General features: G+C 53.5%; 4 protein-coding genes across 8 annotated transcripts; 2 read left to right on the top strand and 2 right to left on the bottom strand.

Annotated features, from left to right (window-relative positions):
• Positions 1-1,682: 1,682 nt before the first annotated feature.
• LOC115522975 (keratin-associated protein 10-6-like) lies at positions 1,683-10,614 on the bottom strand. The gene is given in 8 exon segments (XM_030328512.1): positions 1,683-1,851; positions 1,936-2,204; positions 7,403-7,409; positions 8,043-8,211; positions 8,339-8,501; positions 8,503-8,756; positions 8,759-8,880; positions 10,571-10,614. Coding segments are annotated over 8 exon segments (1,197 nt in total).
• On the top strand, positions 4,352-4,642 carry LOC115523921 (keratin-associated protein 12-1-like). The gene has a single exon (XM_030330214.1). The coding sequence runs from the start codon at positions 4,352-4,354 to the stop codon at positions 4,640-4,642; it is 291 nt and encodes a 96-aa protein (XP_030186074.1).
• A 61,254-nt stretch (positions 10,615-71,868) lies between the features above and the next one.
• On the top strand, positions 71,869-106,324 carry TMPRSS2 (transmembrane serine protease 2). Of its 3 annotated transcripts, none has more exons than XM_030330003.1 (14): positions 71,869-71,972; positions 80,705-80,777; positions 82,705-82,927; positions 87,690-87,776; positions 88,435-88,554; positions 93,822-93,948; positions 95,201-95,311; positions 97,710-97,753; positions 99,942-100,113; positions 101,554-101,729; positions 102,839-102,934; positions 104,972-105,114; positions 105,571-105,723; positions 106,174-106,324. In XM_030330003.1, the coding sequence occupies exons 2-14, from the start codon at positions 80,763-80,765 to the stop codon at positions 106,183-106,185; spliced, it is 1,479 nt and encodes a 492-aa protein (XP_030185863.1). In that variant the 5' UTR covers positions 71,869-71,972; positions 80,705-80,762; the 3' UTR covers positions 106,186-106,324. The 3 variants fall into 3 exon arrangements, with proteins under 3 accessions (XP_030185863.1, XP_030185865.1, XP_030185864.1); XM_030330005.1 differs by lacking the exon at positions 71,869-71,972 and adding an exon at positions 72,117-72,145 and having other exon boundaries at positions 80,707-80,777; XM_030330004.1 differs by lacking the exon at positions 71,869-71,972 and adding an exon at positions 73,397-73,454 and having other exon boundaries at positions 80,707-80,777.
• Positions 106,325-112,595: 6,271 nt separating this feature from the next.
• LOC115523449 (interferon-induced GTP-binding protein Mx1) lies at positions 112,596-140,107 on the bottom strand. Of its 3 annotated transcripts, none has more exons than XM_030329506.1 (15): positions 140,065-140,107; positions 136,747-136,826; positions 135,497-135,611; positions 131,061-131,253; positions 129,859-129,996; positions 127,852-128,006; positions 127,093-127,231; positions 126,318-126,516; positions 124,833-124,911; positions 123,189-123,311; positions 122,675-122,816; positions 118,830-118,988; positions 117,850-117,926; positions 116,189-116,437; positions 112,596-112,925 (listed from the first exon to the last, which is right to left on the bottom strand). In XM_030329506.1, exons 3-15 carry the CDS (start codon positions 135,593-135,595, stop codon positions 112,695-112,697), a joined length of 1,983 nt encoding a protein of 660 aa, XP_030185366.1. In that variant the 5' UTR covers positions 135,596-135,611; positions 136,747-136,826; positions 140,065-140,107; the 3' UTR covers positions 112,596-112,694. The 3 variants fall into 3 exon arrangements, with proteins under 3 accessions (XP_030185366.1, XP_030185367.1, XP_030185368.1); XM_030329507.1 differs by having other exon boundaries at positions 136,747-136,823; positions 140,065-140,086; XM_030329508.1 differs by lacking the exons at positions 136,747-136,826; positions 140,065-140,107 and adding an exon at positions 136,311-136,413.
• Between the last annotated feature and the right edge of the window lie 257 nt (positions 140,108-140,364).

Raw genomic sequence — 140,364 nt, 5'->3', positions numbered from 1 at the left:
GTCCTTAAAACTTATAAATGGAAGTTTGTAACTTTTGACCCCCTTCACTCATTTACCTGCCCCCCGCCCCTCCCTCTGGAATCCCTTTTCTCCCCCACACATATACGTGAGATCATATAGTACAGTTGACTCGAAGAACATGGGTTTGATCTGCATGGATTAAAAAAAATACAGTACAATACTGTAAATGTATTTTCTCTTCCTTATAATTTTTAAATAACATTTCCTTTTCTCTACTTTACTTTATCCTATGAATATATAGCATGTAATATGTTAACATGAAACATATATGTTAATAGACTATGTTATCAGTAAAGATTCTGGTCCATAGTAAGCTATTAGGAGTTAAGTTTTCAGGGCATCAAAAGTTATATGTGAATTTTTGACTTGCGAGGGGTCAGTGCCCCAGACCCCCACATTGTTCAAGGGTCAGCTGTATTTACCTTTCTCTGTCTGACTTACTTTGCTCATTGTAGCTATTTTAATGTTCCTGTCTGATGGTTTTAGCATCTGAGTAACTCCTGAGTCTAGTTCTATTGACTGCTTCGTCTCTGGACAATGGATTGATCTTTTTTGCTTACTTTTTTCCATGTCTTCAAATGTTTGATTGAATGTCAGGTATCCTGTATTAATTGAAAGGGACATACCCAGTGTTTCTTCCTGGAAACGGGTGAGTCTCTTCTGTCAGGTCACCAGGGTGGTGGGCGGTAAGTTTCGATCAGCCTCCTCAGATGTTGACCTTGGCTTGGGCGTTGCTGTTCTTGCGATGACCTTCAAGGTACTAAGACTTCGGATTCCTTCGTGCTGGGCTTCCAGTGCCGTGTGCCCAGGGCGAGGGCTGGAGGCGCCGAGTTCTTGCTCTGCCCTAAGTTTCCAGCAGCCCCTGTGTGCCCCGCCCGCGGAGGGGACCCTCCACATGCCTGCCTCCCCCCAGTGACCGCTGCTACTCCTGCGGCCGTGCCGGCCAGGCCGAGTCAGGGGCAGGAGGGCTCTGTTGTTCTGGCCCCGGGTCAGTCCTGAGCAGGCCCGTGGGCCTGGGTCTTGGAGGGCGAGGCTTCCTCACTTCCGGCTGCTCCTCCCCGGGATGGTCAGACTCCCCTTTGTAGTGGGGGTGGGTTTGTGCGAGCTTCCCCGCCCTCCCTGTTGTAGCGATCCTCGAAGCACCACGTCAGGCCCGGCGCCCGGCCCGATTCCCGGCCCCTGTTCAGCGGGGCGGGTTACCCCTGCACTTCCCCTCCTGCAGTGTGAGTCTCGGTGGTGGGTGTGTGGATGGCACCGCCCCCGGCGGCCTCCGAGGGGCCCCAACTCCAGCTGAGCTGTTGGAAAGGGGGCTCTTGGAGGAGGGGCGGCCGCGCTTATGGTTTGTATATGCCGTCGAGGAAAGAACTTCAAAGTCTGTGAAAATAAGACAGGGGCAAGCTGCCTCAGGAAGGCACGATTTATTGGGCTCACACGGGCTGGGTTCCCTGCCGGAGACAGAGAAGGACCCCGGCGGAGACACGCAGGGTCACAGGGGGATCCGGCTCGTCCTGCTCCGTCCTCGCCCCAGGGTTCAGACGGTTCATCGGGAATGTTTGACCTGCCACGCGCAGAACCGGAGGCCGGGCGAAGACTTGGTCCTCACCGGAGGGGCACGGGTGGGGCCCCGTCTGCCGCCGGAGCAGGTGTGAGGAGACCCCTGGTCAGGAGCAGCACGGGGAGCTACAGCACACGGGTCTGCAGACCAGGGCGGGGCAGGAGGGCCGGCAGGAGGGCACACACTCGGGCTTGCAGCTCACGGGCACGCACACGGCGGGTCTGCAGCTCACGGGCACGCACACGGAGGACTGGCAGGAGGGCACACACTCGGGCCTGCAGCTCACGGGCACGCACACGGCGGGCCTGCAGCTCACGGGCACGCACACGGAGGACTGGCAGGAGGGCACACACGCGGGCCTGCAGCTCACGGGCACGCACACGGAGGACTGGCAGGAGGGCACACACTCGGGCCTGCAGCTCACGGGCACGCACACGGAGGACTGGCAGGAGGGCACACACTTGGGCCTGCAGCTCACGGGCACGCACACGGCGAGTCTGCAGCTCACGGGCACGCACACGGGCTTGCAGCTCACGGGCACAGAGCAGGACGCCTGGCCGGGGCCGGAGGAGCCGCAGGAAGCCTGGCAGCCCGCGGAGCAGCTGGTGTGGCACATGTTGGCGTGGGGCTCGGCCGGTGTCCGGGAGGGAGGAGGGCGGGGACGTCTGGAGGCTCCTTGCCTGGGCCGCCTTTATACTGGGCCGTGGGCGTCCTGGCCACCCAGAGGCACAGCTGTGGACTTCCTCATGGCTGTTTCCGCCACGTTTCCCCAACACCCTCTTGTCCTGAGACGCCCTCCCCCGTGTGACGCTCCGCTGTAAATTAAGTTTAGCTTAGAGGCAGTTTCTTCTTCTGTAAACAGGACGTCCTGGTTCGACTTTACTTGGGGTCCGTGTCACTTCTCCAGGCCGATACTGTGCCCGGAGCGCCACCGGTTCGACTCAGCGCCGAGCCTTTATTCCTTTTTGCCGTCAGTGGAGGCTTTGGGGCAATAATGTGTTTTGAGCTTTTATTTTGCACGGGAAAACATTAAAGTAGGGATCTGCAAACTGGGAGCAGAGAAGTCTGTGGGACAAAGGCGGCCTGCCGCCTGTTTGGCAAATAAAGTTTTATTGGAAACGGCCATGCTCGTTTGCTTACGTGCCGTCTAGGGCTCGCGCTGTAATGTGAAGTGGTTATGAGACCGACCACGTCACTGCAGAGGCTGAAACATTTACTGTCTTCCATTTATAGAAAGGTGACCGACTTCTGCCTTATAGCCATCTATGTAATCATCGATTTGTTCGTGCAACAGACATATACTTTGTGCTGGCTATAGAGATGTCCTAGCCTCACGGGCCTTCCGGGGCAATGGATACATGAGTGCGTACAAATCAACGCCTGAAATAATTACAGAGAGGGCCGAGTCCCAGAAAGGAAAGCAGGCTCAGCAGGTAGAGAGTAATGGGGTGTTGGTGGGTGGTTGGGGGCCTCTGTGTGGAGGCGACGCTGAGCTGGCTCCTGGGAGATGCGGAGGGGTCGGGAGGCGGTGTTCCAAGCAGAGGCAGCCGTGGGAGTGTTAACGACACTGCTGCAGGACGGGCGTGCTCCAGGAGCAGCGGGAAGCATGGACGAGAGCAGTGTGGATGCTCGTCTTTAGGTGTGGGCAGACGGGTTCAGACTGTGCAGCTGGGGGTCCGGGCATCCCAGTCCTGGGCCGACAGAAGAAGAAAGACAATGTCAACTTGAAGACACGTCGGGAGGAATCATCCAGTCTGAAGAAGAGAGAACAGAATTATGAAAAACGAAGAGGATCCCTGGGACAATATCGGGAAGTCGAACGACAAGCAAGTTCAACACAAGAAGGAGAAGAGAATGATACTGAAGCACAAGAATGTTTTGAATAATGGACAAAATACCCAAATTTGATCTATTAAAAAAATAGATACCTTCTACCTAATAGGTATGCTTCTACCTAACAGCTCCAAGAAACTCAGAAACCCCCCAAAGCCCCAGCATAATTTGGCCCAATGGTGAGGACCACGGACTCCAGAGTGAAACCCAGCGGCTTCCAATTCCTGCTGCTTGGCTGCCCCAGTGAGAACGTGCACACAGCACGGAATCCTTCCGAACCTAATTGCACATCCGTGTAAGTGGGGCACACCTGCCCCTCGAATGGTGGCAGGGACCGATAACTAATCAGTTATGAGACGATCCATGTGAGATGCTTAGCACAACACCCGGCACAAAGCTGGGACTCCCTCATTGTTATTCTTGCAATAACGTGGCCACAGCTCTCCCCGATGAGGAGCCCAGCCGCTTGGCCCTGGCCAGGGGGGAAGGCGTTGTAGATCACTGAGTTTCCAAATCAAAACGGGGGGACCGCCCCCACCCCCCCACCCCGGGCCTGGTGACTGGGATGGTATTTGTGTGGACAGGGGGCAGGGTATATAAACTTGCGGAGGACCTTGAACATCCTGATGTGGAGTCCCCTGTCCCTGCTGACGGTCCTTGGCCATCCAACCTGGGGTCTGAATCCAGAAATCGCAGGGCCACTGGGTCACCGTGAGCCTGGGGGCTGAGACAGAGTTTCCTGAACTGAGTCACTTCCCGCAGAACCTCCAGGAAGAGACGCACACAGGAGGAAGAGGAAGGAAACAAGCAGGCAACCAGGAGGAGGGCACCTGTGTGGCTTGTTGCCAGGACGCCACAGCCTGGGTATAAAAGCCGCCTGGGGAAGGAGGCTCCAGACCAGCCCCGTTTTCCACCCTGACTCCACTCCAGCCCTACGTCGCCATGTGCCACACCAGCGGCTCCACTGGCTGTCAGCCGGCCTGCTGTGTGCCCAGCTCCTGCCAGGCGTCCTGCCACGTGCCCAGCTCCTGCCAGGCGTCCTGCTACGTGCCCAGCTCCTGCCAGGCGTCCTGCCGCGTGCCCGTGAGCTGCAAGCCTGTTGTGTACCTGCCCGTGAGCTGCAAGCCCATTGTGTGTGTGACCCCCTCCTGCCAGTCCTCCGGGTGCTGCCGGCCCTCCTGCCCCACCCTGGTCCTCAGGCCTGTTCCCTGCGGCACCCCTAACTGCGGCTAGCCCGTGGCCTCCTGGGACCCCTCCTCCGTGGGGCCAGAAGCAGCTGCTGTCTGAACTCCCGGCAGGCAGACCTCGTCCACCTGAGACCTTCTGGACCCGACTAGACCATCTTACAGCAAAGCCGCCTGATCCCCACTAACCAAGCGGACAGAGTCACCCCCGGCGTCCCCCGACCCCAGCCCGGGTCGTCCACACGGCACCCACCCTGGCTGGTGCAAGCGCCCAGGCTCTGCAGCCGCCAGCACCGAGCTCTAATAAATCCCAGAGCGCATGTGAAGCCCACCCGCGTGTATGCTGTCTCTCTTTAGTGCTTTCCCCAAACTGCTTCCTCCAGGGCTCGCTCCCAGGCTTCTGGAAAGCTCCTTCTGCAGAGAAGCCACAGGGGACCAGATGGCTGTGCCCGGGGGACTGACCACTCAAAGGCAGCCCCTTGGGCGCGTGGGCAGTCCTAGCTCAGCCCGACGGGCCCCCAGGGCTTCCTGTGTCCCTTGAACGTGAGGTCAGTTCTCACTCAGCTCTGGGCGGGACCCAGGGTGACCCTCTGACTTTGTGAGGTTAAAAGTCCCCTGCTCGGCAATTACTACGCGAGCCCACCCCGGTCTAACCATTAAAACTGTCCGCTCCATACAGAGTACAGCTCCTCCTGCAAACGTCCGGGGGCACAGGGCTTTGTGGGTAACTTCCGTGGGCCCCGGAGATGTCCGCGTCCCCATGCCCGGAATCAGCGACCGCAGCCCTACAGGCGAGGCGGCTTCCCAGACGGGGTGCACGGAGGGTCTCGCAACGGGAGACGCCCTGGAGTAGCCGGGTGGGCCCGTGTCATCCCAGGGACAAGCGGGAGACGCGCAGAGAGGGCGTGGTGGTCGGCACAAGGAAGCCGAGGCACACCGGGGTGCCGGGGGGAAGCTGTTTGGGAACCGAGAAATAGTGTAAGAGGAACACCATCAAGGGGGTCCTTCCTGCAACGGACACATATCTGGAAACTTCCCTTATCGTGAGGTCACGGGATCATAGAGGATGTGAAATTCAGGAGTGGCTCTCAGAGCACCGGCCGTTCGCAGCCCTTCCTCGTCCTTGGTCCCGTTCGGACCCCACCGCCAGCCACTGTCTCACCGTCACAGGTGCTCAGTCGTTGCGTCTGGCCCTCGTCTTGCACACACCCTCCCTCCAGGACCCCGGGGCCACGGGCCCACCCACCAGGCAGTGGGGAGGCCCTCCCAGTGTCCTCAGTGACGCCTCAGAGGGGGCGACCGTCCTGGTCTCGGGCCCGACGGGTGACGGGGTGTCTGGGGTCGGGAGTTGCCCACAGACGGGCTCCCCCGAGATATGGAGGGTCCCAGAATATGCTGCACCGTGAACGGCGTTCAAGAAGCTTCCAACAGTAACGACAGCCATCACCTCCGACTCATTCTCTCCTGGGCAGCGGTCCCCGCTGACGGTGTAGACGCTCTAGCTGGGAGTCGTCCCGCTGACGGTGTAGACGTTCTGTCTGAGAGCTGTCTGGCTGACCGTGTAGATGCCCCGTCTGGGAGCAGTCTAGTCCGGCCGACCATGTAGACACCCCGAATGTGAGCAGTCTAGTCTGATTGACCATGTAGATGTCTATCTGGGAGCAGTCTGGCTATGTAGATGCCCCGTCTGGGAGCAGTCTAGTCTGGCCGACCGTGTAGACGCCCTGTCTGGGAGCAGTCCACTGACCATGTAGATGTTCTAGCTGGGACTAGTCCTACTGACTGTGTAGACGCCCCTCTGTGAACAGTCTGGCTGACCGTGTAGATGCCCCATCTGGGAGCAGTCCAGCTGACCATGTAGACGCCCTAGCCAGGAGCACCTTGGCCTCAGGGTGGCTGGCCCGCCTTCTGCAGCTGTGACCGACTTTCCCGGGGAGCCATCAGAAAGTCCTGGATGTTCTTGTGCCACGGGGCAGGGGTGGGGGCGGGGGCACGTCCTGCAGGGGCCCAGCCCCTCCCTCCCATGCCCTATCCTGGCACCGTTGTGGGTTGTGCGTTGCTGGTTTCCACGTGAGTCAACATCCGTGCGCTGCACTCTTTTTGGTTCCCGATGAGGCGGAACTTCCTCACGTCTCTCACTCTGTGCTGTGAGGAATCCTATCTGCCCGTCTATCTGTGCAAATGGTGGAATTTTTCTTAAAATTCGAATGGACGAGGTTTTGAATAAATGTGGGGAAACTGAGGGATTTAGGAGTCAAGGCAGGTAACGATCCAGCCCCTTTCTCTTCACAGGCCCCTGGGGATTTTGCTCTGTCTCTGCTTCCCTGGGAGGGGGTGGGGAGAGCCAGCCTCTGCGAGGAGGTACCTCCCACTCCCGGCTGCCGGCCTCTGCTGTTCTGCTCCCGAGGGCCTCTTCCGTCTGTCCCTGGCACGAGGGACAAATAGGGAGCCCGATGCTGACCTGGTGGGTCTGGCCGGTGCTCGCTGACCCTCTCTAGTGCTAGTGGTCCACTGAGACTGCAGGCTCGTCCTCTTCCACTGTCCTGAGGATTTGTTCACAAGGCAGCGTTTAGCTCCCTGTCTCCTCAATCAGGCCTTGACACCTCGAGCAGAATGCGTGATGCCTGAACCGACCCCTGCACCCCTCCTGGGGCCCGCGGGAATCTGCTGGTGCTTCAGAGCGTCAGCCCTCGTGCCCAGACCAGCACGCAGGCGTTCCTGTGTGCGGACGCCTCTCTCCAAGGGCGTCAGCGCGGTGTTACTGGGCCCTCGGGTTCCCACCAGGTAGGGTCGTGCTGCCCCAGCTCACCTTTAACCTGCACGGGCAGGGGGCCAGGCGTGGGCAGGGCCCAAGGCCCACTCAGGGTGCGAGGCTTCTGCAGCCGCACTCACGTGCCGGGTCCAGCCCGGGGAAGGCCTGGCTCTTCCCGGGGAGGAGGGTGGGGACGCGGGGTGGGAAGGGAAGTGCAGTATGCGGACGGCGTCCGCGTGCAGATCTCCTCTTTCGGGGGCTTTGAACTTGGACTTGGAGGCTACGTCTTTGTCGCTTGCTTCCACCAGGCAGAGCAAACGCTGCCCGCGTTGGCGTGGTCTCTGGGCTCAGAGGAGAGGGAACAACACAGCCATCTCTGTTTCATGATCCAGACATTTTATTGATGATAGCAGTGGCCTTTGTCACCCGGAATGAGAGCAACCAGCCCTGCAGGGGAGGGCTCCAGGGTGCAGCAGCCCCCCCACCCCCCACCCCGTTGAGGGACCTGTCTTTGCAGAAAGGGAAGCCGGGCATGTCCGGATCCCCGGGAGTCAGCAGCTGTGCGTCCACCGAGGGGCAGGGGCGTCCTGGCGCCCCCAGAGGGGTTCCGGGGCTCCTGAGAGAGGACGTCTGTGCTCTGGAGCAAAGATAGCAGCTCTAGAGGCAGAAGCTGGAGCCGGTCAGCAGCAGGGCTGGCCTGAGACAGGGCCGCAGCAGGTAGGGCGGGGGCACGCGGGGCGGCAGAGCAGGGACACGCAGGAGGCCGGGCGGCAGCAGGAGGAGGCAGGGGCGCAGCAGGCGGGGCGGGGGCACACGGGGCGGCAGAGCAGGGATACACTGGAGGAGGGTCTGCAGCAGGGGCTGGGCTGGCAGCAGGAGGGGGCTGAGCAGGGGGAGTCCTTGCAGCACACAGGGTGCAGCAGACGGGCTTGCAACACACAGGGGTGCAGGAAAAGAGCTTGCAGCAGACAGGGGTGCAGCAGGCGGGCTTACAGCACACAGGGGTGCAGCAGGCGGGCCTGCACACAGGGTGGCAGAGCAGGGACACGCAGGAGGAGGGTCTGCAGCAGGGGCTGGGCTGGCAGCAGGAGGAGGCTGAGCAGGGGGAGTCCTCGCAGCAGACAGGGGTGCAGCAGACGGGCTTGCAGCAGACAGGGGTTGCAGCAGACGGGCCTGCACACGGGGCGGCAGAGCAGGGACACGCAGGAGGAGGGTCTGCAGCAGGGGCTGGGCTGGCAGCAGGAGGGGGCTGAGCAGGGGGAGTCCTCGCAGCACACAGGGGTGCAGCAGACGGGCTTGCAGCACGCAGGGGTGCAGCAGTCTCCCTGGCAGGGGGAGGAGGGGCCGCACAGGAGGGTCAGGCAGGGGGGCCGGGGCGCAGCACGGGGCTCGCAGCAGCTCTCTGGGCAGCGTCCACCTGCCAGGAGGAGTCGGGGCAGGAGTCCGAGGCCCCGGGCAGGCAGACGCGGCTGCCATAGCTCAGGTCGCCGGAGCAGACGGACAGGGTGGACGCGGCCCATGGCGGGGCGGTGGGGCTGCAGGAGGCAGTGTGTGTGTGTGTGTGTGTGTGTGGTGTGAAGTGTGTGAGGAGCTCGGCTGTCTGTTGGCTTTTATACCTCCAGGCTGCGTGTTGTCCCAGCCGACGGCTCACACGCCTCCTTCCTTGTGGTCTGAGACCTGCTTGCAGGGTAAGCCTCATTAAGCGCTGCTTTATTTTCTACGATTGGATTTTACTCAGTCGTCTTGTGAGTCGGTTGCAGGACGCTGTTTTTCTGTGTCCTTTGTTTGGCTCCAGAAATATTCGAGGCAGGTTTTGCTGGGTGACTGTCATGGTTTCTAACATCACACTCATGCCGCCGCTCAGTGTGCGATCGACGTCCCCCCCCCCCCCCCCCCGCCAGCCGCTCCGAGGGACAGACACCCAGGGCCCTTGTGGGCCAAGCCGTGAAGCGCCTACAAGGAATGTTAAGAGGGTAAGACGTGCACGAGAGAGTCAAACTTGACCACAGAATGCAGGCAATGTGCATGCGCCGGGGACCCGAGACGGTCGCGGGTGGGAAACGCAGGGACTTGGCCCCGATCCGCCATCACTGGTGTCCTTTCCGCCAAAACCCAAAGGGAATCTTCTCGGCATGCAAACCGAAGATACCCACTGCCAGAAAATATTGGCTGTGTGCATGACGGATGAAAGATCAATACGGAATTTAAAAGTCCCCACAACCAAGGCAGGAGAAGGTACAAAAGAATCAAATACAACATTCAAAACACTTGAATTTCCAGTAAGCGTATGGAAAGCTATCTGAGCTCATTAATGAAGTTTCTTGAGTTAAAGCATAAATGTCCCACCTGTCAGATCAGCCAAAATAATAGTGTTGATAATCTCCAGTGCTGCTGAGTGTGGGGTCTCACTCCTAGAAATCCCTTAGCAGTTGTGGGGTGTGTGTGTGTGTGTGTGTGTGAACACATAATATAAAATTTACCATTTAAATATATATATATACATTTTTTTTTTTTTTTTTTTTTTTTAGGGAGAGAGAGAGCATGCATGAGTGTTAGAGGGAGAGAGAGAGAATCTCAAGATGGCACCACATTCTGTGTGGAGCCCGACATGGGGCTTGATCCCACGACGCCAAGATCATGACCTGAGCCGAAACTAAGAGCCAGATGCTCAACCAACTGAGCCACCCAAGCACCCAAACATTTAACTGTTTTAAAGTGCACAAGTCAGTGGCATTTAGCGGAGTCACAATGTTGTGCAACCCTGACCACCCTCTACTTCCAGAACATTCTCATCAATCCAGAAGGAAATCCTGCACTATCTCGGAGCCCCTCTCCCAGCCCCCGTCAGTCACTAATCTGCTCTTGTCTCTATGTGTTTGCCCGTTCCACACATTTCACAAACAAGGAATCCCGCAGCATGTGGCCTCTTGCGTCTGGCTACTTTCACTGAAAATCATGTTCTCCAGGTTCATCCGCGTTGTAGCAGGTGTCCGTGCTCCGCTCCTGTTCATGGCTGAGTAATATTCCACCAAACGGGGAGACCACATTGTACTTACCCGTTCGCCAGTCAGTGGACATTTGGTTGTTTCCACCTCTTGGCTGTCGTGAACAGTGATGCTGTGGACATTTTTGTGCAAGTTTTTGTTGGAATAGCTCTTTTCGGTTCTCTTGGGCGTATATACCTAGCAGTGGGATTGCTGGGGCAGATGGTCACTCTGTGTCTACCTTTCGACGAACCGCCAGACCACTTTCCACCGCAGCCGCGCCATTTTACATTCCCAGCAGTGAGGTGTGAGGCCCCAGTTCCTCCGTGGGCTCCCCAACACCGGTTCCCTTGTGTTCGGCATGAAAAACATTGGAGCCATCCTAGTGGGCGTGAAGTGGCATCTTCTTGTGGTTTGGACGCACGTTTCCCCGATGACCAATGACACGGGGCGTCCTTTTGGGTGCTTGTTGGCCACCTGTGTATCTCCTTTGGAGAAATGTCCACCAAACTGTCCAGCCCATCTTCAATCGGGTTGTATGTACGTCTTTTTGTTGTTGAGCGACAGAGAGTTACACATTCCGGACACTAGGCCCTCCTCAGGGTTAGGATTTGCAAATATCTTCCCGTGCTGTGGATTGTCTTTTCACTCTCTTGATAGCATCCTTGATACTAAATCTTTTTTTTTTTTTTTTAAATTTTTTTTTTTTCAGCGTTTATTTATTTTTGGGACAGAGAGAGACAGAGCATGAATGGGGGAGGGGCAGAGAGAGAGGGAGGACACAGAATCGGAAACAGGCTCCAGGCTCTGAGCCATCAGCCCAGAGCCCGACGCGGGCTCGAACTCACGGACCGCGAGATCGTGACCTGGCTGAAGTCGGACGCTCAACCGACTGCGCCACCCAGGCGCCCCCTGTGTTTATTTTTTTAATGTGGCTGCTAGAAAATTAGAAGGGACAGCTTTCCCCCACATTTCCACTGGATTTCCCTTTAAGTCTTTTTTTTTTTTTTTTTTTAATTTTTTTTTTTTCAGCGTTTATTTATTTTTGGGACAGAGAGAGACAGAGCATGAACGGGGGAGGGGCAGAGAGAGAGGGAGACACAGAATCAGAAACAGGCTCCAGGCTCTGAGCCAGCAGCCCATAGCCTGACGCGGGGCCCGAACTCACGGACCGCGAGATCGTGACCTGGCTGAAGTCGGACGCCCAACCGACTGCGCCACCCAGGCGCCCCGATACATAGATCTTTTTTAATTTTGATGAAGTCCAGGGTGTCCACACATTTTTGTTGTTGTTGCCTGCGCTTTTGGTTTCATGTCGAAGAAACTGTCGCCAAATCTAAGGTCATGCAGATCTGCCCCTGTGTTTTATTTTTAGAATGTTATGATGTTAGCTCTTACATTTAGGCCTTTGATCCACTTTGAGCTGATTTTTTGTATACGGTGTGAGATAGGGCTCGACTGTTGGTCTCTATCTATCTATCATCTACCCATCTTAATGTAGAACAAAGGGAACACAAGATAATTGAAAAATTCTACAGTTCACCGATGGTTCTGTATTCCCTATTGAAATTCCAATTTCCCTCCCATGCAAGCAAACCCTTTACCCAGTAAGTTGGGTGTAGTGAAAGGGTGGGTGCCAATTAATAAAGACAGACCTCACTAAAATGGAGTAGGGGGCCGGGAAGGGGAGCTCTCAGCCCCACCACTCATCTTCCATTGCAAAGCCAACAGGAAGAGACACGCCCTGCCCTTAGCTACTACGTTACAGGAGGAGGAAGGACGTCTCTCCCTCCCAGGGCAACAGCCCAGCCATAAGAAGCCACGACACCTCCAGCTCCCAGTTTACGCCAACGAGCTTTGTGCTTACAACACCCTCAGCTTCACTTTCATCTGCAAAAGAGCCTCCGCTCCTCCATTATCCAGACTTGCCCATGGCTTTGCCCTAGCTAACTTGTCTGAGACTGTAATTCTCTGCTATTCCCAAGTACGCCAGTCTTCTTTTGCTGGTAAAACAACTAGCAGTTTTATTTTTCAGGTTCACAAGTGAATAATAAGAAGTCATTGTTCATTGAATGGATAATGCATGAAGTGCTTTAACCGGAGTGAGGAGAACGTGTTTCTAGGTCCTCACAATGTCCCCATGGGGACTGCGATCACTTTTTTGGGTATTTCTGACGCGTCATCTGTACAGGAGGGTAATGACGCCTGCTGTGGCCAATGTCGCTGGTGCTGCTCCCAGATGCCCTCCGACCCCGTCACCCACCACACCCGCATGCTTCCCCTGGCTTCTGTGAGACAGCTTCTAGCAGCACCCCCCCCCCCCCCATCTCTGTCCTGGCTCTCCTGAGAGCATAGCTGTCACCACACATCTGACTGAGTCCGCAACGCCTGGGGCTTTATGCCCACCCACGCTGCGCCAGCCCCGGGCTGACAGGGACCAGCCCGGCTCCTTCCTATTGGCCTAGTTTACCTTCTTCCGCTTCCCCTCTCTGCCTTTCCCCCTCCTGGAGGCTCTTCCTGAGTGCACCACTCTGTGCGTGCGTCCTTATCTCAGGCTCGGCTCCCAGGAAGCATGCTTCTCTCCCAGGGCCGTTATGGGCATGAATGTGACAGCTCACGGAGAGCTCCATGTCTGCTGGGTGTCCTGTACGGGTTACAGGCGTCCCCACCCTCGCGGCCTGTGCCGCAGTCGTCTGACTGGCCTCCTGAACACCCACTGCCCCTGCTGTGCCCACCCCACGCCCAAGTGCCAAGTCCTGCCCACAACTCGACTTCCTGGACTCCCGTTTCACCCAGAGCTTCCCCTTCGGGGGCTCGAATAACTTCACCCTTCTTTCCAAAGCCTCCCGCGTCTCTCAGCACCGGCTGGCACCCCTCCTTTCTGAACCCCGACACCACCTGTCGCCTCTGCCAAACCGTGTAGCTCATGACGGTGGATTGTCTTCGTTTTTAAATTTATTTCAGGCGTGTGAATCTGGTCTCTCCCACGTGGTGTCACCCATCGAGTCAAGATAACGAACTCTTTCGCTGAGTCAAGGCCACATTCTAAGACCCCTGAAAGGGGGAGATGATCTTTCAGAACATGACATGTCAGCGTGTACCTAGCCGGCCCCTGTTAGTTTTGCTGAGAGGTACATAAAATAACGGGCGTCTTTACTATGGGTGAGACCTCAGTCTTGATTACCTGTGACCAAGGATGTGTGCGTGCGTGTGTGTGTGGTGTGTGTGTTATTCTCTAGTACTTTCTCCCAAATGGGCCCACGGTGAGCATCAAACACGCTGTGATGTGAATTACGTGAAATCCTCAAGCTGCACCAAGATGCCCAGATGCCCGGAGCATCACCAGATTTCTGTTTGGGTTTCACGTGCAAATAAGAGTCCTTTCCTTAAGGCAAAAGCAGTCCCTTTTTTTCCAAACAGAAAAGGGAGACCGCAGTGAACAAAGCATTGAGCACCGATCGTATACAAAGCCAGGTCTGAAGCCAGCAGATTAAAAATCCCCCGCCTGGCCCCGACTTCCTCAGCACCAACAGCCTGGTGGGGCTGCCCTGGATGGGGGGAGGGGAATAAGGGGGGTTCTCTGCTGTTAGAGCGGAATTAGCCCCAGCCTGTCTCCTCCACCTTCCACCCCCGGACTGTTGCTAGGAGCAGTCAAGGTTGTGCCAGGAGTACTGGAAGTAAGAATCACGATGATAAGTAGGAGGGCAGATAAGAACATGCCCTCCCAATGACCCGCCCATCAGGAGCCCCACGCCGTCCCCATCTCGGGGCAGGGCACTTTTTCCCGTATACCTGTTGGCACCTGACTGGACCCAGTAGGCGTGAGACAAAGACTCAGGTACCTGGAATGTAAATATTTGGGTTCAGGTGACTGAGTTCATACCAACCCCTGTTATACCTCGTGTGCGTTCTTGTAAAACAGGAAGAAAAACAAAACACTTCGGTAAAAATAGTTCTGTCTTATGTGGAAACACCTCCCACCACCATCCCCAACAGTACGTGGCCTTGTATCAGAGGCGGAAGAGGTTTCCAACGAATTCTCTGGCTCCCCTCCCCCCACACCCTTGGCCATGTTTCCAAGGGCACTTTTTCCGTGGCAGGCTTTGGGCAGGCTTCCCGGGAGCCCCCCCACCCCCGGCCATGTTGCCGCCTCAGCCGGCGTGAGAACTAATGAGGAAGGAAACCTGAATTTAGAGTCAAGAACAAAGAAACGCAATCCAACAAACAGAAACTGAGGCCAGAGAAGCAGAGATTTTGTCTCTTTGTCAGGCATCTCGCTGGTGGAGCCCACAGAACCACGGCCATGCCACACATCCGGCCACGTGTGGGGGTCTTGGGAGAGGTGGGACCTCACAGCATTTCAGCCTTCAGTTCTCCTCCAGGGGGCTCCTGTGAGTGTCCTTTCCACGCAACTCCCGTGTCCTCGTCAGCAGCAATACAGGGACGGCCAGCACGTCCCCCCGACTTCAACCCTGGTGTCTTCTGATCACGTTATAAAGCCCCCCATACGAACCCTCGTTCCCCTGCAAATAACACGCGCCCTGACTAACCCCGGCCCCGCTTGGGGACAGTGGCCCCACGGTGCCATCAGACCCTCTTGCTCTCCCCATCTCCCTCCTCTATCACCCTTACCGCTGGATTTCATTCCCCACATCATTGCTTCGTGATTACAAGGTGGCTGCTATAGCTCCGGGCATTGCTCCCGTGGTTCAAGGAGAAAGAAAGAATGGGAGAAGGGGGATGGTGTCTGTTCCAGGGAAGTAAAGTTTCCCCAGAAGCCGTAGCAGGTTTGCCAGAAGGTTCCTACGGCCACCTCTAGCTTCAGAGAGTCTGGAAAGCTGACTCCTTTTACCTGGGCGCCTTATCTGCCCTGCTAGTTAGGACGTGGGAGGTTGGATATTGGGCTGGCAGCCAGCGGCGTCCGCCCTGGTGGGTAAGTGAGGAAGGCAGAATCTCTGTCCAGTGCGGGGGGAGGGCATATGCTTTAAAAAGCAGGAAATCCAGGGCAGGCACAGGTCAGCACACACCATCAGGCCGTGTTTTCTCCGTGTCTTAACGAAAATAGTCACACGGTCCTCCCGCTAAATTTCCCCCACTCTTCAGGGCATGTTAATAGAATTTTCACCTAAAATAACGGAGGACGTTGGATGCCAGTGCATTTGTTGGAGTGATCTGGAGAATTCCGTGTGCCCGAGAGCTCTCTCTGGACTGTGTGGGAGGGTTCTTGATAGGGCAGAAGGTCTGAGAGCGCCCGTGGCCCCCCACGTGCCCCTCAGGCCCGTCCCACCTGCTCTAGCCTGCTTAGCGGGATTTTCAGTTCAGACACCGGCTTCTTTATTTTTTTTTTTAAATTTTTAATGTTTGTTTTTGAGAGAGAGAGACTGAGAGGCAGTGCGAGTGGGAGAGGAGCAGAGAGAGAGGGAGACAGAATCCGAAGCAGGCTCCAGGCTCCCAGCTGTCAGCAGGGAGCCCGAGGCGGGGCTCGAACTCAGGGACTGTGAGATCCTGACCTGAGCCGAAGTCGGACGCTCCACCGACTGAGCCCCCCAGGCGCCCCTGGATACTGGCTTTCTGACCACAGTCAGGGCGGAAACCCAGTGCCCCTCAGAGCAACCTCATTCTGGATCCAAGTTCCCTGACCCATTTTTCCCCCGAGAGGTAAACCTAAATCCAAGGGTGTTTACTGTTAGAAAACAAACATGCGAGAAAAAAAGTGGCAAATATTGACCCAGCCCTGGCAATGCGCTGGGCACGGCCCCAGGGCTCACTGTGGCCACGAGGAAGCCGTTACAATCCCATGCACACAGGCAAAACAAAGTTGTCTCCGATCTCCGGTGGAGACTGGGGGTCCGCAGCCTCCCGGGTGGCCCAGTTCATTACACCCGTGCACGTGCAACAGAGTCCCACCAGGGACCGCCGTCGGCATCCAGCCGAAGCACAGTCTCTGGGGTCTGAGGGCCCTGGCCCGTAACCGGGTGGACCTCCTGCCAGACGCCCCTGCCAGTGCCTGCGCCTCGGCCCGAACTCGCAGCTTGCGGGCCCCAGAGAAACCGCACGGCGTGGTCGCCTCCCCTGGGGCTCCCGCTCCAATCTGCTTCGGCCTGTGTCTGGGGAGACGGGTGCTCCCCTGGACCCGTAAGGAAATCAACAGAGAAGCCAGGGACAACGGGCCTTTCGTCGCAGTGTCATGACGGGAGGGAGGGAGGCCCCAGATCAGGCCCTGGGGACAGCGGAAGAACGAGAGGACCAAGCAAACAGACACGGAGCTCGGGGTGAGTGTGGGGGAGGGCAGGGCGCCGCCGGCAGGGGGAGGTCGCCGTTCCCCCATCCAGGCCAGCTCCTGGTCCCCTGTGGGCCGGGAGGCGTGGACGGCCTGTTGCTGCTGCAGAATGTTCCCCGGGGTGGGCCAGGCTCCTTCCATCCAGGGAGTCCCCTCACGGACGCCATCCCCAGCCCTCACCACCCTGCCTCCGGCTCGTGTCCCCCATCCTCTGTGAGGGTCTGGGCCCGAGCCCCCCCAGATGTGGCCTGCTCCCTGGAGGTCAAGCACACCCAAGATTCAAGGCCCCGGGGAGGGCCGGGCAAACGCCTCTGACGACCAGGCAGCGGGGGCCTTGTGGACAGGCTGCATTCGGCTGAGGACTTGGTTGGCAGGGAGCGGACGCTAGGGCCCAGCCGCAGCCCCGACTCCCTCCCTCCGCGGCTGTCTTCGCCCCCTGGCCTGGGTCCACCTTTTATCTTTCCCCGCCGTGGATATCTGCCAGCCTGCCAGCCCTCAGAACCAGGTAATGAGGAACAAACAGAGGCACAGCCCTGTGGCTGGCCCCGGGGAGCCAGGCACATCCCCAGAGTGCCAGGCAGAGCAGGCCACGGGCGGGTGCCACGCAGCCCTCTCCCCTGCCCAGAAAGTACACACCGGCCGCTGGGCCTCGGGCGACCTGCCCCGGCACCCATCACAGCCTCTGGGACGTGGTTCCTCACTGATTGCAGACATCACCCCGTGGGGTTCCGCCCGACGTCAGGAATGATGCAGAGCCTTGCCCCTTGCGACTCTGGTTTGGGGACGTATAGGTGCCTTCTGACTCCCGTGATTCCGTATCGGTGGCTGTGTCCCCGGGCCACAGGTGGGGGGAGCACCAGCTGACGGTGTGGAGAGAGCTGTCCCATAAGGCCCAGCTGCGTCCCACTTTCCTGGTCCCAGACGACTTTCAGCCAAGCCTGCCCCTGACTCACACGGGACGCAGAGCACTTTGCACCCACCGACTCCATGGCTATGTCCCTCCCGGGTGGACGGTGTGCTCTGTCTGGTGTGCGCCTGGGGAGTCACTGGGCCGGGGGACTCAGGAGGGGGGGAGCTGGGTCACGTCAGCTCAGCAGGGAGGCAGGGGAAGAGCTGTCAGGAGCCCGAGTCCTCTGTGGCCGAGTGCAGTCTCCCACTCCAAGGAGAGAGAAACTGAGGCCGGCTCTGGCCACGCCCTCCTCCCCTGCTTTTCCTCCAACCTGTCTGGTGGGCCCCTCTTTCTGGCCCTCTCCAGGCTGCAGACTTCTTGCCAGTCCCCAAAGAGGATGCCCCAGCTCCCCTTCCGCCTCCGCAGCCCGGCCAGGCAGCCCCACCCCTGGGTCTCCATATCCCCTGTCCAAGGCAGCTGGTCCTCTGGCTTCCTGAAGCCCCAAATACCTCCCGCTCGGCTCTCGGGGAAAGCCAGAGACCCCGAGCACCCATGGGGGCAGACCTGCCGAGGACCTACGTTGCTGTTGGATGGCTTTCAGGAGCTGGCGGAAACAAGGGCAGTGCCCCTCGGACGTGAGGAAGGAAAGCCTGAAAGCCATTGACTTGGCCCCCAGCCGGATTCACCGTGGCATGTGCTGGGTTGGCCGAACCCAACCATCTTCATTAGCATATTATCCTAAATCACTTCCTAAGGAAACAGAGCCGCCCAGACCTGGGTCCCTGCAAACCCCAACACCCTAACAGCCCCCATGTCCACTGTGGCTGCCCCTGGAGGAACTTCCTGGAACAGACAGTTGGTAATGTCGGCCTTTGTTCATTGATTCTGCAAATAATGGAAATTATCTTTTGCAGCCCTGACAGAACGACAGTGAATTCCAATGCACAGAGTCCCTGAGGCCGGGGAGCCCCCATTTTAGGGGAGCAGGTGCCCTAGCTGTGGTGCGACAGAGAAGATGTGTCTCAGCACTCTTCTGTTTTGCTTGTTTGTTTTCAAAGAATAAGTAACTGCTGGAGAAGCTTGCTGTGGCCGTGAGATCATCTCTCATGATCAGATACATACATGTCACCACCTTTGGTGAAGGCTAACTGTGCCCCCTCTGTGATCCCACAACAACCCACACCCCAACAGAAGAGGTGTAAGCGGGTATGTTTGTGTTACAGACCCTCTCTTAAAACTTTGGGCCACATTTCACTTAACAGATGCACCTGTTTATTCAGATCCAGTCCATCTTTCTGCGTGTTTTTCTTGTCTGAAATAATAACCCCACTTCCTGTTGTTTGAAGATGTGAAGGTTATGAAGAATAATCTTGAATGGATCACAAAGAACACAAATGAACCCACTGTTGCAGCGTGACTCATAATTAACACTTTGGTCTTTGAGTTTATTAAAATGAATGGCTGTGGATTGTATAAACTGAGATATAAATATTGAAGTGTGGAGCACGGTATGTCCGAGACTCAGAGGAATATACAGTAACGAAAAGAGAGCAATGTGATAAGTCCACGTTTATTCATCATGGCTTTGAGCGAGATCGACTTCCGGTTATTTCGACTGAAGAGAGAGTTTGGACCAAGAGCCCCAAATGAAAACAAGTGGGTAAAATATCTTTGAACACTGTTTCCAGGAATTGGAGCCCTAACAAGGTGATAAAATGGTATGGGTAAAGATCCAGGAGAAGGTGGAAACCCGCAGAGAAATGGTCAGCCTTAGGTGCTGCCTCTGTCCTGGGGGTTTCTGCTGATTCAGAAAGAGGAGGCCAGAATCTGAGAAGCACTTTGGCCACCTTGGGAGGCAGGAGGTCAAGAGCAGGAACCAGGCCTGCCAAGTTTGGGTCTCCATGACTCCCTGAAGCATTGAGTTGGGAGCCCAGTGGGTCACAGCCTAGAGGTCAGAAGAAAGAAAAAGTAACTCAGCCCCCACATGGACCACCACTCAACTTCAAGTTACCCAAGTGGTCCCAAGTATGTCAACCACTGAAATTGTATTAAGGTGATCCCAGGTTGATGGTACCGCCAGGTACCTGGCTGAAATAAAAGAAAGTCATCTCTGGAGAAAGGTGACATCCTACCAGCCCTCAAACTACTTCTAACCAACTCCTGAAACACAATGTTTGGCACCCTATCCGAGATAACCAGAAACATGAGGGGACAACCACCATAAATTAGAATGAGCAAAAAACACCAGGCAATCAAAAGAGGCACACAAGGGCTCTAGAGAAAGAATTTTCAAACACAATCTCTGAAGTAATTATGCTTATGGTATTCAAGGTTTTAAAAGGCAAGGTTTTAAAATTCTTAACAGAAAAACTGAAAACTTTAAAAAAGCGAGAACAGTTTGGGACAAAGTAAAAATTCTAGAACTGGAACACATTAATCACACAATGAGTGTGCTTTGCAGCAGGTTAGACCCAGCTGAAGAGAGAATATATAAACTGGAAGATAAGCCAAAGAAAATATGCAGATGGCAGCAGGCAGAGAAAATGATGGAAAAGACAAAGGAGGTACAAGACGAGGGGGATACAATGAAAGGACAGCATTTCAGAAGGAAAGGAGAGAACGGACAGAGCAACATTTGAAGAAATAGAGGCTGAGGATGTGATTTAGTTTTCTCTTCATTTTATAGGGAACTGAGCTCATAGTTTGTATGAGCTTTCTTATTAGGAAGCTGAAGTGCTCTTAAAAAATACTCTATTATCACTCTCAGATAACTAGGGCAAAAGACTATTTTAAAGTTATGGAAACAGAGGAACTTAAAGCAGGCCTAGACAAATTATTTTCAAAGATCACTCTTCAATTTGACTGACAGATGAATAATAAACTTAGGATTATTTTAGCTAACACACTGTTTGCAACTGTTTTGGTGCTTTGGGAATATAGTTGAGCAGCTTTTCAAATACTTGAAACTAAGAACTAAGAATGCCCTCTGAGAGTAAAACTGAAACAGGGAAAGAGTTCATGAGGGCAAAGATATGCAAAACTTTCTTAATCGTACAGAATAGCTCCCAGAAAGCTTGACTTGACAATGACCTGAATGATGTAATGTCTTAAGTAATCTCTACACCCAACTTGGGGCTTGAACTCACAACCCCTAGATTGAGTCACATGCTCTACCGACTGAGCCTGCCCTGAGTCCCAACAATGACCTGAATGCTGTAATGTCTTAATCTCATTGGGTGTGTGAATGTGGGGCAGGCTTATCAGCTAAAGGAAGCAGAGAAAAAAGATGGCCACAGAGACAGACATTGACTGGGCTCATAAAGCACAGTCCAGGGCAAGGACTGTGACTATTCCCGTACCCCAGATAAGACTCTTCCGTCAAAACATCCTTTACACCCCATTCATTCAACCAACTCCTTTGTTTGGGGTCCAGATCCACCACTGCAATTTTCTGGTTAGTGTTTAGTTTCCTAGGCCGAGTGTCCATAGTGAAAAAAATTGTCCCTCAGGCAATTGTATACTTTATTATAAATCGTAAGTTATTGTTCTGGTTTATACAGTGGTGTCTATTAGTTGATTAATGTGAGTCTACTGCTGCAAAGCACCCACTCAAAAGCCAGGGGTCTGAATCCATAAGGCTGGGGGCCACAATCTCGACCATTTTATGTTTGCCCAAATATGCCAGACTGTGAGTCCTCTTAGATTTGTCATTCATTGTCTGGTTGCAGCTCTGGTGCCATTATTGGCTAACAATGGTCTTATTTTTCCAAATGTAGTATCTTACAGATCAAAGCAATATTATTACACACAAAGTAGGGTCATCATAACACAGCTTTTCCCTCCCTTACCCCTACCCATTCCATTCCCCAAAGCTCACCTCATGTCTTCTGGAATTTTCCATCATAACTTTTAAATACTGAGAATACACTCTTTATACTTTTATTGATTTGAGATATGGGGAAGAAAAAACTAGAAATGTGGTGAGCTTCTGAGAGTTTTCCTTGCCTTTATTTACAATCTAATTTCTGAAATTTTATATTGACTATTAGATTGATATTTTACATACATGCTTTCTTTTTCTCTGATAGCTTCTCTTTCAGGTCATGCAGCGTTTGCTTTATAATTTTAATCTGGCCAAAGTACTCACGATCATTAAAAAAATGTTTTTTTCTATCCACAGAATAATTTCTGTGTCCTTCACATTTTTCAATTCTGTTTATTTGTTATAGCTCTACTGGTATATTACAGCTTTTCCAGAAAGTCCAGTAAAAGTTGGATCTATACTTGCTTCGGTGGTAGTCAGGCTCTTGAAGTGGCCCCTGTGACCACCCCCCAGTCCTGGGGCGACTCCCTCCCCTTGAGTGTGGGGAGATGTACACCTTGCTTCTACCAGTGGAACACCACCGTGGTGTCAGGGTGTACGTGGTCACGATCGCATAAGGCTTCAGCATCCTTGTTGGACTTCCTCCCTCTCTGTCTTCCCTTCACCCTTTCTCTCCTTCCTCCCCCACCCCCCGCCCCAACCTCACCCTCACTCTCTTGCTGGCTTTGAGGAAACAAGGGATCTTTTTGGGTAGCCCTGGGTGGCAGGAATCTGGGGTGTCTCTAAGGGCTGAAGGTGGCCTCTGGCCAAAACTGATGAGAAACTAAGGTCTCAGCCCAACGACTACAAGGAAGTGTGCAGAGTGGGCTTAGAAGACATCCTTCTCCAGTCAAGCCTCGAATGAGAACACAGCCAAGCTGATACCTTGAGTGCAGCCTGCGTAAGACTAAACAGAGAATTCAGCTACCCATGCTTGGACTCTATTTATTACTGAAACGTGACAAGTGTATAGGAAACTGTGTTTCTGAAACTAGAAGACTATAACCATCATGAGTGTTATCAAGTTGTAGCAGCTTTTTGTATATTCTGGATACAAGTCCTTTGGTAGATGTGTGGATTAGGGATATTTTCTCCCGGTCTGCGCGTTGCCTGTTAATTTGCCTCATGATTTTTATTAGAAGGATCCCAAATGAAATCTAATGATCAATTTTGATCTCTCGTGTCCAGTGCTTCTGTGCTCTGCTTAAAAAACCGTTGCCTGCTCGGAGATAAAGGTTTGGTCTTTTAGTTATTACATTTGAGTCAATAATCCACTGCGAGTTAATTTTTGCGTCTGGTGTAAGGGAGGGGTTTTGTTTTGTTTTGTTTTGTTTTGTTTTGTTTTGTTTTTTATATGGATATCCTTTGTTTCAGCTTTCCGGCTGTCCTCTCTCCACTGAAGTGCGCTGGCTCCTTCGTCAAAAATCAATCAAACAGATAAGTGTGGGTCTACCTCTGGATGCTGTTCTATTACACTGGTCCATTTGTCTATCCCAGGCCAATACCGCTCTGCCTTGGTTATCATAACTTTTTTTTTTAATGTTTATTTTTGAGAGAGAGAGAAAGAGCACGAGCAGGGCAGGGGCAGAGAGAGAGACACACACACAGAATCCGAAGCAGGCTCCAGGCTCCGAGAGGTCAGCCCACAGCCCGATGTGGGGCTCGAACCCACGCACTGCGAGATCATGACCTGAGCCGAAGTCGGACGCTCATCCGACTGAACCACCCAGGCGCCCCTGTTCCTTTCCAATTTTAAGTATGATTCTGTGTTCATGATTTTTCTTTTCTGTTGGTGCTCTGCAGTTTTTCTATGATGTGTTTAGCTATGGATTTCCTTTTTATTTACTTGCTTTGGACTCATTCGGCCTCCTAGGTCTATGAGTTGATGTCTGTGAACGGTGTGGAAAGCTCCTAGCCATTATCTTGTTGAGTATTGCGGCTTTCCCACTGTCCCTATTATATCCTTATAGAATTCCGCTTAGATAATCATTAGATTTTCTTACCCCATTTTCTGGGACTCCGTTTCTCCCAAGTGTTTTCCATCTTTTTGTCCTCTAGTCTTCCAGTCTTAAGCGACCGACTTCGGCTCAGTCATGATCTCATGGTTCGTGGGTTTCAGCCCCGCGTCGGGCTCGGAGCCTGGAGCCTGCTTTGGATTCTGTGTCTCCCCCTCTCTCTGTCCTCTCAGAGATAAATAAACATCAACTTTTTTTTAAAAAAATAAGAAAAGGGGCGCCTGGGTGGCGCAGTCGGTTAAGCGTCCGACTTCAGCCAGGTCACGATCTTGCGGTCCGTGAGTTCGAGCCCTGCGTCAGGCTCTGGGCTGCTGGCTCAGAGCCTGAGCCTGTTTCCGATTCTGTGTCTCCCTCTCTCTGCCCCCTCCCCCATTCATGCTCTGTCTCTCTCTGTCCCAAAAATAAATAAACGTTGAAAAAAAATTTTAAAAAAAATAAAAAAATAAGAAAATAAAATATATCCTTCCTGGGCACCTGGGTGGCTCAGTCGGTCAAGCGTCCGACTTTGGCTCAGGTTGTGATCTCACAGTTCGTGAGTTTGAGCCCCGCGCTGGGTCTGTGCTGACAGCTCGGAGCCTGGAGCCTGCTTTGGATTTTGTGTGTGTCTCTCTCTGCCCCTCTCCTGCTTGTGCACGATCTCTGTCTATCTCAAAAGTAAATAGACATTTTAAAACAAATAAATAAATGTATCCTTCAGCTTGCTTTATTAACTGTTTTCACCGCTTAACTTTTCACTTTGAAATAATTCTAGAGGCCCAAGAATGTTGCAAACAAGGGACACAGAATTCCCGAATACTGTCCACTCACTCAGATTCCGCAGATGATGAGGCCGTCCACACCACAGTGCATCACCAAACTCTGGGGTGAAATCAATCTGATGCCACGGTCTCACCTGCATACACAGTCAGACCCCCCAAGTGCACCCTGGATGTCCTTTTTCTGGTCCAGAGTCACAAGCTGTGTGTCACTGTTATGCCTTTTCAATCTCCTTTATTCCGGTTTCTCTTGTCCTTTTTCCTCTTTGCCTTTTGGGATCTTGGCTCTTTCGAGAAGTGCTGTCCAGTTATTGAGTACAATGTCCTTCCATGTGCGTTTTCCAGTGTTTCCTCGCGGTTGAGTTCAGGTGATGCATTTGGGGCAGAAACGTGCACCTCATCAGGAGGCCCTGGTGTCCCTTTGTGCTGTTTCTGGGGATGTTACCTGTGCTACCTCTCCCCTCCCCCACGTAATAGTGAACTTGGGCCCCAGTAGTGACGACTTGTCATATGAGACTTTTCCCCTCCACCCACGGCAAGCTCGCTCCGGGAGCACTTGCCGGCTGGCTCCCTGGGCGCAGTGGGTTTACGTGTCATTCATTTGTCATTTTGTCATTGTAGGAGACACCGGCTGTCTGCGTGGGCCCCCCTCGGAGGACCTGATGCTTTCTTTACCACCTGCTCTGTGAAGCTCCATCTGTACCAGGGGGCCCTGTCCCCACTCACAGGACTCACCCAGGCCCCCAGGCCCCCTCCGGAGGGAGACACGCCGTCTCCCGCTGGTCTGGATGTCTCCAGGGAGTGTGTCTGCGAGAAGACGGGCTCTAGGACGGGACACCTCCCTTGTCCGGGTGATCGCCAGGCCTGCTTTAGGAGAGGGGATTGGAGGACATCCTGGGGGCTCCGTAAGGAGACGAGTGGGGTGTTACGGAAGCTCACCCGGGCTCAGGGCAGGCACCTGAGAGCCAGAGGGTCAGGGAGCAGCCCGCAGGTGTCCTGGCTGGGGTCTGGGAACCTCCCGATGCCGTCTGGATGAGGCCGCAAGCCAACATTTTCACCCGCTGCCTCACCACCTCTGCCCGCCTCGCCTTTTACCCGGGTTTCCCCACTTCCCTGGGCCTCTGTGCTCATCCTTGCTCTCTGGAGGGGGCGCCCTGCACACAGGAAGGGTACGAAACAGGCCCAAAAGCGTCAACCTGGAGGAACCCATCTTGTGGACTTTGCCAGCACCCTGGGATCCGGCAGTTCCGGAATTCACTCTCTGTGCTTAGTCGTGAGGGGCTGTGTGACCAGGGAACACTTGTGTGTTTGCACAGCGCCTTCCATAAAATGGAAATAGTGGCCCCGTGTACTTTACAGGAGCCATAGGAACCAAGTCTAGTGTTTTTATAGCATTGTAAAGTCACCGGAAATTCCGAGTCACGATTCAAGTGCTCGCCGCTACGTGCCATAGACTCGCACGAACCCACCGTGAAACACCCAGAAAGTGCTAGTGAGGTCACAGAGCCTCCTCCCCGATGGCTCCTGCCCCTCCCCTCCGCACGGCGATCCCCAGGCTGGGGGCTGCTCTGCTCCCTCCCTGGAGCGCCTGCACTGTGCTCTCTGACCCCTCTCACGGCAGGAGCCCCCCCCCCCCAAGTCTGCCCCCCTCCCCGGGGTCCAAAGGCCCACCTGCCAATCTCTTCCCTCTCGGTTTCCCTTCTGGGCCTGTCCTCCAGGCCTCTCTGGCCCTCATCAGCATTTGCAGCCGGCTGATGGCCCCAGAGAGGCCACAACCACAGTTCGTATCCCAAACTGGGACCCACTAGCTAACAGAGTGTTTGCTCTGGAAGCTCAGCTCCCGGCAATTTACGGTAAAGTTAGGAAGACGCGGCTGGCGGCAGGGTCTGTGCAAAGCCTCACGGCCCGTCGGGTGACGGCCCGTAGGGTGAGGCAGAGGCTCCAGGGTGCAGAACCTGCAGCGGGGAAGGCAGCAAGGAGGGGAACTCAGTCCTGCGGGGACTAGAGTCGCCTGCTGGAGCCACGGCGGGGAGTCCAGACCCCGCGGCCGCACCACACGGGCGACTGGGGCAGGGGCCCCGTAACCCCCGGTGCACGATCCTTGCTCGGCGCTGTGTGGCTTCCAGAGGCACACCCCCCAGGAGTGGGCTCCAGTCCCCAGCAGCAACCCCCCACCCCCACCCCGGGGCAGGTCACTGCTGGTTGGTCCACCGCGACATCCTGATCCCAAACGGGACCTGGCACGTAATTGCCGAATGAGACCCCGGCCAGCCCGTCAGGACGAAATGGGGCTTGGGGGCAAGGCAGGGGGGCCCGGCGTGGCCTTGGGCAACAGGAGTGCCGGAGGGCTCCAGAGCGGGGCCAGCCTCGGGCATATACGCAGCCGCTTGGGGTCCCGGGGGGCCTGTCACACCCGTGTCATGTTTCCTGGGCTAGGATCACACCTTGCTCACCATCGCCTGCCACAGAGGAAGGAGTGGGCAGGAGTGAGCAGATCCTCAAGCCAGACTGCTCCTTCTGGGGACCCCCTTCTTTACAGCTCTTGGGTACCAGGTCACTCCTGGAGACGGGCCCATCCAACAAAGACTGTAAATTGGACAAAGACTGTAGTCAGGCCCTTTCATTCCCTCCTAGTGTTTTAGACCCCTAAGCCTGTTATAACCCAGGTGCTTCCCTGCCCTTCTCTTTTCTATACGGCTAGTGTCAGAGGGCAAGTGAATACTAATTCTCACTAAAGTGTAAAGATCGATAAGGTTTGTGTTAAGTTATACCTCGTGAGAAAATCCCATTTCATATAGAAACCATTCTTTAAAAGTGGCACCCAGACCATTATTGGCAAGGCCGATGGAATTCATTCACTCATTTTATTTCACTGGAGAAGCAGGTGAAAACCCCTCCGCATGTCGCAGGACAGGCCTACCGCTGTGTGGGACACTGGTTCCCATCACCCCTGTCCTCCACAAGGGTTCCCAGAGGTAGAGGCCTGGGGGCTGTTACCCCAGCCCCTCCCTCCAGGAGAGCCCCACCTAGGAAACGAGAATTCAGCTCCTGGTTTGTCCTTTCCTCCTAGGATTAGCCCGGAAAGACCGCATTACCCCTTTGCCCTTTGGATTACAAACCAGGGTTCAGGGAGCCCCGAGGGAAGTCGACAGTAGCATGCTCATCCGGGTAACTCAGCCAAAGCCAGGTCTGTTTTAAGAAACAGTTGGGGAAACTTTAGCTCAATGGCTTTGGAAAATAGACTCTTTCATTCACCAGCTGTTGGCCTTTGGGCAACAGACTTACTATCTCTAAGCTTCGACTTCCTCATCCATAAAATGGTGCCACAGATTTATTCACTGGGATAGACTTGAAAGTGTTTATGTAGGTGAGTCCTTCATTCAGCACACTCGGCCTCTGTATGGACCGTGCCTGCTTACGGGACAGCAGCAGGTGTAGACAGAGAACAACACAGACAGACATCATCTAGTCCCACAGGCCAACTGCTAGAGGCATGCGCACCGTTAACGCATAAATTCTGGGCATCTGAGCCCATCAAAGGTCAGGGGGAGCTTCACTGAGGAAGGAAGGCTTTGAGGCCAGAGCTGAGGGTGATTCCGGCAAAAAGGAGTGAAGCGCGTCCAGGTAGAAGGAACAGCATGTGTGGGGTCCCCGAGGTGGGAGTGAGTGAGCAGTGAGCGTGGCTGGAAGGGAGAGCAAGAGAGAGGGTGTGCTTCACCCTGGAGGGTGGATGAGAACTGGTGTGAGCTTGAGTTAGGGTTTCCATCCTTATTCTAAGCCCTTGACCAGGGTTTTACCGAGGAAAAGGATATGCTCAAACATCAGGATTCATTCATTTTTCCCCCTTCTCACCATTTGTCTCCATGCATCGAATCTAAACGTCAATCAAAAGCCATATTTTCTCGATTATGGATTTTCATCGGATTAGGGCGATGACTTCTATTACACTGCCACATCCATAAGTAACATGTTTCCTAAAGGGTGGGTCCCAGAACGCACACAATGTAAACAACACCGAATTTTGTGTCACTTGAGGGAGATCCCAATGGCAAGCAGCGAACCCTGCCAGCCGGTTTGAAACACGGCCCCTGGGAGGCAGATTTAAAAAGCGCACTGACGGTTGCTTGAAAAGACTGCAAGAGATCCCACAAATAAAACCGGTTTGACTCCTTTTTTCAGACTAATCCACTCCATACTTCGAGACGAACATCTGAGTAATAGGGGTGCATCTACTCAGAGTTTTGGGGAGAGGAAGGGGTTAAGGAGGAAGTAAGCAGCAGGTGATGATTCTACAGGAGAATCGTGTGTGATTAGGGGCACCAGGAAATCAGGTCACATGTCTGTGAGCCATTGGGGGTGGTAAATCCTGTAGAAAGAGGAAGATGGGGGGGGGGTAGAAAAGAGGGGACTCCCCAAGGAAGTTCCTGCTGTGCTGTGTATCCCTCAGAAACCCTTTGAAGAGAAAGCTCTAAAAACAAAGATCAGATTTAGCAACAAGGAAGCAACCAGGCACTGGAAAAAAGTGCTAGTTCGCAGGAACAGGTGACACGTAAGTCACAACCGCTCACCCCTGGAAACGAAGCATTTTGCCGAAAGGCGGAGAAAGGCCGGAGGGTGTCACCGACGGGCCAAGTGTAATGTAGGAATTTCCTGGGTATTTGCAACAATTAGTCTGGTCTCGCTCAGGAAGAAACTGACCTCGGGGAGGTGAGGGTGGCAGGGTCACCTGCTTGGAAAGGCCAGACCCAGAGTCAGGGTGTGGCTGCAACCCCGTGGCCCCTGCTGCCCCGGCCGCGCCCTGACGGCTGACCACAGCCCCGCTGGGTGGTCTGCACGCGAATTCAGAAGTGTTCTCCTTGGCGGAAAATCACGATCCCCAGGCTGAAAGTACGTGCCTAAGGGCTAACGTCAAGGAGAACCGTAGTGAGTATCTACCTCTTTCTGGAGGTTGCATAAAAATGAAGCCTGGAGGGGTGACGGAGTGCACGTGCTGTGAGCACACGGGGTATCCGCTGTAAGCCCTGGATCCCTACATTGTTACACCCGGAATTGTATTACACGGCACGGTAACGGTCCTGGGATTTGAATAGAATAATTGTTTAAAAATGAGGCACGAGGGGCGCCCGGGGGGCTCAGTTGGTTGAGCGACCGACTTCGGCTCAGGTCACGATCTGTGGTTTCTGAGTTCGAGCCCCGTGTCAGGCTCTGGGCTGACAGCTCGGAGCCTGGAGCCTGCTTCAGATTCTGTGTGTCTCCCTCTCTCTCTGCCCCTCGTTCCGCTGGCACTCTGTCTCTGTCTCTTAGAAAATAAAATGAAACACTAAAAATTTATGAAAAAAATGAAGCATGACAATGACAAGGGAGGGAGGAGTTGCCTGAGTCTTATAGATACGGCCGTGAGGACACCCCCTGTTCCTCTCCCGTCACCACTGGCCTCTATTACTTATGGCCCCTTCCTCTCCCCTCCAGTTTCTATGGAAGGACGGACGGATAGACGACGGACAGCAGCCCCTTCCTACTTCCTGTCAAACTTCCCGAAAGAGCAGCGTGCCCACACCTTCACACCCCTACCTGCTCGGTCCCGCCAGCCAGTGGCCACCTAGATACACTAAACCTCCATGGAAACTTCTGGAAAGGACACCTTCTTTCCAGACCCACTTCTGCTCCACCCGCCAAAGTCCCCACCCCTTGCGCAGGTCCCTTGAAACCTGGGGCTAAGGATCCACCAGCTGGGGCTCCCGGGTCCCCTGGGCCACAGGCCACCCCCGTTTGGGGGAGTGGAGACACGGAGGCGAAGGCGGGACAGAGACACGAGCACAGAGGCAGGACGGGGCAGGGGCCCGCTCCTCCCGCGTTCCTCGGGGCTGGAGCTGCGCGAGGGGCAAAGAACCATCTTTTCCGCCACTGTCCTTGGGGTCTCTGCTCGGCCATGTCATCTCAGAGTTGCAGGTGCATCTGAAGGGCCCCTCCGAGGACGGGCAGGCCAGCTTCCTGGCCCAAGGCTGCCCTAGAGACAGAGCTGAGGACAGAGAGGTGGAGGGTCGGCTGGCCAGCAGAGGAGGCATGGCCCGAGGGTCAGGGGAAGAAATGGGGCACAGAGCCAGGGACCCGCAGGTGTATACCTTCGGAGGCGTTGGAGGGGAGCGGCGCGAGCGTCCCAGTGCGAGAGAGGCCGGCGTTCCGAGGAGACACGTGTGCTGGCAAGGTCAGGGTCTGGGGAGGATGAGGACCACACAGCGGCTGGAGGACTGAGATGGGGTGGGGGGGTCCCAGGGCCACCTCAGGGCACCCTCCCGAGTCCTAGAGGGAGCCCACACCGCAAGACATCGCAGAGCAGGAGGTGGGAAGAGGCTGCAGTAGCAGGTGCCGTTCCTCGAGGTCCGACCGGGCAAGGGACAGTGTGAGACAGGGTCGTCTCAGCTCAGGACACCACAGCAGAACACCACACGTGGGGCGGCTTCTGCAGGGCCGGCGTCTGTCCCTCCCGGTCCTGGAGGCTGCAAGTCCAGGATCAGGGGCGCTTGCAGAACTGGGGTCTTTCGAGGCCCGCTTCCTGGCTCACAGACGGCCGTGGCTTCTCGCTGTGGCCTCACGTGGTAGAAGGCGGCAGGGAACTCTCTGGGTCTTTTTTTTTTTTTAAGTTTATTTTTTATTTTGAAAGAGACAGAGCGAAGCGAGCAGGGAGGGGCAGAGAGAGAGGGAGAAAATCCCAAGCAGGAGCCACACCGCCAGCGCGGAGACTGACATGAGGCTCGAACCCATAAATCGCGAGATCGTGACCTGAGCCGAAACCGAGAGTCAGATGCTCAACCGACCGAGCCACCCAGGTGCCCCTGGGGTCTTATTTTTTTTTTATGAGGACGCTAACGCCATTCGCAAGGGCTCTACCCTCCTTACCTGAGCACCCCCAGAGGCCCCACCTCGTACGACCGTCACGTCGGGGGTTAGGATTTACTGCATGGATCTGGAAGGGCGCAAACATGCAGACCGCAGCCGTTAGCGTGGACACGGTGGACACAGAGGCCACCTGCAGAAGCCACGTCCCACTGCAGGTGACCTGGCAAGGCAGCACGTGTCTGGACAGACAAGCCCAGCCCTTGAGGGGTTTTGGGGGGGTGGAGGGGTGCAGTGAGGGGCAGCTGTTCACAGTTGTGTCGTTCTCCTGAGTGGCTGCTGGTTCGTGGAGGTTTCTTTTCCTCCTTCGAGACAGAGCCCCGACGACATTCCACCTGGGTTAAAATGCAAAACGCTGTGAGCCACGTGTCATTGTGTCACGAGCGGCTCACGGCACCGGCTCGGACTGTTGGCCCTGCTGGGGGTTTGCTTGCCCGTGCCCCCTCGGCCGTGGGCTCCAGGAACCCAGGGGACAAAGACTCATTCCGGCCACCACGGTGAGGGCCCTCGATCCAAGTCCCCGGTCCTCCCCTGTCTGCACTGTTTGGTGGGCAGCGAGGGTACAGTGGGAAGAGGCTGGTGCTGTCCTCGGTGACACTCCTTCCTTTCCTCCAGAACTGTGATTTTGGCCAGAGTAGACCAAGGGAAGCCCCTGATCTGGAAGGGTGTGTGTGTGTGTGTGTGAGAGAGAGACAGACAGACAGACAGACAGAGACACAGAGAGGGAGAGAGTGCTGTGAGCCCATTACCCTCCTGAGACATCAGACATGGCTTTGCAGACAGGCAGATTCCGTTCAAGACGACCCCCTGCACAGGGAGGGCCATTCTGCCCCAGGTAGAGCAGCTCTACTAGCAGGGGTGGGAGAAGAGGGCCTTTAGGACCTCTCCCCACCTCGGCAGGGCCGCAGACCTCGGCTCCCGACAAATCGTGTGGGTTTGTTGGCTCAGAGACTCAGCATACCATAGATGCTGTGTGCCGATGGGGAAGGACTCAAAACCGTGAGAAGCCGGCTTTTCCGGTGCACCCACACGGAAGAATCTGGTGAGGCCGGGAGGAGAGGGGGCGGGTCTGGAGGGGGCAGAGGGACCAGAGGAGCTGCCTTTCTCAGCCTCAGTTGCCCCACGTGTAAAATGAGGGAATCAAACCGGTCCAGCGTTCTCTGAGACACACTAAAAGATAACCCAGCTCTCCCAGGGGCACGCCGCTCGCGGGGTCCCTGAACGGCGCCCATAGCCCTGGCCCTGGATGGCTGTGCGTGGTGATAGCTGTCACCATGAGCACTGCGTCTGCAACACGCAGCATCGACGCTCGCAAAGTGTCCTGGGAAAGAAACGGTAAACGACGGTTTCCGTATTCTCACCGTGCTTCGTCAGCTGAGCGGTGGACTCCGGGGGGTTGCAGAAGTGGCCCCCGCTCCGGGGACGTCAGCGTCCCCCGGGGGACGTCACCTGGCTGTTACAGCATGGAGCCTGCAGGAAGACAGGCCCAAGCCCGCAGAGAGCGGAGCAGCGTTTCTCCAAGTGTGACCACTGGCTTAAAATGCAGATTCCTGAGCCCTGTCCCGGGTGCACAGACCCGGGGGCTCTTGCGTTTTGCACCGTGCACGCTCGTGGTTTTCGTGCACAGTAAAGTGTGGGAAACACTGGCGAGGCAGGCAGCAGAATATGATTTTTTTTAATAATTAAAAACATTTTTTTTTAACGTTTATTTATTTTTGAGACAAACAGAGACAGAATGCGAGTGGGTTAGGGGCAGAGAGAGAGGGAGACACAGAATCCAAAGCAGGCTCCAGGCTCCGAGCTGTCAGCACCGAGCCCAACGCGGGGCTCGAACCCACAGACGGAGAGATCATGACCTGAGCCGAAGTTGGTCGCCCAACCGACTGAGCCACCCAGGCGCCCCTTAAATATTTTTTTAAATTTAATGTTTATTTTGAGAGAGAGAGAGAGAGAGAGAGAGGCAGAGAGAGAGGGAGACACAGAGTCCAAAGCAGGCTCCAGGCTCCGAGCTGTCAGCACACGGCCCGACGCGGGGCTCGAACTCACAAACCGTGAGATCATGACCTGAGCTGAAGTCGGACGGTCAACCGACTGAGCCACCCAGGCGCCCTGCTTTTGTTTTATTTTAATGAAAGATCTCACCTAAATCAGCCCAGAAACACCCTGGCGTAGACAGCTGTGTCGATGCTCAACTTGAACGCGCACACAGACAACACCCTCTATTAGCTCGCCTTCTGGACCCGCTCAGTACCGTCATCTGGTTCCTTCGGCACTTTTGGTTTGGAACTCCCGTTCCAGGAATGGTTATTCGGGACGGATTTCAAGATTCAGGGCTGGCCGGGGTGGTGTCCTGTCAGGGAAGAGGCTGATGCAGGTGTTCTGGGTAAATGCTTATTGAAACGAAGTAGAAAGAAATATTTGGACAAAGGTCACTAGGCTTGCACAGAAGCCCCAGGTAATCATCTTATCTTCCATCACTGCCCAGGGCCCGCCCGAGAGCACAATAGCAGGTTATTCCATAACCGCACATACACTTGGGATTGGTCAGGCTTCCCCACTTTACCATTAAGGAAGTAAAACCACCAAACAGTGACTTGATTTGTCCAAAGTCCCCCAAGTAAGAACGCAGTTGAGACAAGAGTTTTGAATGTGATTTGTCCAAAGTCCCCCAAGTAAGAACGCAGTTGAGACAAGAGTTTTGAATGTGATTTGTCCAAAGTCCCCCAAGAACACAGTTGAGACAAGAGTTTTGAATGCATCACTCGACAGCAAGCTGACCGAGGTTCCAGATGTGAAATGCGGAAGTGGGCCCAGGAGTAATGGAGGTCAACAAGCCTAGAAATCAGCCGCAGCCCTGGAGATATTTCCCGTGTGCCTAAAAGACATTAATTTGGTTAATGCATGCATTTTTTGTTTAAAATAATTGTGAAGAATGTAACTTACATACCTTCTAAGGGACTGGGCAATGCATTACATCTAGTTTCCAGTACAGATCAGCTCCTGAGTCTGCCTGCCTTCTCTGCTGCTTCTCCTACCTGTGGCCCAGGGAATCCCTAACTCAGTGGGTCTCAACCTTGATTGCCCTTGAGGAGATCCGAGAGCCCCTGTCTTTGAGGTCTCCCCCTTATGAGGTCTGAAGCATTCCCCAGGTGTTTCCAGTACACAGCAGGTGGGACTGCCTTCGCTGCCTTCTTTCTCGGAATTATGCCACCGAACTGACCTTTCTCCTCCAAACAAATGTAAGTCACCTAACAAGTGAGTGACAACAGTTCATTTGAGATAGCGCGAAGCCAGTGAAATCAGATTGTCCAATAACTACCTCACCCAGACCAATGAAGTTATTATGGAGGATTCTCCCCCCCCAAGCAACAACAATCCATTATATTAACCGCCATCGTTTTCACTGATTTGCGTGCTGTTGGGAATGTCTCCTGGGTTCATTTTTCTTCTTCCTCCATTTTTTTTAGGTAGCACAGTGATTTCAACCCTGGCTGAATATTGGAACGAGCTAGGGGGATGTGAAAGAGCTGACATGTGACTCTGGGTGTGGCCCGAGCCCTAGAATTTTTAAATTTCCCCCAAGGTGGTTTAACGGGCATCCAAGGTTGAGAGGTTCAGAGTCACTAATTTTGTCATTCCTTCGTCAAAAGTCTGTGCTAAATTCTTCTGTCTTTTGAAGTCTGAAGTCTGTCTTGTGCATTTGGTCTTAATAACAAGGATTAACACAGAATTCTGGGGTGAAAGTCATTTTCCTCTGTGTTTAGAAAGCGTTCACTCACCACCTTCCATCGTTAGTGTGAAATGTCAGCTGATAGTCTAATTATTGTTCCTTTGTGTAGGTTGTCTGTCTGGGATCCTTGAGATTGTCGTTCTGTCCCTGATGCATTTTTACTGCAACGCATCTGACTGGGGTTTCTAGTGTATCCCGCTCGCTCCTCCGTGTTATCTTTCTATTTGGAAAATTGCGTCTTTCTTCAATTTTGATAAATTGGCAGCTGTTGGGAGGAAATCACTTGGGGATTTCCTCCACCCTTCCTGTGGTCTCTAATACCAGAACTTTCATTAGATGCGTGTTTCAGTGTCTCCTATTATCCTCCATTTTTTTTTTCATTTCCTTTCCAATTTTTCCTTTTTTTTTTTTTTTTTTTTGCCTCTCTGTCCCATTAGCGTTAATTCCTTGGGGCAATCTTCTATTTCACTAACTTTCTCTTTAACGGTGTCGACTTTAGGGTTAACTGTGTTTCATTACAATGTTTATCTCAATATTTCCAGTTTTTTGTTTTAATTTCCAGGCTCTCCAATCAGTCATTTTTCTCACCTGCTTCTTGATCCCTAGCTTTGCAATCTGTTTTGTGATCTGTTTTGTGGAGTCCTGTTGTCTGTTTCTACTGTTACCCTTGCCTCTGTGTCTTTGAGGAACGCATACAGGGAGTTAAATCCCTTTGATGATTGCTCTTTTCTTCAGATTTCCTCAGAGGCATTCTCTCATTTGTTGTACTTACTGGAAATGCCTCCAAGGCATTTATTTCCCTCCTGTGTTCTGGACGCTCTTTTGCAAGCTCCTATTTCGTCCGCTCAGGGCCTGTACTCTCTTCTATTATGGCTGATGGCTTACGGTTAACTCCACCCGTGTCTCCACCCCGGCCCAATGCCAGGAAAACAGTCTTTATCAAAGCAATCAGTTTCTTTTTCACCAGAGGAAAGCCACAGCCCTGCTCTTTGTTTCCTAGTGAGCCCACAGCAGGCTCCTGCCACACACAGGGCGCCATTGGTGTCCTTTCCCACTTGGAAGTGACATTCCAGTGGTACTGCCTGTGTCTAGGCCTGGACACTAATAGGCAGGTTGATTTTTTGCCTCTTCCATGAGTTTGCTCACTCAATTTATAGCCAATATATGTGTGTGGAATAGTTGTGTACATTAAGTACTTTGTGCATGTATATTAGGATGCTTTGGGGTGCCAGAAGGAGAAAAGCTAATTCAACATGACTTTAAAATATGGGGCTCCTGGGTAACTCAGGCGGTTAAGCATCTGACTCTTGATTTCTGCTTAGGTCATGATCTCACCATTTGTAGGATTGAGCCCCAAGTCGGGCTCTGTGCTGACAGCATGGAGCCCACTTGGGATTCTCTCTCTCCCCGTCTGTCTCTGCACCTCCCCTGGGGAGAGGGCAACCAACTTCCATCGGTGTTTCATTGGCCAGAACCACTCACGTGTCTGTTCCTGAGCCAATTCCTGTCCACTAGAGAAAGGCCATGTGTTGGTTGGCGTAGATGGAATGTTCTGACCCATTGCTCTCCAGGAAGCTGCTGTGATTGGCTTAGCTTTTCTAGCTCTGAGATCTGTCCTCCAATCACAGGGCTGTTGTTACATGGTGGGGCAGGGACGGAATGGGTGACAAGGAGACATTCACCATTTCTGCTAAGTTTGGAGAGAACAGAGGATCACCTGGTGAATCTAAGGGTATATTTCCATGACAACTCCCTTTGCTTGGCAGTCTATAGAATTTTGCAGTTCTTCTGAAGACACTTGTTATTTGAAAGTCGTGGCTCGTGGGGCGCCTGGGCAGTTCAGTCGGTTGGGTGTCCGACCTCGGCTTAGGTCACGATCTTGCGGTCTTTGGGTTTGAGCCCCACGTTGGGTTCTGTGATGACAGCTCAGAGCCTGGAGCCTGCTTTGGATTCTGTGTCTCCCTCTGTCTCTGCCCCTAACCCACTCGTGCTCTGTCTGTCTCACTCTCTCTCAAAAATAAATAAACATTAAAAAAAATTTAAAAAAAGAAAGTAGTGGCTTGCAAAGCCTTCATAAGTCCCCAGATCCAAGACTACTACCAAGATGCAAATGCTCTCAGTTTCCTTACTAGAAAGAGAATGATTATCACAGAGCATTGCTTTGAAGATTGAATGAGATCTTGTGTCCCATAAGGACAACCATGCCAGGTGGGGAGGCAGCCAGCCGGGTTCAGGTAGAGCTCTGGGACTGGCTCTTACCCTGCCCTGTCCATGATGCAGCCTGACCGAGGCAGCATTCCAGGGGACCACTGTCAAAGGCTTGGGGGGTTGCTCATGATGGTCCGAGGCCAACTGAGTACCAAGTGTCAGAGATCATGCCCTCTCTCCTTTTTTGTGAAACTTGATCTTCAGACAGTTTTTATTTCAAGATCCATCGTTTAAGTAATTTTCTTCTTAGGAAGAGAATGAGAATTTCCATAAACTACATCTGATCATTACATATAACTATAAAACACGATCATATATGCAATGTCTGAAACTTGTAATGATTCTTCACCCCCTTTCCTTCTTCCTTCTTTCCCCTCCCCTGGCAGCAGTAAAATTTAAAGCCAACCCACTCTCTCTGTGTGAATCTTGCCCCAGGGTACAAAATTGTTACAAAGAAAACATAGGATTACAGGACGGTGTGTGAATGTGTGCACATGTGTGTTATCATGTTTGAGCACACACGTGTGCGGCCATGTGCGTGTATGTGCATGTGTGAGATCATGATGGTGCACGTGCATGTATGTGTGAAAGCATATGTGCATGTGTGTGCACACACACAATTGTGCTGTCCACCGTGCATATATCTCCTGGGCTCCTAGAAATAAAAAAAATAAATAAGATTTAAAGACCAGCTAACTCACACACTTTTTCGATCTCAATGAACTTAATTTCAGCAAAAGACCCAGAGGTCTGCCAACATCCACCCGTTTTCACTCTGTGGCAGAAAAGGACTCGGTCACGACAACAAAGGTGAATGAAGATCCCCTAGAAATGTACATGCCTCATTTAGTTATGTCTCCCTTAGAAAAGAATACCAGCCTGTATATACTATTTGATGTTATAAACGACGCTCTATAAAACTTCAAACGATCCAATAATTTTAGTATGCTTTCCTTCAGAGAATTTTGCACGCACTTCAGTCTGTGCGGATTCAGAGGCAGCCCGGTGTCACTGCCTCGGCAAAGCCCCCCAAGCACGAGCCTCCATCCACCCCTGCCTGGGAGGGGTGGTGACACACGTGAACGCCGATGATGCAGGGCTTAGTTGTGAGAGAGTTCCAGACCAAAAACCCTATTAAGTTCCAGACCAAAAACCCTATTAAGTTCCAGACCAAAAACCCTATTAAGGCATTGCTGTACCCAAACAACCTAAAACCAGGTAAGTTAATAATAAAACCAACCTAACAGTAATTGACGAGCAAAAAGCATGAATAGTGACAAAGAAAAGCCACTGATGGTGTCAATGACCTCAAAGTCTTCAGCGATCACAACCGCTGTGTATACCCCTCACTAACGTGGTTTCCCCCCAAAGAAATCCTCCCCCGGAAAAGATTAGGTTTTCTTCTATGGAAGTTCGTATCGGGTTTCTCATGTTATAAGGCACTCACAATTGCTTTTCAAGCAATGTTTGTATCGTGAAGCACAATTTTGCAGAAAGCACACCTCTTTTTTCCTGGCAGCACAAGAGCCTCAAGTGACCTCGGTCCGTGCTCAGTAGGGATGCTTCGAGTGGCCACCTGGTTGAACCACTAACAGAAGATAAAGAAGAAAAGATATTTAATGAGGATCGAATTACTCCAGAAAGTATGACCTCACACTCAGAGGACTAGGGTGTTAAAAAGAAGCCTTTACTTTTTGTTTTATTTATTTTTTTAAGTAAACTTTTTGTTTTTTTTAAAGACTACATTAAAACAATAGGGTGCCCGTGTTGTGCAAATTCACCCCACAAAAGGATTAACACGCAAAGGGGTTATGTAAGTAGCACTTACAGTTTGGGATACAGTCTCTAGGGACGGCACCCTCCTCAGTCACCTGGCTGTTGCTCAAGGGAATTAGACCCAAGTGAAGACGTCTAACGTCCTCTGGAAAGCTGCCAGATGGCACACACAGCTGTGGGTCCGCAGCGTGCACGCGCACGAACCGCGCTTCCAAGGCAAGTCTTCGTTGAACTGCGTGTGGAAAGTCAGTCCTCGGGTGATTAGGAATTTACTTGTACGACATCTGATCTTTCCATGCGTGTGATGGGATTAATAAATGTTATATTGTCAGTAGAGGTTTGGCGATTCAATCTGTCCGTAAATCCTTTATGGGTTTTCTCATATGAAAGGGCCTTTGGTGGCCCGTGTCCCCTGTCTTCAGGGACACGAGGCAGCTCCGTGACTGTAAGCAAATTGGGAGGCACTCTGGGCGTCAGCCTGGATACTGCTTTTGCACGTGCAGTAAACGGGCCACAGGTTGATCGTATCTGGTGCCTCCGAAACATCAGCAATCTTTACTAACTAATTTCATAGGACCACCCACCACCCACAGGGGCAGCCGCCCTCAAATGCTCCCTCGTATAACTTCGCATTTCTGCAAGACCATGAGGCCCTTGCACTTTCTAAGCTGCTACGTAAACACTAGCATACATTTAATCAGTGAAGTGTGGAATCCAGCCCATCGTGGATATTGACACTTAAAGAACACTTTTATCATCTTTAAAGTGCATCCAGTTGAATCTCCATAACGCAGCAATTTGACATCAGCCACTGGCCATTTATTTTTTTATTTTTTTTTAATGGTTATTTATTTTTGAGAGAGACAGAGACAGAATGCGAGTGGGGGAAGGGCAGAGAGAGAGAGACAGAATCGGAAGCAGCTCCAGGCTCTGAACAGAGGTGTGAGCAGGGGAGGGGCAGAGAGAGAGGGAGACACAGAATCCGAAGCAGCTCCAGGCTCCGAGCCGTCAGCACAGAGCCCAACGCGGGGCTCGAACTCGCAAACCGTGAGATCGTGACCTGAGCCGAAGCCGGACGCTCAGCCGACTGAGCCACCCAGGCGCCCCCAGCCGCTGGCCATTTACAAAGCCAAGAACCAGCTCTTCTCTTGAACAGCCAGGAATTTTACGTGGATTCTTTTCTCCCTGACTTGCATCTCCACCCCCCACCCCTACAGCATCCCCAGAATACAGTCTATTAAATACGGACAGCGTTGAACTTTACCTGAGGGTTATGAAATCCCCTTACCCTTTTGCGTCCGCAGTAAATGGTTTGCTCCAAGGAACGCCCTCCCTCACGGGACTTGGTAGGACTCACGGATGCCACCTGGTTTACTGGTGACACGTCCCGGCATGGACCCCAAATCTCCGTTCTCTGCCTCGTCAATGATTAGCTCAACTGCTCATCCCCACTGCCCCATTGAAACAAAATGCTGGTTAACTAGAGTTCCGGTCCCTTCCGGGCCACCAGACTTTGGCCTGAGCTGGCAGCAACCTCTCCTGACACTGATCAGGCTTCTCAGGCTTCCCGTGTCTCCTCTACGTCACTTCCCCACACCGTTCCCTCGAGCTTTGTCCGCTCCTCTCTAGGAACAAAACCCCCTTTCGCCTGGCTCTTGAGATGCTGCCTGAGCTTCGGAGCGATCTTGCTGTGGCCACGGTCTCCTCCCCTTGCCTGGGGTCCCTTTCCCTCCCGTGAGACTTTGCTCAAAGTGTCTCCTTACAAAGTCCGGGTTGGTTTTTCATTTGGGGGCGAACCTACTTTGTTCTCCAGAAGAAAATGTAATATCTAAGTGATCTGGAACACAGGGCACGGAGTATGGGAAAGTGGCTCTTGACTTGTCCTTATCACCTGGCTAAGGCACAGCAGGTGACAGCGATGTGAGGTACAAACTCGGATGCGGTTGTGACTTCCAGCTTTGGTAACTTTATCGGAAATGCATCTGTTAATGAGATGAACTGATTTGAGAGCAGAAACCACACACACACACACGCACATGCACACACACCCTGTCTAAGGAAAGGACACCATCTCACGTGCTCACTAGCGTGACTTTCTACTCTCGGCGTCTGCTCCCAGGCAGATGGCCTGAGCTCTCAGCGTAGGACGTTCCTGAATGATCCATCAACCTTCCAACGGACAGTATCCACAGACAGCCCAAAGATTCTGTCAATCCCCTCCCTCAAAATCCCCTCCTCTTTCCTCCAATCCTGTGACCCTAACCAACCCCAGTCAAGCCCCACCCAGCCAGACTTCAAAGTTGCAGTGAATCCCAGCCCTGCCTTCGCTTCGGTGACTGGACTCCCCCGGTGTCTCTGCCCAGCGCCTGCCCAGTCCTAGTGCAGCTGGGAGACAGGGACCCGAGAGAGTGACCTCATCCCATCAGCGGCTGCCTTCCTGCTGGGTCCACGGAGACAGTGCCCCCCCTGTTGAAGGCACCCCCAAGTTGTGAGGAAGTCACCCACCTCCTAGGTAAGTCTCTTGAGTGACGTACAGGTGAAGGAAAGGAATTACCCAGGACTGTAAGGCGATGGTTCGCAAACTGGGTGTCAAGGCACCCTGGGGAACCTCAGCGAATTTTCAGGGGGCCCTGTGTCGTATTGAGAGACATCTGTTGGACACCACACAACCTGCTATTACTGAGTTGTGTGGCCGTAATCAATAGGACCCTCAGTATTTCTTTTGGTCAGGGGTGAAGGAGTTAGAAACAGCACCTCCCCCAAGAAGATGTCACTTTGTCATGCGGATTATTTTGAGCTGAAGGCAACTGAGACCCTGTGGGCTCAAGAGAAACTTTTGCCCCTCCCTTAACTACATAGACGAGTCTCGACTGGGGGGTCTTTACAAAATAAGGGTTATTAGCAGAGATCAATTTTATCTGTCTAGCAGGGCAAACATCTAATTACCTTCTTAATGTTTATTTCGAGAGACAAAGAAAGAGAGAAAAGAGAGAGAGAGAGCAGGGGAGGGGCAGAGAGAGAGGGAGAGAGAGAATCCCAGGCAGGCTCCATGCCCAGTGCAGAGGCAGAGCCCGATTCGGGGCTCAGTCTCACGAACCGTGAGATCATGATCCGAGTTGAAACGAAGAGTCGGACGCTTAATCGACTGAGCTGTGCAGGTGACCCAAACATCTACTCTTTTTGTGGCCCAGGAGGTGCATTGCTTCCCTCTGAGGTCCCAGACCCCTGGCCCTTTCTCCTTAGTTCAGGATCCCACGCATGCCTCCTGTTGCCCGACGGTCTTTGGAATGCCCGTGTCTGTGTGGATTCCCCGTACGTACACGATCACATTTGATTTTCTCTGTTAATCTGTCTCATGTCAACCTGATTCTGAGGTCGGCTAGTAGGACCTCTTAGGGGACAGGAATTCCAGCTCCCCGGGCACCCTCTGCCTTCATCTCCACCGTGACACCTGCAGCCCACATCAGTCCCCAGCAAAGGGGAGTCTGCTCCCTCATTTTCTGTTCTATCCCCTGGTCTCTCTGATGTGTTCCCTGATGGTTCCACACCCCCGGAATTTGTATTCTTTTAGGGACCATCTGTCTTTAACACCATACTATATATTTTCTTAAAAATATTATTTATTTTGAGAGAGAGAGACAGCACGAGCAGGGGAGGGATAGAGGAGAGAGAGAGAGAGAGAGAGAGAGAGAGAGAGAATTCCAAGGAGGCTCCACGCTGTCAGCACAGAGCCCAATGTGGGGCTCGAACCCACGAACTGTGAGATCATGACCTGAAGCAAAACCGAGTCAGACGTTTAACCGACTGAGCCCCCCAGGCACCCCATCTGTGGTCTCCATTACCTCTTAAACCACCTGCTGGACACTGGTTTCAGTTTACTTTTTAAGCTCATATGTTAATATTCTTTGAAAGGGAGATGGTACAAGGAAAGTTCTCTGAATCTTCTCTTGTCTGGAAATACCTTTATTTTCACTCTCGCTCTGGATCTCGCTCTGGATCTCACTCAGCTGTTGCTGAGAACAAGATGCTGGCATGATGGCCATCGTCGCCAGCACTGTGAGAATGTTCCCTCCTCTATCGGTGACGAAAGGTCTGTTGTCTGCTAATTTCTGTCCTTTTATCAGTCATCTGTTCTCTCTCTCTGGTGGCCTGGAGAATTTCCCACCACCCCTAACGTCCTGAGGTGTTATTGCAACACCCACCTCAGACCTTGCTGTCAGTCGAGTGCTCGGTGCTTGGTGGCCACTCGGATGTCACAGCCAGAGTGAAAGTCTCCACCAATGGGCTCTGGCCAGTCAGGGACCTCAGTGCCTGATGGATCACCTGAACTTGGCTAGAATATCAAATGTTTTTGTTGGCAGGTAACTGATTTTGTGCAGCAGCTTTATTGAAATGTGATTCACATACCATTGTGTCACCCATTGTAAAGGTGCCGTTCAGTGGTGCTCCGTGTAGTGACAGACTTGTGTGTCCATCACCACAGTCAATTTTGGAACTTGTCATCACCCTTTGGCCGTCGAGCCTACACCCACTTCTAGGCAACCACGAATGTGCTGGCTGGTGCTGTGATCTGCCTGTTCTGGGCTTTTCCCACTGACAGGATCACACAATACGTGGCTTCTTTCGCTCAGCATCATGTTGTCGAGGGTCCCCCACGCCATAGATGTCAACGTTTCATTCCTTTTGGTGGTGGAAGAACAGTCCAGGTAGGTCAATTTGAACCCCTGGGAAGGCTTTGAAGAGAAACCGAGATAAGAGTTGAATTTCCTGTGAAACGAATACGGCTTAATCTGCAAGTCCTTCGAATGCGTGAGCCCCTTCCAAGGCTTTGGAGGTCCTTCCTTAGTCATAAATGTGTCCCCTTTCTCTTTCTCTTTTTTTTTTAAAACTTTTTCTTTAACGTTTATTTATTTTTGAGACAGAGAGAGACAGATCATGAACGGGGGGTCAGAGAGAGAGGAAGACACAGATTCTGAAACAGGCTCCAGGCTCTGAGCCATTAGCACAGAGCCTGACGCAGGGCTTGAACTCACGAACCGCGAGATCATGACCTGAGCTGAAGTCGGACGCTTAACCGACTAAGCCACCCAGGCGCTCCTGTGTCCCCTTTTTCTTGAAGAGCCTGCAAATTGAATCAACTAGGCCCGATGGTTGGTTGGTTAGTTCGTTTTGAGACAGAGAGAGCACGAGCGGGGGAGAGGGGCCGAGGGAGAAGGAGAGAGAATCCCAAGTGACTCCACACTCATCACAGAACCTGATGTGGGGCTCCAACCCACGACAGGAATCGTGACCTGAGCCAAAATCAGGCATCGGACACTCAACCAGCTGAGCCCCCCAGGCGCCCCTGTAGTGTGTTTTTGACTCATTGATTTGGATCTTTGACATTAACTTGAAAGACAGAATTTTACTAAGTTTTTAAAACAGTACTAAAACATTTGAGCCAGTTTGCAAGTCGCTGCCTTCATAAGTTTAAGTCGTTATAGTGGAATAAGTGTCTGAAAAGGTCTTCTTTGTTAGACAACTGAGGCACTTGAAGCAAAGATAAAACTATTTTATTTATGTATTTAAAAAAAATTTTTTTTTAACGTTTATTTATTTTTGAGATAGAGAGAGACAGAGCATGAGCAGGGGAGGGGCAGAGAGAGAGGGAGACACAGAATCTGAAGCAGGCTCCAGGCTCTGAGCTGTCAGCACAGAGCCTGATGTGGGGCTCGAACCCACAAACCGTGAGATCATGACCTGAGCCGAAGTCGGCCACTTAACCGACTGAGCCACCCAGGCGCCCCCCCCAAAAATAAAAATATTTTAAAATAAGAAGTGCAGGGGCGTCAGGGCGGCTCAACTGGTCAAGCAACCAACTTAGGCTCAGGTCACAATCTCACAGTTTGTGAGTTCAAGCCCCGAGTCGGGCTCTGTGCTGACAGCTCAGAGCCTGGAGCCTACTTCCGATTCCCCCTCTCTCTGCCCCTCCCCTGCTCACGCTCTGTGTCTCTCTGTCTCTCAATCATAAAGAAATGTTTAAAAAAATTTTTTTAAATAAATAAAATAAGAAATGCAATTCGTAACGTTTAAGGACACTTAATAAACAGTTTTGGAAGCCTCCTCTCCTCCCATAAGTGATTATCAAAAGTCTCCAGATTTATATTAAAGTAAGTGAATTGAATATTAAGCCCAAGGGAGAAAAAAAAACAGAGGTTTAAAACGTACAGCTTTGGGGGCACCTGCGTGGCTCAGTCGGTGAAGCATTTGACTCTTGACTTTGGCTCAGGTCATGATCTCGAGGTTTGAGATTGAGCCCGGTGTTGGGCTTCGAGCTGAGAGCCGGCTTGGGATTCTCTCTCTCTGCCTCTCTCTCTCTCTTTTACACACACATACTAAATAATTAAAAAAATAAAATATACAGTTACGGATAAATCAAACAGTAGGTTTTTAAAGGTGGTTGCAAATAGTCTTGTCTGCACACAAAAAATGTCCTCCGGGACACCACAAATCCAAATGGAAAAATAGAAACTCCTCCTCCAGTGGTGGCTGTGACAGACTTTCAGACCATTATGAAGCCTGTGTCAGGCCTTCTGTAAACTGAATTTGCTCAGGGAGAAGTCATATCCTGAAGATCAGTTTTCCTGCGTGCCTCCCAGCATCCGAGTTTATAATGGGGCTTTGGTGTCCAGCCCCTTCTAGGAGAGCTCGCCGGCCCCGTGCCGTGGGTCTCTGTGGCTCCCTCCTCCTCTCCCTCTGCTCCCTGTCCGGAGCCAGCTCTCACATCGGCATTCAAGGCTCCTGTCCTGCCCTCGCTGGGGAACCCAGGCCCAGCAGCCGAGTTTCTCCCATACCTGCTGTGGCTCCCTTGTTCACCCGCCTCCCGGGACCAGGCTTGTAAGAACACCGTGGGAGGGAGATCTGTACAGATTTGTTCTCGCCTGTGCTTCAAGCCCCAGGGTCTGATTCCAATTCCTCGTGTCTCCAAATGCCCCTGGGTGTCCGTGCCCCCCCCCCCCGGGAGCCCACCCCCCAGGCCCCTGCTGGCCTCAGGCCAGGAGCCCATCTCCCTGAGGCTCTGGCTGCCACATGTATCCCCCTCGAAAGGCGCGGTTCAGGTTTTCAGCCCACGTTCTGTGTTCTCTTTACATACTTCATGTCATCGCCAGGTGTTCAGACGACAAAAACTTTTCGAGGCACGAGCCATTGTAGACAACGAACAAGTTTCAGGACGGCTTTTATTTTCTTCTTTATGTACATATACATTTTTTCAGCGACAGTTGAACTATTTCAAATATTTATCTGCCCATGTATTATCGGACAAAAATTCAAAACGTGAACTGGGAAGCCAGCCCTCATCTGACTCGACCCCAGCGGCCCCGGACGCAGCGCCCGGGACTGATCACAACCCCCGCGAGGCACACTCGCTCCCGGGTTTCCACGACCCGACCCCGTAGGAGTCTGCTGAGGCTGTGGCCCGGACCCCCGCGACCCCGGGCGACTCGAAGAACAGGAATCTCTTCTCTTACAGGCTGGAGGCTGGAGGTCCGAGGTCAAGGCGTGGGCAGGGCTGGTGTCTCCCGGGGCCTCTCTCCATGGCGTGTAGATGGTCCCCTTCTCCCTGTGCCCTCCCATGGTGGTCCCTCTGTACACGCACGCCCGGGGTCGCTCTGTGTCTGCGTTTCCTCTTTCTCCGACGCCAGATTGGACTAGGGCCACCGTCACGCCCTCCCTTACACTGATTCCGTCCAGCGGGGTTTACCCGGAGCCCTGGGAGGGTGCTCGTGCGGTCACAGCATTTTGCAAAACACACTGCAAAAGTAAGACGTTTTCACCGCAGTGCTGAGGACCCCGGCCTCTTTCTGCCCACGCTTTTCCTTCATTCCAGTCCTCTTGGTGAGGCAGCAGCCTCTCGGGCACATTTGGACGGGCACTAAGGGGAAGCTGAGCGGGGGGTACGTTTCGGTGGGGGTGAGTGATCCTTATGTTGTCTGCCGTCGCCATGTGAAGGTGATGCGTTAACTGTGACGTGTGGGGATGGCCTCCAGCGACGCCCCTGCCACCCACGGTGCTGGTGGGGGTGCTCTTTGGATTACCAGTGTCCTTTGTTTGTGGGCTCCAGATGGACGGACTCAGAAGCCACCATGCCGAGGGGCACAAGAAGGGTTCGTCCGGCCCCTCGATAGGCACGCTGTTTTTAAATCGCGGTCGTAAGAAGTAAGCCAAGTGCATACACCCCAGAAATGCAGTTAAAGTGTTATTATGGAGTTAATGAAACGCTTATGTTGTTTTTCTAGATCTGTGATATTGGGGTACGGTTAGCACTTGTGATTTGTTGTGGTTTCTTCTTTCATTTTAAAAAGATATCTGCTTCCGATCTGCTCTTGTAGTTGTAATTCTTTGTCTTACTTTTTTTTGTGAGACAGAGAGAGAGAGAGAGAGAGAGAGAGCTCATGCAAGCAGGAGAGGGCCAGAGAGACCGAATCTTAAATCAGTGCAGAGCCCAATGTAGGGCTCGATCCCATGACCCCGGGATCGTGACCTGAGCCAAAATCAGGAGTTGGACGCTCAACCAACAGAGCCACCCGAGTGCCCCTGTATTTTACTTCTTTTTTTTTTTTCTTTTTTTAATTTTTTTTTTTTAAAGTTTATTTATTTTTGGGACAGCGAGAGACAGAGCATGAACAGGGGAGGGGCAGAGAGAGAGGGAGACACAGACTCGGAAACAGGCTCCAGGCTCCGAGCCATCAGCCCAGAGCCCGACGCGGGGCTCGAACTCACGGACCGTGAGATCGTGACCTGGCTGAAGTCGGACGCTTAACCGACTGCGCCACCCAGGCGCCCCTCTATTTTACTTCTTAAAGAGGGTCCTCCCACATCAGATAAGCCTCAGCATCCACAGACTAGGGACCCAGCCCTAATCGGGCCTCTTGCAAATATGCGTCACCCCTCCTCCAGCGGCAGGAGATGCCCAGACCTTTTGCATAAACAGCCTGTTTGTTTCACCATGACTGACAGTGAGCAAAAGCTTGGATGTGCTGATGCCCGAGAAAACCCAGTCCCATCTGCCCCCAGTTACCGGCGCCTGCGGTCAAGGTTGTGATTTTATGTTTGATTCTGTACATTGGTTTAGCGCTCTCTTCTCTTTTTAACCCCGCTTGGGATCCATCGTGTCCTGGGACGGCTGGGGCAGGGGAGTAGGACCGGCAGGTCACAAGTCCTTGTGTGACGGAGGTGGACACCGGTCAAAGTGGTGTCATTGACATTGAGGGCTCAGTCCTGGGGGCCTGGAACCCGGACCTGGATTCCCTAGAAACTCCAGTCCTTGCCTGAATGCATATGCAGTGAATACGGACGTATCCAGCGAGGGCCGTTGTCCGAAATTTCCAGGGACAGGAAATTTGCCAGGACGTGTGCAAGGAAACACCCTCTCCTCCAGGCCCAGAGGAGCCTGCTCACGAGCCCCAGGGGTTAACACACTTCAGCAGGCATTTCTGGACCAACTGGAAAAACCGGGCCAGGCCCTGGGTGACCGCAGGCTGCCCAGTGGGAAGAAGAGAAGTGTTTCCCCAATCGGGTAGGGAGAAAAGAAGGCAAGAAAAGAATCTGAATCACTCAGCAAGTAAACACATACCACCCAGATTCCCGCTGGTGGAACCGGTCCTGGGGGAGGCAGGAGGTTGGGGGGGGGGTCTGGGCCCCTCACCCCAGGCATCCTGGCTGCTTGCCCTGGCCAAGGAAGGGTCAGGACCCATTCAGTCTCTTCTCCCTGAGCCCCATTTCTACCTTCTTCTCTTCATCCCGCGTCCCAGCCGCTGGCCCAGCTCCCGGATAGGACAGGTGATCCTGTGCCCTTTCTAATAACCCGGCCACGTCTCCCCCTGCGGCCCAGAAGTAAACTTAGAAATGTGGAAAACACGACCTCCCACCGTGCGGAGCCACCTGGGAGCAGGGACGGCCTCTAGGGCTCAGGCCTGGGCATGACTCCACTGGCACCGACCCTGGGGCAGGGGTGCTGACCCTGCTGGCCCAGCCCGGCGCCCACCTCCCACATCTCACCCAGCTTGATGGTCGTGCCACACGGTGCCCAGCCCGGCGACTCAGCTGGAGGACGTGCGGTGGACACGGGCCCCCCTCCGTCCCCTCTCCCTGTCCCTGGCCCGGCTCCTGACCGCCGTGCAGTTCTGACCTACACACTCAAACTCTGCCTCGAGTGCAAAATGGGCTATGCCCCCGACTCCCAGTATCATGCCCAGAATCTCAGTGGGTCACATTCAGGAAGTGCAGTCGAGGTGCCAGGCACACGGTTAACCCTCTTAAAACTTAAAAAAAAAAAAATGAAACCTGTCGCCTTAGTCCATTCAGGCGGCTACGACACAAATACCATAGACCGAGTGGCTCAAGCAACAAACACTTCTCGGCTCTGGAGGCCGCGAAGACTGAGATCGAGGGGCCTGCAGATCCTATGAGGTCCCTCCTCCCAGTTCATAGCTGGCCGTCTTCTCCCTGTGTCCTCACATGGGGCCCGAGGCCAGGTTGCTCTGCGGGGCCCCTCCCACGAGGGCATTCATCTTTTTCATGAGGTTCCACCCTCGTGACCTACTCACCTCCCAAACAGCCTACCTCCGAATGCCGCCACACTGGGGGTTAGGATCTCAACGTGCCAATTTTTGGTTCGGGGGGTGAGGGAGGGGGGACACAAATTCTTCGTCTATGGCATCTATGTGATTGCATTTCTGTGATAAATAATGACATTTCTAATTTGCATATTTATTATACTCAATCAATATAATTGGCATCACAGATTCTATATTCCAAAAACATTGACCACAAACTCTCCCATCTCAACTATTCCTCCCTATCGCTTTGGGTGCCTTTTGGGTGCTGCTGATGAACGAGAACCAACATGGCACCAGGAAATTCATTTATCCTCCCAAACTCTTCCCTCATAAGATGGCACCTAGTTGCTATATTAGTCTAGGGTTTGTAACAACAGGTATGTTCTCCTTTAACCACGTCTTCATTAAATCTCGGGGGGAGGGAAGACATTTCACACCTAGAAGTCAAGCTCTCTTGGGTAAGGCTCAAGCTTCGTGTCTACATCGCCCACACCATGGGGGAAGTATGAGTTTAAGGTGCATAAACAACCAGACCAAAACGCCCAGGTTCCGAGAATTGGGCCACTGTCTCCTTTCTCAAGACCAGGACCTCGGTGTGTTGACTCTTTGGATGCGTCACCCTGCTCACTCCCACCTGTGGCTCTGTGGCAAGCTGTCATCACTGTTATTCTGTAAAGATAGAAAGACCCTTCCCTTCCCTCTCTATCTTCTCGGTGCCGGGGGCCTGGAGAACACCCGTGAAGGAATTCTGACAGTTGTCAGATGCTGTCCAAGTGTGGTCATCACAGGTTGGGCATTAGCAGAGTCTGGTAAGCGTGGCTCTCTTGCCTTTCTACACCTCGTGTCCTGTCATCGTCCCGGCAACCCGCGGGGAGGCACGGTGTTCGCGTTGGGAGGCAGCTGAGGCTTGGAGAATTTCAGCCACCTTTCATGATTCCTCTTCATGAATGATGGTGCCAGGGTTTAAAATGTGTTTTTTAACCAGCCTGAACTGAACACGCTAATCCACCAGCCCCTCTCTAGGGAGCATCTACGCATCCCAAGGAAGAGTTCAGGGCTGGGATCAGGAGGTGGCCAAGGGGCCATGGCCTCATGGAGCTTTAGCTCCAGCACAACTGTCTCCCAGGTAAGGAACTGCCTTTTTAGAGACCAGAAATCATCCTGGCTACTCATTTTCTGTTTGCTTCTCATCTTGCCTCCTTTTCTATCTTACCCTGTTCCAGCCAGCCCCACCCCCATCCCCGCCTCCACTGGGAGGCACCATGATGGATTCTCTCCCATCCCCCACCCCCAAGCTTCCTCCAAATGTTCTCCTCTGCCCGGCACCCCTGCCCCACCCAGCAGCTCCCTTAAATCTGCCACAGCTCACCCCACATGCCTTCCTGGCGCCTGGCACAGGTGAGCCTTCTCAGATGGGTTTCCCACTCAGTGCTTCCAAATGCTTGTGTGTCATCTACAGGAGAGTCTAGGGGCGCCTGGGTGGCTCAGTCGGTTAAGCATCCGACGTTTGATTTCAGCTCAGGTCATGATCTCACAGTTCGTGAGATCGAGCCCCGCGTTGGGCTTTGCGCTTGACAGTGCAGATCCTGCTTGGGATTCTCTCTCTCTCAAAATGAATAAATAAACATATATATATATATAAAAAAAAAAGGAAAGTCCAGTTGGCTTTCAGTATGACTTGTTAAATGCAAGACTGATTATCAGTTGCAGATGTGGTCCCTTTGGCCACTTACCCATGGGACAGAATCCAAATCCAGTCCTCTTTTTATCCCCATGCTGAGGGCATCTCGGCGACAGCAGGTTGGGGATGAAGTTGGGAGTTTTGTCAAAATAGTGTCAAAATAGTCCTTCTCAGGGGCAGCCTCCCATCCCCCAAGCCCAGAGACCTTGGAAGGGGGTGTTCAGAGTATGTTCTAGACCACCAGCATCACCCTCCCCCGAAACCACCAAAGAAGGCTCTCGGAGGCAAGGCTCATAAGTTTGTATTTCTTAACCAAGCTTTTTAGGTGACTCTTACATAGGATGGCACGTGAGAATGACTGGGGACGTCACACACTCATATGTACATACAGAGGACCTCCCTGATGGCACTTTTCCAATCTTCCACGTCTGCTCAACCCTCTTCCACTGTGTTTGTTTGCTTGTTTTAGCTGTATTCACGTGTTCAACTGAATGAAGGTAAAGTCTTGCTGGTGTTGGCTTTGGCCACCTATGCTCTGATCCATTGTGAATTGATCTGCACCATTTTGCTGTCAGAAAACAACTGCCCCATTATTTTCAAGTTCTTGGGTCACCTCCTTGTTCCTCTATGCTGGAGAAAAAAGTGCTGTTAAAAATCCTGTTGTTTTAGGGCGCCTGGGTGGCTCAGTCACTTAAGCATCTGACGTCAGCTGAAGTCATAATCTCATAGTTGGAGCCCTGCACCGGGCTCTGTGCTGATGGCTCAGAGCCTGGAGACTGTTTCACATTCTGTGTCTCCCTCTCTCTCTGCTCCTCCCCCACTCACACTCTGTCTCTCTCTCTCAAAAATAAAAAAAGAAGGTTCCTGGGTGGCTCAGTCGGTTGAGCATCTGACTTCGGCTCAGGTCCTGATCCTACAGTTTGTGGGTTCGAGCCCCACGTCGGGCTCTGTGCTGACAGCTCGGAGCCTGGAGCCCGCTTCGGATTCTGTGTCTCCCTCTCTCTCTGCCCCTCCCCCGCTCGTGGTCTGTCTTTCTCTGTCTCTCAAAAAATAAATAAACATGAAAAAAAATTTTAAATCCTGTTGTTTTTACTAATCTCACTGTCACAAAGGTGTCCGTGCAGTCACCGCGTCCTGTGCGGTGGTGTTAGGAAGGGTTTCGTGTGTAGCTGGATAGTTTTAGGTATTAATTCATGTTTTCCTTACCTTCCCTCTTTCTCCCGTGGTCCAGACCAGGCTGGCTCTGGACTCGATCTCTCCCAAGCCGGAGGTGGTAGCCTCAGAAAAGTGACCAAAAGTGGGTCTTTCTGGTTCCTACAGTCCCAAAATCTAAACCCTTAGAGGAATGTTTTAGAGAGCACCCTTTTTAAAATTTTATTATTTTTATTATTTTTTATTTTTATTTTTTTTTTAATGTTGATTTAATTTTAAGACACAGAGAGACAGAGCATGAACAAGGGAGGGTCAGAGAGAGGGAGACACAGAATCCGAAGCGGGCTCCAGGCTCCGAGCTGTCAGCACAGAGCCCGACGAGGGGCTCGAACTCACAGACTGTGAGATCATGACCTGAACGGACGTCGGATGCTTAACCAACTGAGCCACCCAGGCGCCCCTGGGGAGCACCCTTTTAAAAAACTATAAAATGAAAGGAGAAAGAGAATTTTTTTGGAGGGAGAGGAAGTTCCCTTCTCGGGGAGAAGAGGTAGGAGGGCTGGGGGTGTACGTGCTTGATATCTAGCCTGTGCCTTTTTTTTTTTTTAAACAATCTTTATGTATTTTTGAGAGAGCGAGAGCAAGCAGAGGAGGGGCAGAGAGAGGGGGCCACAGAGGACTCAGAGCGGGCTCTGTGCTGATAGCAGAGAGCCCCATGCGGGGCTGGAACTCACGAACCGGGAGATCATGACCTGAGCAGACGTCGGCTGCTCAGGCTGGAGCTCCTAGGCTGTGCCCTTTTCCAGGCAGAGACGAACTGTTTCTGTTCCCTCTTGTACAGACTGCTGGTCGCCTCCACCCGAGGGGACCCACGTGCACTCAGCAGACGGCCACACAGCGTGGTCTTCCTGAGCAGCGAACGCTGGGGTCCTGCCCTCTGCCAGCGCGGACCCTCCTCCTGGCACTGCAGGGCCCATGGGGCGACGTGGGGGACGGCTTCACAGCTTTCGCAGCAGACATGCCCCCAAACAGCAGCGAACCCTCACCTCCAGCGAGGCTCTGGGTTTGTGCCTTTCTTTCTAGGCAGCTGTGTGGTGTCTGGGTATAAGGTTTCGTATTAAAATGAATAGATGCATTGGGTTTGAAAATTTGAGAATTAAATGTCATCAGTATGATGACTAAACCTACCTTATGAAACAAACAAAAAAAAAAAAAACAAACAAACCCAGAGTCTGGAATCTTTAGGAGGGTATAGACCAATTCAAACCGACTATGATGTCCACCCAGAAGAGCCGGAAGGACTGCGCAAGGAATATTTGCTGGGACTGATTCGTTAGCTGCTCATTTTAAAAATAAAACATTTCTGGGGGTCCCTGGGTGGCTCGGTCGGTTAAGCGTTGCCTGACTTCAGCTTGGGTCATGATCTCACTCCTTGTGAGCTCGAGCCCCGCGTCGGGCTCTGGGCTGACAGCTGGGAGCCTGGAGCCCGCTTCGGATTCTGGGTCTCCCTCTCTCCCTCTCTACCCCTCCCCTGCTCGTGCGCCGTCTTTCTCTGTCTCAAAAATAAACATTAAAAAAACTTTTTTTTAAAATTTCAAATTTCAAATTTCAAATTTAAAATTTCAAAATTAAAAATTTCAAAAACCCACTAAGGTGACTGAAATAAACAAGACAGAAAGCAAAAGGAAGAAGACAGCATGAGGGCCATAGAGGTAGACGCAATAAATTTGCCTCGAGTTTCCTGGAAACCAAGGGCGAGGCAGAGGGAGCGCTCTGAGTCACCCAGAGAGGGAAACAGAGCAGCGCGCTGGGGGAGATGATGGTCCTTTCCAGAAGGATCTGATTCCACACCCTGATGCACCCTGACTCCGCCTGCATAGACAGGGCTGTGTGCTTTCTGGGAAGGCCAGTAGCACTGTCCTTGTCTACACTGGCTGTTCCTTCTATAAATAACATAGAAGGAAATCCCCTATTCTTGGACTGGCCTTAAGATCGTGCCTCAAAAGGACATGAAGCGTCACTTCCTTCTCTCGCTCTCTCCTGACTCCTGACCGGTGTTTGCCACCCACGGTCCCCTAGAATTGCCCTTCCCGTGCTTTCTGGATCCAGTCAGGTGCGGTCTGGTCCTCCCTCACACCACAGCCGACTGCTTCATTCTCCCTGGACCCTGTCACTCAGCCTCCCACCCCATCACGGGCTACTCCCTCTCATTCTCCTTCCCTGGGTCCCCCTGACCTTCACGCAGGTGCCCCTGGAGCTCTGTCTCGCCCAGCCCCTGGCTTTCAGCAACATCTCTGTGCTGACCCCCAACTCTGTGTCCAGTCCCTGAACTCCAACAGCATACTGACCGTCCCCACTCAGAGGGCTAAGGGCCGTCCGTGTTCATTTCCCAGGGCTGCCATTGCTGAACACCACAGACCAGGGGGCTGAAACCATTTGCTTTCTCGCACTCTGGAGGCCAAGAGTCCCAGACCAAGGTGTCTGCGAGGTTGATTTCTCCCCGGGGCTCTCCGCTTGGCTTTTGGGTGGCTGTCTTCTCGCCGTGTCCTCGCATGGTCGTCCCTCTGTCCGCGTGTCCAAATTCCTCTTCTTACAAGGCCAAACAGGATTAGAGCCACCCTGAGGACCTCATTCTCACTGAATCACCCCTTTAAAGGCCCTATCCCCAAATGCAGTCACTCCGGGGCCCCTGGGGTTTGGGGTTTCACATGAATTCGGGCAGCGGCACAACTCAGCCCACACCAGCGTCTCCGACTCAAGATGCCCGCGGCCATGTTCTTGGTCGCGTCCCCCAGATCTGCCTTCCCCATCCCAGCCGACAGCACCCCATTGCTCTGGTTGTTCAGGCCAAAGCCCTGGGGGACCTCTCTGACTTCTCACTTCAACGTCCGCATCATCAGGCTCCGTCCCCCGTCCCCCGGTGCCAGGACCACGGGATGCACCTTCTCCAAGGACCCTCCTCGCCTGCGTGGCCCCCCAGCAATTCGGTCTCATCACGGCAGAGAGCAAAGTGCTCCTTCCACACGCAAGCCAGGCCGTGTGACCTCTCGACCGCCACCCACTCCGAATGGAACCCCAAGTTCTTTTTGCTGCTCCGAGGTCTTGCACCATCGGCCCCCCTCCCAGTCCCTTGTCTGTTGTGGTCCGTGTCTCTTCGGCTGCTCCTCTGGGCTCCACACCTGCTCCTGCAGAGGCCTCTGCCTGGAAAGTTTTTCCTCTGGCAAGACCGCGGGTTGCCCTTCCCGCCCTATTGGGGGGCCTCCCCTGCCTCTAGCTCGAGCAGGACGCCTCTGCTGTCGCCACTCTGGCCCCTTAGCCTGGTTTTTTCCTTTTGAGCCCTCAGCACCCTCTGACTCTACGTATTTATTGTTTATGAGTTTCTGTCTTCAGTTGGATGGGGGCTGCAAGAGGACTCACACGGGGCTCCCTCTGCGCCCCCGGTGCGGGGCCTGACGCACTGCAGGTGCCCCGGAAAGGTGTGTGTCTGCCCTGCGGAATAGAGGCGGGCATGGGGGGGAGTGGGGACTCCTCTGCTGTTTCCCTCGTCACCTCTAAGCTAAGGAATTTAAGAGGCCAGGAGAGAGCACGGAGAAGGCAAAGGGGTTTCCTACTTAACGGGAGTTTCTGACCTCGGCCCTCCTGGGACACGGGGACTTTGGGACGAAGCGTCAGGTGTGGACCAGACCCAGAGCCTTCTGGAACAGTCCAGGAGGGTTCCGACCATGTGCCATGCCGGGGCCAGCCACTTGGATGCCATGGCTTCTCCGTATGATCCGTGCAGGCTGTCGGCCAATTCTTCCAAGTTTTAAAGAGAAGCTCGGAAGGCTGGATTTTATGTGAAGTCTCTCCATTTTAAACTGTTAGTTCAAATGTTTTTTTTTTTTTAATTCTGTGTTTCTAGGAAAACGTGTCACACCTGGTTTGGGCCCACCACAACCAAGTGAGAGCTTTGCTATAAATCAACGTAGAGTGGCTTGGCACGTTTAATCACATTAAAGTGATCGATGCCTTTATTTCTGGCCTCTAACCATATATTTAAGTCAAAGAACAATTAAGATACAAACCCATGATTCAGCTTTATAAACCACGTGGAGGAGAGCAGTGCTGTAGGGTTAGTTTATCTTACAAGAAAGCGTAGGGACAGGCTGCCTCATGAGGGGTGCATTCAGCACTTCCATACGAATTGGAACAAATCACCTCCACGAGATGTTTTCTGGCATCTCCTGGAAAACTGCCACGTTAAATACACACATCCCTCGTGACTACGGATGTGGAAGGCACTGCCTGGGTTTGTGCGGTCCACAACCTGCACAATCCCCAGGTATGGATGCCTCTGTCCAACCCACCCTAGACCTAGACTGGCTTGAGAGTTGTCTGAATTCACCCCTCCTTGGAAAAGAGGACAACTCTTGTTTGCCTACCTCTTCACAGTGCACAAAGTCTCTCTTCCTTCATTGGCTAATTGAATCTTGCGCAGTCCAGAAATGTGTTATTATGCCTCTTTTTTGGATAAAGGAATAAATTCCCAGAGACTTTAAGCAGTTTGCCTGTGAAAGTACTTAGAGGCAGAGAGGAGTACGAACCACTTCTCTGACCTAAGGGGTCCCTGAGGTCTGGGCCGTTCCACCCGGCATGGCCCGGACCGCTTCGTCCTTCTCCTTTTGGCTGGTGGGTACTCCCACTCCCACTGAGCCCTTTAGCCCGCGGAGCGGTGATCTCCAGTCCCTCCCAGGCCACTGCCGGCAGGACTGCAAACAGTCCTTTTTACAGTCAGTAAAAGAGGAAGTCGATCTTTTCTCCTTCCTTCTTCATAGCCGCATAATTTATGGTTTTACAGTCGATGTTTTGTACCCAGGACTCTAAGACTTTTACAACTGGGAACATGACCGCTGGTTTATTTTCTTTATTGCTTTGTTGAGTAATTTGTCACTGTCGGGCTACATAAGATCATCCATTATTGTGAGGTGCAGGCTCCCCAGATACCTGCCAACACACCCAGACAAAGACCGGCTGCTTGCCCCAAGGTTAGTTTGTCTGCGTCTTCAACTAAGAGTGCAGTGGGGGCAGTTTGTCGAACGCGTGGGGGCCCCCCGGAAGCAACTGGGTCCAGCTGTTTGGATAAATAGGCCACCGGTCGGCGCCAAGGTCCCAGGCGCTGAGTCAGAACTCGGTTACCCCCCCACCCCTTTTTTGGCTACAAACAAATGGAATGGCTTGTGGGATCTGGCAAAGCCAAGGCTGGTGGGGTCATGAGAGCATCTCGTAAGGCTTGGAAGGCTTTAGTCTGAGTCTCCCCCCAACGTGAAGGAGTCCGGAGACCCCTTGAGAGTGGCACACAAAGGGACTGCCAGTTCAGCAAAGCCAGGTATCCATAGTCTGCAGTAGCCTGCTGCCCCCAGGAACTCGCGGACTCGTTTGCGAGTTCTAGGCTGAGGAATATCGAGTATAGCCCGAATTCTTTGTTCACCGAGATAGCGCTCGCTTACCTTTTTTTAAGGTTGTAACCTAAATAGGTCACTGCAGTACGACAGATCTGCACTTTTCTGGCTGACGCTCGGTACCCCGGTTTTTGCAGAAGACTCAAGAGTTCTTTGGTGGCACTCAGGCATTCTAAATGAGAAGGGGCCGCCGACAAGATCTCATCGACATATTGCAGTAGAGTTACCTGCGGGTTGGAGATTCGAAACGGCTCTAAATCCTGGTGTAGGGTCTCATTAAAAAGAGTAGGAGAATTTTTAAATCTTTGGGGGAGTTGCGTCGAGGTGAGCTGTCCGGCTTTTCCCTCTTTGGGATCAGTCCATTCAAAGCTCATCAGTCACAGCTGTAAGGCGGGGCCTGCAGTGTCCCGGAGAGGGGACCCAGGCAGGACCTACTGGGGACTGGAGGTTTAGCTGGGGGCAAGGCTTTCGGGACGTGGTGGGGAGGGTTTGGGTGCAACTGGGTGTGGATGCTTTTGCAACACTCGGGACTGGTGGGAACAGCCCGGCGAGGAGTTTGAGGAAAGGATTCGAAGAATCGTAGGGCATCGATGGTTGATACTTGCCACTGAAGAAGTGTGGGGTGGCGAGGGGGGGCTCCCAGAGGCTTCAGCAACGAATGGTCAAGCCACTTGCTGGGCCAGAGTCTCCTAGAGTGGTAAAGTCATGCTTCTAGGGGCAGCGGAACAGTTGATCTTGTTAAAGGAGATAGTGAGCTGCTTTAGGTGTGGGCCTGGGTGGTTTCAGGGCTCATTCTTTAAAGGACAGACTCACTAAAACAGTTAGAGTTTCTAAAAGCCAGCAAGAAAAGGGAGTGTCTATATCTACCTAGTTACACATACATATTGTATATATGTGCGCACACATATGTGTGTATATGCACACACATCCATGTGAGCACATATATGTGTATGCATATTTACAGGCTCTCTCACTGCCTGCCCCCTCTCAAAATAAATAAATAAATGTGGTTTGTTTGGGTTTTTTTTTGAAGAAACAAATTTAATACGATGCTAAAGAAATAAGAGGGACGGAAACATATTTGGCATGCAAATGAAGCTGAATACTATTCCTGGTGTCTAACCACCCTCGCCCCTGCCCCGCAAACACCCCCTCCCTGCGCTGTACCTGGGTGGGTGAAGGGAACGAGGCACAAGCCACAGGTGCAAGTTCATCTCATCTTTCCCCTCAAACCCTCGAGGATGCCCCCGCGGGAGGTCAAACCAAACTCTTTGAACGGGTCTTCGAGCTCTGATCCAACCCACTTCCGTCCGTTGTCAAGCGTCAGTATTTGTTCCTCCGGTGACATCCGGTATGCCGTCTGCGAAACGTACCCAAGCAGAAGGCAAAGGAGGGGACTCCGACCTGCCTGTGCCCACCCGCCTTGGTGCCCACCCTGGGGAATCTCCTTCACGCATGTACAGCAGGAGCCCTGCCCCACGTAGCTTGCCCGAGCACATGTAAAGTTGGGGCACAGGTCTCCCTGTCGGGGGAGGGAGGGAAAACCGTTCCCACCCTGGAGTTACTCACCGCCTCCCTCTCGCCTCACCTGGAAGAGGCTGCCGGCCTGGCTTTGCACAAGTTTCTGGTGCAAGGAACTGTTGGCCCCTGAAGAGTCCTCACGGACAAGACGGGCAGCAGGTCTGCCGGACCTTGCTCTTCTGAAAAGCAGGACGCGTGCACGGAGAGGCTTTGTGACGGCCACCTTGCCTTGCAAAGCAGCCCCGTGTGCCTCGCCAGTCTTGACTAAGATAGCCTTTCATTCCAAGCCCAGGAAGTGGGCTTGAAATAGAGTTCTAGAGGCTGACCTTTAACGAAGTCCGTTTGACGGTAAATCGTTGTCGTTAGAGCTAGTGCAGCACCGGTGGTCATGCCGTAAAGGATACGGTAGCACCCACAGCCGGCTGGCATCTGCCCTTGCCCAGGAGACCGCAGTCACGCTGCCATTGATGCCCAACATGTTGGCATTCATCAATGCGGCATTAAGTATTAGTCTCGATGTGATGGAAGCAATTTCTTCACTCACAGAGGCAAGCTGAACACAATCCACTGGGCCCCGAGAGAGGGTAGGTGGAGGGCTGTGAGGACAGCCGTCTTGGACGCTCCAAAGCACACGTGTGGTTTGACACGAGGCAGAGCTCAGCATTCCCGGGCTGAGGTTGGTGATTCATTCCCCACAGAGGTTCGTTCCAGAACGCTTCATTAGAAGTGGATTAATTCACATGTGTGAAGTGAGTCCCTTTACTTTATGGTTCCTGGAGCCACGAGTGCCAACGCTATGTCCCCATAGCAACGTGGGTCTGAGTCAGGGTAGGTGTTTTGCTAGGTTCGTTTGAGGAGGATGTGGCATGTCCTGAATACCTTACTAGTCCTCCTACAGTAGTCGTAGTAACTAGGCATTTAGTAGGAGCTGGGTGGTCTTTGAAACCTTTAATATGCCGGAACTCATTTCCACGGAGCTGTGTCTCTATGAGACTTTAGAGGCATCCAGCGGTTAAGTGACTTCTGTCCTGTTCCAGGTTCTCTGGGAGGCAGGAAGTTTCTTGGGGAGTGTTATTGGGTCCATCTTTCTGGGAGTGTAGGTGGCAGAGTCAGGCAGAGGGAAGGACCGAACTCTGGTGTGGTCACTCCCAAGGCCTCCTCCCCCAACCTGGGCGCCTCTGGCTCTCAGGGTGGCCCATCGAGTTGTCCCGAATTAGAGACAGAGGCTCCAGTCAACTGGCCATTGGACGTGGACAGTCTCAGCAGGTGGCTGTGCTCAAGGGCCAGGTGGCTATCTACAGGGCAGCTGTGGATGTCGTAGGCTGGGGTGGGGCAAGCGGGGGGATTAGGAATGAGGGGAACAGCTTCAGTGCAGGGACGGGGGACACACGTAGCCAGGAGCTGACCAGCGTGTAAGCAAAGAGCCTGTGCTTTTGAAGGCGTAGAGCTGTATCCCTGTTCATCCACCGCCGCGAGAGGGTAGAGAGGGTCGCCTACAAGGAAGCCTGATAGCTTGGGAATTCATAGTCTGCCCAGGAGAGAAAACGTGGGGAAAGAAAAAGGTCACAAAGCCATGAGAAAGGCCAGAGCGTGGCCCGCCGCCCCCGGCCTGGCTGGGATGTGGGGGAGGGGGGTCTCCCAGGGAGGAGGTGGGACCTCTTCTCAGCTCCTCTGTTCTCTGTGACAGGACACGGGCCATAAAGGCCAGCAGACCAGGCCTGAGTCTAGCTTCGAGGAGCTTGTCTGACCAGGACCCTGGTTGATGGCACCCACATCCTCGGGGAGCCTGGCACGGACCTCAGCCCAGAGGGGCCCTGGGCTAGCCCAGAAAAGCCTGTAATCCCTCTGCCCGGAGGCACAGATACATCCAGATGCCCGCCCAGGCAACAGGAGGCAAGGAGAGCCCTCCGCTCTGGACCACGGAACCAAGGAAGCCCCCGAGGGCAGAGCTGAGGCCCCTGGGACCTCTCAGGATAGCAGGGCAGGGGCCATGGTCCTCCCCGCTGGACAGCGTCTGAGGGAAGCCACGTGACCACCAAACGCTGCTTCTTCCCTCCCCTTCTCAAGTGGAACTTTCTATCGTAATTATCCTGTTTTTCCTCCATCATTATGACTCAGGTGTGTTGGGGACAGTTTACGTCGTAACTTGGCCTCCAGAGCCGGGCCCAGGGGCCCCGCTGATCTCAGTGAGTGCACGTTAGCCCAGCCCCCCATTCCCACTTAGTTGCCCAAGACGCACCCGAGGCCAGAGAGCCAGCCCAGGTCTCGGCACACCCGAGGGACCCGGGGATCCGAGGTGCCCTCCTGGAGACCCCGTGTTCCTCAACTGTAAAACGGGGAAACCCACGCGCCTGTCTTGCAACCAGGTCACTGGCATGATACGTGCTTGATAAAGGTCGTTGTCATTTTTACGGGGGCCGGGGACCCAGTGCCCACTGAGCCTTGGAGCCACGCCTTGTCACTTGCTTCCACCACGGAAAAGAACGACTATTGAAAACTTCTTCCCTGTTTGAACAACTGGGATGTGGGTTTACGTGAGGAACCCGCTGGGAGGACGGTGTCTGCATGAAGGGGCCCAGGAGTGGCGTCTAGGAGAGGCCTCGTCCGTCTCTTCAGGACACCCCGGAGGTCCTGAGCTCACCCAGAGAAGGTTTCAAATGGTTTCCTAAACAAAGCGCTGATGCCCTTCCGACAGCACTCTGCTGGGAATCAATTCTCCGTGTCCCGTCTTCTGCACGGGGGGTGTTCTTTCTCCACCACTCCTTCTGACTACGGGACTCTGAGCTCATTAACATGACCATCAAAATACAAAACTAGCTTCTCTGTCTTAAATAGCAGGGGGGGCCCGAGGTCTTACCAACAGCGGACCACGAACTATTCCCATCAACAGATTTGCTGTCAGGGACACACATTTCAAAACCAGTCAGTTGGACGGTTATTTGTACATCATTTTTATTTTTATTTTTTTTTAATTTTTTTAACGTTTATTTTACTTTTTTGAGACAGAGAGAGACAGAGCATGAATGGGGAAGGGTCAGAGAGAAGAAGACACAGAATGGGAAACAGGCTCCAGGCTCTGTCAACACAGAGCCCGACGCGGGGCTCGAACTCACGGACCGCGAGATCATGACCTGAGCCGAAGCCGGACGCTTAACCGACTGAGCCACCCAAGCGCCCCATCGTACATCATTTTTAAACTTAGGAAACCTTCCATCCATACAACAGAGTACAGATACTACAAAAAGAAGGTACGAAGAGAAAAGGAAGGGGACCCCAATGTTGTCACCGTCCCGGTTAACAGATTGTCACCGACCCCAGCCTGTCAGGCTCTCGCTTTGCACCCTCCGCCGTTCCCACTGGGGGAAACCACAATCCTGCATCTGGGGTTTGCCCGTTTCTTTCTATGTTTCATGGTCTTCATAGGTAAGTATATACGCATATACCTGGAAACAAGATGTCACTGGTTGAATGTTTAGATATTTATGTGACTGGAGCCACCTGTATGTGCCCTGCTGCAACTTGCTTTTTTGCTCAACATGTTGTGGGATTTATTCACGATAATGGGTACAGCTGTGATTTGACAGGAGTTTCGTGGCGTCCAGGTTTCTGCAACAGAAATAGTGCTTTTGTGAACACTCCTGTGGGAGTTTCTGGGCACACTGCTAGAGTTTTCTTTAGGGCACACACTTAAGAGTGGAATTTCTACGGGGCGCCTGGGTGGTTAAGTCGGTTAAGTGTCCGACTTCAGCTCAGGTCATGATCTCACGGTTTGTGGGTTCGAGCCCCGCGTCGGGCTCTGTGATGACAGCTCAGAGTCTGGAGTCTACTTTGGATTCTGTGTCTCCCTCTCTCTCTACCCCTCCCCAACTTGAGCTCTGTCTCTCTCTCTCTCAAAAAAAAAAAAAACATTAAAAAATGTTTTAGAAAAAGAGTGGAATTTCTGGGTGAAAGTTTTATGTGTCTTCAACATTACAGCCTAATACTGAAAAGGTTTTCAAAGTGGTTGTACGAATTTAAACCCTTCCTCCTTTCTCTTCCCCTCCCTGCAGCTGACTCAATTTTGGTCAAACACAGTATTGAGTGACTTTAATTTTTGCTAGTCTGGTGTGTGTGTGTGTGTGTGTGTGTGTGTGCACGCTACATAAAATTTGTCATTTTAACCATTTTTAGGGGTATAGTTCAGTGGTCTTTAAATGCATTGACTTTGCGGTGTAGACATTACCATCATCCATCTCCAGAACGTTCCATCTTCTCCAGTGGACCCAATATCCCGATTAAGCAGTAACCCCTCCCCCAACCCCCCGGGACTCCCACTCTATTTTCTGCCTCTAGGACTCTGACTACTCTAGGGACCTCATATCACTGGGATCGTACAATATTTGTGCTTTTGTGTCTGGCTTATTACACTCCACATAACGTCCTCAAGGCGCCTCCACGTTGGAGCACTCCGAGTTTTAATTTGTGTTCCATGTCCCGTAATGGCGCGTGTCTGTGTGTTCTCCAGGGCACTGGGGAGAGGATCTGGGGTCATGCAATTGAGGGAGCTGCCAGCCGGCCGCTGTGTGCTTCTTGTCTGCGCAAGGGATGCTGAAGCTTGGAGACCGCAGGGCAGGGAAGGATGCCGTCTTAGCCAGCTCGGCTGCTACAGCAAAATACCATGGCAAGGTGGCTTAAACACAGTTCTGGAGGCGGGAAGCCCAAGATCAGGGCTCTGGCCTCTTTGCTTCCTGGTGAGGGCTCCCTCCCGGGCTTGTAGGTAGCAGCCTTCCTGCCGTGTCTTCATGTGGCCATGCGCGCAAGAAGAGAGGGACAAGACAGAGACCGAGGCGCAGACGGAGACACACACACACACACACACACACACACACACACAGAGGTCTCTCTTCTCATTATTATTAGGGCACCAACCCCATCAATCACCAACCCACCCTGTGACCTCATTTCACCTGAATTATCCAAAACCCCATCTCCACATACGGTCCCGTTGGGGGTTAGGACTTGAACATACGAATTTGGGGGATCATAATTCAGTCCACAACAGATGTAACAAATGGGACGGCAAAGACAAGCTGGAACCCACGTGCATGGGCTGGAGGCCATGGGGCCAGACGGTTGCCCGTGACCTTGATGCAGGTGTCCTCCAGAAGCTGGGGCAAGGGTTCGTCGACACAGACCTAAACACACACGCCTGGCCCAGGAGTCGGAGAGGCGGGAGGATCCGGGGAAAGGCCTGGCCACTACCTCGTGCAAGGAGGTGCATAGCTGACCAGCAACACGATACGGGAGCAGAAAACAGACCTGCTTCACTTCTGGCCTCCAGATCCCCCAGGACCCCTTATGGCCCGACCCCAACAGGTGCACACAAGACAGGAAGTTCTGGTGATGTCGTGTCATTGCAAAGCCACCTCCTCTCCTAAAAGTGCCAGCACTTTTACGTTCACATATGGTCTGTAATTCACCAGAACCGCCTACACATACGATGTGATACAGGAGTCTAACGCTGTCTTTAGCCACGCGATACTCGGTTTGCATTAGACTTCTCCACCGATCTGCATGTCGCCTGTTAACACTTCAAGACCCTGTACACCCGTGGTTCTGTTTCTTGGCTCTCTGGTCTTCCCTATTCACTGTCTTCTTTTCCCCACACCAGCATCATTGCACAGCTTTTTATAATGAGGTCATCAGACCCTATCTCCTGCAACTGGTCTTCTGAGACCGTTTATTTGGAAATAATCCTGCCGTGTCTTTGCTCCCTGTCAGGCGTGTCTTGCCTGTTTTGGGCCCTGTGTTCTTTCACGCTCGTGCATATGTAGTTTAGACTACATCAGTGAGCGTCACTACACACGTGTCAGAAGTTTGGATGCTGTTGTGCTAAATGTGTGATGTCCATTGGAGGGGACAGTTGACATCCTTATAATATGAATCTTCTATACATGAATTGTGTTTCTTTCCATTTATGCGGTTTTTCATATCTTTCAGTAAAGGCTTATAATTTCCTCCTAAGAGTTTTCACATATTTTTGTAAGACTTATTCAAGGCAACTAATTTTTTGTACCTTTGTTGGGCTTTTTTTTTTTCAAACTTTTTATGATGACACGGTTCAAAGATGCACAAAGTATGGAATATTAGTATAATGAACACATGTACACACTCCTCCTACAGCCAATTAGATGGCTTTTTCTGATGAACCCTTTGAAATTAAATTGCAGACATCATGACCCTTCATGCCTCAATCCTTCTACGTGCCTCTTCTGAGAATGACATTCTCCCACCAAATCATGCTACCATTGTTACGTAAATGATACGTTTAAAAGAACATTCTAGGGGGGCCTGGGTGGCTCAGCCAGTTTAAACGTCTGACTTTAACTCAGGTCATGATCTCATGGTCCGTGAGTTCAAGCCCCACATTGGTCTCTGCTGACAGCTCAGAGTCTGGCACCTGCTTTGGGATTCTATGTCTCCCTTTCTCTCTCTGCTCTTCCCCTGCTCACTCTATCTCTCTCTCTCTCTGAAAAATAAATAAACATTAGAAAAAAGAAAAACATAAAAAATAAATAAAAAGAACATTCCAGTGGCTAGTTGGTGACGTAGAAGAAAGCAGACTTTTTTGTGCACTCTCTCTGTATCTACATTGACAGACAGCTAACCTTTCTTAGCAATCCTACTGATTTCCTCTTGAATCTTTGAGGTTTTGTAGGTACACAGTCACATCATCTTCAAATAATGACAGACTAGTTTCTTCCTTGGAAATTCTCATCAGGTTAATTTCTCACCTGGCCAAAACCATTCCGTACAATGCTGACTAGAACTGGTGCTAGCAATAATCCCTTTCATTTCACCACGAAGGGTGATGTTTGTGGAGATTTTTATAGATCTCCTTCATCAGATAAGAAAGCTTCTTTTTATTTCACCTTTGCCAAGGACTTTTATTTTTTATTATGGAGGCATGCTGAATTTTACTGAATGTTCTTTTTAAATCTATTAGGGAAGGTTTGTTATTGTGTTGAACTATACTGATAGCTTTTTTAATGTTAAAGCAATAGTATATTCCCAGGAGAATCCAACCTGATCACAATCGTTCTTTTGTACAGTGTTGGATTCATTTGTTAATGCTTGTTTAGGATTTTTACATTATATTCATGAGTTAAATTGGCTTGTAATTTTCCTTGAACAGTCTTTGCTGGTTTGGACCTTGATAAATAAACGAATTTTTTTGTTTGTTTGTTTTTCGATTTCTTGGAAGAATTTTGAAAGACTAGAATAGGAAGTTACTTAACTGTTCCTTTAAAAGATTTTTTTAATGTTTATTATTTTGAGAGAGAGGGAGAGTGAGTGGGCAAATGGAGGAGGGGGCAGAGAGAGAGGGAGACACAGACTCTGAAGCAGGTTCCAGGCTCTGAGCTATGAGCACAGAGCCCGATGTGGGGCTTAAACTCATGAACTGTGAGATCATGACCTGAGCTGAAGTCGGATGCTCAACCGACTGAGCCACCCAGGTGCCCTCTTAACTGTTTCTAGAATTAACCTGGAAAATCATCTGGCCAATTATTTGGTGTAAGCGTCTACTAATTAATAAAGATTGCTCATTATGTTGTACACAACTTCTATATTTTTACCGATGTTTGTTTGTTTGCTTGACTTTTGATGGCTATGAGAGAAGAAGGCAGATTTGTAAAGATCTCATAACTGTATAAATGTTCCTTTATACATTTTTAAAACTCTGTTGTTAGGTATATATAAGTTCACAAACTATTATATTGTCCAAGTGATCTGTTTACTTTATCATGATAAGTGACCCTCCCTTATTTCCAATAAAGCCTTTTATTCTCAGATCTATTTTGTCCATTATTAATAAAACCAAACCAGCTTTCTTTTTACAATATGTCCTATTCTACAGATGTTTCGTAAACAGCATAGCACATGGCTGTCTTAAAAATTAGATGATCAGAATATTTATATATTAAAAAAATCCATTCCTATTAACTGGACAGCGTAGAGCATTTACATGTAGTATGACTACTGATGAATTTGCATACACTTCTACATGTATACTTGTGCTTTCTATCTGTCCTGTTCTTTCTGGGTTCACTTTTCCTCCTTTTCCCTCCCTTATTTTTCTTTGCTTCATTTTGTTTGACTTCACTTAGTTCTTTCCCACTTATTCCTTTTTTCCTCTTTGCAGTTGAACATATCAACATACTCTATTCTTATTCTTTTGTAATTATCCTTTTAACAAGCATATCAGCAATGTCTAATGTTAATCAGTATATTTATTCTCCTTCAGAGGAATCCAATCATTCAATATGTTGATCTTGTTCATTCCACTGGGGATACCACTGTTTCATGCTATTATTTTCTGATGTTTTAGCTCTATTTGTTGTTGTTGCTGTTGTTTCTACTCTACCTTTGCAAATTACACATTATTGGGGGTGCTGCTTTTCGTTTCTTTGGTTTTTTTTTTTTCTTTGAGAGATAAAGAGCAGGGGAGAGACAGAAGGAGAGACCAGAGAGAGAGAGAGAGAGAGAGAGGAGAGAGATGAGAAAGAGAATCCCAAGCAGGCTCCCATGCTGTTAGTGCAGAACCCCATGCAGGGCTCAATCTCACGAACCGTGAGATCATGACCTGAGCTGAAATCAAAAGCCCCACATGGGGCTCAATCCCATGAAGCACGAGATCATGACCTGAGCGGAAATCAAGAGTCAGAACTTAATCGCTTAACCAACTGAGCCACCCACGTGCTCCTCATGGGTGCTGTTTTATGCTGTCAATGTTGGTTTAGATTTATCCACATTTTTACCACGTCCTTGGCTCCCTCCTGCCTCTGTGTGTCAGTCTTTCCTTCTGGGATTTTCTTCTTCCTGAACTACATCCTTTTCAAGTTTCCTTCTTGTGGTCAATACTGTCTTGGTGTGTCTGGGAATGGCTTTTCCCTCTTCCTTGAAAGAAATTTTTTTACAGGATATAAAATCCTAGGTTGTCAGTCACTTTCTCCAACACTTTGAACATTGATTCCTTCCTATGCTGCCTGTCCTGGGAGAGGGTGGGGTGGGGAAGTCTTCTTCTTCAGGAGGCTTTTCGGGTCTCCTCTTTATTTTAAGGGTTCTGCATTCTTACTATAGGATGTTTAACTATGGATTCCTCTTTTTCCTGCTTTGGATTTGTTGTGCTTCAATAATCTAAAGATTCATGACTTTTATCAATTTTAGAAAGTTTTAATCATCACTTTTACTTCATTCTCTCTGTTATCACATTTTGGAGATCTAATCAGACCTATTTATCTTTTTTTTTTTTAAGTAGGCTCCATACCCAGCAAGGAGCCCAACACGGGGGCTTGAACTCACCACCCTCAGAATGAACACCTGAGCTGAGATCGAGAAAGACGCTTAACCGACTGAGTCACCCAGGAGCCCCCAGACATAGTTTAGATCTTCTTCCTCTATTCTCCATACCGCCCAGCTTCTTTTTCATATATTTTTAAAAATTACTTAGTCCCTTTTTGTGCGTTTTGGATAAATTCTCTGGTCCGTGTCATGAATTCCCTCTTCAGCTACTGGAATGCTTCTTTTTCTTTGGAAGTTCTCTTTAGTGTTTCCCCCTGCAGGTCTGCTAAGTTCTTTTTACAGATCCTTGCTTCTTATTCATTTTTAGACTCTCTCTTTTTAAAAATATAGCGAACATACTTATTTTCTCATTTGTATCTAATAACTCCAGTAGCTATGGTCTGATTCCACGGCTTGTTGTTCTCGCTGACTTTTTTCCTAACACCTTCTATTTGTTGTTTTAAACTAAATTAATGCTCTCTTTAATTGTGACTGTATAGGACTCCCCCCCCCCCACTGTGCTGAGGGGTGAATAGTCAGGGTCATCCAGAGAAAACAGAACCACACAGGATGATCCACCTCTCTCCTCTCTCTTTCTCTCTCTCTCTCCATCAGAATCAGCTCGTGTGATTATGGAGGCCAAGAATCTGTTCCCTGCGTGCTGGAGAACAGAAAAGCCAGCGGCATGATTTAATCTGAGTCAAAGATCTGAGAATCAAGAACACCAGTGTTGGAGGGCGGGCATACATGGATGTCCCAGGTCAGGCAGAGAGAGCATACTTCGCCCTTCCTCTCCTTCCACCTGCATTGGTGAGGGCAGTGCTCAGTGTACTAATTCAAACGCCAATCCCTTCCAGAAGCACCCTCACAACCACACCCAGGAACAACGTTTTACCAGCGAGCTGGACCTCTTTTAGCCCAGTCGAGGTGACACATAAAATCAACCACACAAGCAGCATTCCACGAGAGAGGATCCAAGTTGGCTCTGGCTGTGTGCTGGACATCCCCAATCTAGAACCACCTTAGATGAAATTCTTGGCTCGATGTTTTCTGGCCACCAAGGTAGTGAGAATTTAGGCTCAAAACTTAAACTGTCATAGGAGGACCTGTTTGTAGTTACAGATTCTCAGGGGAGTATTATTCCTTCTCTACAGAGAGCCAAGACTAAGATACAGACAAGTTGTTGGTCATCATCTTCCAGTGGGATGGATAGCAATTTTTCTTTGCATCCTCTTTCTTTCTGAGAGAGCTTTGTGTGTTTTGACATGCTGTGGAGGTATCCTAGCCAACTTCCCACCTTGCTGAAGCCTTTGACTTTGCCTTTCACCCTCATCCCCTGGGTGTAAAGCTCTTCAGAACTTTTGATGGCTTCAGGATGTGTGCCACTGTGGCTCCTTCCTCCCTTCCCCGGATACAGACCCACACTTCACTTTTGTGTCTGAGAAGTTCCCAATTCTTCTTGCAAATTCCGCTGTAATTTTTTTTAATGTGTACTTATTTTTGAGCGGGGGGCCAGGGGGGGCAGAGGATCCCAAGAGGGCTCTGCACTGACAGCAGTGAGCCCAATGTGGGGCTCGAACCCACAAACCGTGAGGCCATGACCTGAGCCGAAGTTGGATGTTCAACTGAGCCACCCAGGGGCCCCAATGCAGCTGTTATTTTAAAGGACATTAACAGGGGCCCCTGGGTGGCTCAGTTGGTTAAGCGTCCAACTTCAGCTCAGGCCATGATCTCATGGCTCATGAGTTGGAGCCCCGCGTCAAGCTCCGTGCTGACAGCTCAGAGCCTGGAACCTGCTTCGGATTCTGTGTCTCCCTCTCTCTCCCTGCCTCCCCCACTCATGCTCTGTCTCTCTCTCAAAAATGAATAAACGTTTAAAAAATTTTTAATGAAAAAAAAAATTAAGGGTCTGCTTTCATTGTATCACAGCTACTCCCCTTGGTAAGCCATTCTGATTTGCCGCCTGTATTCATGAAAGAGGTGGCAACGTGGGCCTAACTTGGGAGCCGATGTGACGCTGTGGTTCAATGATGCCATGAAGAGCTGGGTTTCTAGTCTTCTCTATGCTGTCATTTTGGAAGGAGGGACTTTCTCCACTGCACGAGGCAGTAGGTTTCTGAACGTTCCCTGAGAAGAAAATCCCCAAGCCCCTCCCCTAAGCCCCTCACCTCACGGGCCACGAGCCAGTCATGAGCTCATCCCTGAAGCAGGAATTCTGGCAGGGAACGGGACAGAGCGGCTGAGCCGAGACTGGCCACATGGCCACCTCCAGCTCGGAGGTCAAGTTGGCTCCCAGGCTGATGGTCAACTCCTGGGAGGTGTGTCCACTCCAACAAACATTCCCCGCAGCCGTGCAGAGAAGGAGAAACGGACGTTGCGAGAATAACCAGCAGAAGAGGGATGAACACAGAGACACATGTGCCACCTGGTGTGAAGGTGGACTTGGGGGTTTGGTGGAACACGGGCTCATTTCTGGACAGCCCCGAACACGCCATTCAAAACCGAGATAAGTGAGTGGCCGGGAAGAGACCATCCGACCCGACCTATCTGTCATTCACAACCCCGCCTGGGCAATGTCCTCTACTGGGGACAACCCGGACACCTGTAAAGTATGAGAGACGGGTGGGTGCCGGGGAATATTCGGGATGGTCCCCTTGGTGGCTGTGAGGGTGGGAGACAAAGGAAACGTCCGGAAGGGAAGAACTTACTAGGGAAGCCCAGCTCCCCGCCAAAGAGTCATGTGAGTTGGCAGGAGGTAGGTTTTCTTCCGCTCCCACTTTATCAGAAAGCAATCCATGTTTTATGTATTGCAAACTTGGAAAGAGTTCCTAAGGACAGGGAAGCGCCTGCCTTCTGGACGAAGGTTTATCTCCCCCGCTTCCCCCCCCCTTGTCAGTGATGGTGGGTAGCCCTTTAACCACTGCTGGGGACAAGGGGAAGGTGGGGGTGACTTGGGATCCCAAGGCAAAAAAAGGCGGGCACAGGAGGGCTGGAGAGGGTCCTCGGCGGTCCTTGCGTGGGGACAGAGGCCACACGCTCTGTCCAGGAGCTCCGGGGGGGGGGCTCCGGCGGGGACTCAATCACTGCCCCCCCAGAAGTTCCCTCCTTAACCCAAACTCGAGACCTCGGGCCCCAAAGCGCTCGCAACGGGGCCCTCCAGGGGACGTGGGGAGGGAGGCGCGCCCCTCAGAGCCCTACGCCGCCCTCGGCCCTCCCTTGGGGGACCTAGCCGGAGCTCCAAGGGGTCCACCCCGCGGGCGGGGACCAGGAGAGCGCCCCGGGCTTTCCCGGGAAGAAACTCCTCCTCCCGCCGCCCCGCCACGTCCCCTCCCGGTGCCCGAGGTGCCCCGGGACCGCGTTTAGGGGTGTCGCCCTGGGCGCTCCGACGCCGCCTCCCGGGATTTAAAGCGGGGACTCCGGGCAGAGGAAAGACGCGAGTTCCGCAGGAGGCCGAGGAAGGCGGAGGAAGAGGAGGAAGGGGAGGACGAGCCAGGGGCGGAGAGCGCCGGGCGGGTTGCCCCGCAGTGTGAGCGGCGCGCCGGCCGGGTCTCCCGGCGGAGTCTGGGGCGCGGGTCCCAGGCGGGAAAAGAAGGATCTGGGCGCCAGGGGACAACCCAAGCGTCCCCCTCCCCCCCCTCCGCGCTGGGTGGCGGCCGTATGGAGGTGAGGCAGGTGTGAGCAGCGCGAGCGCAGCAGGTGCGTCCTCCCGCCGGCAGGACGCCCCGGGCCAGGGCCGGGCCAGCGCGCCCTCGGTGGGGGCCGGCTTCGCGGCCGGGAAACGTCGCTCCGCGTCCCTGGCTCATTGGTCGGAGCAGAGAGTGCCTCGGGGTCCCTCGGGGTGGGTCCCTCGGCCAGAGTCGGCTCCAGGACCCCCCACCTTCTGCGGCTCCGGAGCTGGGGACCAGGGGTGCGCCTTTTCCTTTGGGGGGATGAGGAGGACAGAGCGTTGCCTATTCCGTTGCTCTTGTTTCGGGAAGGAAAATCTCTGCAGCCCCGGAGTGTTACCTGAACTCCTTCTACTTCTTGGTTCCCTCCCGAAGTGGGGAGGAAACTGGAAACTCGCTGTAGATTCCGGGAGCGATACGGCCGGCGCGGCGGGGACGGCGGGGACAGGGCCCGGAGGGCCCCGGGCGAGGCGCGAACGGCTCGGCCGTTCCGGGGAGGGACTGGCCCACAGCCCGGATCAGAAGCCGGGCGGCCATGGGAACGCGGGTCCGCAGGAAGCCGCTCGGGAGGAGCGCTCCTGGCCCCGGCCGCGCGCTCCCTGCCTGGGACAAGGACGCGGCCGCCCCGGCGCTCCGGTCCACCGCACGCCGTCAGGCCCGGACCTGGACAGTGGCTGCGGGGCTCAGCGCACCGGCCTGGCCGTGGACAGGCGTCCTGCCCGTGGCCCCACGTGCTCTGCGGAAGAATTGCCTTATGGCCCCAAAGTTCGTGCGTCCACACCCCAGAGGGCATTGCCAGCCCAGAGCCCTGAGCCGGTGCTGAAGCGGTCGCCCCCCACCCGAGGGCACAGCGGGTGGCCTGGAATCCCAAAGCCCCGAATCCCTTTCCAACCCACAGGGGAGGCGGGGAGCGGTCAAGAGGAATCTTAGTGGCTCATTGGGAGGGAATGATAGCTGGGAGGCCGAGGTCCACCTGGTGGGCAGGCGTCACCAGGGGCTCGGCCCTGACACCGCGGACCCTAGATTCCAACTGGTGCAGCAGTTCCGGGGCCTAAGATGGGCACACCCAGGGGGGCGCTGGCCTTTGTGCTCCTGGCCTAGCAGCTACAGAGCCTCACCCGGGTCATGGAAACTTACAAAGGCCGCCCGGAGGGAGTTTTAAGGTTTTCAGGAACCCTGAAGTGAGGGTTGTTGACTTAGCCTGGGAGGTGGGGGGAGGTTCTCCCGGAAGTGAGGCTGGTGCCAGGCTCCCCTGAAGGCCGGTAGGGGCTGGGAACGGGGACAAAGATTACCCAGGCCCAGGAACCTGGGGACGCAAGCTCTCAGGCTGCCGCTGCTGGGTGAGGCAAGGGACCTGGTGGGCCAGGTCGGGTGTGGGGGAGCCCCAGGAAGTCGCTGGCTTCCTTTTCTCAGCGTTTCCAGAGGTGAGGCCTGCCTGCCTCCCTCCACCACGGCAGGCCTTACTGGGGTTGGGGTTACCAGGAAAGGGCATGGCCAAGCAAGCAAACACTCAGCCCAAGAGTTGGGGGGTGGGGGGCGTTTCCCGCAGTGGAGACCCTCTGCCTGGAGATCGGTCACTCAACTCCTTCCTCTGTTTTTGTTTTTTGTTTTTAAATATCAACCCGGGAGCAGTGTGGCCTTTGTTCTTGGCTTGGATGAGTCAGGCCAAGCCACTTTTCCCTTCAACATTCACAAGGTCAGGCTTCTTCTAACAAGGCTGTGTTGTTGCCAGAGCCCCGGACACTGCTTGGAGCTCGGGCCTCGCACCCGTGGCTGGCTCTGCCCTGGGCTCAGTCCCCGGAATTGCAGGAGGAAACGGGGCCGCACTGGTGTTATAATAATAATGGCAAACCTGGATGAGGCACTCTCTTCCAGCCAGGTGTCATTCCAAACTCTTTGTAGCGTACTTAATTATGGGGAAACTGAGGCAGAGAGGTGAGATACTTGCTCCGGGTCCCGTAACCCCTGGGAAGACCTGGGGAAGAAGCCAGGCTGTCTGGCTCCTTAGGGCTCTGACAGGTAGTGCGACTGCCTTTCCTTCCTCTAGAAGATGGGAGTGTCATAGAAAACCGTGTGGACAAGGGCTCAGGGAGCTGAGAGCGGGGCCCAAGGAAACCTTACGCGGAAGGGACTTGCTTGGGGGCCAGGCTCGTTCCCCCTATCCTAATATTGGAGCACCTGCCCACAGCCCCACCTGGACTCGGTGCTGAATCTTCCAGAATAATCCAGGCAGACGTGTGCAGGACTCCTCCGCGGGGAGAGCTGAACTCCCTGGTTATTGGGACATTGAGGGACAAGACTCAGGCGAACATGTGCAGTAGACAAGGAAGCCCAGATACCTGGGGGCCTACCCGGAATTGCACAGCAGGAGCCCAGGCCAGTGGCTCACTCTTTTCCACCCAAACCTGTGGCAGGGGTCCTGGGAGAGCTTCCTAATGAGATCCAGGTAATTGTCCTGGGTCCAGTCGCTGTATCAGACTGACAGCGGGGCGGAGCTTGGGAATATACTTTCCTAAGCTCTCCAGAAAATCCCAGGGCTTGAGGGCCAGGGGCAGGTCTAAGCCTTGATAATAGGAAAATTGGCAGGGTCGAGTTAGTGGTGACCAGTTCGATTACGTACATGTTGGAAGCCGGCCTCTGATGAGGGCGGTGAAGGGCGTCTGGAGAGGCTCTCGGGGTCTGAGTGCTTTTCTATGTTGGTTTCCTTTGCTGCTCTGGACCTCCCGGGGTCATCCTGCTTCTCACAGCTGCTCGGCCTTTGCTCGCCCTCCCCGCCCCACCTTTCCGGGGCACCTGCAGGGACCTGCTGACATTGGGTCCTCCCAGGATGAGTTGGTGGCCTCTGCGGATGGGGTGTGAGGGCATCACATACCTGAGCGCTGAGACCTGAGTTGGGAAAGCACCGTGAGTCCCATCCTGGTTTGGTGCTAGGGACCCGAAAGGCCATCTCGGGGAGCCCCGGCTTGTACGCCTCCAGGGGTAGTGGGCCAGGGGTAGAGGGCCTGGGTAGTGGGCCCTCTGTGCTCTGGGCCACCCTGGCCTCAAGTACATGGGAATCCTGGGGAGTAGCAAAGGGCTTGGCTGGTCATACAGCAGTTGAGGGGGACGCCGTAGGGGCAAAGCTGGCCGTCAGGAAGGAGAAGAGCCAGCCAGGGACTCGGTCTGTCCCGGCCACTGCACAGTGGTTGGGAGCAGAGGCACCAGCACGTATGGAAATGTCACGGTCACGGGCAGCCTTAGAGGCATCGGGGGAGAAAGGCAGACGCCGAGTTTCTGGTGGGAGTGCGGGCAGTCATGTGGACTGTGAACGGTGTGAACTTTGAAGAGGGAAGGTGGCTCAAAGACATGCTCGTAGAGGTGAGTCCAGGAGGAGGAGGACAGGGCTTGCTGGGTAGAAACTCAGGGCATTTTGTTGGTGTGGACGGAGCTCAGCCGTGGGCGTCCCCGCTGTATGAGGGTGCAGGGGTGTGGTAAGGGAGCACAGGACGTTTCAAGGGCACCACGTGCAGTAGCGGCATTCTGGAAGCTCGTGCGATGGCAGGAGAGATTGGGGGCTCAGGGGAAACCGGCAGGAGGCCGCGGCGTCCAGCGGACATTCGGCAGAGAAATATCGTCAAGCGAGAGCTGAGCTGGAAGGAGACGTGGCCTGGGCCTCATGACCACTTATTGGTGTATGAGGCAGGAGACCCAGCATCGGAGTCCCTCAAGGTCACTGCTCTGCGAGGGGCCGTCCTGGCAGGACCCCACGCCTGAGCTCATTTCAACCCTTGATCTGAACTCCGGGGACGTGGGGCCTGTTTTCCAGGGGTGCTGGGTCATTCTTCGGGTGTCTGACCTCAGGCAATAAGAGTTCATCGTCCCTGGCCCCCCCCCCCCAGTCAAAGCTCAGCACCGTTCTAGAATACGCTTGGACCAATACACGTGGAGAGCCCACCTGCCAGTCTCAGATCAAACATGCTTCCGTTTGAGGAACTCTGTTCTCTCCAAGGCAACTAGTTGACTATTTAAACTTCCTCACTGTTGGAAATTTGGTTTCCCGGGATCGGGTTACACCTGCCTTTCTGATACCGCTGACCGCTTTGATCCTGGCTGCGTCCTTTGGATTTACACAGACTAAACTGAATGTCTCTCACACATGACATTCCCTTCGCTACAGGCAAGCAGATCTTAGCTGCTGTCACGATGTGATTGTTCAGTGCCTAGCGTGTGTTGGCCACGGTGTTGGAAACGGACACACTTGGTCCTCGAAACAACCCTATTACTTTATTATCCCATTCCACAGATGGACTTGGGCAAGGTCTTCAACCCTAGCCGGGGCCTTTGCACGTCTTGGGACTCCTCTTTCCTGCAGGGACCCGGACGCCTCCCCAGCCGGCCTGTCACATTAGGTGTGCACTCAGTCTTGTGCACCTGGGCCCGTGAGGTCACCCACGTCCTCACCTTGGAGGCTGGTTTTGTCCAGGTGCAGACTTTCCGGCTTGCTCTGTCCCTCAGATTCCGTCTTACTCCTTTGGCCTCTGGAACTCAAGAAATATCGGAGCGCTTTCTTGTATGCTAGTAAGCTAACAAAGCTTAGCTGTAAGAAAAAAGACAGAAAGAAAAAAAGGGACCCGACCCAATTCCTGCCCTAAAAAGTTTGTAATCTCAACCGGGACAATGAGGCATTCATAGAAAAAGAAACTTGGAGGATGCGGGCAGAACCTCTCCTGAGGTGATGACTCTGCCTCTGTGTGCCTGCACTGTTCCTGTGTGAATCACCGCGTAGGCTTTTTGTCCGATTGTCTTATACTCGTTCATGTTGACTTGCTACTTAAACCCACCACTGTCCGATAATTTGCATCTAACAGCGCTTTGGATTTGGGGGGTGGTTAAACATTTTTTTAAGTTTATTTATTTATTTTGAGAGAGAGAGAGCATGAGCAGGGGAGAGGCAGAGAGAGAGAGAGAGAGAGAGAGAGAGAATCCCAAATAGGTTCTGCGCTGTCAGATGCGGGGCTCGAACTCACAAACCGAGAGATCAGGACCTGAGCCAAAACCAAGAGTCGGACGCTTAACCGACTGAGCCACCCAGGCGCCCTATAACGACACTTGTGATTTGACGCAGTGGTTGAGGCATAAAGGGGCTGTCCTTGATCATTTGTTCATTGGATAAGGAGTGTCTGTTGGTGTTGCTCGCTTCGAAGTTTGAAGAAAGGGGTGCAGGGGTCAAGGAAGGGGGGCCTCAGAAAGCAAATGCTTTCTGAGATTTCCAAAGAAGAAATTTATCGCTTGGAAACAGCTTCGTCATGTCACGGGGTGCAGGCAGGACTCCACGGCACGGTCCTGCCGAGCAGTGGCCGGGCAGGTGCTCGGGGTGACCCAGCTCTCTGCAAAGAGAGCCCCGAGTGACCGAAACCACCGTGTCGTGTTGTGGGACTCAAGTGGACCTTTCGGTGCCGGCGTGGGGAGCTGGCCGGGGACAAGGAGGGGCTAGGAGCTTGGTCACACATCTGCTCTTTTGTCACTTAAAGAGAAAAGTGCTTCGTTATGGCTGGCTTTCCGGAATCGAGGACAAGCATCTGTGTCCTTTAAATGATAGGAAAGGATGTTTGAGAAACCACGTCTCTCCCCATCTAGGCCGTCTTGCTCGGCTCAAAAACCGTTGAAGAGATTTGCTTTGCTGTGGAAATGCGTAGGGGTTTGTGTTTGTTTTGGTTTGTTGTGTGTTTTTGTGGCACGTAACCTTTTTCTACACGTGCCGGTTTTGAAGATGAACCCGCCCCCGTGTGGCCTCCCGGGCCGGGCTCTTAGAGATCCAGTTCCAGAGTGAGACCCTGCCCCTTCCTTTCTTTTCAGCCAGAGAAAATTACAGGCAGTGTGACTCCTGTCTTCTGTTCCAAAGTCCGAGGAGGCTGATCTGGGCGCACCGGGTGTTTCTGGTTCTAAGGTTGTGTGGCTCGTGGGATCTCTGGATGAGATAGGATTATCCTGTCGTGATTTCTGGGTCCTGTGGCTTTTACTGGATCATTCATGGCTGCGGCCGCCTGGGCTCCTTCCTTCCCTGGCTTCCTCGTCTCTCTCTGTTAGGGATCTCGAATGAACAAGGAGCATGGATTTCGAGCGTTGAGTGATCATTCTTTTCAGAGGGCTCTCAGACTGGGAAAGACGCCACAGGGATCAGATTTTCATTTCCTGAAACTTCACCCAAACCTATAACTGGTGAGACAGCTCAGAGGCGCGGGGAGCCGGAAACCAGAGGGCTGAGAATGTTTGCTTAGGCAGAGTGCTTCGCAAAGTAACCTTGGGGATGTGCTGTGATTTTTTTCCCCCAACTTGGACCAGAGGGGAGCGGGAGACACTGTTATGTGTTGGGTCTTAGAGCCCTTGTTCTTCAAGGGGCACACGTAGGACAGGTGGATTTTTTTTTTAAGTTTACTTATTTATTTTGAGAAAGAGCCAGAGAGAGAGAGAGAGAGAGAGTCCGAGAGAGAGGGAGAGAGAGAATCCCAAGCAGGCTCTGAGCTGAAAATACAGAGCCCAACTCGGGGCTCTGACTCACGAGTTGTGAGATCATGACCTGAGCCGAAATCGAAAGTCGGACACTTAACCAACTGAGCCACCCAGGCGCCCTGGACAGGTGTTTTAATATGTGATAATCACACCATGTAGAGGCTTCCATGGGGACCCTCCCAAGTGCATACTGCTCAGGTTTCTTTCCTCGTATCTAGAACAGCGTTGCCCCTTTTTGATTTTTTAAAGTGAAAAAATCCCACAGCTATCCCTACGGACTCACGCGTGTATTTTGGCTCTATGTGAACAGTAAAGAAATGACGTGGTGCCTGTTTATCGTGACCCGCTCAGGGAGGTTTCCCAAGATTACAAAGCCATCCTCACATTTTCATTTACAGCAAGTTAACGTGCGTTTTGAGTTTGACGAGTCCAGTGATGATCGTGGGCTGGAGTGTCGCATTTCGCTCCCCTGGGGTTTCGGGGCGGGTGGACTTGGCCGTTGGGGAGAAGTACCCAAGGCAAGTGTGCAAATGCCTCCTCTCAGTCCCCAGCCCCCCAGCCCCCCAGCGGCAACATCTGTCAGCTTTATAATCACTTTTATTTAACAGAAATGTCTGCATCTCTGACCTTGCTGCAGACACCGAGGGCTACATCGGTATCCACTCATTTCACAGCTCATCAACCGGTAGTGGGGGCTGCTCTGATCTCCTTTTGTGGATGAGGACGCTGGGGCATGGGAATGTTAGCTGACCTGCCCCAGGTCCCAGGTCCCGGAGGGGACGGGCTCACCCACTGCACTGTGCTGCCGGCCGCCGTTTGAGCACCTGCTGTGTGCCAGGCACTTTACGGGCCGTGTGGAGGCCAGAACTTTCTCACTGGGAGCACGGTCTCGTGGGTGGAGGGCTGGGAGGGCCATTTCTTGCAGTGTTCTTTGGCCATTCCGAGACAGCAGGGAGGGGCCCAGGGCAGCCCTTCCTGTGCCCACAAGAGGGAGGGAGTGATGGCCGAATGGGGGCTTTACTATAACGCATCCCGTGTGGATGGTGTTTCTAGAAATTGCTGTCACAACTGTTCACAAACCTCTGCAAACAAAAGCGCCTTCTTTTCATTACCGCCAACCTCAGAAACGACCAAAATGGTCAGTTCCGAAGTGGTTTTTTTTGGATTTGGGGTGGTAGGTGGTGTAATGGGCGCGTGTGGACGTGTTTTACGGAGGGTTTTTTACATGTGTTTATTAAGAAGTAGGAGATTCCACATGGCTTATTTGGAAAGTCCGGTGTGACCTCCCTCGGGTACTAAGTTCTGGACCACGTGCTCTCCAGGGGACACCTACCGCCCCAACCCCCACCCCGTCCCCGTGGGCGCTCAGCAGGAGCGAGGGAGCCTCTCCTGGCCAGCTGTTGCTTGCTTGGGCCCCCTCATGAAATCCTCACCGGGGGGGGGAGGGGGCGCCTGGGTGGCTCAGTCCGACTTCTGCTCAGGTCACGATCTCGAGGTTTGTGAGTTCGAGCCCCGCGTCGGGCTCTGTGCTGACCGCTGTTCCGGATTCTGTCTCCCTTTCTCTCTGCCCCTCCCCCGCTCACACTCTGCCTCTGTCTCTCTCTCAAAAATAAGTAAACGTTAAAAAAAAAAAAAAAATCCTCACCGGAACGGGACCGTGCCCGACTCCGTATCCATTTCTGTGCCAGATTCAGAGAGGTTCAGGCGCTGATGCAGTGATACCTCCAGGAAGGGGTATTGCCACGAGCTGACCCCAGGTCTCTGCCCCCCCCCGTTAACCTCGCCTGAACTTGAGGGTCTGAGAGGCACCTCGTGCCTGCTTCTATTGCCGGGATCCTCTGTTGCAAGAGGCAGCCTGGGGATGTCTGGCCAGAGCCGTGTTAAGCGTCGCTGGCCTTGGACCCTAATGCAGGCAAGCACCAGGCTCCTTCCGCCCGTGCGTGGGGAAGAGGCGGGCGAAGGTGAGGGCCAAGGTGAACGGGTAGAACTGCCGTTTCTTCCGGAGCTAACTCTCACCTAGAAAGCCTTCTGGTTCTTTCCCCACGGGTCTCCTAAAAACTCACCGGTATGGAAGTACCACAGTCTTATCATTCTGTCTTCTAGGTCGTCTCGAACGTTCCAGATCTCTACCACTACCTGATGCTGCTGATAAACTCAGGATGGCTTTAAACTCAGTAAGTGGTTAATAATTACCTCCCCAGCCTTTTCTTCGTGCCCTTAATTCCTGCTGTTGTTTTCTGAGGTGTGTGCTGGGCAGCATTTTAAGAGCTGGCCGCAGGGAATGCGTGTGCTCCACGGATGCTGGTCGGGGCCTTCTCTCGGTGAGGCTGGGCGGGAGTGCGGACACAGCAGCTGCACCCCTTGAGAGCGCCCCAGAGCTGTGGGGCGGTTGCGGGGTATGTGCACTGCTCACTGGGGCCTCTTGTCTTCCTGCCCTGCAGGTGGGTTTCAGGATAGGATGTGTGGAAGGAAAAGGGGCAGGAGGGTGCCCGGAGGGAGGCGGTCCCAGGGAAGGACAGCAGACCCCTGTGCAGCCGCGTGCCCTGATGAACCGGGGGAGGCTGTGACCGAACGGAGCACTGGGCTGACCATCCCTCTCTCTGGACGCCCCCACTGCCAGCAACTCTGGAGACTAATGCAGTGTCCTTATCCTTGGTCCCCATTATCTCTCACTGGTTTATCTTATACCTGGGAATGCATGCGTTCAGGGCAGCTGTGTGTCATAACAGACATTTCCCGTATCTTCTATCTGGACAATAGATCTTTATGCTTTTTCCCCTGTAGCCATTGCCGGTAGCTAGTCACTGGATCCATTTAAAACTTCCTATCCGCTGCACAAGACTCTGCGGGGACAGGCCACTGTGCCTGCTGCAACCTTCCCTGGGTGGGACAGCATGTTCTTAGATGCTTCCGATAGAGACCAAACACGTGTGCTTTTTTTTTTTTTTTGCCTCTGGTGCCCCATTTAGATTAGAGATTACACTGTTTCCCTTTCTGTGCACTGCTCTGGTTCAGAGTTACAGTCTTTGAACTTCTGAAGGAGAGCGTCGGTGAGTTATTAAGCAGAGGTGAACCCTGAGAGCCCGCCTTTGGTGCATTGCTGTATAATCTCGCTTCCCTGGAGGCCCCGCTTAAAATGCTAAGCGTGGTGCCTCCTCTGCTCGGAATACCAGTCTTGTCGGAGACCATGGTCCACAAGAAACGGAAGAAATGAATGAGTGCGAAGAAGGCTAGGGGGGCACACGTGGCTTCCCAGCGTGGCCCAGCCGGTGGGCGATTAAGGAGGACGGATACAGAGGACACGGTGGGGGTCCAGGCGCGGTCTTGAAGGGGCAGCCAGGAGAAGGCGGCGTTTAGGCAGAGGGAGAAGGGAAGGGCATTCGGAGAAGATGGAGGGAGCCGGAAAAAAAGCTCGGGCTGGGGCAGCCCCTTGCACACCCTGTGTGCCGAGACCCAGCAGTTGCCCTCAGGGCGACAGAACCCCTCTGGCTCCCTGCGGACTTGCGTGCCCGCAGCCCCCATCCACAAGCTCTTTACATGTAAACGGTGACACGTCTCTAAGAGAAGAGGAGATAGAAAAAGAACTTTTAGAATAGCGTGTATAATGTGGACCCTTAGGTAAATTTCTCAGCCTCCATCATTCACGTTCGTCTCTGCAAAATGGGCGCGTCCGTCAGTCATCCCTGCACCATCCTCGGGGGGCCTGGTCAGGCTTCCGGGAGGTCGTGCATGCGGGTGCCTGGCTGCCGCTCGGATACAGCCGGTACTGTTCCCCTGAGAATCTCCGTCCCTGGGTTTGGGTATTGACCCATTCCCAGACTCCTGCACGTTTTGTCTTTAATTCATATTTTATTCTTCACTAAATTGCGGTGTTGACCGTTACTCGCTCTTTACTTCAAAAAGTGACTAGTGAGCAAATACAAAAACCGTTGACAACCAGCTGGAAGTTCTGGCTAGCCCTTACTGCAGGTGAGTTCCGTGTTTGGCCCGACAGGAGTCTGCAGCAGCCTTATCAGCACCTTGTCTGAGGACCTCGGGTGGGCGTGTAACCTTTAGGGCAATTGGGGTTTTATGTGATTCATCTTCTTCTTCATTGTTCAGGGGCCCCCGCCAGGTGTCGGACCTTTCTACGAAAACCATGGATACCAGCCTGAAGGCCTGTACCCCCCGCGGCCCGCCGTGGTCCCCGGCGCCTACTCGGTGTATCCGGCTCCCTACTACCCGCCCGCGGTGCCCCAGTACGCGCCGAGGGTGCTGACGCACACTTCCACGCCCAGCAGCCACACGCGGCCCAAGTCCCCGTCGGGGACAGTGTGCACCTCAAGTAGGACCCCTTTGCATTTACTTCCTACCACAGTCCAGGCGCTGGGGCCTGTCTTCTCCGGTGGCTCTGTCGCTAACCGCCCTCCGTCTGCCGGGGCTCCCCTCTCCCTCGCTGTCGCTGCCCTTCTCGCCTCCCGCCCCGCTGCGAAGCCCTCTCTTCCCTTTCCTTAACCTTCCTGTTGCAGCCTTGTCCACACGCAGGGCCTCCCTGTCCTGCTCTTGCCTGCGGGGCCTGTCGCTGGGTCGTGTGGAATGAATGGTGAGCTAGGCCACGGGAGTCACCACCCACCCTGTCTTTGTGGTGCGGTTCCCTGGAACGGCGAGTCGTGTTTGAGACGCGGGACAAGGCCTCTGTGCTCAGCGAACGAGGTGGCTGGTGTGGTTGCCACACGGACGTATCTCGTGGCTTTAACGATCTCGTGGAGGGGGGGCGGGGGGCGGGGGCGGGGTGCTGGGTGGCTCAGTCTGTTAACCGGCCGACTCTGATTTGGGCTCAGGTCCTGATCTCACAGTTTATGGGATCGAACGCGCAGCCTGCTTGGGATTCCCTCTCTCTCTCTCTCTCCCTCTTTCTCTGCCCCTCCCCTGCTCACACACACTCTCTGTCTCCAAATAAATAAACACAGGGGCGCCTGGGTGGCTCCGTCGGTTAAGCGTCCGACTTCGACTCAGGTCACGATCTCACGGCTCGTGGGTTCGAGCCCCGCGTCGGGCTCCGTGCTGACAGCTCAGAGCCTGGAGCCTGCTTCGGATTCTGTGCCTCCCTCTCTCTGCCCCTCCCCTGCTCACATTCTGTCTCTCTCTATACATATATATATATAAATCTCAAAAATAAACTAAACCTTAAAAAATTTTTTTAAAGTACACATTTAAAAAAAAATAAAGTAAAATAAAAAAGGATCCCGTGGACAGAGCAGAGCAGGTGTAGAGCAGGTAAACGAGTACTGGTATTAGTGACGCAACAACTCGCATTTTTGTCGATGGGGTTTTTATTTTGCAAGCACGCATGTACACACAGCTTGTACGGTCAAAGATTAACAATAAAGTGAATTTCCACCTGCCCCCGCAGCGCATCACAAAGCACAGAAGTGAGTCCTCGTGGCCTGTGCTGCTCGAGGCTCCGTGTGCACGTCTCTGGACCCCTGTAGCCCTCAACCAGCGCCGTCACCCTTAATTCCGCCCCGACGCTTCCGTCTGCTTCCCCCACCCTTCGCAAAGGGTTCTTGTTCCTTCCTCCTCTCGTCAACCTCTACTGTTTTTTTTAATGCCAATTGTTGAGAGACAGAGACAGAGTGCGAGCGGGGGAGGGGCAGAGAGAGAGGGAGACCGACACAGAATCCGAAGCTGTCGGCACAGAGCCCGACGCAGGGCTCGAACTCAAGCCATGAGATCGTGACCTGGGCCAAAGTCACACGCTTCACCGACTGGGCCCCCCGGGCGCCCCAACCTCTACTCCTTTTTATTCCCACATCTCCTACCCTTCAGTCCTCCTCCTCCTCCTCCTCAGTTACCCCTTCTCCTTGCCTATACGGTTCCCTCTTTCCCTCCCCTGGTTCCTCTCGGATCAAGGAAATGCCCGCCTCTGCACTGATGTCTTTCTGGTGGTAGTTGGGGAGGTTGAGACCCGTGGTTCTTAATCGGGGCTGATTTTGACCCCCAGGGACACTGGGCAGGGCCTGGTCGTTATAACTGGGGAGAGGCTGTGACTGGCAGGTGCCAGGGATGCTGCTGAACACCTGTGGTGCCCATGACAGCCCCCCGCCACGGAAGACCCGGCCAAGATGTCAGTAGAGCCGCGCCCAGAAGCCCCGGTCTTAGTTCATCATGGTGGTTGGGAGGAAGCCAGGGTGTAGACGGCTAGGGAACTCCTGACAGTGGTACCTGCCTCCCAGAAAAAAGGGGGTGGTGATCAGAAACCAAGGGTCCCCTCTTGAGGGCAGCACCTTGAAGGGGCAGGCAGACCAGGGGAGCCCACTCGCCTGACACCCACATTTCCACTGTTCTGGGGGGAAACCTGGTGATGACAGGCAATTGGACAGGAATCTGTACGGTCCTTATCAGTGACTTTATAAGGGAAGAACATGAGCCTACATGTGTGACTTTGCATTACAAAACTGCCCTTTAAACTCAAAACGAGCTGAGTGAACCTACCTGTCTATTTTTAAGACCTTTTTAATTGACTTCTACAGACGCAACGGACATTTGATAAGTCTAATGTTTGGCCTTGGAAATGTTTTTTTAATTAGCAGTTTTTTAGAGTAGTTTTTAGGCTTACCCAACAGCAGGGCGCAGTCCCTCTTACCCCTCTTAGCCCTAAGTCTGTCCCCTCATCTTGCCGTAGCTAGCGGGCCCCACTTGTTACAATCGATGAACCAATATGGATACATTGTCATTAAAGTCCATAGCTTTACATTAGGATCACAGTCTTTCCCTTGTGCGTCCTGTGGGTTTTGACAAACGTACAGTGGCCTGGCCGTCATCACAGAAAAGAACGGAAGTTTCAGCGCCCTCAAATAGCACAGATTCGGGAGTGCAAGGGCTATTTGGGGACATAATGCATCTATTTGCCGTAGCAACGGTCCTAAATGTTTCACGCTGCGTCCCAGCGCGTGCACTGCTTAAAGACTGGGTTTTGGAGGAATCGAGGCCAACAGTCAGTGATGCAGATGCTTGGTCCTGGGCTCGCTAGGGCCGAATCAACAGCACACCGAATCCATAACGACAAAGGGGCATGGGCAGTGAGTTGTAATTAAACCCAATAGTAGCACAGTTGCACACCAGCCCCGAGTCAGGTCTGGAGCGACCAGACGCTGACTGCAGGTTGCCTGTCCAGCGAAGGTGGGATCGGGGGTCCCGCTGCGCACCTGCTCCTAGTGAGAGGGGGGCAGGTTGCCCTCCGCCCCTTGAGAGGTTCAGAATACTTAATAGCTTCCAGCTCACCGGGCACGTTATTTTATCCCAGATCAAACAGCATACAGGGAAGCTCCCCGAAGCGAGAAACTGTCCTTGGCTAACGGGTCAAACTGGCCATTTGGAATTTCCCCTGGGAGCCTCCCCTGCCTCTCCGCCCTGCCCAGTTCTGGTAACTTCAGGGCTCTCCTCAGACCAGTAGCCTCCGCCTCCCCTGTGAGCCTGTTAGAATTGCAAATTCATGCCTCCCCGCCCCCAGTGGAATCCGAATTCCTGGTGATCGAGGCCAGGAACGCTGGTTAGCAGGCTCCCTGGTGATTCCTAAGAACGTGATAACAAGATGAGAGGCGTGGCTTTGAGCCCAAACAGATGGGTCGGCCCTAGTCCACCTGACTCCAGAAGCTGAACTCTAGCCCCGGGTGACTTCCAGAAGCACAGACGTGTACAGGTGGGGTTCCCCGGGCCTCCCCCACCCTCCGGGACACCCAGGTGTCCTATAAACAGAGGGGGTTGGAGGGTCTGTTGAATGCCCTCTCTGCCTCCCTGCCCTCAGCCTCTCTCTCTACCCTCTGCTCCCCACCCCCCCCCACCCCGGAGCCACTAATTACTGGGTGTGCCGTGTCTGGCCCTGCCCTCTGAACCTTGGCTTACACTGTGACCAACAATGGGCCCCTCGTTTTGTTTTGACTAGAGAACGCTGATGACCCTCTGCAAATGACTTTATTCGTAGCTGAGATGTGAGCTCAGTGCTCCTCCTCCAACCAAAAGGCTGATGTCAGCACTGCCCGATGGAACGTTCCCCAGTGATGGGAATGTTCTACACCCGCCCTTTCCGTACAGCAGCCCCCGGCCCCATGTCTGTTGAGCATTTGAATTTACGGAACTGTTTAATACCCCTAATGATACGTAACTGAAGTGCGAACACCCACGTGTGGCTGGTGGCTGTCGAACGGGACGCTATGGGTCTGTGGCATCCATTCGCTAACCTGCCTTGAGTAAGACAATTTATTCTACCTTGAACACCAGCACCAGGGAGGTGATAGTTTGGGGACATTATTACTACTATCTTACGCTTGTATTTTTTTTAATTTTTTTAAATATTTATTTTTTGAGAGAGAGAAAGAAAGTGTGCAAGCAGGGGAGGGGCACAGAGAGAGGGAGACAGAGAATCCGAAGCAGACTTCAGGCCCTGAGCTGTCAGCACAGAGCCTGACGCGGGGCTTGAACTCACAGACCGCGAGATCATGACCTGAGTCGAAGTTAGACGCTTAACCAACTCAGCCACCCAGGTGCGCCTATGCTTGTAATTACTAAAACAAGGCATTTTCCCTCTTTGGGGCAATTTTTTACATTAATCACTTATGGGACTATTTTAAGATGATACTTTTTTTTAAAAGAGCTTAACATAAGTATATGTTACTTCATAGCATGGCTTCCTGTTTTGCTTTTGTGCCCTAAAACGCATACAATTGAGTGCGCGGAAGAGGTTGAGACCTCCCAGGATGCGTTCTTAAAATTAAAAGCCTCATTTTTGAGTGTATAAAAAGTTATCATGGGGCGCCTGGGTGGCTCAGTCGGTTGGGCATCTGACTGTGGCTCAGGTCACCATCTTCTAGTTTGGGGGTTCGAGTCCCGCAGCGGACTCTGTGCTGACCGTGTGGAGCCTGCTTGGGACCCTCTCTCTCCCTCTCTCTCCGCCCCTCCCCCACTTGGCTTTCTCTCTCCAAATACATAAACTTAAACAAAGTTATTATCTCATGATATGCTGTACTATACAAGTAGTGGTGAGATGTGAGAGTGTACCTTCTAAGAAATTCTGTAACCACATGGTGTGCCCACCCCCCTTTCCCCAGAGGCGAAGAAAGTGCTCTGTATCACCTTCACCCTGGGGGCCGTCCTGGCGGGAGCCGTGCTGGCCGCTGTCCTGCTCTGGAAGTTCAGTAAGTGCAGGGGGGCATCCTCGTGGGGTGTCCCGCTCTCCGGGGGTGGGGCTCGTTGCTTCTGTTCGGTGACGGGGACGCAGAATCCCCATCCTCCTCCTCCTCCAGTCTCACGGTCCCCATTGTTAGGAGTCACTTTCCCGCTTCCTCCTACCCCGTGGGTCGCGGGAATCCCATGCTGTTGGTGGAGTACTGACCACGGTGGGTTTACGCGGTGCTCTGGGGCGCTAGCTGCCGCCCCGGGGCCACCTGTCCCCTGGATCTCTGTGTAGCATCACCTGCTACGCGCTGGGACGAGCCTTGCCTGCAGCAGCTCTTTAACCACAGCCCGGCCTTTCCGTCCACCCAGGGCAGGGGACTCAGGGCATTTACAGATCCAGAGGTCACCTGAGGAAGGCGGGGGGTGCTGTCCAAGCCCAAGGCTGGGAGCCCCTCCCCGCCCCCCTGGAAGTGATGCACCGGGGCCCCCCCTGCCCTGTTTCCTTTGGTAGATGATGGGGTCAAGGACGCATCCGCTCCTTATTAAGACAAAGGGGGGAACGTGCTCTTCTCTCCTGCCGCTTGGGGCTCGGAGAGCAGACGTTGGCGCTCGCAGTGGGTGCGTGAGGTTTTCCTGGTGTCCCCGGCTGACTGGGTCTCCCTCCCGTCTCTCTGCAAGTGGAAAACAAGTGCTTGGTGTCCGGGATCGAGTGCGGGTCCTCGGGAACCTGCGTCAGCCCCTCTCACTGGTGTGACGGGGTCCTGCACTGCCCCAGCGGGGAGGACGAGAACCGATGCGGTAAGTCGCAGGACTGCGTGCGCCTGGGGACGCGACCGCTCTGCCCAGGGTGCCCCGGCTCCTGGTGTCCACCGCAGAGACCGCGGCCCCATCCTAGGCAAGATGGCCAGGCCTGTGTCCGGCACGGCCACCCGGGAGGTCACCGAACCGCTATCTGGAGGCTGTACCTTTGGTCTGACCGCAGATGAGGACCCAGGCTCAGAGAGGGTGTGCTCCTGGCCCAGCAGCACACAGCGGGGACAGAGGGGGATTGCAGGGCTGGGTCACTCTGACAGGGCGCCCCCAGCTGGCCCGGGGCGTCACCTCGCAGCCACTGCAGGAGTGAAGTATTTAACGTGGAGATGGGGGGGCGCAGTATGTACTTTCAAAGCCGGCTCGCCTTTAGAATCACGTGTGTCTATCATCACAGAGCTTTGCTTTCGGTATTTTCTGTCGATTGTGGCAAGTGATTTCAAGGGTGGTGGCGTGGCTGTAATCGGAGATGGGGCCTGAGCGGGAGCGGTGCTGCATCCACCGACAGCCACCCGCAGAGTGAGTCTGACCTCAGTCCGGCACCGGCCGAGGGGACAGCACGCCGGCTGGCTGTTTCCCGGCCGTGCCCGTGTGGCCTGGGTGGGCGGAGATGGAGAACGAAGCGTCGTCTAAGGTGCCGGTAACTGAGCTCCGCCCCCGGCTGGAGCTGGCTTATTTGTCTTGAAAAGCTTTTACGTTGCGGTCCTCCCACGGAACATGTTAGGCAGTGTGACCCAGGCACGCGGGGACCACGGCCGTGGCGCTGTGATGCTATGTCCCCGCGCCCTCGATCCTGCCGCACGCTCTGACACGTTTATATGACAACCACTTGGTTTTAAGCAAACAGAAATTTCAGAATTATAGCGCCAGGGGCATCGCCAGAAATTTCACGAGTGGCTTTACTCCTCTCCGTCCATTTTCTCCTAACTCCTGAGGGTTTCATTTAAACATGGGGCAGACTAGGGGCGCTTGGGGGCCTCAGTCGGTTGAGCGGCAGGCTTCGGCTCAGGTTGTGATCTCACGGTTCATGAGTTCGAGCCCCGCGGCGGGCTCTGTGCTGACAGCTCGGAGCCTGGAGCCCGCTTCGGCTTCTCTGTCTCCCTCTCTCTCTCTCTCTGCCGCGCCCCTGCTTGCGCTCTGTCTCTCCCTCTCTCAAAAAAATAAACATAAAAACATTTAAACACAGGGGCGGAGGATGTGGGTCCCCTTTCTTCTCCTGGGCCTTCCAGGGTGAAGACAGCTTTCCTGCATGTTCTCTGAGCCAGGTCACGGCACCTGTGCGGGACACGCCGCTGGCCCCGGCTGGTGGGACCCCCCCAGTGGGGAAGGCTGGGCCCTGGGCGCCGGCTCTGTGCGGCCCGTGGGGCGGCCTGTGTCCATGGCCGACACCTCGGTCCGTGAGCCCCCACAGCACAGCCTTGCCGGTATCCCAGAGACCGTTTGCACTTGGCAGTGACCCCCCCCCCCCCGCTCGTTAAACTTTCAACACACCGCCTTGCCTGTGTGTTGGTGACATATTTGTCGCCATTTTCCTAAGTAGGGGGCGTAGCGATTCAGAGCATGGTGAAGCGATCAGGTGTGATGGCTTTTGGTGTTTTCATACGCGTGGGCGGGCGCACATGGGCAACCCTGAACTCTAGCAAGACGAATTCAAGTTCCTCTTCCTCCCTGTCTTCTTAATGTTTACGTTGTGTTTCCTTCAACACGTTGAGCTAACGTACCCGGGCAGATCAAAATCAGGAAGTACCCAAGGACGTGCGGGGAAAACTCAATCTCCCCCACCCTGCACGCACACGCATGCGCGCGCGCGCCCACACACGGTCATGTGCCCATCCACCAGCCAATCACGTTTCTCTCTCAAGGGCAACAGATATGCGTCTCTCGCTTCTCTTCCGGAGAGTCTTCAGATGAAAAAGCAAATACGGGTGTGTATGTTTTGTATTGTCCTCACCTCCCAGTGGTCACTGCCTCGCTGACTGCACGGGCCTTGATGACACATCCTGGGACCATTTCTGATTGGGACGTGAGCCCTCGCTTTCCCGCAGCCACACACTCCGTGCTCTTGGGTGTAGACATGCTTTGGGAGGCCTCTCTTCTGGGGGACCCAACATGCGTGTTCCAGGCACAGGAGAATATTGGTAGGAAATACCTCCAGAAGCAAGATCGCTGGGTCAGATTTTGTAATTGGATAGACCCACCTTAACTTGGGATTATTTAATGTCCACATTGATTATTTATATAAAGCAAAACAGGTGACCGTGACATCGTGCGTGTCTTCTGCGTCGGATCAGAACACACATTTGATGTTCTTGCAGTTTGTCCACCTTGTGGAGCGGACATTATTTTCAACAGAATGCACATCTTCTGACACTAAAGAGTATCTCCCGTCCCGTTGAAAACGTTCAAGTGTGCGCAGAGAGCGTTCTTTTTCCAGGGGTGCGTGTATTCTTGAATATATATATCGAACGTATGCGTATTGTTAATGCTAATCCGCTTTCTACATCCGTCGCCCTGGTTTCTGTGGCCATTAAATGTCGCCAGAGAAACTGGAGAACCACTCGAGGTGACCCAGTTACCGTACTGTTCTGTGCACTTGAGATCGGCTGAGAGGGGAGACCTTAGGTGTTCTCACCGCAGGAGAAAGGAAAGAAAAGAAAGCTGGATCTGTGCGAGGTGGTGGGTGCGCTTGACTGTGGCACCCGGTTCCCAGGGTACACACGTCTCAAAACACCAGGTCGTACCCCTTAAGTATGTACAATTGTTATCTGTCATTTATACCTCAGTAAAGCCGAGAAGTTCCTGATACTTAAAAAAAAGAAAGAAAAGAACTTGAGCTTGGGACCGTTTCCAGCTCTCTGGGGCGTCAGCTGTCGTGTTCTCCTAGTTAACATTTGTCTAAGTGTTTATTTAAACTGCAGTTAGTTCACATACAGTGTAATATTCGTTTCAGGTATACAGGAGAGTGATTCGATAGTTGCATACATCGCCCCGTGCTCATCATGACAAGTACCCTCCTTAATCCCCATCACCTGTCCTAGTGAGCATTTGACTGCAGAGACACGAGATGGAAGGAAAAAAAAAATCCCTAAAATTACCACAAACCAAAAAGGAAACGTCTCCTTCACTTTCTGCTATGCCACAGTGTCAGTTTTATTTTAATTTTGGAATTATTTTTAATTTTGTTTCATGTTTATTTTTGAGAGAGAGAGAGAGAGAGAGCGAGCAGGGGAGGGGCAGAGAGAGGGGGAGACACAGAATCCGAAGCAGGCTCCAGGCTCTGAGCTCTCAACACAGAGCTGGACCTGGGGCTCGAACCCACGCGCCGTGAGATCATGACCTGAGCCAAAGTCAGACGCTTAACCGACGGAGCCACCCAGGCGCCCCAGGGCCCCCTGCCCTGCACACAGTGTGCCCTTATTTTTAACACCTTACATCGGTATGGGACTTTCATTCCAATCGATGAGCCAATTATTAGTATGTCATTATTAACGCAAGTCCTTAGTTCACACTTGGCATTGTGGACAAACGTGTAACGTGTTTGCATTTGGACAGCGGGTTAGAACAAATGTGCAATGACACGTACCCACCAGTACAGTATCATACAGAGTATCCTCACTGCTTTGAAGATCCTCTGTGCTCTGCCCATTCATCCCTCCCTCCCCCAACCCCTGCAACCGCTCCATAGTTGTGCCTTTTCCAGAACGTCCTATGGTCGGAATCATACAGTTTGTAGCCTCTTCAGAACGGCTTCTGTCACCTGGTGATACGCATTTCAGTTTCCTCCCCGGCTTTTCCTGGCTTGATAGCTCGTTTCTCTTTAGCACTGAATGATGTTCCATTGCCTGGATGGACCACGGTTTGTTTAGCCACCTCAGGGAGCTCGTGGCTAGCTCCCACATGGCGCATGGGGATCACCCATCCAGGAAGCATTAGGAAATTATCAGACCACGGCTGGTCACATCACAGGGAATGAGCCGGAACGTCCACTGAGTTGGGGCCACAGAAGCGGGGCAAGAATGAGGTCTGTGATCATCAGGTCCTCATTTTATATTTTAAGTCACATATATTCCCCCTGGAGCTCAGAGCACGGGCTCACATGCTTTTGCGCATCAGTGAACGTCGTACGTCACATAGCGTTTAGCAGCCCGCCCTCCTTCACGGCATGCCGTTTTCAAGGTCATTTGTATGAATATGTGACACCAGTTAATCCTCAAGCCATATGGGCGGGACCCGCTCTGTGGCCGTGCCCCTCCTGATCCAGCCGTTCACACATGGAACGTTCTCGGAATTCTGGATTGTGGTTACCTCTAGGGAGGGAGAAGTCACTGGCATAGAGAGAGGTTTAGACGACGTCTAAGGTGTTTCATTTCCTTAAACATAAGCACTGAGGTCATTTGGGCGAAGTGTGACTGAATTTAGAGGCAGAACCTTGCACCAGGGGGGTGTGGCATGTCTCTGGTGCTCTGCCAGGATCCGGGGTGTTGGGCAAGAACGGTCGATCTGTTGTTCAAAATGATTGTTTAAAGATCATTTCTGGGGGCGCCTGGGGGGCTCAGTCAGTTAAGCGTCCGACTCTTGGTTTCAGCTCAGGTCACAGATCTCACAGTTTGTGAGTTCGCGCCCCGAATCGGGCTCTGCGCCGATGCTCGGAGCCTGCTTGGGATTCTCTCTCTCCCTCTCTCTGCCCCTCCCCCACCCACTCTCTCTGTCTCTCTCTCTCTCTCAAAATAAATAAATAAAACTGAAAAAAAGATCTTTTTTTAAAAAAAACAAAACCCTTTATCTTTTTCATTTATTTTTAAATACTCGCTTTATCAAGATATGGCTCACGTACCATAGAATTCATCCCTGAGAACATACAGTTCAGCGGCTTTTCTACGTTCACCCCTCCCCCCACCCCAGGGCCCCCCGTAACCACTAATCCGCCGAGTGTTGCTCTGGATTCCCCACTCTGGGCCTGCGTGGGCCTCCTTTCAGGGCCGATGACGCTCCGTGGCGTAGATGGGCCACCTTGTGTCCATTCATCCGTCCACGGTCGCTTACGTTCTCCTGCCTTCCGGCTCTTGTCTGAACACCCGCTGCCAGTGCTTTGGGGGTAAAGAGCACTTTAGAGCCGGGAAGGGGTGCGCGGTCAGTGCCGTGGGGACAGGACCCCTCGTGTCGCTGCCTCTGAGCCTTTGTGTGGGGGCGGGGGGGGGGCTCGAGTGGTGTCCGGACGGCCCCCAGAACCTCACGGAGCGTCTCCTTCGCTGCAGTGCGCCTCTACGGACCGAACTTCATCCTCCAGGTGTATTCGTCCCAGAGGAAGTCGTGGCACCCCGTGTGTCAGGATGACTGGAGCGAGGGCTACGGAAGGGCCGCGTGCCAGGACATGGGCTACCGGTGAGTACGGCCCCACCGCAGAAGCGGAGGGAAGATTCTCTCCGCCCTCCCCGGAGGGACCTCTGGCTCCTTCCCAGAGCTGGTCAGGGAAGCCAGCAGGTGCCCACCGCATCCCCCTGCCCCCGTCCCCTGCACCTGGTGAGCAAGACTCACTACCCCCCAGCCCTGCTGCCTCCTGGACCTCCATCCACTCCCGGTTCCCCGTCCGCTCCCACCCACGGTCAAGGTCACCGAGGTCCAGGGTGCCGGCCGGGGACTCCTTTTCTCAAGGAGCTCTTAAGGAGCACTGAGACCTCACCTCCTCAGGCCTCCCTGGCTGGGGGGGGGGGGGGGGGGGGGGGGGGCTGGGGGAGGTCAGAGGGCACAGATGTGCAGACGTTCACTGCATACATGCTTGGGGGACGCACTGAGCCTTTGAATGGGGGACAGGTGGCATCAGATTGCCGTGGAAGAGAATTCAGTCCTGCCTGTGGCCACAGGGATGGGGGGAGAGGCAGGAGGGACCCTCCCTGGGGCTCCCAGCCAGGGGATCCCCAGGGCATCCCTTGGCGTGCATGGCAGACGTCTGGCCGCACGGGGAAAGGCTGTGTGATTTCATTGTCACTACGTCTTCCTCGGAGTGTCTCTATGTGACTTCTGCGCAGCACTGGGGGGTTCTCCGTATGCCAGTAGTCAAGGTTAATCACTGCTTGATAAGAAGCGTGACATCTTTGGGGGTGGGGCAGAGGGGGAAATGGGTGATGGGCATTGAGGAGGGCACTTGTCGGGATGAGCGCTGGGTGTCGTATGGAAGCCAATCCGACAATAAATTATGTTTAAAAAAAAAAAAGAAAGAAACTTGGCATCTTAGCCAGCAAAATCTCTCCAAATGCCATCCCCAATGGACATAGTAACGCCCCCAGCGTGTTCAGGACCCGACGGGATTTTATAGCGGGGGAGTGTTTTAACATCTGTAAATTCTCTTAGGTTACATGTACTCACATCCCCTTTGTCCTTATTTCTCTATCCTCGCCCAAACTAGATTAGAAAAAGGCCCACGGAGGGCTTTCACCTGACGCTTCCGGGTTATTGGGTCCAAAGAGGATTATTAGACAGCGTCACTTGATCAGACCTTGTGGTTTTGTTTCCCACATGCTAAGGTGTCCCCCCTTATCCGAACACCGTACGAGAGAAGTATGGCGATACGGCCCAAGGATTTGCCGTCGCTTATCATGAAGCCATTATTTTAATTAAGGTTTTCCTTCTCCTTTAGGAATAGTTTCTATTCTAGCCACGGAGTAGCGGATGACAGTGGGGCCACCAGCTTTATGAGGGTGAACACAAGTGCTAACCATATGGATCTCTATAAGAAACTGTACCACAGGTATTTGGTGATTTCTTTATTTTTCCTTTAAGAAGTTTTGTAACGAGAGCGAACAGGAGACACCATGGGGAGTCACGGTCCCGAGGTGGCGTTCTCGGACCGCTATTCCAGTATCGCTGAGAGTTTCTCTCTGGGAGGAGATCGGACTCGGAGTGGGGGTGGTTCATTCTCGGGGAGCAGCTGAGGGTTATTTGCCATGGTCTTCGTGCCCTCTGCCCTCGGCCCTGGTGGCCCTGGAAAACATGGTAAAATGAAAATGGAGACTCCTCCTGACCGCATTAAAATACTCCCCAGACATTAGAGACGGACGGACTGCGGGTCAGGGTATGTCTCCACGAACCCCCGAGAAAGTCAGCGTCCCAAGGGGGGTGACCAGCCCATCCTGCTTCGCCCGGGATGGTGCCCGTTTCGGCTCAGAAGTCCTGCTTCCCCAGGGGCCCCCTCAGTCCCCAGCAGCAGGGATGGCTGGTCCCCTGGCCCCCAAGCCACCCTGTCAGATGGCACCCGGCCGGGCGTGCGCGGCATCCCGGGGGGCCCGGGAGGGAGCAGCTAGTCCGGTTCAGCCCACGTGTCCTGTAGCTCGAAGCCAGCTTGTGGCCCGGGGCAGGTCTCAGTGTGTCCAGTGGGTGGAAGAGAACCTGAACAGCAGATCGCAGGATTGGTGGCCTAGCTGGTTGGGAGGGTGGGGGACAGGGGGTGCTTGAGCTGCTTGTTTCGTCTCGCGTGTTTAAAATGTTCACCGTCTCCCCAGACCGTCGTTGCTACCTGCCTCCTCTTTCATGTGAAAGTCGCACGGCGTCTTTGTGTGCAAGCCCCGGTCAGCTCCCAGGTCCCTATCGCTCATCCCCGGGTGGCTGGCCAAGCCGTCACCTCCCTGTGGGCCAGGTGCCAGGGGCTGCCCTTGGGGTGGGTGAAGTGACGTGGCACCCCTCCTTTCCTTTGGGTGGCCAGCAGCGGCTTTGCGTTCCTGGTGGCCGCTGGCCGTGGTGGCTGGGGGGCCGATTTCCGCCCAAGCTGCCCAGCCTGGCTGTCCCCAGGAGCGTGACAGAGTGAGCCTAGGAGGAGGGCTGTGCTCGCCAGGTGCACATCAAAACGGCAGGGCCGCGGTCTGCCTACCCAGGAAGCTAAACACAGCTGCCTGGGCTCTTTGTCGATGCTGAGTGTTTCTGTCCTTCCCGGTGACACTCCCATGCGGGATCAGGGCTGCGCGGGGAGGGAGGGCCACCACCTCCGGGACTCACAAGGTGGCTGCCGGGTGGGGGGGGGGGGAGTGCGGAAGACTCCCTTCTCTTCACTTTGATCCCCGAGTCGCAGACTCCATGTGACCACACGCTGGTGGCCGGACAGCGGCCCCTCCACATGGAGGAGAGTCAGCCTTGTGACCCTCAGAAAACATTTTCTTTTCATGGGAATGTGTCTTCTCTTGGCGTTGCCATGCCGCACAGCCGAAGACGCCTGGGACACACAGTGTCCGTGGAACCGGGGGGCATCGCGATGTGAGGGTGTCAGAAGCTGACTTTATGTGTGGAACTTGGGCTTGTGTCGAGTCGTTTGGGGGAGGTTCAAGGAAGCAGGGCTCTGCTCTGGATTGGTTGCTGTTGGGAAGCGAGGCGATTTTGCGATCGGTATCTTAATGCCTTTTTTCCTTCCAGAAGGGGGCTGGCATGAAGCCAGGCTACACGGAGATTGGCAAGCAGGTGCCGTCACTCCTGGCGGCCAGCAGAGGGGGCTGTTGGTCACCGTGGTCTAGACTAGGCTTCTGGTCAGGCCCCGGGGTGGACCCCCTGAATGTGGTTACGTTGGGTGCAACCAACCCTCTCTCCTCCACCATCTGTCAGGGGAAGATTCACTCTGAGACGGAATGCGCTAGTGACTAATTTTTCAGATGTAACTTCACTTACCTCCCAAATGAGTGACTTAACTTTTCTTTGGCTCCTGAGCCAACGAGGGGTCGTCTCGTTTTTCTGTGCAATACGTGTAAAGCAGTTGCAGGAACCCGGAAGGTTACAGATGACTTCCTTACAAAATTAGAGGGTGATTTTCAGTTCTGGAAATAAAAATAGTAGCTCGTGTTATTGGGTGCTTACCCTCACAACCAGTCTATGACCAGGTACTGTTATCCCACTCTACAGATGGGAGAAACGACGCACAGAGAGGTTAAGTAACGAGCCCGGGGTCACACAGCTGTGACTTGAAACCCGGGCTGGGATTCAGTGCTCGATGCCAGGGTCCCCCACGTGGATGTGGTCTCCTTTTTTGACTCTTCAATCGCGGGCCCTTCTGTGTCTGGGGAGGCAGGGGGGTGCGACCATGGGAAGAAAATGTTTATTTCTAAGTATTTTGAGGGTCAAGCATCTTGTGTATTCTAGTGACCAGAACACCCCCTGTTCTTTTGTAGTGATGTCTGTTCGTCAAAAACCGTGGTTTCTTTACGCTGTATAGGTAAGCGATTCCTGGTTTCCAGCCCCCCCCCCTTTTTTTTCTCCAAAGGGAGCACCCTGTACCTTCAGAAATGCATCCCCTGCGTCTGGGGAGGCGGGGTGATGGGGTGGGATGTGTCCGAGCCTTGCGCCCGGTCCGTACCCCAGCTCCACTCAAGGAACACCTTTCTGGAACTGCGGTGTCCTGGAGATGCCTCCGGCCTCGGGGCCAGGGACGCAGCCGTCCTGCGGGGACAGGCAATCTCAGGAAACTGTCGGGGCGCCGGAGGCCGTGGGTCTCCCCGTCTCGTGTTTGGCTTGCTTCTGGCTTCCCAGCCTCTATCCGTGTGGAAGGCACCCTCCCCGTGCCCTCCTCTTTGGTCCTGTTTTCGAATGAAACACCGGTCCTGCAGCTCAGCTTTGCAGTGTGAACAGGTCAAACTAGCCGATGCCCCCGGGTGGACCGCGTGACCCGGGATCCTGGCCCTAACTCCCCAGCCAGGCTCAGCTCAGGCTCTTTCAGGCACCAACAGGGCGTGGTGCTCACCCCGGCTCTCCGGACCTCGCTGTCCACTTCGTGGGGCAGGAGAACCACCCCCTCGAGCAAAACCTCCAGGCAGCCCCCATTGGATGGACGCTCGTGGAGCCCCACCTCCTTTGCCCTGGCGGTGACGGGGACAGGGCAGACACTGGAGGGGCTCGAAGATTTACCCAGCGAAGCCCCTGGGACGTTAGCATCCCCTCCAACCTCCCTTTCTCCCTGGGTTCGGGTCCACTGTGACCCGCCTGTGCCTCTGAGGCCCCTGCATCACCCACCCGCACGACCAGGAGCCTCTGTCCTGTGGCTCCTTCCCCATCGGCGCTCAGAGTTTCCAGAGGAAGCCTCCTCTCCCTTTCTGGCAAAGAACTTGTCACAAGTAGCAGCAGGCCAGGCCAGGCATTGAGGACTCACACTTCTCCTTCCTCCCTCCTCCCTCTTCTCTTCCCCTCCTCCTGCCTTCTTTCTCCTTCCTCCCTCCTTCTCCTTCATTCTCCCTCTCTTCCCTCCTCCTTCTTCCTTCCTTCTTCCCTCCTTCTTCCTCCTCCCTCTTCCCCTCCCTCCTCCTCCCTCCTCTCTCTTCCCACCTCCTTCTCCTTCCTTCCTTCCCCTCCTCCTCCCCTCCTGCCTCTTCCACCCTTTCTCTCCCTCCTCCCTTCCCCTCCTCCCTCCCTCGCCTTCCTCCTCCCTTTCCCTCCTCCTTCTCCCTCCTCCCTCTTCCCTCCTTCTTATCCCTCCTCCTCCCCTCTTCCCTCCTGCCTTTTCCACCCTTTCTCTCCCTCCTCCCTTACCTTCCTCCCTCCCTCGCCTTCCTCCTCCCTTTCCCTCCTCCTTCTCCCTCCTCCCTCTTCCCTCCTTCTTATCCTTCCTTCTCCCTTCCTCTCTCCCTCGCCTTCCTCCTCCCTTTCCTTCCTCCTTCTCCCTCCTCCCTCCTCCCTCCTTCTTATCCCTCCTCCTCCCCTCCTCCCTCCCTCGCCTTCCTCCTCCCTTTCCCTCCTCCTTCTCCCTCCTCCCTCTTCCCTCCTTCTTATCCCTCCTCCTCCCCTCCTCCCTCCCTCGCCTTCCTCCTCCCTTTCCCTCCTCCTTCTCCCTCCTCCCTCCTCCCTCCTTCTTATCCCTCCTCCTCCCCTCCTCCCTCCCTCGCCTTCCTCCTCCCTCTCCCTCCTCCTTCTCCCTCCTCCCTCCTTCCTATCCCTCTTCCTCCCCTCCTCCCTCCTGCCTCTTCCACCCTTTCTCTCCCTCCTCCCTTCCCCTCCTCCCTCCCTCGCCTTCCTCCTCCCTCTCCCTCCTCCTTCTCCCTCCTCCCTCCTTCCCACCCTCTTTTGCAACGTTCAGGAGTCATGGGGCCCCTGAGCGTTCAGTCTGTCCACGACTCCAGCAGGCCCCAGGGCCTTTGCTCCCCAGGATGGCCGCCTGGGTGCGCAGGGGACAGCGAGAGGGGGCGTCAAGTGCCAGCGGAAGTGCTGCTTCCTGGGGGGGGGGGCTGGGGGCGCGTCCCCTCCTCCCCTCAACCGGAAACAGACCGGGACGCATTCTCTGTAGTTCAGACCCCGAACGCGTGGGGTGCTCCCCCAGCCTGGCCGGACTTCGGGTGGAGGGGCCGGGCCCACCCTGCGGGGGGCGGCGGGGCGGCCCCGCCCGCGCTCACCTGCTCCGCGCTGGTCGCCTTCAGAGTGCGGGGTCACCGCGAAGATGGGCCGCCAGAGCCGCATCGTGGGCGGGACCGGCGCCTCCCCGGGGGACTGGCCGTGGCAGGCCAGTCTGCACGTCCAGGGCGTCCACGTCTGCGGAGGCTCCGTCATCAGCCCCGAGTGGATCGTGACGGCCGCCCACTGTGTGGAGGAGTGAGTCGCCGGGGGCGGGGGCAGGCCTGGGGGGGGGGGGGGCGGGCGAGGGTCTGGAGGTGGCTCTGGGGCCGCGTGACCTGGGGCGGAGTCTCCGATCTCTTCAAGCGCCGGTGTCCTGGCCGGTGCGTGGGGCCCGGCGCCCCCCTCGCGGCGTGACCGGGGGGGGGGGGGGGGGGGGGGGCCTGGTGGGCTGGAGCGCGGGGAGCGGGACCCCCTCCTGCCGCCGGCTTCGCGGCTCCTGCCTCTCTCGGGAGCCCCGTCCTTCTGGGAGGGCCGGACTCCCTGGAAGCCCGTCCTCACCACCGCAGGCCAGGGAACTTCCCGCTGCCCTGCCCCAAGGCTCCCTGGGACCCCCGGTCAAGCATCCCTGGCCACAGCGTGGCCCTCAGGACGGGGCAGCCGTAATTTACAGCGTCCGCTTTTGTGGACGACGCTGCCCCCTCCTTTCTCCTTAAACACAGACTCTTTTGGCCACACGCCTCCTTTGGAGGAAACCGCTCGGCAGAGAGGTCTTTCCGACTTAGCGTGACCTCGTGCCGGCTGCGGTCCTGGCCGTGCCGTCCTCTGGCTGTGTGGCCCCGGACCGTTCACGCAAGGTGTCTGACCGCAGTGTCCCCTTTGCACACCTGCAGGACAGGTGTACCTGCCCCTCCCGAAGGCCGTTGGGGGGGGGGGGGGAAGGAGCGACGTTTGTCACCCACTGGTGTTCCCTTCCTGACTTCCTTCCACCGGATTCCGATAGCTCCCGGGATCTGGGGTTCTCCTAAAAGGGAAACACCTAGACGAAGCTAATGTCCTAATGGCTGTGAGGCCTACAATCTAGCCATCCGCATGCACTTATTAAGCACCTGTTGGTGCCCAAAGCTGCCCTGATACGTGAAGGCAAGTAAGACCCAGTCCTGCAAGAAACGAGGTTTGGAACCTCAGGGAGGCATTCAGGCCAAGGAACAGCGTTCTTCGATGTTCTGAGGGTTTGCGGCTGGTACAGAAGTATGGGGGTGGAGGGGCTGGGTGGCTCAGTTAGTTAAACGACCCCCTCTTGATTTCGGCTCAGGTCACGATCTCACGGTTTGTGCGTTTGAGCCCCCCATCGGGCTCTGTGCTGAGGCGCAGAGCCTGTTTGGGATTCCCTCTCTCCCTCTCTCCCTGCCCCTCCCCTGCTCTCTCTCTCTCTCTCCTAAAATAAATAAAAACACTAAAAAAAGAGAGAGGCACAGGAAGAATGGACCTCATTGTCGAGGTGCAGGGGTGGGTGGGGCCACGGCAAGGCGCCAAGGGACAAGAGCCCGAGACCTCCCCGGCCTGGCCGCGTTGCTTCTAGAGGGTCATGGCGCCTCCGGGACGCCTGGCTCCGGCTTGTGACTTTGGAAGTCACCAAAGGAGTGTTTCCCATTTGCGTTTCTGAGGTGCTGAGTGGTCTTCGGCTTTACCTTCCAGACCACTGAACAACCCACGGCACTGGACGGCCTTCGTGGGAATTTTGAGGCAATCTTTCATGTTCTATGGACACGGGTACCGAGTGGGAAAAGTGATCTCCCACCCGAACTATGATTCCAAGACCAAGAACAATGACATCGCTCTTATGAAGTTGCAGACGCCTCTGACTTTTGATGGTACGTGACCGCGTCCGTGGGGCTCGGGGGCGTGTGGACGACTTTGACCGCGTGTCCAGGGAAGATGGAACCAGAGGGAGGGGGGTTGTGCTGCGTGCGGGTGGGCGTGCACCTATGACGGGCTGGGGGAGGGAGTGAGCGGCGCGCTTTTCCTCTACCGTCCAGAGTCGTGATTTAATCAACACGCATCAAAGTCCAGACGGGCTTTCCAACCACAGCGCTGCTGGCCTTCGGGGTCGGATGGCGCTTTGGAGCCGTCCTGGCCTGGTCCCCATCCACCAGATGCCACTGGTGCCCTTCAGTTGTGACACGGATGTCTCCAGACGTCGAGAGATCTGCCCTGAGGGTGAAATCGCCTCTAGCTGAGAACCGCTGATCTAAAATTTGTCAGGACTTTACTTTTTCACATAAATCCTGAAAACAAGAAACTTAATGGTTTACAACAACGAAAAGCAAGCCATGGTTTCCCTTAGCTTGGGCCCCCATTCTAGTCCATCCAAGGGGTCTTCCAGAATGTTCCAGCCCACACGGGCAGAGACAGACCAGACCCTCATCCACCACCACCCCCCTCCCCCATCAAGGTGTTTGCATTCAAGTTGGGACGCAATGTGGACCCAGAAGAACCGGTCCACGGGGGCCGTGTCCAGCACGGCCTCCGAGGCGCAGGCTGGGAGTGCCCGCCAGCTTCTCCAGCCTCACGTGTGTCCTCTCTGCCCCTCGTCCCCTGCCGACAGTGTCTATTGTCAAATTTTTGTTCCTTGAAGATTTAAGTTTGAAAAAAGCTTCACTACTTGCAGCCCCTTTCTTAGTTCTGTTTCTTGAAGAGTTCAGCGTGAATTTCTAGAAGCAGAGCTAGCAAACAGTTCTGTTTCTAAGCAGCTTAACTTCCAGAGAAGGGAGCACCTCGCCTGTGAGAAGGAGGGGCCCGGCAGGGACAGAACGTGGGCGTGCGGGGACAGGTCGGGGTCCGGGACTCTCCTGGGGTGATGGTGGTGGCACCGGGCCCCGCGGCGTGCAGATGGGGGGGGGGGGGGCCGGGCTGAAGACGGTCGCTGCACAGCCTTCAGTTAGACCAGACTGGCTCACGCTGTTTTCTCTTCTTGGAACAGACAAAGTGAAGCCGGTGTGCCTGCCCAACCCAGGCTTGATGCTCGAGCCGGAACAGCCGTGTTGGATTTCCGGGTGGGGGGCCACCCACGAGAAAGGTGAGGCTCTTGGCCACGCGGTTCCCACGGAGCCCAGCACCGGGCTTGGAAGTGGGGGAGCCGGGGGGTTGATCCCGGATCCGCTCCCATGCGATTAGATCACTTTGGCCACGTCGCTCAGGCTCCGTGCCTCAGTTTCCCCATCTGCTAAATGGGAAAAAAAAAAAAAAAAACCCGTGCCTGCCCTACCTGGCACTGTGTCCTTACTAAGACGCAAGGGCAGCAACGTGTGTGGAAACTGCTTTTCGAAGCGTAGAGGCCGCATCAATGCGAGGGACATACAGGCTGTGTGATCGCGTCCCCTTGTTGCTAACGGCTTGCCCTGGAAGCCGGCCGTGCCCTCCAGGGGCTCAGGGACAGTGGGCTCGGTGAGGGTGGGCTTTCATGACCCGCGATGGCCAGCCGCAGGCCGCTGGAGCTGCGTCCGTCTGCCCCGACGCCCCAGAGGGGGGGGAAGCTGCACTGTTGTGGTGCAGACCCGCTCAGCAGGCTTTGCTACGATTGACTTTCCTCTCCGAGAAAACTTTCCGGAGAAGGGGAGCTTAGTGGTTCCACTTTTATGGAGCGTGAGAAGCGCTTGGTGGTACAAAGAGGCCTCTCACGCACTGTCTACGTCCTTCTGAAAAGTGTTCAAGGCAACACCCGAGAGACCCTTTAGAACAAGGCGGAAAGGACAAGAGCTGGGTGATGTGGGGGCAGATCGGGGCGACAGTGGCCGAGCCGGGCATCCAGGCACCTGGTGTAAAGAAAGTTAGCGCAGCTGAGCCTTACCCTGGGCTCACAGCAGCCCGGACGAGTGGGAAAATCGACACGTGTTTGTGGAGCACCTCCTATGGGCTGGGAGGGCGTCACCGCACAAGACAGGAACATCTGCCCTCAGGAATGTCGCATTTCCTCGTGGATGTCTGGGGGGCGGGATGTGGTCAGCCAGCAAACAAAGAGCTGAACTGCGTGCTTTCAAAGGGCAGAAAGTTGTCAAAGGGCAGAAAGTTGTCACGGCGGGGGCCTGGCTGCTCTGAAGGGGTGATCAGGGAAGGCTTCTGGTAAGAGGCGACACTTGAGATCTGAATGATGAGGCTGTTGAAGGAACAGAAGGGTCAGTGTGGCGGGGTGGGGGGGATGGCGAGTCAGGGGTGACGGTGTAGGCTGTGGGGGGGACCCTGGCTTGTATTCTGCGTGAGCTAGGGAGCCGTCGGGAGCTTTTAAGGAGAATGGCGTGAGCTGGCGGGCTTCTGGGGAGTCACAGAAAGGATGCAGGCAGGAGGGGGCTGACCCCAAGTGCAGGGGAATCATGTCTGGGACGCGCTGGCGGCTCAGCTGTGGGAGGTGGGCCTGGAGGCAGGAGACCATGTCTGGGGCAGACCCCCCCCCCCACCTTGCAGGTGGACTGAACATCAGCAGGGGGAGAGGGAGGGATCCAGGGCGGTCAGCTTCTTGGTTGGGGATCTGAGCCCCAGGGTGGGTGTGGTGCCACTTTCCGAGCCAGGGAGGACGGGGTGGTGAGGACTTGGGGTGGAGGGGTGCGGTGAGAGGCTCTGTTTTGTCACGTGAGGCCCGTGGCGCCTGGAAGAACCCCACGCGGAGGGAGCGAGATGAGAGGGAAGAGGTAGACGGACACAAGGGCCCACCCTGCTGTGGAGAGGCTTAGTGGGCAGGGGAGCCGGGAAGCGGGACCGGACCGTCGGTGGAGCCCCGTGGGGCTACGGAAACACAGCCTGACCCCTGTGGGCCCGGGAGCGGTCTGGCGAGGACGGAGCCCCAGAGCCAAGGCGCTGGGCGGAGAGGGAGGAAGATTCTAGAACACAGAGCGTTCCGTAGCTCCAGGGCCAGGAAGGCCTCCCTGATTGGGAAGAGCCGTGCCAAGTCCGAGCCGTCAGCTGTCGGGATGACCCGGCCTCCCTGGAGGAGGAGGAGGAGGAGGAGGGAGGGGCCGTGGCCCCCGGTCTCGGGTGCGCACTGGCGCGTCCCCAGGAGGGAGGCCACTGTTCCACGGGAGGCGCTGGCTGCACGGCCGCCCGATGCTGTCTTCCGTCTCAGGGAAAACCTCGGACGAGCTGAACGCCGTCATGGTGCCCCTCATCGAGCCCTGGCGTTGCAACAGCAAGTACGTCTACAACAACCTGGTCACGCCGGCCATGATCTGCGCGGGCTACCTGCAGGGGACCATCGACTCCTGCCAGGTGACTGGAGGGTGCCCTCGCAGCCCCCACGGACACGGGGTCCATGTCCCTGGCACGCGGGGGGTCAGCTCCGGGGTGGCCGTGGCCAGCCGCCGTGACACTGATGGTGTAAAAGCACGCGCGTGCCCGGCCACCGGCCCCGAAGGGTTTTATTTTGTCGGCTTGGGAGCGGAACAGAAATAAGTTTTGCAACCGTTTTAAAATACGGCCAACAATTTACTTAGTAACTAACTGCTACCTGGTGCAGGCTAAAAGTCGTCACTGGAAGAGTCTCTTTTGGGGATTATATTACTGTCCCTCTTGGTGGGGGGGGGGGGGGCACAAAACCCGCACACTGTGTCATAACTGCCACGGGGACCCCCACTCCGACCCCCGCCCTGACCCCATCCCTCCGGGCACGGCCAGTTGTGTGTGCGGGCTGTGGCTTAAACTTCCGCCCTTGGCTGTGTCCCCCAGGGTGACAGTGGAGGCCCCCTGGTCACCATGAAGAGTCACATCTGGTGGCTGATTGGGGACACGAGCTGGGGTTCAGGCTGTGCCAAAGCCAACAGACCAGGCGTGTATGGAAATGTGACCATATTTACGGACTGGATTTATCGACAAATGAGGGTAAGTTCCTGTCCCCCTCCCCACCTTGCTCTCTACTCTTGCCCCAAAGCCCAGAAGTCCGCGGGGTGTGGTGTGGCTGCCGGGGGCTCAGGCTGGCCAGGGCACGGAGGGACAGGGCCGGGTGGCGGGACAGACGGCAGAGGGAAGCCGGCACTGAGTAAGCACTTGCACCTTCATGGGCTGCGGTCGACTTGCGCCTCCCAGACGAGGCTACACGGCTCATTTCTGCACGTTCTCGCTCCTGCCCCGTCCGGCCCTGTCCGCCTGGAGCCCCTTCCTTCGGCAGCCCGAGTCCTTGACCGTTGCCCTGTAGGAAAAAAACGTCTCTCGGCCCCGCTAAGCTTGCTGCTTCAGTTATAAGTCAGTCTAGGAGACAAAACGAATTTGCTGCCTTTTTGTGTCTTGAGAAAATAAAGCCGTTTCTTTTTTTCTCGTTTCCTTTTTGAACAGGCAAACGGCTAATCCGCGTGGCCTTTGTCCTCGACACCGTTCCACAAGAAAATGAAGGGGCTGATTTTTAACTCCCCGTGCGTGATGTGCTGTATTTTTAGAAATGATTCGAAGGTCCTTTCGTTGTTATTAAATAGTGTATTTGTCTGTCTTCGGCACTCTCCATAGTTCTGTGCAGGCCACAGGCCCACGCTCCTGGACCCCTGGTCTGCAAGGCGTGACCAGGCCCAGCGGGGTGTGGGGCCCAGGGCCACCGCAGGGCAGAGGGATAGAGGCCGCCCGGTGGGTTCTTCCTTCTAAGCCCACTCGGGAGGCCGATGCACCTTTTGGATGCGTCTGGGGCTGGTGACTTCTCAGCTGCTGGACGGCTTGAGACAGGGAAGAAAGCCGGGTGGGACTTTCAGGGTCAGCCTGCTGGGGTCGTTGCTAGGGAGGGCCAGTCTCCCCCCACCCCCTCGGGGGTTTTCGCTGATCATTTTTTAGTGCCTTCTTAGCAGCCCTGGATGGTGGCTGAAAATAAAGGGACCAGCCCTTCACGGGTCAAGATGGAAAGGCAGCAAGAACCTTCTCTCCCGCTCAACAGGGTGAGAGTGTAGACAGACCCCTAGGTGCAAGGGAAGTCCTTGCAAACGCAGACGCCACTGTATGTGGGGCTGGGCGCCCCGGGGAGAGCCAGCCCCACTCCCTCACCCTCTTTCCATCAGATTGTGGGGTGCGGCGGAGTGGGGTGCGATGGAGTGGGGTGCTGTGCTGACCCTCTTGGGGCCTGCTGATTACATGGAAATTGAGGTCACCCCTGGGAGGGGGGGGGCGGGAATCAGGGATGTGTGATTAAAGATACACTGTTTCCATGTAAAGTTCCTACGTGTTACTACCTCAGTGCTCCGGGAGTCTTGGCTGTGATGTCTCTAAGTAGTTGCTACATTGGCTCTTTGACACTCTTGGCCTTGACAAGTGGGCGGCGCCGGGGACTTGAGGCGCTTTCCAAAGTGTTCTGTGCCGGGGGTGTGGCTTGTGCTGGCCACAGAGAGGAGAACCTGCCCCCTTCCAGCCCCTCAGGCTTCCCCGGGAGGGAAGGGCTGGGGTTGAATTGCCAAGTGTGGAGCCTAATTGTGCGCTGAGTCCTGCTTTGAGGGGGGGGGGGGGGCTGCCTCCTCTCAAGCGCACTGGTTTCCAAGAAGGAAATGAGCGATCCCACCGCCTAGGGCTTAGCCCCCCCCGGGGGCTAGGGCTTAACCTTGAAGCGGGAGGCGGTGGCGGCCCCACTCCCCGGATGGATGCTTCCGTTCACCGCGAGGTGCCCGCTCCCCGAGCCGGATCTTAAAATGCGCATTGTCGTGGCGAGAACGTGTTGCGTCCCTGGCTTCTTTTTATGTGACGCCTGTTTGTCCTCTGTTTTGTACCTTTTTTAAACTGTAAAATTCCATTGTGAAATACTGTACAAATAAATTATACATTTGTTTTCCAAGGATTTATGGAGTCCCTGCAGATGGGGATGGTGAGCAGAACCAGTCTGCACCTCCTTGGAGGGCGGTGATGCTGGAGGGTGGCTGCGGGGCAGCTGGGGCGGGCGGGGACAGGGGCGAGGGGGGCAGGGCTGAGGACTGAGGTGCGGGCCGGGGTGGGGGGGGGGGCTGGTGGATGTGGTCCCGTCGGAGGTGTCCCGTGGTAACTCCTTTTTTTTTTTTTCCAAGTTTATTTATTTGAGAGAAAGAATGAGCAGCGCAGGGGCAGAGAGAGTGAGAGAATCCCAAGCAGGCTCCGAGCGGTCAGCACAGAGCCCGACGCGGGGCTCGAACCCACCAACCGTGAGATCATGACCTGAGCCGAAGTCGAATGCTTAACCCCCACGTCCCCGTCCGTGGTAACTCCCGCATGGCTGTCACCCATGGCTCCCGCTTCCCCCTGACTCAGACCCTGAGACCCCACTGTCTTCCAGATCTCTCTGCCCGGTGTCCCACACATCCTCAGCCCCAGCCTGTCCAAACCCGCGCCCAGCATCTTGTACCCTGAAGCTGTCTCCCCAAAGTCCCTGTTATTTCTGGGTGACCGAGCTGCCTCCTCAGCTCTCTTGGGCGCCAGTCCCACGGAGATGGGACTGGGACGGTGGGCAGGAGAGAAACACTGAGTTTTTTTCCTCTGCCTGAGAACAGAACCGTGACAGGCGATTGTTTTCATTATGTGTTAGAATTGTGGAAAGACACGTGGGGCGCCTGGGTGGCTCAGTCGGTTAAGCGGCCAACTCTTGATTTCAGTTCGGGTCACGATCTCAAGATTGGCGCGTTCGAGCCCCGGATCGGTTCTCTCTTCTTCTCGCTCCCTGCCCCTCCCCCCCCCCACTCGTGCTTTCTCCCTCCCTCAAAATAAGTTTAAAAATTTTATGTTAAGACGGGTTAACATTATGGAAAAAGTGGTCCTGAAAACAGGGAAAAGCACACATTTTTGCTAGACAATACCCTTAAATACAGTGGATCCTCGCTCATGGTAATTATGTTCCATAAACCCATCACGAACGCTGAATTCGTGAATGGGGCATCGTTGCTTCTGGGGGACAGAGACAAGGTCAGGTGCCGACGAGCCTCCGGTCTTTGTCAACCAATGGGTTCATGACGTTGTTTTGTGGGTGCTTCTGTTCAGAGACGCCTAATTGGATATATAGCTGCTGCACCAACACTGAGCCCGAGCAGATGGCACCATCACTCCCGAACTTGCTTATCTGCACGCGTGTTTTCCCCGTGAGGCACTTCACGGAGACCACGCTTCTCCACGACACCTGGGGCCGTGTCGAACCCAGAGATCACCAGCCAAAAGTGCAAAAATGCTGGAAACCTGGCACCAACCGGATCACAAAAGGACATTTATTGGCAGCGAGAGCTGAAACGAGAAGGAGGACTCCACTGTGTGTCCTCGGCGAGGCACCGCCCCTTTTTTTGCCGCCCTGCACGCCTGGCCGCCATAGCGCCGTGAGTGCTGGTTTTGGAATTACGAATAAATGTTAGCAGGTAGGGGGACTCAGAAATAAAGGATCTGCGAAGAGCAGTGAACCGTATACCTAGAAAGCCCACATGGGCCAAGGCAGTTGACAATCTTCAGTTGCATTTTTCACGCTAGAGTCGCCGGGTGAGTGGCCTTTGGATGAGGCTGATTGCACCTCAAAGATCTAGCCAGAACGCTGGAGCTAGGGAAATATTGATATTTTTGGATTAAAGGCTTTATAAAAGATGTAAGTTAATTTGCTTGATATACATGAACCCCAAACACTCATCATTAAAGGGAAAACACACGTATTAATAAAAGTGAATCATTTGTGCTGATTTGTGTCTCTCCTTGCCACTGGGTCAGTGGGTGGGTTTCCAGCACTGAAACATGTGCCCTCCAGGGGCGCCTGGGTGGCTCAGTCAGTTAAGCGTCTGACTTCCGCTCAGTTCATGATCTCACAGTTGTGAGTTCCAGCCCTGCGTCGGGCTCTGTGCTGACGGCTCGGAGCCTGGAGCCCGCTTCGGATTCTGTGTCTCCCTCTCTCTCTGCCGCTCCACGACTCGTGCTCTGACTCTCTCTCTCTCTCAAAAATAAACAAGCATTAAAATAAATTGTAGAAGCATGCACCCGCCTCGATTTGTGTCTGGCTGAGTTGTCAATGGGGGACAGTCCTGCCTCGAACCCAGGTTCTGGGTCTGCTCCCAGCTCTTCCTCTGTCCCCCTGTGGCTTCCTTGCCCCCATTCCGATTTCAGTCTCTTCCCCTTCTGATCGAGGCTTCCCCTTCCCAGTGTTTTAAGAGAAGTGCTAGAATAAAGTGACATTTAAAGATTCACTGATGTACCAGCTGCCCCATGTTTAACGAACCACCCCCATAAATGGTGTTTGTCAGTCACTGGGACTACAGAGATGCATCTTATAACCAACCGAAATCCCACAGAACCGCTTGGACCTTTCTTCCCTGGAGAAACAGAACAGGTCTGACGGAAGCTGCGCTGTGTGCCTCATTCCCGGTGACCTGCTGCAACATTCGCCGCCTGGATTCCTTTCCTCTGAAACAAAACCTGACATTTGGGGGAATTCTCTGGGTGCCTGATTGTTTTGTCTGCCTTTCCTCGAGGACAGTACAACGGCAGGTGCTCTGGGGGCGCCCGGGGGGGGCTCAGTCGGTTAAGCGTCTGACTCTTGACTTCAGCGCGGGTGGTGACCTTGAGTGGGGAAAGGGTGAACATTAGGCAGGGGGAGGTGAGGGAGAGGCAGTGGGCAGCTGCAGGTGGAAGGCTAGAGCGGCAGCGGGGTTTGAGAGAGACAAAAGGAGAAAGGTATTCCAGCCCCGCCTGGAGCCTCACGGACTTCCTGATCAGGTCCCCATAAAAAGTCAGGGACAGAAATGCTCGGCGGCTACCCAGTCGGGACCCCTCTCCCTCTTGAGAGCTTCGTGCTTTCTCTCATTACACTCTGCCACTCTGCTCACTCTCCGTCGTGTGCGGGACTCGTGCTTCGACTCCGTGAGACCAGAACAAGCTCAGAGTTCGGGAGTTTGGGGCTGCTGTGCTGACAGCGGGCAGCCTGCTTGGGATTCTCTCTTCTCCTCTCTCTATGCCTCCCCGCTTATGAGCCCACTTGTGTGCGCTCGCTCGCTCTCTCTCACTCAAAATAAATAAACTTAAAACAGGTGCTCTGAAGCATCTTAGAAGATAGTCACGAATCCAGAAAGCCGTTTGAACAAATGCCCAGCGTGTCCCGTGCCCCGCTCCCTCTCATAGCATTTATTAAGCACTGACAGCACATCAGACCCTGTGTTCTGGAAAACCCAGGCTTTCTATGTCAGTCCGCTCTATGTGGCCCCTCTCCTTGCTCTGCTCCAGACTCGGTGCCGTCCTGTGGGCTCAGCAGAGCCCCAGATGTACCCAACGTGAAGGGTTCGGGAGTGGGCATCACGGATATTCTAGCATAGTCTTCACAGACGGATGGACCTTCCTACTAGTGCTGTAGGGTGGGCAGCAGAATCTGGAGACGCACGTAGGCTCTAATCCTGGCAGTGTCCCTCATGGGTGGGGCAGGGATGGCGGAGGGGAGATTGCGGAGGCACGTGAACCCTTTGTCTGAGGCTGGCTGCCCTCGGAGCAAAGAAGTGACCCAAAGTGGACTCCAGGGCTCTCTCTCCCTGGGTCCTGAACCCCTTGTTGGTGGCGGCCTAGGACAAGCCTGGGGGAGCCCTAGACACCTGCTCTCTGGGGCCAAAGTGAAAGTGACCGCCAGCTCCAGCCGGGGATTGCTGCGGTGGCTCCCGGCACCCCCGTGAGAAGCCGCCCGCATCCCCTCTGCGCAAGGGGCACACGCGTCGTGCTGGACTCGGAGCGCCCGCACCGCGCGCCGGCCTTCGCTCTTACAAAAGCCTGTGCGTATTGCTGGAGTGTTTTTTCCTTTCGGCCCCAGTGAAACTGCGCCCTGCAAGCCTGAGCGGCTGTGAGCCACCCCTCAGGTGTGGGGCTGACAAGGGGGGTAAGGCGCCGCGCCACAGCGGGTGCTGGGGGGACCCCCGCCGAACGCCCTTCATGCTCCCGGCAGCCTCTGTCGTGTACAAATTCTCGGACGGCCCCTGAAAATACGGGGTCGCAGCGGTGTCGCTAGAAACGGGTTTATTCCACATCAGCGAAATGCAGCCTCTAGGCACACGCACACAGCACCAATGCTCCAGAAACATCAGGCGCGTGATAGCAAGTGGCACAAAGCGGGAACCATGCGCTGATCTCCGGCGGGAGAGGGAGAGGGGTCCGGAGGGACAGTCCCGAGGTGGAAACTGGTTTCTCCTAACCAGGGAGGCGGCGGCGTCCACCCAGTCTAACTCTCGTTCGTCTTAATCCTGACCTAAGTCTTCTCACCAGGTCCCCGCCCTCGAGGGACAAGCACAGACCACAGACGGTGCCAGGAAAGACTGGCTAGTAACCCCTCGTGCCTGTGAAATGGGCCAGCGGGGAGAGGGCAGAGCTGAGGGCGCGTCCCTCCACGCGCCCGAGGCTGAGGGCGGGGCTGAGAGCGGGTCCTCCCACGCGTCCGGGGCTGAGGGCGGGGCTCCCCCCCCCCCCCCCCGCGTCTGGGGCTGAGGATGGGGCTGAGGGCGGGTCCCCCCACCCACGCTTCCGGGGCTGGGGGTGGGGCTCTCCCCACGCCTCCGGGGCTGGGGGCGGGGCTGAGGGTGGGTTTTCCCCCCCCCCACGCGTCCGGGGGCTGAGGGCGGGGCTGGGGGCGGGGCTGAGAGCGGGTCCTCCCACGCGTCCGGGGCTGGGGCGGGGCTCTCCCCAAGCGGCCGGGGGCTGAGGGAGGGGCTGAAGGCGGGGTTGGGGGCTGGGCTGAGAGCGGGTCCTCCCACGCGTCCGGGGCTGGGGCGGGGCTCCCCCACGAGTCCGGGGGCTGAGGGCGGGTCCCCCCAGGCTTCTGGGGCTGAGGGCGGGGCTGGGGGCGGGGCTCCCCCACGCGTCCGGGGGCTGGGGGCGGGGCTGGAGGCGGGTCCTGGAGATGCGGGCAGGACCGGGAGCTGGACTTAACCGGGGAACTTGGCCAGGCGGCGCCGAGCCTGGGCCAGCCGCGCGAGCCGCTCCTTCAGGAACTTCCTCTTGTCGCTGGTGTCGCTGCGCTCCTTCAGGAGCCAGCTGTAGGTCTCCTTGTCCTGCAGCAGCTGCAGCATATTCTTCTGCAGCCGCTGGCCGTACACTTGCAGGATGAAGTACTGGATGATCAGGGGGATGTGGCTGGAGATACGGTTGGCGGCCTCCTGGCAGGGAAGAAGAGTTCACGGAGGGTGAGGGGCTGACGTCAGCACGCCGGCGTCAGGAGGGGCCGGGCCTGGCAGGTGCGGGTGCCCGCCTGGGTCTCTGGGTCTCGAGCCCAGCAGCGGCCTCTGGGCCAGAGGGCAGCCTGACCCCGCCTCCCTGCCGGGGCCACTCGGGCACCTTGGGCTCGGCTCGAATGGGCTTAATAAAGGTACGTGGACTGAGTACAAAAACCCCGTTTTCGAATTAAACTTTGCTGAAAAGATGTTGCAATTTTTTTTTTTTTTAAATCAACGCTAAATATTCAGCAGGAAAGAGGCCGGGCCGCCCAAAGCCACAGGGCGGAGGGAGCACCTCTGCGGTCTCTGCGAGCCCGGTGCTAGTTTCAAGCCCCCCTTCACCCTCCCCATGCCCTGCCTGTTCCTAAAGAGCTCTTTCCTGACATAAGGCTGATCTCTCGGGAAGCCGATTCGTCCGGTGCCTCAGCAATACCACTGCCCATAAAACAGTGATAACATTAGCGCCCGGCCTCGTGAGACGGCTGAAAAGATTAAACGGACTGAAGGATAAAAAGTTTAAAAAGCTGCGGGGTGTGTTGGGGCACCTGGGCGGCTCAGTCGGTTAAACATCCGACCTCGGCTCAGGTCGTGGTTCGTGAGTTCGAGCCCCGCGTCGGGCTCTGTGCAGACAGCTGCAACCTGGAGCTGCTTCGGATTCTGTGTCTCCCTCTCTCTCTCTGCCCCTCCCATGCTCTCTCTCTCTCAAAATGAATAAATGTTAAAGAAAAAAAAAAAGAGGAGTGCCTAGGTGGCTCAGTTGGTTGGGCACCCAGCTCTTGATTTCGGCTCAGGTCACGATCTCAGTTTGTGGGATTGAGCCCCGCATCTGACTCTGCGCTGACAGCACAGAGCTTGCTTGGAATTCTCTCTCTCTCTCTCTCTCTCTCTTTCAAAATAAATACACAGAAAGAAAAATGTCATGTCATAAAGATGACAACTCTCCCGGTGCAGACTGATAAATGAATAGGATTGCGACAAGAATGCCCACAGCTCCTTTTTCATCACAGACAGAATAGGCTAATTCTAAAACTCCTAGCGAAACCCACGGAAGAAGAGGCAGGATAAATCTGCCTAACAAAGAAGCAGGGGCACAGACAGACACATGGCCGTGTTCACAGCGGCGTCATCCAGGGTGGCCCAAAGGGTGCCAGCAGCCCAGAGGCACACGGACAAGTGAATGAACATGCACAATGCGGTCTCTCCATACAAAGGAGTATGATGCTACTTTTAAGAGGAAGGGCAGGCTGACGCACGTTACGGCAAAGGTGAACCTTGAGGACCTGACGCTAAGCGAAGTCACCCAGGCGCGAAAGGACAGAGACTGCATGAGTCTACTTAGGTGAGCTCCCGGGAATCAGAAAGTCCACAGGATCAGAACGTAGAATGGGGGCGCCGGGGGGCCGGGGGAGGGGCTGGAGAGGTGCGTCTCATGGGGGGCAGGGCTCAGTTTGGGAAGGTGAAGAATCCCGGAGACGGAGGTGGGGACGGCTGCCCAACAGTGTGGACGGGCTTTGTGCCACCAAGCTGGGCACTTGAGGATGGTTAAGACGGTACATTTTATGTGATATGTATCTCAACACAATGCGGAAAAGAAAAAGGAAGAGAGCAGCATTACGGGAGCGGTTCTGGTTGCGCTAGACATTTAAACCTTGTATAAAAATCCGCTAACGCAAAACAAGGTATGTGAATGTAACCTTGTTGATGCTGACATATGAAAAGTAAACCAACAGAAAGAGAATCGGGTTTCTACTGGGCCTTGGTTTAAAGGCTTGCCGTTCCAAGAAGGTCTCTGTCCTCGGAGCCCGTTAGAAATGCAAAACCTTGGCCCCACCTCACACCTGCAATCCACATCTAACCTGCAACCAGATCCCAGGAGATCTGTGTGCATGGTCGGGTTCTAGAAACACTGCCTTACGACAGATGCTGGTGAGGACGCGGAGAAAGAGGAACCCTCTTGCACCGCTGGTGGGAATGCAAACTGGTGCAGCCACTCTGGGAAACAGTACGGAGGTTCCTCAAAACACTAAAAATAGATCTACCCTACGACCCAGCAATTGCACGACTAGGCATTTATGCAAGCGATACAGGTGTGCCGTTTCGAAGGGACACATGCACCCCTATGTTTATAGCAGCGCTATCGACAATAGCCAAAGGTTGGAAAGAGCCCAAATGTCCATCGATCGACGGACGAATGGATAAAGAAGATGTGGTATATTTACAGTGGAGTATTACTCGGAGATCAAAAGGAATGAAATCTTGGCATTTGCAACTACGTGGATGGAACTAGAGTGTGTTATGCTAAGCAAAAGAAGTCAGAGGAAAACATCATATGACTTCGCTCGTCTGTGGAACTTAAGATGCAAAACAGATGAACATAAGGGAAGGGAAGCAAAAATAAGATAAAGACAGAGACGGAGACAAACCCTAAGAGGCTCTTAAATACAGAGAATGAACAGAAGGTTGCTGGAGGGGTGTTGGGTAGGGGGATGGGCTAAATGGGCAAAGGGGCATCAAGGAGGACACTTGTTGGGATGAGCACTGGGTGTTACACGTAAGTGGTGAATCATTACATTCTACTCCTGAGATCGTTGTTACACGCTCTGTTAACTAACTTGGATTTAAATCTAAAAAGAAAAAAAAGAAAAAGAAACACTGCCATAAAGCATCCAAACAGTGACCTGGCGGAGATATCTGATAAGCCAAAAGATGACTATTGGCTTTATCTGTCCAGGTTTTGACCTGTCTCAACGGCTCTAGCACAGCTGTGCGTCCTTCCCCAGCGTGAATTAGACTGCTTTTTCACACGCTTGGAAATGTACAGTAGCCACGAAAGCGTGTGTCTCTGCGAGTGGCTCCTGCCATCGCGTCCCAACCCCGAGCCAAGGGCTCCACCCACGCTCAGCTCCCAGAGTATTCACAAGAACCCGGTGAGGAGATACCGCTGTACAGAGAAAAAAGCTGAGGCTCAGAGAGGTCAAGCAACTTGGCCAGGGCCACACAGCCCGTCAAAACCAGACGTGAGTGACTCCGAGCCTTAGCCTCGGCTCCTCCGCCCGAGGCTCGATGCTTCCACGGGGGCTCACGGAGGCCGGGCACACGGGGCTGGCTGACGGTCACCACACAGAGCCCCGGAGACTTAGAGAGAGGCATCCACAAGAAAAGGAAAGGGAACGAAAGCCGCCTTTCCGAGGCCCCTGCAGACTTACCTGGCGGTAGGCCAGCAGGTGCTCAAAGATTTCACACAAGGAGACGCTCCCTGAAGAAACTTCTTCAGAGATCGGACTGTTTGTTTTTTTATTCCTCTTCTCCTCCTCCGAAACCCTCTCCCTGACCCTCTGCAGCGCCCGCTGGTAGATCTGGTCCTGACAGTAGACAATCTGCTCCATTTGGAAGTGAAGTCGAATCGACTTCTCCGCTTCGTTTTCCAGTTCAAACTTAATGTCTTCGATTTTGGACTAGGGCAAAAGAGAAGCGGAACGAAGTTCGCTCAGAAACAAATCGCCGGGTCGAGGAAGGGGGTCCTCCCTGAAGCCCGCAGCCAACTGGCTCCTACTGGAACGCACCACAGCCTTGCGCACCCCACGCTGGCTTAGCTAGGACGGGGCTCCCTGCCCGGCGGGGTGTGAGGGGGCGGGCAGCGCGCCCAGACCCCGACCCCCCTGCCCCGAGCCTGGGGACCTGCACGGGCTCTGCTTGCGGGCCTCGTTTCTCACATTCTTTCTCTTTTGGGGGCTTTCCCGTCTCATCAGGGGTATCTATGCCCATCACAGAGATCACGGGGGTGAAACGGGGGCCAAATTGAAATCCATTCAATTCCGTAGGGTTCATGTTCCTGCAATTTACAGAAACTGGCTTCCAGAAGGTCGGGGAATAGATCTCTCGCACAGAAAGTATCTGCCCTCCCCAGAGCCCCCTGGGAGCCACCGACTGTGATGCATAAGGCCAGGTGCACCCCAGACATTTTCTTCCGTGTTCGTGACACCTTCCAAACAAGGTATTCTTAGTCGTATTTCGTGGATAAGGAGTCAGAGGGCCCGGGCAGCTTAAGTCGCAGGCCCCAAGACCCCAGCCTGCGACAGGCCAAGCCAGTGTTCCCAGCGGTGCTGGGTGCCAGGGACCGAGAGCGTGTGTCTCCCCAAATCCGTTAAGTTGAAAGCTTAATCCCCAAAGTGATGGCATTGGGGTGGGGGGTTGGGAGATCCAGCCCATGAGAGTGAAGTCCTTACGGATGACGCCAATGTCCTTATAAGAAGGGACACCAGAGTGCTCTCTCCCTCCCTCCCTCTGGCTCTCTCTCTCCCTGTCTTGGGAGGATACGACGGTCCTGGCAGCGATCACGCAAGCCAGGAATTGGGCCCTCGGCAGATGCCAGATACGCCACACTGATCTGGGATTTCGGGTGAGCGGCCCAGCGGTGCTCCGTTACAGCGGCCTGAGCTGACCACGCCGGGGGAGCCCCTGCTTCTGAGGGCAGACGCTTCGGGTCTCAGCTGCATGACGTGGGGGGGCCTCGCTTCCTCCTGACTCCTCACTCTCGGAAAATGCCAGGTGGATATGTGGCTTCCTCAGTGAGTTGCAGGGTTGGGGCCGTTTCCCTCAGACGAGGCCATTCTCCACGAACTCTGGCTCTCTTTTGTGTTTTAAATATTTATCTCCAGAGTCCGCCTCGCTTACTGCTTACTTACTGCTTCTTCCCCTGGATCACTGGTGATGCCACTAATAAAGTTCGCCACTGAGCCTGATTCTCTGCGTCTCTGCATACGCAACAAAGTTGGGATGGTCTTCATCCAAGAAATCTGTTTTCTAGCATCAGGCTGACTTTTTTTTTTTTTTTTTTTTTGGTTAAATCGCATGTGGTCAGTGTTACCTTGGTTGTTCTGTAGAGGTTGAAAAATTCATCAAAGTTTCCTTTCGAAATATTTGCAAAGGCAAGCTGGACCATATCTGAGGAAAGGAAAACAAGATTCGTTCAAAATCATAGATGGCTGGGGCGCCTGGGTGGCTCCGTCGGTGGAGCGTCCGACTTCGGCTCACGTCATGACCTCGCGGTCTGTGAGTTCGAGCCCCGCGTCGGGCTCTGGGCTGCCGGCTCGGAGCCTGGCGCCTGCTTCGGTTTCTGGGTCTCCCTCTCTCTCTGCCCCTCCCCCGCTTGCACTCTGTCTCTCCCTCAAAATGAATACACGTTAGGGGAAAAAAGAAGGATTCAAATAAATAGAGTATTTTGAGACTGTGGAATAATCATCTCAGCTGCAGAGCCGACCAGAGGTGTGGACGATGAGAAAGGTGTATTTTGTGTGTGCCCCTGGTTCCTGACACCCAGCTCCTAAATCCCTTAGAAACTCCCGGGTGACAGGAGCATCTCTTGTTCTAAGAAGGTGACTCCTGGTGGGCCCCGGACTGCTTCAGGGTGAGGGCTGGTCACCAGAAAGATCGAGCCTGGATTAGAAGCCTGGAACTTTCAGCCCCACCCCCACCCCCCCACCCCCATCCCACCTCGCTGCCTCTGAGGAGGAGAAGATTGAGTTAATAAGTGATTATGTCTTTGTGATCATCGATTCCACCTTATTAAAATCCCCTAAACAACAGGGATCAGAGAGCTCCCAGGCTGGTGAACACACCCACGTGCCCAGAGGGTGGTGCCCCCCGCCCCCGACTCCACGAGACAGAAGCACGTGCCCCAGGACCCCCCCTCCCCCAGGCCTCATCCTCTATACTTCCCTTCACGCCCTTTATAATAACCTGGAAAGGGGAAGTACATCCTTTAAAATAAACGGGTAGCGTTGGTTTTGATCCAAGCCTTTCCCGGGCCTGGAAATAAAACGCCGAAAAGCCAAATCAAGAACTCACCGGTTACCGTGCGCAGCATGTCGACAGCTGGCTCCTCCAGCTCTCTGATTTGCTGTTTGATAATAATCTCAAACGTCTTGTAATTGACAAATCCCGGCAGCTCTCTGCCCCGATACCGATTTTCAAATTTCTCAATTTCTTTATATATCGCTTTGTACCCTGGAAAAGAACGGTGCTGAATTATTTTACGAAAACAACCCTGCGGGCTTTTCTTTTTCATTTCCTAATTTATTTTGAGATAGAGAAAAAACACGAGTCGGGGGCAGAGAGAATCCCAAGCAGGCCCCGCACTCTCAGCACAGAGCCTGACGCGGGGCTCGAACCCACATACCACGAGATCGCGACCTGAGCCGAAGTCGGACGCTTCACCGACGGAGCCACCCAGGCGCCCCACAGGTTTTTCGAAACACAATACCGTTCTGGACTTTCTGAAAACACAGAGCCGCATGGAAAAAAAAAAATTCAAATCGGATTTATCGACGGAAAACAATTCAGGGATAGCAATAAAAAAACAGATCTCAAGATCATTTTCCTTAGTCGTGTCAAGATGGCAAGTACGGAGCCAGGGTATAATGCCAGAGGGCAGGGAACGCAGAAGGCAAGAAAACTGTATCGTATAAAAAATAAAAATGACCACGAATGCCATCCAGAATCAGCGACACATCACAGAGCATGAGTACAAAGTGTTTGTAATCAGCTTGGGATAGCAGACTAGCCAAGCCCGTAAGACCACATTCACGGGATCTGGTATCAGTGTTCGCTATATAAAACACTTTGTTGTTTCTTTATACTTTTGGAATTCTTTTTCTTCTCAACAAACTGGACTGTGGAGGACACTGGGGGGTGGAAATTCAGGAAGGCCCTAAGAACTAACCAGGAGGGGCACCTGGATGGCTCCGTCAGTTAAGCATCCAACTTTGCCTTAGGTCATGATCTCACGGTTCATGAGTTTGAACCCCTCGTTGGGCTCTGTGCTGACAGCTGAGAGCCTGGAACCTGCTTTGGATTCTGTGTCTCCCCCTCTCTCTGCCCCTCCCCCGCTTGCACTCTGTCTCTCTCTTTCTCTCTCTCAAAAATAAATAAACATTTTTTAAAAATTAAAAAAAAAAAAAAAAGAACTAACCAGGAATCAGGGTCTAGGTATCCTCTTTTGGTTGGGAGATATTTTCTCGTAGGAATTTTGTACAAACTGAGATAAAATTCACATGCTATAAAATTCACCCTCGTGGGGCACCCGGGTGGCTCAGTTGGTTGGGCATCCGACTCTTGGTTTAGGCTCAGGTCAGGATCTCATGGTTCATGAGATCGAGTCCCACGTTGGGCTCTGTGCTGACAGCATGGAGACTGCTTAGGATTCTCTCTCTCCCTGTCTCTCTGCCCCTCCCTTGCTCACGCATTCTCTCTCTCTCAAAATAGATATATATATATATACTTAAAAAAAATTTTTTTTTAATTCAACCTAGTCAGGGCACCTGGGTGGCTCAGTCGGTTAAGCACCTGACTTCGGCTCAGGTCATGATCTCACGGTTCGTGGGTTCGAGCCCCGCATCGGGCTCTGTAATGACAGCTCAGAGCCTGGAGCCTGCTTCAGACTCTGCCCCTCCCCTGCTCTCTCTCAAAAATAAAACATTAAATTCAACCTAGTCAAGCATAGAGCTCAGTGATTTGTTAGTACATTAACAAAATTGTGCAACCGTCCCCAGTAGCTTATTCTCAAACACTTCCATCGCCCCAAGGAACCCTGCGCCCTATCAGGACTCCCTCCCCATTTCCCTCCCCCTGCCCAGCCCCCGGAAACCACTCCTCTACTCTCTATTTCTAGGGACACGCCTGTCCCGGACATTTCATATCAATTGTACCAAAACACATGTGGCTTTCTGTGTCTCGCTTCCTTCACTCAGCAAAGTGTCTTCAAGGTTCGTCCATGTTGCAGCATGTTTCGTCCTTCATGCTTTTCCATGGCTGAACATTTTCTATCATCTGCTGTCACAGGCTGAATTGTATCTCTCCAAAATTGGTATGTTAAAGTCCTAACCCCTAGCACCTAGGAAATGTGACTGTGTCCGGAGACGGGACCTCTGAAGAGGCGATCGCACTGAAATGAGGTCATTGGGGTGGACTGAACTCCAATCTGACTGGTGTCCTTATAGGAAGAAAGCAGGACACAGAGCCGCGCAGGAAAGACCATGGAGGACACACGGAGAAGGTGATGTCTACGTGCCAAGGAGAGAGGGCTCCGGAGAATCGAAACATGCTGGCACCTTGATCTTGGATTTCCAGCCTCCAGAATTGTAAGAAAGTAAGTTTCTGTCGTTTAAGACGCACAGTCTGTTGTGCTCTGTTGGGACGGCCCTAGCAGACCAATACACGGGTACGTTAACATACCAGCCACCCTAGTGCGTGTGAGATGGGGTCTCCCGTGGCTTTGGTTTGCATTTCTCTGACGGCTAATGACGCTGAGCGCCTACTCGTGAGCCCAGAAGCCATTTGTGTGTCTTCTCTTTAGAGAAATGTCTATTCTCATCCTTCGTCCACTTTAACTTGGATTATTTGGCTTTTTGTTGTTGAGCTGTAAGAGTTCTTTGTATATTCTGGGCACTGGACCCTTGTCAGATGCGTGACTTGCATTTTCTCCAGTTCTGTGCGTGGGGGTGGCACCCTTTGACCCACACACGTTGTTTATTCTGATGAAGTCCCCCTTGTCTGTTACTTCTCTTGTCGCCTGTGATGTCGTGTCCTATGCAAACACCGCCTCTTCATCCAAGGCCACGAAGGTTAGAATCCAGGTTTTCTTCTAAGAGTTTTATAGTTTCAGTGCTCACAGGTTGGTTTCTGATCATTTTGAGTTTATCTCTGTACAGGGGGTGAGTTAGGGGTCCAAATGCATTTTCTTGCATGTGGGAACCCAGTGACGTGCAACTGATAACTTGTTGGAAGGAATTTAGCATCTTAAAATGAGAGCTATTTTCTCATGGGCCGCATGCTGTAATAAGCTTGCTGAACCATGCACGAGGGGGGTTGCGGGAAGCGAAGGACTGTTGTCTTCCGCAGCACGGTCAGCAGCTTGGGAGTGGCGCAGAGATGGCAAGTGGCAAGTGACCGCCCCAGTCTTCCACCAGGGAACACTGTCATTTATCTCGTCCTGCCCTCCATGCCCTCTGCCAACGAACAGACGACTGAAAGGCGTGGCCATCGAATTATGTCAACAATGGCACGATGTATCCTCTCACGTTCATCACTCAAAGCCAAGGACAGCGGCCAGTCGGAACCTCCAGTCAGCTCAAGGTACATTATGGAACCCGCCACCAAGCTGCCCGAGTAGAAGCAAAGTCACTTAAAATTCCCCTCAGCTGCTGCCGCTTTATCACTGGCCAGTATATGATTGACCTCAAGCATCTTGAAATATTAAAAAAATTAACTTCAGGTCACACTCTCTACCTTTTTCGGACTCTTGAGAATTTGGTGGTGTAGCGATGGTGTCCAGGCTGTGTTTCGTTTCCCCTGCGTCGCTGCTGCAGCTGCAAAATCCACTGAGATACACACGGGCTTCAAGGCCACGGCCAGCTGACCACGAAGAGCATGAGGCAGTGGCGGGCGCCATGTTGACCCGCTACTGTTGCGGGAGGGCTGATTCTGGTCGAAGCCCTGGCGGACTTGGGCGGATTCCTCTGCGTGTTCTCTCTAGGCGTCCTCCGAAGTCTGCAGCAGGCGCTGGCTGGCCTGAGTTCAGTGACGTGGGGCGGAGCAAAGGCGGCCCCCACACACCCCTCCTCCGGCCCTCCTCGCCATCTGTACCGCCCGCCTTGACCCACCTCGCCAGGCCTACGGTGGTGCCTGGCACTCACCTTTCTGGAACTTCTTTTCAATCACGGTGCTCCACTTGTGGAATTCATGTCTGATTTTGGTGAACAGCCGACTCTCACCCTCCCCCACAGACTCCTCCCCTTGTATTAAAGAGGTGATGTCATGATTAAACGCATTGATTTTCTGTTAAGAAGGAAAACGTACGTATAAGCGGAGATGTTCCACATACAAGTGGGGTGGTCTGGAGGCCGTGTGTAGGCTGAGGGTGGGCAAGTGACTCCTCACCACGTGACAGGGGTACCAGACCCTCCCACACCCCCAACCGCCCTTGGGGTCTCGGGTGAGCATGCGTGATAAGCAATCCATATGGCAAATGGTCGTATGGCAAATGGTCACTGCCCATTGTCCCTCCGCCCTGGCCCCTCTTTGGTGTTAAATGGGCACAGTGAGCCTGGGTCAGCTTTCGGGGAGTGAGAGAAAAATGCATGAGGCACACGATCCCTTTCTGGACAATGATGTGTGAATCTCCGACTCGATGCTACGGGCAATACTCACATCTATCAGAAAAAACATTTTTTCGTGTTCGTCTTCTGGTACATCTGAGCCATACTTTTGTAATTCCTCTGTTATTTTCTCATGATTCTCCTTTATTTGATTCTCTAACAGGGGCAGAGATTTCTGAGGAAAACAGAAAAGAATGCAAAGCCATAAATACGGACAGGGAAGGAGCTGGAGCCCCCAGGCCACCTGCACGGTACACCTGACCTCCTGGCTTCCTCTAGAGCGAAGGTGGAGAGGGAGGGACATTAGCGGGCACTGACTCCACCCAGGCCTCCCCACATTCCCACTCCTGGGGGGAGGGGGGGCAGTCTCAGGGACACGCCAAGGTGGCCACTCTGCACGGTTCCTGCATCCTGTCCAAGCAACGCCAGGAAGAGCTCCTTCTACGATCTGCAGGGACATTAGAAAGGGCCACCTGTCTTGTGGGCTCTGAAAAAGCAGCAGTTGGGACAATTTGAGATTCAACAACTTTTGTGAACAGATTTAAAGTTTTCAGGGACTTCTGTCTCTGACGACACGGTGGATGGCGCATGCTAGCGCCCTCTTCCACCGCAAACATCAAAAAATGCTGGCTGGCACATCGAAAGCATCCCTTGAAGTGTATCCATGAGCTGGCAGGTACTCAGAGGCACAGACAGGTGACACGGGTGCCCAGGGGCGGACGGGGAGAGCGGGAGTATAGCCAGATTTGGCCTCGCAGGGCATTTGTAGGAAAGAAAAATTGAGGTGACGTTTCAGAGCCTCACTTGGTGCTGGGGCAACGAATAAATCCCGGTGGGCTTGCTCGAGGCAGGGACTCTAACGAGCCAACGTCTTCTTACTCTACAAAGCTGGGACCCCAAAGAGCTAGGAACAACCGTGCCCTCTGTCCCCATTCCTGGGGACTGAACTCGGTGCTGAGCGGAAGGACATAAAATCTCTGCCGAAAATCTGTAACCGCAAGCCAGCCCTCAAACAGGTCTGCTGCCCAAATTCATACTCCCTGAGGGGTCCCCCAGGCCTCGAGCTGAGAATCTAAAATGATTCAGGCTGGAGGCTGCACCTCCCTGGAGAAACCGATTCTGAACCTGGGCTTCCATGAATACCCACAGATCAAGTTCCAGAAAGGATAGGCCCAGGGTCGAAACCCTAGCCCAGGTCATTGTGGGTGACGGCTACCAGGACCCAGTGCACCTGACACTGGATTCCTCGAGCGCTGCGTACAACAGAAATATGTGCAAAGGAAACCTTTTTAAGGGACCGCACAGGTGAAAGAGAAAGGGATTCTGTCCAGACAAACTTGAAAAAGAACCACGGAGAGATTTAAAATATGAAATCTATGACCATGACCATCGTCAAGCCATTGCCATAGCGGCTGGCAACGAGAAAGGAACAGGTTCGTGCAGGGCGCATGAGATTTTAGGCCAAGCGGACGTAGTCTATCAGGTCCCGCCCAACATGTGGTGCCGCAGTCACACACCGTCCGGGAGCTTGCTCGAGGATCCCAAGCTGTGCCCCAGACCCGCCGAACCTGAGCCTGCACCTTAACGAGATCCCCGGGGAGATGTGTGTGCGCGCGGACGGTGAGCGAGCCCGCGCGGGTTGGCTCTGGGTTTGTGGGACTCGAGTCAGAGAACGGACGGCTCTACATGTGCTTACGCAGATGTGCATGATGAGTTCAGTGGTCAGTCTGTCCGCCAGACAGGGCACGGTGGCCCTTCCTTCCTCCAGGAGAACCCTGCGGACGGAGAAGAGAACACGACATGCACAACCATGCTGGTGTGGCCAGAAAACGCAAGCCGGCTTTCTGCTGCAGGGAAAGGCAAAGCTAGTCCAGTTATTCCCAGGCGGATGGAGCGCCCTGCCGCGGGTACCCAACAGATGTGCAGAATTGCCCTGCGCGGAACGAGGGCAGGGTCTTCATTATTTCGGACACTTCAAAAATGGCATAGAGTTGGAGAGAATTGTACACCTCAAGCTCATATAACACTGTATGTCAGCTGACCGGGACTAAAATAAAAAGCTTTCTTTAAGAAATGGTATAGAGGGATCCCTTCCAGCTGAGACATTAAATATGGCTCACGACATTTGGAACGCCTGGGTGGCTCAGCCGGTCAAGCGTCCCACTTCGGCTCAGGTCATGATCTCACGGTTCGTGGGTTCGAGCCCCGCGTCGGGCTCTGTGCTGACAGCTCCTTCGGATTCTGTGTCCCCCTCTCTCTCTGCCCCTCCCCTGCTCACACTGTGTCTCTCTCTCTCTCAAAAATAAATAAACATTTAAAAACATTTTTTTAAATATGTCTCATGACATCTGACTACAGAACTGGTCTTTATAAAGATACGCTTGGTCACCTATGGATATGTTTTCATAACACACACACCCTTCTTCACGTAGGTAATATGCACATAAGTCTACGTAATGCACGTCGGCATAGGATTTCACAAAAATACCCCGACACGTACCTACGTAGGTGTATGGATGACATTGAACTATGGGACACACCCTTCCCCAAGACAAGAACCTAAACCATGGGCTGCTTGGAGGAAGGAAGGCCTATCCTCGCTCTATCCAAATCTGCGTTCGCCGAGTTATTATAGATTCTTTATAGTTTAAAGAACTTTTTAGGATAAAGGGCATGCCTGTTTGTGAAAGTACACTCACAGCTAGGCTCTGGTCTCCACATCTGTCTATTTTTAAAAATTGTGGTAAAAGGTACATAACATAAAATTTACAGTTTCCCCCAGTGCCCCTGACTGATAGATAATCAAACTGATGTGGCCCGCGATCGGAAAGGCCACATTTATCATATAGCAAATGTATGTCTCTGGGTCAATTTCTGAGCTTTCTAATTATTTTTCTATTCTGAGGTATTTATGTTTTCTTCCGGTACTTGTGTTTCTATTTAATTTATTTTCAATTATCGTAGCCAGTTCCCTCCCTATCTGGTCGTGGAGGTCTATTTTCTGCTGTACTATGTCAGTTCCTCTTTTGTTCTCCCGGGCAAATCCCACGGGCATTGTCAAGGTATAGACACACTCACACACCCACTGCGAACGTCTGCTTTTGGGCGGCAGCCATGTTCCCCAGGAGAAATGGAGGGCCTACGTTTTGGTTTGCCCTTTGCGGAAACACGGCCCGGGTACCTGAAATGTGGGTGGTCCTCAAAGAAGACTCTCTCTTTCTCCAGAGCCTCGGCCAGGCTCAGCTGGTCCTGGATGTCCTGCTGGCCCCGGCACTTGACGACCATGTAGCCCTTCTTCAGGTGACAGACGAGGTTTTGTGCCACGTCGACCACCTTGTCTTCGGTGCCTCTGTCCACCAGGTCAGGCTTTGTCAAGATGCCTGCAAGCCGGAGACTTTCCATCAGAGAACGCTCACAGTTACCTCTCAGCCTTGCTCGTGGGGACACGACGGCACCCCCAACCCCCAAGTCCACGGTTTGAGGTGGAGCCCCTGGCCAGTGACAGAACTACAGCTCAGGCCCCAGGAAGACGGCATGCCCCTCCAGGCAGGTGTGGGGGGCTTGCTTCACCCAGGGCTTGGCCCTCATGCCAGAGAGACAGCAGCCTGTGACAGCCATTTAATTTCCCTTCTACCCAGTCGAAGAGTTCATGCTCTATTGCGATGACTCTCCACCTCCCCAGTGAGGCACACTGGGCTGTCAGCCCAGAGCCCGACGCGGGGCTCGAACCCACGGACCGCGAGATCGTGACCTGAGCCGAAGTCGGACGCTCAACCGACTGAGCCGCCCAGGCGTCCGACTAGCATTTCTAAACATTCTCCAGTTACTTCTGGTGCAGATGGGGCTTGGCCCACGCTTGGGGAAACACGGGTCCGGCCGAGACCAGAGGCATCATTTGCTGAGCCCACGGCCAAGTAAAGCCCTCCTATGGTTTCTAGGTTCTTCCCTCTTCTTACCTATGGTCCTGTCTCCATCGGGGTCCACCTCCTGAGCCATGCTCAGTGCCTCTGTGGTGGCGATGTCCACATTGCAAGGGACCACCACCAGGTTGATTGTCTCCTGCTTAACGATGTACTTCCTGATGAGTTGCTTGGTCTGTGAGAAAATGAAGGCGTATGAGGGCAGGGACAGGTCCCGACCTTGCCCTTGCTTTGGGACCTCCAAGTCCCAGGGGTATCTCCCCGAAAGAAACAAGCCTGCAGCATTTCTCAAGCCAGAGTTACAAGAAACCAAGTCTCCCGTGGCAGAAATGGAGCTCTGGGGTCTGGGGAAAACCGCCAGACCTTAGCTCATTAACTATCTCCCAGGATTCCACAGAGGACAACCGCAGGGAAAGAGAAGATGCCACAAAGTGCATGACGCTGCCCCAGATCTTAAATCTCTTGGGTAACATTTGCCAACGTGAAAATGCCATCATATCTGTTGCTAATGCTTTCTCTCCCCACATAAAACCCCTTCCTGTACACGCCAGCTTAGATACACCACGAAATGTAACTCTAACCAAAAATGGGTCCCCGTATAAAACCGAAACACTGTAAAATGGATTTCCAGTTCTGCCTCCTTGCCTCGCGCTCCCCAGAACATCTCCATCTGACTTGGTGGAGGCCACGGAGCCCACCCCTTCACACCTCCTGATAGCCACCCTCCCAACTCAGCCCGGAACTCGCTGTTGTCCAGGGCACGGCCCCGGTCCCCCCCCCAGACCGAGGTTGTACCTGGCGTCCGATGTCGGCCGGCTGATTGCCCACAGCCACCCTGGTGATGCCAGGGAGGTCTATCAGGGTCAGATCTGGGACATGAGGGGAGCTGATCTCCAGGTTGATTAGCTCATGACTGATCCCCAGTCCTTCCCCAGCGATGGCATTCTGGGCTAGGGAAGGGGGAAACGAGAAAACCCGAATAGAGCATACAGTACAAGCATCTCCCTATAGCAAATCCTCCGAAAGCACCTTCTACCTGCCGTGCTTGGATAAGGCGTATCTGGAGCAGATTCGCTTTTCCGGGGCTAAAAGGAAACCCAAAGGACAACTCAGGGTTCTCCCTGCCAGTGGCCAGAACTGTTTGTGGAGAGAGCAAGAGAAACATCTCTAAAGATGCACCTGCACCAGGCCAGAGCGGGGCCGACCTGAGCTCTTCCTGGCATAGCGCCTAAATCCTTCCCCTGACGTCACTAGGAGATTAACAACAAAGCAAAATGAAAGCAAATAAAAACACAGGGGCACGCTGGGGCAGGATTTGGGAAATGATGGAGGGGAACGTGCTAGTTTTGAGCAAAACGAGCCCTGGCATTGACATCCTATCAAGGGACCTCATTTGGCTCCTGCCTCCGTAACGATGACAATTTCAAGATCTAAATTTATTTATCGGCATTCCCTTCCGTCACTGCACGCACGCTCCTCTCCAGGGCGACCTTCTCCCAACCGGAGAGTCTGTCCCTCGACCTCAGGCTTGCCCGTGGCTGACAGGACATCACAGAATGGACTCCAGTAGAGACTGAGACCTTGCGCCTGGGGGATCCTCCTCCCTTCCTGCCAGGAACCCGTCCGCCACCACGCAAAAAGCCAAGCCTGGCCTCCTGGAGGAGGATGGCCACCTCATGGGGAGAAGGCCTGGTCTTTCCAGCCCAGGGCCTGGGTATGTGACCGAGGCCATCCTCGACAGCTGGCCCCAGCCAAGCCAGGTGGAGGGAAAGAACTGCCCGGCTGATCACCGAATCTCGAGAAACCAATGCTTCCAAGCCACTGGGCTTTGAGATAGCGTTGTTACACAGGAAGGGCAAGGGGTACACACAGCGGTTTTGAGTGTTCTGCCCCTGGAGCCAATCTAAGCCCAGCAATCACACAATGATGTTCTGACTGTAAAAGCATCCTTCAACTTTTGTAAAACAGTCTATAAATGCAACGTAGTGCTTCTATCTTTTTTTTTAATACAATTTATTGTCAGATTGGTTTCCATGCAACACCCGGTGCCCATCCCAAGTGGCTGCTACCTTCTTAAGAGCCAAGCTCATTCTTTGCCACTTCTGCTCCCCAAATGACTGAGACTAGGCTGTGACACACTAGGAAGAAGCGAAGGTCCACGTGGCAGAGATTATCTATCCGCCTTGCTCACTCTCAGCCGCAGCCAACCCTGCCACTACTTGTCCTTATGTCCTCCGCGTGTTATCTCTCCTTTCGGATGCTTCATGGGGACAGGGTGATCTCTGTCTCTGTGGCTGGCATTCACTGAGACGCACCGTAGGTCAACCCGAGCTGGGATTATGCAAACACATGCAGAGGAAAAGGCCTATGAGATGCTTCCAGAGAGCGTTCGGGGATGGTCCAGGATGCCTTTTATGAGGCTAACGGAGAAAGGGGTTCCCTGGCCCCACACCCAATTCTTCTTCCATCAGATCTGTGGAGTGGGGAAGCCTTTGAATAAGGGACAGATACTCCTTGTTTAAATTTTAAAGTCCACATTACTCTCCGATGCTTATTTACGTACTAAGCAAGTAATTGCTGAGGTCAGATTCTGTCCAAAGCGCTGGTCTTACTGAGGGTAAAAGAAGAGAAGACACAAGGGAGCCGGGGCCTGATGCAGATGAGGGCCGGAGGGAGGCCCCCAGGAGAACAGGACAGGCCCAGAAAGGGAAGAGGGGGACAGTGACAGAGGGACCCCTTCCTCCCTCACCCAGGTGGCCAGATGTCCAAACAGGTGATAGTGAACAAATGTGGGGCACTTACCTGTATTGATTGCCTCCTCCACCTCCGAAGGGTCTGAAATCTCCGTCTCAAAGTCCTGGTAGCTGACTTTGCCTCTCCATTCATCCTCATTCATGAGCTTCTTCAGCTTCAGCACCAGAGGACACCTTGTGACAATACCTGGAGGCCACGTCCACATCAGTCCTGCACTCTGCTCTCAAGAGTCCTAGACGGTGGCCTGAGATCAATGCTGCGCAAACTTTTCTATAATCATCTGGGCAGGCTGCTAAAAGCGCCTGGTCCCCTTGTCTGACACTCGGATGCATTAGGTCTGGGGTGGCCTTAGAAATATGCATTTTGAGTATGCATTCCAGGTAATTTTTTGCTCACTAATGCTTGAGAGCCACCACTTTCGGCTTCTCGCTTCATGTTTTGCCATCAGCTCGGGTGGCGCACTCTCGTAGGAAACCCCCAGACTCTGGTAAATGTCCTCCGCTATCCCCCAGGATACACCCATACCATCAGGAACACATACTGCCCTCACCAGGCCCCCTGACCATGTCCCCCTGCTGTAAACTTCCAGACCCCACCCTCTCCTACATCTGACCTGTACTTCAAGGCCCATCTCAGGTCTGCCCTCTCTCCCCTGGAGCCCCACCGATCCCTTGACCTTGGCGCTCAAATAGCACCACTAATCAGAGCACCAATCTTTACCTCCCATTTGGAAGGTCACCTCTTGAGAAGGGGCTCAGGAAAGACACCCACATGCACGTGGTTCTGGGCTGGGGTGCAAGTACATATACTCAGACCTGCCATAATGCACAGGTTATACACAACCCACACAAAAATGTGCAACAAGAGAGTGCCATGAACTGACTCACGTCCCCCTCCCAATTCATGTGTTAGAGCCTCAGCCCCCAGTGTGACCACTGGGGCCACTCCTTAAAGGGGTAATTAAGGGTAAATGAGGTCAGAAGAGTGGGCCCCAAGGTGACTGGCATCCATACAAAAAAGGGAAGAGACGCCAGACGTGTGTGTGCACAGAGAAAAGGCCATCTGAGGACACAAGGAGATGGTCATCTGCACAAGGAGAAAGGCCTCGGGAGAAACCAACCATGCCAACACCTTGGTCTTGGACTTCCAGCCCCCAGAACTGTGAGAAATAAGTCTCTGTTTCAGCCACCCAGTCTGTGGCATTTTGTTATGGCTGCCTGAACTGATTAAAACAGAGAGCAAGTTCTTACCGCTGCCTCTGGGAAGGGCGACCCCTGACAGGGCCTCCAGCACTGAGCTCTTGCCCGAGCTCTGGTCTCCGATGACAGCGATGGCAGGCAGGGCCAGGTCCTGCTCCACGCCCAGGGCACGAAGGGAGTCGATGAGGTCAATGCAGGGGCGCACTTTCTCCTCGTACTGGCTACATAGGTTCTTCTTGAGTCCCTGAAGAAAGCAGAATCAAAGAATTCTGTCATGGCCTGCGGGTCATGTTCCATCAGAGACAGACAACTTCAATCAACCTATCATAATAGGTGAGAAGAGATCCCAAAAGAGAGTGGGAAAGGAACACAAAGAACTATTTAAAGAAATGATAGGTAAAAATTCCCCACACTTGAAAACAATTAACTCAAAGACCCAAGAAGCTCAATGAACCCCAAACATAAGGTACATAAACTACATCAAGGCAGATTATAGTCAAATAGCTCAAAACCCGCGACAGAGAGAAAATGTTTCAAGCAGCCAGAGAACACGTTACACATTGAGGAGCAAAGATGAAATTTATAGAAGATTTCTCATCAGAAACAATACAAATAAGAAGGTAGTGTAATAGCCTTCTTAAAATACTGGAGGGAAAAAAAAATCCATCATCCTAGAATTCTATACCTCGCCAAAATACCTTTTTTAAAAATGAAGGCAAATGAAGTTTTTTTCAGACATAAAAAAGTGAATGAATTCATCACCAGCATTGGCACTACAAGAAATGTTAAAGAAGTCCTTCTGCCAGAAGGAAAATGATTCTGAATGAAAATCTGAATCCACACAAAGGAATCTACACCAGAAATGGTAACTACTACATTTTTTAAAAGTAACTTACATATCCTTAAAAGATATATGACTGAACAAAAATAACAATATATTGTGGGGCTTATAAGTCAAATTAAAATTCATGACAGAATCAACATGAATGCTAGGAGGAGACAAATGGAAGCATACATTTGTAAGGTTCTTATTTAAATATTAAGTTATAGGGGCGCCTGGGTGGCTCAGTCAGTTAAGCGTCCGACTTTGGCTCAGGTCACGATCTCACAGTCTGTGAGTTCGAGCCCCGCGTTGGGCTCTGTCCTGACAGCTTAGAGCCTGGAGCCTACTTTGGATTCTGTGTTTCCCTCTCTCTCTGCCCCTCCCCTGCTCATGCTCTGTCTCTCTCTGTCTCAAAAATAAATTTAAAAAAATTTAAAAAAATTTAAATATTAAGTTATTTACTATCACTTCAAGTTAGACTTGACAAGTTAAATATGTAAAATATAAACCCTAAAATAGGCACAGTTAGAAAATCAACAAAGGAAATAAAATAGAATCATCAAAAATGTAGTTGTTTAATTCAAAAGAAGGTAGAAAAAGAGGAAAGGGGAAATAAAGGACAAGGAAAATAGAAAATAAATAGCAAAATGATCTTCTCAAACTTCATTAACAACCACAATAAATATAAACGGTCTAAAACATTTTTAGAACAAACTGACTTTGAAAAAGAAGAACAAAGTTGGAGGGCTAACATTACTGATTTCAATATTTATTAAAAAGCTGCAGTAAGCAAAGCAATGTGATACTGGTATAAAATTGAGAAAGAGATCAAAGGAACAGAATATATGTTCCAAAAATAAACTGACATTACGTATGGACAACTGATTTTGACAAAAGTGCAAGGGCAATGCAGTGGAAGGATAAAGCTTTTCAACAAATGGTGCTGGAACAACTGGGCATATATATACCCACCAAAATAACCTTGTATCTATATTTCACACCACACTAAAAAAGTAACTCACAACAGATCATAGACCTAAATGCAAAACCTAACACTACAGAACTTCTAGAAGAAAACAGGAGAAAAATCTTTATGGCTGTGAGTTAGGCAATGTTTTCTTAGATATGGCCCCCAAAGCACAGTTCATAAAAGAACCAACTGATAAATTGGACTTCATCAACATTGAAAACATCTGGTCTCTAAAAAAGACTAAGAGAAGGAAAACAAGCCACAGTCTGGGAGAAAATGTTCACAAAACATATATTTGACAAAGGATTTGTACCCAGCATACATAAAGAACTGCCAAGAAATTCCTTGACAATAAGAAAACAAACAACCTGATTAAGAAGAGACTAAGAGAATATGCTTTATAATATACATAAGTTTTACTAGGTAGTTCCTTTATCTCGTGGTGAGAAGCTATTTATATTTTCTGCCAGGTCAGCTTTTGTTGTTGGGGGCTGTCCTGTGCATTGCAGGAGATTCAGCAGAATCCCTGGCCTCTATTCATTATTCACTCTGAGTTGTGACCATCAAAATGTCTCCAGACATTGCCACATGTTCCAAGGGGCAAAAGTGCCTCTGGTTGAGAATCACTGCCTTACAAAGTACATGAGTACAAGAGTTTGTATACAGGGAATGCTGGCAGATTTCTGCAAGGACCTCCTTGACCAAATGCTAGCGAGCCCTCTTTGACCACCTTGAGCCCTCTTCTCCACTTGGCTTCTCCTGGGCTGCTGAGCCCAGACTTAGCGAAGAATCCTTCTTAGCAAAGAATCCCCTCACCTTTGAAAGCTAATCAAGCTCTTTCTCCCAGTCCCCTTGATGATAACCTGTTCTTAGTCATTCTTTCTCCTCTCCCTCACCCTTCCTGCTGGCTGTAAATCCCCACCTGTCCTCCCGTACCACCTTGACCTCAGTCTCTCTCCCTTGTGGCATTAGGCTGGAATAAAATCCTCTTGGCCATTTTTTTTTAACAAGCATCTGCTGCCAGTTTTTTCTATAACAAACTTCAGAAAGGTGTGGAGCACAGCTCCACAGGGAAAGCCCCATGGTGGTCGTACCAGAAACCTGGCTACACCTTTGTACCCACCAGCCTCTGTCTCAGCCTTCCTCATGGTTCTTCTTTGTTTTCATTTCTTTAGATCACCTATTCCCAAGAGTTTATAAAACATGAATAATAGTACCAACCACCTGAATTAAGAAAACACATAATCCCAGTCCATAAGACACTCCACGCACCCTTCCCCATCACCTTCCTGCTGTTACCCCTTCTCCCCACCGAGGGTCTCTCCATCCTGAGGCTCGTGAGAACCACATTCTTGTTCTTCTTCGCGGATTTACCACCTACCCATCTTTCCCTAAGCAATACATTGCTTCTTGTTGCCTGAATTGGAACTTTGTATAAGTGGGGCCATACCATACATTTCTTCTATGACTCAGTTCTTTGTTTTGCCACTGTTTTTTAGATCTTGATGCTTTGATGCCCACTTCTAAGCAGAATTCTGCTGCATGAGCATACCGCTATTGACACATTCGTCCACGGCTCACAGGCACTTGTGTTGATTCTGGGTTTTGTTATCATAAACAACGCCATTATGAACATGGCTCTCAGAGGGCACCTGCAAGTTTGCATAGTGGTTTAGCACAAATAGAATCGCCTGGAAGCACTATTCGAACACAGATGTGGGCCCTACCCCTGGAGTTCCTAGTTCATCAGGTCTGGGGGGAGGTGGATGTGTGGGCTAATCATTTACAGGTCAAACTTCCCAGGCCTTGCTGAGGATGCTGGTCTGGGGACCACACGTTGAAAACCAAGGTCTGTACCTAGAAACGGAATTTCTGGATTATAAGACAGCACCGTTCAGCATGACTGGAAAAGGCCAAGCTACAGCCAAGCAGGTGGGTATGAACGGTATGAGTTCTTACTGCCCCATACACTGCCGGTTACAGTCAGGCAAGAAACACAGTTATATTGGGGACCTTCTTATTTTTCTGTGTGCTTCAATGTGGCTTTTAGTATTGTTTAATATTGTTTAGCATTTATTATGAAAATGGAGTCAACTTGAAAGAGGCTGATGATCCATGACTTTAAGACACACGACAGCAGTAAAGGGACCTCTCTCTCAACAGTCACAGAAGGCAAATACTGTTGTCATTCCCATGTTAGAGATGGAGAACCCAACTTGTACACCAGGGAGGAAGAGCCATCTTAGAAACAAGACCACACAGCTGGAAGTGTTTGCATTGGGATAAAATTCAGATCAGACTGATTTCAGAGGCCGAGTTTGGTTCCCATCAAAAATACGTTCTGGATTCTGGGGAAAAAACGATGCCGCATGGCTTGCCGGTGAGGGAATGGAACCATGTGGTGGGTATGGGATAGCACGGTGGCCCTTGGGCCCAGAGCGAGGCCAGTTCCTACAGGAGCCGGACAACACCCCGCCCGGCTTCCCAGGCTGAAACTGCACCCCAACCAACCAGTGTCAGCTATGGCGAAACATCTATACTACACTTGGTGGCCAGATGGGCCCCAGAGGGACGAGTAGGGGATCACATCAGCAACCGCGGCAGGAGAGATCGAGAAGCAGTCATCCCGGGTCAGGAGCATCGCCGTCTACAAGGACAGCCCTCAAACACGGCTATTTTCAGGCGGCAACTTACCATTTCCTGATTTTTCTCTGTCTTATCCGCAAGTCCATTTAGTAACAGATGATCGGATACAGGATCTGAGTCAGTGATCTTTCCTTTAGAATTAACCATCTCTGCCCTTGATCAGCTTAAAATCAAGCACATCGGGATTAACACAATTCAGAAGCCAGGTTCATTCAGTCACAGAATCACCACTAGATACACTGGGACACACTGTGGGCTCCTTAACTCTTTAGGGACTGAAACGAAACAAGGAGCCAAATGATGGATGGAGGCAGCTTAGCCGTCTTCAGGAATGGGCTCCCAGACCCCAAAAGAGTCTTTAAAACTAGGTATTTCCTATTACAATTTTAGGTTCAACGGCAAAAATTTTTTCACCATCAATTGGAACAGTGGCAAAGAACAAAATTTCCGTGAATTTTTAAAATTCACATGTAAAAGGAAACTTATTATAGAACCATTCCCAATGTTGCTGTGGGAATCTCAATATAATGGAACTTTGATACCTAAGCTTATAGTTGAAAAGAAAATGCCTAAACTTTAAGTTCTTTTACTCTGTTCGTTTTGCTCCCGGCTTCATATTTTTATTCCATTTCCCCCCATATGAGTGTATCTTAATGACCTTCACTTTTTTCTATTTTTGCCAGTTTGATGGGTTTGATGGATCGACATCCATCACTGTGTACGTTCAAGGCGTACAGCATGAAGGTCTGAGGTACACATTTTGTGAAATGATCACCACGATGGCTTTGGCTAACATCCACCTTCTCATATGGATATGATATCATTTTATTTTGAAAGAAGCTAATCGTCCACTTCACCATACTTGTCTGTATCCCTCCAGATCCGTACATATATGTCTGAAATTCATTTTTCAGAATTTCTGGGGGCGCCTGGGTGGCTCAGTCGGTTGAGCGTCTGACTTCGGCTCAGGTCATGATCTCGCGGTCTGTGAGTTCGAGCCCCGCGTCGGGCTCTGTGCTGACAGCTCAGAGCCTGGAGCCTGTTTCGGATTCTGTGTCTCCCTCTCTCTCTGCCCCTCCCCTGCTCATGCGCGCGCGCGCGCGCTCTCTCTCTCTCTCTGTCAAAAATAAATAAGCATAAAAACATTTTTTTAATAAAGTAAAATAAAATAAAAAAATTTCTGGGACCCCATGCCTCTAAATAGTAAATTTTACACATCTAATCATCTTGGGTAAAAGTAAGCGGGAATTTTTCTATGACTTGAAACAAATTATGAGAAATGTAAACCGCCTACTTACCTCCAACACACCTTCCTTTTCCCTTGACGATGCAACGTTGACTAGTTGGATAGAAACACGGAGCTCTTCTCCCACGCCTCCTTGAAATCACACAAAACTTACAAATTAGGCCAAAACCCAGGTGAATGTATGTGACGACTCATCAAGGTAAGGTCCCATTGTTAAGAACGATGCACAGAGGCCTCACGATGAAGCAAGCTCATGGTTCTCAGAACCCTTTTGGTAAATCTTGAGTATTTTAATTCTAAGAGAGACCGATAAGGCACAGAGCCTTACTGTTAATTTACTGCCTGAATCAACGATATTTTCTGATGTTCTCTGTGCTTCTTTTACAGGACCCTCCCCCAAGAGCTACGCGATCTTCCTTTAATATTGGGGCAGTTGAAAGGGACAGGTTAAAAAAAAAAAAGGGAGGCGCGCTTGGGTGGCTCAGTCAGTTAAGTGTCCGACTTTGGCTCAGGTCACGATCTCTCGGTCTGTGGGTTTGAGCCCCATGTCAGGCTCTGTGCTGACAGCTCAGAGCCCGGAGTCTGCTTCACATTCTGTGTCTCCCCTCTCTCTGCCCCCTCCCCCACTTGTGCTCTGTCTCTCTCTGTTTCTTAAAAATAAATAAATGTTAAAAAAAAAACTAAAAAGAAAAAAAGGGGAGAAATGTATTCCTTTTATCGTAAAGTGGGAGAAAGGTGATTTGGAAGGCAATCAATTAGAAAGAGTATGACAATCTGGAAATGTATTTCCTAACCTCCCCCCGACCAACCATGCCTTTGGAGATGCTTTGTGCGCTCAGGGAGTCCCAGACTGGGGCCCCACATTGAAGACCACAGCTGCCTCAGTTGGCCTTAGTGCACCCAGTCAGGTGGCATCATTGGTCCCCAGGGCCTACAGCCCCATGACCACGGGTTCAAATTCCGTCAACACAGGATTGTGTGAATACATTCCCCTCCTCTGTTTGCTTCATATAATGACATCCCTTGGACACAAAATCTTATCTGTGCATCTTAAATGTCTGTACCTTTCATAGATGATCTTTGAAGATCAGTTTGGAGTTCAGGGGCAGGACAATCTCAGGAATTAAAGCCCGTTTCTTACTTATGAGTTACACTCAGCACCCGGCCGTCAAACCGAACTGAATGCAGTCGCCAGTGGTGGCCATGGTGGGGTCATGCTCTCAGCCCGCGTCTGCTCCTAAAAGGTCTAACCCACGCTGTGTGTTTAAGACAAGACTGTGGGCTGCCCTCTGAGGTAGGCACATCACCCGGAACCCCTCTCCACTTTCATCTTCCTCCCCCCACCCCTGCCAGTGGTCAGGATGGGCTCTTCCCTCACTGCCAAGGTTGGGGCAAGGGATAGAGAAACTGCCCAGGGCGGGTCTGTGGACACTCAGGCCCCCCCCCACCCCGTTCTTGGACGAGGCTGTCTGGCTGCCCCTGCACTTTGGATTTCAGAGGGTGGCTTCCAGACCCGGACCCTATCCACCAGCGGCATCCCTGGAGAGTCTCTGCAGCAGAGGGTGGGGGCACCATCCAAGGGCGGTCCCGTGGGTCGCTATCCTTGTGGGAAAGCTTCCTCCAGCCCAGACCTCACAGAGGTCTCCCAACCCCTATTAAGAACCACCCACCTGTTGCGTCCTGCTGAACCCCTGATCGAGGAAGTCTGCCACCTGCCCAACACAATTGAGTCCAGTTTTTAAAATAATCCCCGTAGGACTTACACTCACTTTTTCTCTTGGGAGTCTTCCGCCTTGCAAAAACCCACTGACATTTAAATTTTTATGGTGGAAGGGGAGAACATTCTGCTCTTTAGACCTAATGCTCTCTACCAAACCACCCGGAGGGAGCCCAGTACCGGGAGGTGGGGAGAGGGAAGCCAAGAAGGAAATGGAGGGGCAGGGGGCATCCTGTCCACATGACAGGGGTTCCCGGCCAGCAGCTCTGTTCCAAAGTGGAAAAATGACACGGCTAGACATTCGAGGAGCTGTTTGGGACTGACCGCTAGGGGTTAGCATCACTTGATCCTGCTTCTGACAACCACCTGATTTAAATTTGACCAAATGATTCCAAGGGCCCCCACATGCACAGCTCGGGCGGTCACGCGGGGTGGAGTGCAGGTGTCTCCGAGCCTGGCTCCCTCCATCAGCCCCCCAGGACGGTCTTAACTCCCTCAAAACTAGCCTGTCCCCTGCTCAGTCCCACCCCGCTGCGCTAGCAGCGGAGAAGCGGGTCCCTGGGCAGCCCCCCATTCCCTGGGGCGGGGGGTACGTTGGGCGGGGCACTTCCCCAGATGCCGGCCCCTCCCTCCTTCCTACCCGGCTGCTCGGCTACTCAGGACGCCCCCTAGCGGGGACCCTCCACCCTAGCCTCCCTGAATTCTGCAGGATAGTGTAGACCCCCCTGGTCTGCGCGCTCCCACGGTGGACTTGTCTGGTTTCCACTCCCCAGCAATGTGAAAACCAGTAAAATAACTAAAGTAGTGGGGAGGCCAGAAGGCGGAGGCTGTACCATTTCTCCTCAATCATAGGAAGAATTGTCAGTAACAGACCCCGACGGGAGACAATCATCAATTATAGCCCCCCCCCCCCCCCACGGGGACAGGTGGGTACGTCATCTCCTACGGGAAACCGCCACCCCTGCCACTCAGCCGCCAAGAACCTGCCATCGCCATGACCTCTTGCATTTCTCCAGTGGACTAGGTTCAAAACAACCCTCCCCAAGCCCCTTCCAGAAAGCACTGTCCCTGTCCTTTGTTTGTTGGACTTGCCTATGGTTTTGCCATGGCTTGCGCGTCCCGGATTCCAGATCGCTGCTATTCCTGAAGAAGCCCACGTTTGCTGATCAAAGAACACACTGTTTTATTTTTAAGGTCGATAGCAGGAAATATAAACTGATACAAGCCATGGGCCACCTTCGGGGTGGGCTTGGAGGGCGCCCAGCCCTGAACGTGAAACTTTCTCAGTGCACACCCCTGGGAGACCCCCTTGGGAGACTGGCCCCCCGGGAGACCCCCTTGGCCCCCCTCCCCTCCACCGGCCCACCTCCTCAAGCAGAAAAGTCCTCGAGGTGCGGGGGGGGGGGGGCTGTTTCTGATAAGTCATCCAGGAGTCTTAGCAGCCTGTTGGTCAGAAGCAGCATCAAGCGGCCTCTGAGCCCAGCCAGTATTTCCATCATCATCGTCACTGTCACCATCACCATCATCACCGTCCTCACTGTGACCAGCTTCTGCTCCCCCATGCCTCCAGAGAGCTTGTCTCCGCACCCAGCCCTCCCACCCCAGCCCCCCAGCTTGCAAGAAGGTGCTGCTACCCAGGAACGCGACCCTCACCTGTCCCCGCGCAGCAGCCGCCGCCGCCGCCGCCGCCGCCGCCGCCGCCCGGCTTTTATGCAGCGCCCGCTCCGCCCCCTCGCTCTCGTCGCCCCGCCTCCGAGGAGAAACGAAACTCAGGGGATGCGAGGGAGCTAGACCCGCCTGGTGCAGGAAGGAAACCGAACCCATCACCCCCCACCGCCTCTCCCCACTCCCCCCACCGCCGCCCTGTGCCTGTCGGCCGCCTCAACTTCTCCCGGGGCTCCGCGCGCCCAGCCCCATCCCAGGCCCGCGCGCTCGTGTCTCTGCAAGCTGGGA

Source organism: Lynx canadensis, chromosome C2 (assembly GCF_007474595.2).
Source record: "Lynx canadensis isolate LIC74 chromosome C2, mLynCan4.pri.v2, whole genome shotgun sequence".
Classification (NCBI taxonomy): domain Eukaryota; kingdom Metazoa; phylum Chordata; class Mammalia; order Carnivora; family Felidae; genus Lynx; species Lynx canadensis.
Note: the sequence above shows the minus strand (reverse complement) of the source record. Positions and strands in the feature narration are given on the sequence as shown.

Excerpts from the sequence above, each read along its gene's own strand:
- TMPRSS2 (XM_030330003.1), top strand. Across the intron at positions 95,312-97,709 it reads TATAAGAAACTGTACCACAG|TGATGTCTGTTCGTCAAAAA; the intron begins GTATTTGGTGAT and ends GTTCTTTTGTAG. Across the intron at positions 100,114-101,553 it reads GCCGCCCACTGTGTGGAGGA|ACCACTGAACAACCCACGGC; the intron begins GTGAGTCGCCGG and ends TTTACCTTCCAG.
- LOC115523449 (XM_030329506.1), bottom strand. The coding sequence starts at position 135,595 with ATGGTTAATTCTAAAGGAAAGATCACTGACTCAGATCCTGTATCCGAT. Across the intron at positions 118,989-122,674 it reads TGAAAAGAAGTTCCAGAAAG|GGTACAAAGCGATATATAAA; the intron begins GTGAGTGCCAGG and ends GTTCTTTTCCAG. Across the intron at positions 116,438-117,849 it reads ACCTCTACAGAACAACCAAG|TCCAAAATCGAAGACATTAA; the intron begins GTAACACTGACC and ends CTTTTGCCCTAG.
- LOC115523921 (XM_030330214.1), top strand. The coding sequence starts at position 4,352 with ATGTGCCACACCAGCGGCTCCACTGGCTGTCAGCCGGCCTGCTGTGTG.